Source organism: Nicotiana tomentosiformis, chromosome 12 (genome assembly GCF_000390325.3).
Source record: "Nicotiana tomentosiformis chromosome 12, ASM39032v3, whole genome shotgun sequence".
NCBI lineage: Eukaryota > Viridiplantae > Streptophyta > Magnoliopsida > Solanales > Solanaceae > Nicotiana > Nicotiana tomentosiformis.
The window spans coordinates 108,790,645-108,934,823 of record NC_090823.1 but is presented as its reverse complement, the minus strand read 5'-3'; the positions used below and the strand labels follow the sequence as shown (position 1 = coordinate 108,934,823).

General features: G+C 38.8%; 1 pseudogene; it reads left to right on the top strand.

Moving 5' to 3' along the window:
• Nucleotides 1–37,331: 37,331 nt before the first annotated feature.
• LOC104090708 (TMV resistance protein N-like) lies at nucleotides 37,332–113,936 on the top strand (annotated as a pseudogene).
• Nucleotides 113,937–144,179: the final 30,243 nt, after the last annotated feature.

The following is a 144,179-nucleotide window of genomic DNA, read 5'->3' as shown; positions in this document are numbered from 1 at the left end:
ACGTCCTCATGGGTTTGCGATGAGCGAAGTACATGGCCCAACTTTTGTCCACTTAACCCTACGCGAACGCGACCTTGTCTCTGCGTTCGCGAAGCAACACCTCACTTCACTACACGTTCGCATGCCCCTGTCCGCGAACGCGAAGAACAATTCTATCCTCTCGCCCAGTAAGCTTACGTGATCGTGTCCTCAAATTCGCGAATGCGAAGAACAACTTTGTTTGGCTTCTCAGATTTCCTTGCGCGATCGTGAGACTTCCCTCGCGAAAGCGATGAAGAAAAAGTCTGCAGTAAAACACCAGAAAATCTGCTATATTCCTTAAGTCCAAAATGGCTTGTTGAGCATATGAAACACACCCGAGGCCCTCGGGACCTCAACCAAACATACCAACCAGTCCTAAATCACCATACGAACTTAGTCAAACCCTCAAATCACATCTAACAACGCTAAAAATCACGAATCACCCTCCAATTCAAACTTAATAAACTTGAAACTTCAATTTTCCACAACCGATGCCGAAACCCTATCAAACCATGTCCGATGGAACCCAAAATTTTCACACAAGTCATATTCAATATTATGGACCTACTCCAACTTCTAAAATCGGAATTCGACCCTGATATTAAAATTTCCACTACCGGTCTAGAACTCCAAAAATTCGACTTTCGCCAGTTCAAGCCTAAATAAGCTACGAACCTCCAAAACACAATTTGGACATGCCCCTAAGTCCAAAATCACCTAACTGAGATAACGGAACCGACATAACTCTATTCTGGAGTCGTCTTCTCATAGTTCCGACTACGGTCAAGATCCTAAGACTTAAAATTCTGTTTTAAGGACTAAGTGTCCCAAAATACTCTAAAATCCAAAACGAAACCTCCCGGCAAGTCACAATAGCAGAAATAGATATGGGAGAAACAGTAAATAGGGGATCAGGACTATTACTCTCAAAACGACCGGTCGGGTCGTTACAAGAATAATGGTGGGAATTGATGGGACAAGGCCTTCAGACACTCCTATTAATGAATTTCCACTGATTTTCTAACTGATTTGGGGGGTTTTAAAGTGAAGGAAGAAGGTGTTTATGGTCTAAGGTGCGGGTGGCCGCCGAAGAAGAAGAGATAGAATTTTTTTCCTAGAACTTTTGATAAAATATTTAGAAAACGATTAGGACCCACAAAGTATATGTCACGACCTTAAATTTCCTCTGTAGGATGTCATGATGGATTCTAGTCTCTAAGACTAGGTAAGCCTATCAATGCACAATAAAAATAGAAATCTGAAACTTTACATAGTTACAACTCCCAAAAACCTGGTAGAAATAAGTCACAAACTTCTAAGAATTTTATCCTCAATGTTTCTATATATCAAGGTCTAAAGAAAAATAAGGAAGAAACATAATAATGATAGAAGGGGACTCCGAAGTCTGCGGACGCTGGCAGATATAGCTCGAAGTCTCCGTGCACAAGTAACTCACTGAAGACGGGGCTGGTAAAGAGTACCTGGATCTACACAAAAAGATGTGTAGAAGTATAGTATGAGTACACCACAGCGGTACCCAGTAAGTGCCAAGGCTAACCTCGGTACAGTAGTGACGAGGTCAGGTCAGGCCCTACTGAAAAATAATAATTTCATGGAAAAATGTTTAACAATATAATATAATAAAATGACAATAAAAATGAATCAAGTAGCATGTCACCATTTAATTACACAAAATAATGACAAATAATATCTCGTGGAATCAAAACAGAATTCCTTTCAACTTTATGAAAATCACAACAAATAATCAAAGGCAACTATGGCCATAAATCAATATCAACAAGGGAACTCACAAGGTACCGCCTCGTAGTCCTAAATTATAAAAACATTCACAATATCTCATTTTCTTATCTCACCGCGGGAGCCTTCACAATTTATTTTAAAGAAAACATTTTTTTCCGAAATAGCATCCCGCTTTTTAGCCATCCTTATCACACCGCATGACTTCTAGTAGTTTCCCCTACTAGCCACATTTATCAAGCCACCATTATCTCACCGCATGCGTTTCAATACCCAAACCTTATACCACCGCATGCGTATCCATATCACAATATATCACAATCTGCACCTCAAGTGCTCAAATAATTTAACTTGCCAAAATAATTCAACAATAATATTTTTTCACAATAAAAAGCTCACGGCTCATGCCAAAATAAATTATCAATAATATTTTTCCACAATAAAGATCTCATGGCTCCATCACAATGAGTACAAAAATCTTACGGAAATATTCAGGAATAAATAATTCAGGAAAATAATATTTCAAACTCTTTAATACGTTGCTTCAATATCAAATTTAAAAATGTCTGTAACGACCAGACATGTCGTTTTGAGAAACTGCACTTCGCTCGGAATTTTGAGAGCTCGAGCATCTATTCATGATGTGTAATGACTTGCGTAAATCATCGGTGTTAGTTTTCAAGTTATCCGGAATCGATTTGGAAGGATGAACTTCAAGATTCAAGCTATAAGTTGAAAGAATTGACTGAGGTGGATTTTTGGGTAAACGATCTCGGAATTGGAATTTGAAGGTTCCAGCAGGTTCGTATGATAATATTGGACTTGGGCGTATGTTCGGATTGGGTTTTGGATAACCCGAGAGCATTTTGAAACCTATTGTGGAAGTTAGCATTTTGGAAGAAATTCATCATGTTTGGCGTGAAGTGCACTTCAATGTTATCGATGTCTGTTTGGGATTCTGAGTCTGAGAATAGCTCCGTATAGTGATTTTGGTATTGGAAGCGCATCCAAAAATGGATTTGGAGGTCCGTAGGTCATTTTGGAGTCGTTTGGCAAAAGCTAGAAATTTTAAGGTTTTTGAGAAGTTTGACCGGAAATGGACTTTTTGATATCAGGGTCGGAATCGGATTTTGGAAGTTGGAGCAGGCCCGTAATGTCAAATTGATTTGTGTACAAAATTTGGCATCATTCGGAGTTGATTTGATATGGTTCGGACGCTCGGTTGCGATTCTACAAGTTCTTGAAGTTTAGTTGATCCTCATGCGTTTTGGCATCTGATTCATTGTTTTAGAAGTTATTTTGATGATTTGAGCATGCGAGCAAGTTCGTGTTGTATTTCTAGACCTGGGTGCATGATTGGTTTGGAGCCCCGAGGGCTCGGGTGAGTTTCGGATTAGTTTCAGATTGATTCTTCATAAATTTTGATTGCTGGTACTGGTATCATCGCATTTGCGATGTATTGGTCGCAAATGCGACAGATGCAATTGTGAAGTAGCCATCGCATTTGCGAAGTCTGGGTTGCTGGGGAGAGTTCGCATTTGCGAAGAACTCTGCCGCATTTGCGAAATTTCTGCCTTCGCATTTGCGAAGTATAGGGTCGCAATTGCGACCTAAGCAGGAGGCCCTCCAGTTCACATTTGCAATATATTGTTCGCATTTGCGAGGGTCGCATTTGCGAACCCCCTGTCGCAAATGCGACATCTGCAACCTGTTAAGTGCTGAGAATTCCGAGACTTAGCTTCATTTGGGTATATTTTGAACCCTAGGTCCGAGAAGAGGCGATTCTGTGAAGGGATTTTCATACCAAATCATTGGGTAAGTACCTTTAATCATTTCCCAACTACATTTCATGATTATATATATGATTTAACATCAAATTCATGAGAATCTTAAGGTAAATTTAGGGAAATTGGTAAAATCTTTCAAAAAATGCAAAATGATGATTTGAAGGACGAATTGGTATCGGAACTTGATAATTTTAGTATGGTTGAATTTGTACCGGAATGAGTGTTTGGGTTTTGAAAATTTTATCGGGTTCCGAGGTGCGAGCTCGGGGAGTTGACTTTTATTGACTTTTTAGAATTAAAATAAAAATCACACCTTTATTAATTGAAGTTGTTTTCCCTTGCATTGTGTGATGTGTTTAAGTTGTCTTTGACTAGATTGAGCCGAGCGGAGGTGAATTGGTAAAGGAAAAGCTAAATTGAGTATTGAATTAGCCGAATTGAGGTAAGTGTTTTGCCTAAGTTTGTTGAGGGAACTTTTCCTCCTATTTGTCATTGTTTGCCACATGCGGGGGTGATACATATATGAGGTGACGAGCGTATATGTATGTGCCAGGGTTAATCATGCTCGGGGGGTGGACTATGTTACATTTATCATTGTAGAATTTCATGATCTCCTGCTTCATGCCTTACTTAACTCTTAGAAACTAAGAACATAATATTAAATGATAGCAATCAAGACTTAGCTTATTATAATTTGATCAAATTTGATGGAAATTATGACAATATATTGGTGTGTTTAATTCGGTCATCAATATGAATAATCATTAATATATTGCTACGGCCGATATTCTTGAGATACTAGATTCTATACTTGTTGGAATACTTGAATAAAAAGGTTCCTGTGGGTTTATTGAACTATTGTTGGCTTGGAAAGTTGTGATTGGGATTCATTTGAAATATTCATTTAAACACTCCCCTTGACGTTATTTATGCTTCCTGCCTTGTTTGTCATTGATATACATATGCTTGGTAAGGAAGAGTGTAAAGCACGAAGGGTGATGCCGTGCCCTTGTTTATGCATTATCATGTGAGGGAGAGTGTAAAGCACGAAGGGTGATGCCGTGCGATATTATTGAGAGTAAAAGCACGAAGAGTGATGCCGTGCCATATTATTGAGAGTAAAAGCACGAAGGGTGATGCCGTGCCATATCATTGTGAGTAAAAGCACGAAGGGTGATGTCGTGTCATTGTATTGATATTATTATGCTTTCATGTTATGGTGAGTTCATGGCACGAAGGGTGTTTCCGTGCAAGTGAGGACGAGAGACATGCATTATGTTATGATATCTCTTTCTTGCAGATATTTTTATGTGTTTACCTGGAGTTGTTGTTATCATCTTCATGGGTAAGCGCTTGGCAGAGTCTTCGGGGTGTTCCATGATCGGCATTGTATGAGTTTTGAAGTATTCAGCTAAATAGTCATGCAAAATCGGGGCATGCTGTAAAGATATGGTACTTTGGATTACTGATGAGGTGATCTATGGCTTCGAACTAAGTGGTGGAGTCTGCTAATGGAGATCAGATTGTAGGATCATGGGCCGTATCAATTTCCAGACCGAGAGATTTCTTGGTTATTTTCTTGAATATGCATATGCTGGTGAAGCACGGGTTGCTCGACACGTATTAGCAGTGTATTTAAGATCAAAGTAAGATGAGTGTTCATCGAGAAGTTTCTAGCGAGTTCCAGGTTTTATGTAGCCTTTAAGGACTTTTAAATTTGTCTACGGGCAGCCTTGAAATCGGTAACGAATGGTAATCGGATCTGCAATATTTCCTTGTCAAGAAAGGTCTGCATATCAATGTTGGAGTTATGCAAGAAATGGCTTCGGGTTCCCAGGAAGTTCCCTCAAGGCGGTCATATCGGATTGAGCTACTTTCGGGTTGGCAGCCTGCGTGACCCGGTTGAGTTAGAGGTGATTGGTTTTGATTACTCGATTATGTGATACTGAGTTCCGAAGAATTTATCATGGTTATGACCACGGCCGGGGTTGGTGTTTACCACAGGTGTAGAAACTATATTGTGCATGGTGGTATTTTCCTCGATTGAGTTAGATAAAAGATTCTCGGTTGATGAGGTGTTCAGTTTGCTTATGGTTCAAAGTTGACTATAAGATTTTCGTAGCGTTGCGAGTTAGTATGTTAGAGGCGATGCGCCGTGTGGGGTTGAAAAGTTGCACGTACAAGGTTGTAGATAGTTTCGGAGGGGAGTATATGAGTTCTTGATGACACGGACGATTTCGGGTGTTTAAGGATTTGCTGGCACCATTTGTTTCCACTGGGGGAGAGTTCTCCTATTGGCAGGTACGATGTGTTTTGACTTATGGGTGTTTTTCTGTGAGATGATGGAGCATGAGTCACGTATCAGCCATTTGAGTAGCAGTGTTATGATTGGGTATGAAGATTCTGGTATTCGTGAGGCTCAGAGACTGAGTGTTCTTGTCGGCAGACTATTCCTTCATTGTGAGTTGTGAAGAAATGTAGAGGATTGGATAATTGATGGTAGGTGTTATGGAAAGGTTACTATAGACTTTTGGAAGGTTTATTACATATTGGGGATGATCGGAAATTGGTTTGGGGTTGCTTTTGAGCCTAATGAGAATGTGTATTCTGTATCGGATCGGATTTGTTTGTTCTTGCACAGTTGTTACCACATGTATATCATCGGGCGAAATGGATGTTATTCGCGCCTTGGTTTATGTTATAAGTTTCTCCCTTATATTGTGACGGGTTGTAAGGGTTACATGATTCTTCACATGCATATTGTGGTACACTTTAGGCCTCATGGCACTATGGGCGAGGTGGCCTTCATGACGTTGATTTGCTTATTGCACCATAGTTGTGCTTGTCCTTCTCAATATTGTTTGTTCCTAATAATTTTCCCACAGTTATATTTTCGTGCACTCTGTTGTGCTTGATGTTGACACACATGAGATCAGTGAGCCCGAGTATTATGGCTCGATGGGTACCCTATGTAGATTGGTATGATGGGATTGGGTTGCACGCCGCAACGGTACAGTGATGAAATGTGACTCCGTATTCATATTTCGTGTATTTTGCTTTCACCCAGTTGAAAATAGTTCATAGTAAAATGCTAAAATTTCCCTGCCTGCTTAACTTGCTTAGTAGTCTTCTTATTTAGTTTTCTTACTGTTATCTGTCATGTCTGAATTATTACTTGCTAGTGTACGGAACCGAGTTGTGTGGGGCTCCATATGATTATTGTTGATACTTGTCGGTGTGGCTGTTCGTATTGGCTGAGATGAGGTTTCTAGACCTGAGATTTGTGCTATTGTATTGGGATAAGGAAGGTTTGGAAGAATAACACTATATTTTGTTGAGGATGTGGACAATGGCCTGGTCGGGCGAGTGAATTTCTTAGCTTATTGATCAGATGAGTGGTTAAGAGGTTATGCGTGTTTCTTTCATCATCTGTAGGGTATGAAGGTTTTGAACGAGGTTCTAATCGATAGGAGGTTTCTACAGGCACCAGATTTGTTTTAGGCAGTAATGGTGGTCAGCAGTCCCTACTGTGAGTGTCAAAGTGATGGGGTATATCATGTGATTACATCTTGGTTCATGGTTATGGCCTAATACAACTTGTTCAGGCTTATGTTGTGTATAGATGTGAGATTTGGGGCTTATAATGAATTCGGGGTGTTAGAGATTTGGGTTAAAAGGGTTAAGGACCAAGGTTGAAGTAAGGATCTCTAGTTAGGTTGTGTTGGCAGGTTTCTATGGGGCAAGGTGATGCAGGATCACCCCGGGTTTATGCATAGTAAGTTATACCGTGATTCGATGGTTTAGAATGACTCCTGGCACGTTCGAGGACGAACATGTGTTTAAGTGGTGGAGGATGTAACGACCTGACATGTCATTTTGAGAAACTGCACTTCGCTCAGAGTTTTGAGAGCTCGAGCATCTCCGCATGATGTGTTATGACTTGCGTAAATCGTCGGTGTTGGTTTTCAAGTTATCCGGAATCGATTTGGAAGGATGAACTTCAAGATTCAAGCTCTAAGTTGGAAGAATTGACTAAGGCAAATTTTTGGGTAAACGATCTCGGAATCGGGATTTGATGGTTCCAGCAGGTTTGTATGATAATATCGGACTTGGGCGTATGTTCGGATTGGGTTTTGGATAACCCAGGAGCATTTTGGCACCTTTTGTGGAAGTTAGCATTTTGGAAGAAATTCATCATGTTTGGGCTGAAGTGCACTTCAATGTTATCGATGTCTTTTTGGGATTCCGAGTCTGAGAATAGTTCCGTATAGTGATTTTTGTATTGGAAGCGTGTTCAAAAATGGATTTGGAGGTCTGTAGGTCATTTTGGAGTCGTTTGGCAAAAGTTAGAAATTTAAGGTTTTTGAGAAGTTTGACCGGAAGTGGACTTTTTGATATCGGGGTCGGAATCCGATTTCGGAAGTTGGATCATGCCCGTAATGTCAAATGTGATTTTTGTGCAAACTTTGGCGTCATTCGGAGTTGATTTGATATGGTTCGGACGCTCGGTTGCGATTCTAGAAGTTCTTGAAGTTTAGTTGATCCTCATACGTTTTGGCGTCTGATTCGTTGTTTTAGAAGTTATTTTGATGATTTGAGCGCGCGAGCAAGTTCGTGTTGTGTTTCTAGACCTGGGTGCATGATTGGTTTGGAGCCTCGAGGGCTCGAGTGAGTTTCGGATTGATTCTTCATAAATTTTGACTGCTGGTACTGGTATCATCGCATTTGCGATGTATTGGTCGCAAATGCGACAGACGCAATTGCGAAGCAGCCATCGCATTTGCGAAGTCTGGGTTGCTGGGGAGAGTTCGCATTTGCGAAGAACTCTGCCGCATTTGCGAAATTTTTGCCTTCGCATTTGCGAAGTATAGGGTCGCAATTGCGACCTAAGCAGGAGGCCCTCCAGTTCGCATTTGCAATATATTGTTCGCATTTGCGAGGGTCGCATTTGCGAACCCCCTGTCGCAAATGCGACATCTGCAACCTGTTAAGTGCTGAGAATTCTGAGACTTAGCTTCATTTGGGTATATTTTGAACCCTAGGTCCGAGAAGAGGCGATTCTGTGAAGGGATTTTCATACCAAATCATTGGGTAAGTACCTTTAATCATTTCCCAACTACATTTCATGATTATATATATGATTTAACATCAAATTCATGAGAATCTTAAGGAAAATTTTGGGAAAATTGTAAAATCTTTCAAAAAATGCAAAATGATGATATGAAGGACGAATTGGTTACGAGGTGCGGGCTCGGGGAGTTGACTTTTATTGACTTTTTAGAATTGGAATAAAAATCACACCTTTATTAATTGAAGTTGTTTTCCCTTGCATTGTGTGATGTGTTTAAGTCGTCTTTGACTAGATTGAGCCGAGCGGAGGTGAATTGGTAAAGGAAAAGCTAAATTGAGTATTGAATTAGCCGAATTGAGGTAAGTGTTTTGCCTAAGTTTGTTGAGGGAACTTTTCCTCCTATTTGTCATTGTTTGCCACATGCGGGGGTGATACATATATGAGATGACGAGCGTATATGTATGTGCCAGGGTTAATCATGCTCGGGGGGTGGACTATGTTACATTTATCGTTGTAGAATTTCGTGATCTCCTGCTTCATGCCTTACTTAACTCTTAGAAACTAAGAACATAATATTAAATGATAGCAATCAAGACTTATCTTATTATAATTTGATCAAATTTGATGGAAATTCTGAGAATACATTGGTGTGTTTAATTCGGTCATCAATATGCATAATCATTAATATATTGCTATGGCCGATATTCTTGAGATACTAGATTCTATACTTGTGTTGTAGATCATTTGTGAAATTAGTTGGAATACTTGAATAAAAAGGTTCCTGTGGGTTTATTGAACTATTGTTGGCTTGGAAAGTTGTGATTGGGATTCATTTGAAATATTAGTTTAAACACTCCCCTTGACGTTATTTATGCTTCCTGCCTTGTTTGTCATTGATATACATATGATTGGTAAGGAAGAGTGTAAAGCACAAAGGGTGATGTCGTGCCCTTGTTCATGCATTATCATGTGAGGGAGAGTGTAAAGCACGAAGGGTGTTGCCATGCTATATTATTGAGAGTAAAAGCACGATGGGTGATGCCGTGCCATATTATTGAGAATAAAAGCACGAAGGGTGATGCCGTTCCATATTATTGAGAGTAAAAGCACGAAGGGTGATGCCGTGCCATATCATTGTGAGTAAAAGCACGAAGGGTGATGTCATGCCATTGTATTGATATTATTATGCTTTCATGTTATGTTGAGTTCATGGCACGAAGGGTGTTTCCGTGCAAGTGAGGATGAGAGAATTGCATTATGTTGTGATATCTCTTTCTTGCAGATATTTTTATGTCTTTACCTGGAGTTGTTGTTATCGTGTTCATGGTTCTTATGTGATATGTTGTTACTGTTCTGTCTTATCCTCTATCACCTTTGTTGTCATGTTACCATGCCTTTTATTTACTTAAACTTGCCAATATCATGCTTACTTCCTGCTGTTATGATTGCATCCATGTCATCTGTTTTGTTGTACATAAGTTTAGGTCATCTTCCATACGAGTCGTTCGTGTCCCTACTTGCTTATTTATTAAGATCATGTGTTCGCTTCCTTATTTTCCATATCTATTTTCATGCCTTCACCTTGCTAGTTAGTCGAAGTTTGGGAATGGTTGTGAACTGTTTAGAAATGTAGTAGCTAAAATTATTTATCATTTACTCAATTAGTTTTTTCTTTATTATTTCATCGAATAAGTTTTTTATTTTCAAAAATTCCAAAATGGGTAATTAAGCTAAGTATGCATTGTTGGATTGCCTGACAGCGGTGTCCGGCGCCATCACGACCTTAAAGGATTTTGGGTCGTGATAACATGGTATCAGAGCACTAGGTTCACTTAGGTCTTACGAGTCATGATCAAGTCTAGTAGAGTCTTGTGGATCGGTACGGAGACGTATGTACTTATCTTCGAGAGGCTACATGGCTGTTAGGAGCACTTCCCTTCTTGATTCCTCATCGTGCGATTTAATTTCTTTGAGGCTTATGCCTTTGTTTCTTTCCTATTCAATCTTGTGCGACGTGGAACGCTTGTTATAGATCGAGAATTGAGGAATTGTAATGATGCTACAGATGTGGTGCAGGATGTTTCTCCCTGCGTAATTTATTGGGCTATTGTCGTTGCCTTGCAGAACGATGTTCTATCATTTCAGCTCAGTAGCTATATTTCGGATGGTTTTGAGGCTATGCACATGTTGCTACGATGTTCATGAGTTATTATCTCGCGGAATTGATGTAATGGCGGGGTGCTCATTTATGTGCCGACACAGTGAACGACTTGAAAGAAGGTTATTCTCAGTACATGATGTAGAGGTTCGACATTTAATTCCAGCAAAGGAAAGGTAATCGTACTATGAATGTTCAGGTATGGGGTTGATGGAGTAATGGGGCTTGATATTTTCGAGCGTGGTAGATTTTTCAATTGTGATGTAGTGTCATTGCCTTGTTAAATACGTTAAGGTTCACCGGTGTTATGGTTTTGTTTAACTCGCCTTCATAGAGGGGTATTAGGAATTGGTATCGAGGAAGAAGTTGTCAGAAATCGTGGTGTGCAGTGGTTCAAGATTGAATCAGTGTTCCTAGTGTTGATGGATCGAGCAGGATGATCCTCGGAATGGTTTAAAGCTGGTAACGACCTATTGGTTCAAGTGCTACAGAGACGGATTTTTAGTTAAGGCAACAACTGGGCAGCGAAGGATAAGGAAGGACATGTGAAAGGTGTCTTGTGGTGCTTAGGTTCCGAGAAGGCCAAGTGTAAGAAAACAAAAGTTGAGTAGTTGCTTAAAGGAGATGGTTTACCAAAGTGGGAGAGTGGCAAGGTAGCATATGAGTTACGTGGTAGGATAACTACACGGCTTGAGGAAAGTTTGAAGTAATTTGGGATTTAGGATGGACAGTGACTAGGTCTACAGACTTAAGTTGTAATATTAGCTGCTATATTGAGGAAGATTGGATACAACAGGAGGGAGTTGCTTGATATGAAGAAGGATACAACATGACTTTGGATTGGAATGTATTGTCGCACCTTTAGTTGACGTCCATGAGGAGTGAACGTACTGGTGCAACTGGTGAATGAGCTCGAACTCAGGATGATCTACTGATTTCATAGTAATTGCACCCAGTGCAGCTGCGTTGGAATATGTCGACATGTAATTTCCACATGTGGGTTATCTCCTGTGAGCAGGTTAGCGGTCGTGTAGGGTTGATGAAGCTTCTGTGAAGAATTCTACTCGCTACTCGGTAAGAGATTTATTATGTAAATGTGGCTAGTGGTCCGGAGTGTTTATTAAAGGTTAATAGAAGGATTTTGAGAAATTGGCAAGTTGCGTGTGGAGGATCATGTCAATGATGAAGAAAGAATCTTGGTGAATTATAGAGTTATGTAATTGTAGCTTCAAGCTAAGTGGGAGAGCCCCACCATCTACAATTGGATTGCATGGTTATCTATTTGTGAGGTTCCTGGTTATCGGTGTATTGGTGGGTCATTGCAACTAAGGAAATAAAACATCAGTGGTAATTTGAGCAAAGGATTTGGGAAATGTGTGCCATATTTGGCCTTATCGATTCATATTCAGGTTTTTTGGAAGATTCAGAGTTTATGCTTCGTGTAGATGTAATGCACAGGAAAAATGAGACAGTCGGGTGTTTCCTTGAGAAAGTGTCCATGTGCTAGCAGGGCCTTGGAGTTGATCATGTTTGGGAACAAGTCAGAGAAAGTGACTCTCAATAACGGTCTTAGAGGGTTCAAAAATTTAAAGTACGGTGCCTATGGATCTCGAGTCTGTAGTATGATTGAGCGTCGAGCTTTTGTAGCAGATTTTGAAAAGGGTTTGGGGTGTTCTATGTTATCTTCGGTCTGCGGTGTAGCATTGGAAGAAAAGGAAGTGAATAACTTCGGATTCATAAAAGAAGTATGAGAATGGGTGTACCCGTTGAAGATGTAAAAGTGCGCACAAGGAGGAGTATGAGATGATTCGTGGGTTTTGAAACATCGTGGTCTCGTGAAATAAGGTCACTCGGGATGAGTGCAGATTTGAGTTCATGATGTAATGAATGGAGCTATTATTATTTCTAAGGCAAGTGAAGAATAAATTAAGAAAAGACTGGTCGGCTAACAATGATTGAATTGGCATGATGGTGGCAATGATCAGTTCATTCAGCGTATTGAGTTATGCATGTGATTTGTGGCGGTACGTGCGAGGCTTGACGACCGCCGTAATTGATTTTATTTGGAGGAATTAAAGTATTATGGCATGTTATGTGTAAAGGGATCCCAGAAGAGTTATGGTGGTTTAGACCTCTACTTGAGGTCGGTATTTTCTGCGGATAAGGGAATTCAGTCACGTGTTGCAATGGTTCTTTTGAAATGAGTTAAGTAGAAGGTTTCTACATGATGAAGTGTTTACCCTATTAGTGGTTTGGGAGTTACGATGTGATTCTTGTACTCATGCGCATTTGCGTGATTAAGTGCATTAAGTAGCATGTAATTCGAAAGTTGAGGATTCAAGATTTTGGTTCGGTGTTGACATAGATGTCATGAGCTCGAATGAGCAGGAAAAGGATTTAGATGTTTAAAGTAAGATGGTATTGTTTTCGACATCACCTAAGGTCGATGTCAGGTGTAAGAGACCTTGTGTATTGATTTGTAGATTCTTGATATGCTTTACAGTATTAGTGTAACTGGTAGCATGGATGTGCAGACTTGTTACCTAGTGCAGAAGGTCATGGGAGCGTGTCTCACGGAAAGATTGTGTAAGGATGGCATGTAGTCCCTTGATTGAGTGAAGATTGAAACCAAGTATGGAGATTTTGGTAATATCACTAATTTGAGAACTTATGTTTGGAGGGCGCTCGTTTCATTGGTTGTGGGCTGTGGAAGTTTGTTCCGATTATGATGGTTGTTCTTGTGTGTTATGGGAAACATAGATGGATCCTTGAAAAGTTATTAGCCTAGTATGTTGCGATCAAAATCAGCTTGAGGTATGTGGATAGATTTGAATATGAATATGGGCTCTATATTAGGCCGGATGTGTTCATTTCAGCATAAGCGCTCCCTATGTAGGAGTATTCGGACGTTGGATGTCGTTTCATCCCCAGTTATTTCATGTAATATTATATTGTGCCGTGGGAGTTGCGAAACCGCTTGATAAATTTCTTTTGTGTTGAGGTTCTGTGTAGCGATGGTGCTATGTGAGCCGAATGGCTCTCGAGATTCAGATCATATATCGCACCTTAGTCATGCTTGAATTTTGTAGCGTATGGCGCTGTCGGTCCTTCCAGGGATGGTATTATGCACTTAGCGTGCTTGTATCTGATATTCGGATATTTTGTAGTAATGAGCATTCTAGCTCGGTAAGTATTTCCTTATAGATTCTTTTTGTGCGAATCGGGTGGCACGCCACCACGGGTATGTTGTTTGGATCGGGTTGCACGCCGTAACAGTGTGATGTTGAGTACAATTCCCTATATTCGATTTTGTGTGTTTTGTGTCCCATTTTTTGAGGAAGGTTCTTGACACCTTTTCAGTTGTCTAATTAGTCACATGGATTGAATAATCCTTTCCAGAGTTCATTTTCCTTATGTATCGCAATCAAGTCCGTAGCTTATTAGCTCATTGTGGCATCATATGAGGCTTTTTGATCGTGTCTGAGGTGGCTTATTGCCTGAGCATCTTATACTGGATAAGACGGGATTATTTGGATCCGGGATTAGTGTGATCGGATTATATGAAGAATAATAAAGAGACCATTATTTGGTTCATAATGAGGAAATGGTTCTTGTCAGAAGGAGAAACTCAATAAGTTGTTGACTCGGCATTTGGTTATGAATTTCTACACATTTCTTCCATTGTGGAAGCATTTCAAGAGTTTGAACAGGACTTATACGTATCATGAGTTGTGTTGGGAACATCAAATTCGTGGAATCTCGACTATTGTTATCGGGGTTGTTATTATGGGCATGCGAATGGTATGGTCCATGGTCTAAATTCAACTAAGGTATGCAATCCTATATTGGTGCACCGTGTAGTGATTAATACAGTGTTCGTAGGTTGGAAACAGGCATGGTGGAGAATTGTGGATTTTAAAATTGGGCTCTAAGACTTAATTGCCTAAATAAAGGGGAGAATCGTCAAATTGGCTCGAGCTAATGTGTTCAATTGGGTGTGGTAGCACGGGTAGGTGCTCGAAGTGTTAAACAGTGATTTTGGACAACTCCGGAACAGTCCTTAGCACGTTCGAGGACGAACGTATATTTAAGTGGGAGAGAATGTAACGACCCAACCAGTCGTTTCGACTTTTAGAATCTCGTTCCCTAAAATAAAACTCCCCGAATGTGCTTTTATTTACTTATGACTTGCGGGGATGGTTGGTTCGAGATTTGGAAGTGTTTGGGTTGAAACCGGAATACTTGGTTCCTTAAGTTAGCTTTAAAAGGGCCAAGTTTGACTTCGGTCAACATTTTGAGAAAACTACCCCGGAATCGGGATTTGACAGTTCCAATAGGTTCGTATGATAATTTTGGATTTGGGCGTATATTCGGATCGGGTTTTGGATAATCTGGAAGCATTTTGGCGCTTAATAGTAAAAAACATCAACTATTTGAAGGTTTTAAGTTCTTTAAATTTGGTTTGGAGTAGGTTTTTGAGTAATTGAAGTCCGTTTGGAATTTTGAGTTTGGAAATAATTCCGTATTGTGATTTAAGAGTTGCACGCAAATATTTGCGTCATTCCGAGTAGTTTAAGTAAGTTTCGGCGCGTTGGAAGTAAATTGAAGAACTTGAAGGTCTTAAGTTTGAATCAATTTGGTTTGGGGCATCATTTTTAGATTTGATATTGTTTTACGCGTTCCGAGAGTTCGAGCGAGCCCGTTTTATGATTTCAAACTCGGACTAGGTTGGAAATTTAGAGCCAAGTTGGAGCTCCCCAGTTCTGTCAGAATCACAGGAGCGGAAAAAGTACCGCACCTGCAAAGGCGCAGGTGCGAAGAAGAGGAGCGCAGGTGCGACGTGAAAGTCGCAGATGCGAGCCGCTGACCGCAGAAGCGGGCTAGTCTGGCTAAGGGAAAAACCGCATCTGTGACGCTTTTTCCGCAGATGCGGCTAGCTAGCCGCAGATGCGAAATAGCTGCTTGGTAGAATGTGTTAAAAACGGGGCTCAGTCATTTTGACCCCATTTCCTTCCAATCTTGGACGATTTTGGAGCTCTTTGAGAGGAGATTTCAACTATCAATTTGGAGGTAAGTTAATTCTACACCCCTTGAGTTAAATACATATATTATGGGTAAATTATAACTAGTAAATCATAGAAATTAAGGGTTTAGGTGAAAAACCTAGATTTTTATAAAAAATGAGATTTTAACCACGAAAATGGTTATGGAATTGGATAGAAGTTATATATTTGAGTTCTTGAGATTATGGGTAACGTTTTCATCCAAAAGTTTTCGGAATCCGGGCACGTGGGCCCGGGATAAATTTTAAGAATTTTACCATTTTTGATAGGGTAATTTATTTAATAGATGAATTTTGAATTATTGAGCACATATTAATTATTTGTATAATATTTGGATAGTTTCGGATTTTTCGGCGTCGAATCAAGAATTTTACGCGATGCGGTAATCGAAAAGTAGACTTTGAGATAAGGTAAGTCTCTTGTCTAATCTTGTGAGGGAAAAATTACCCCATGGGGATTAAATTGAATAATTGTTGCTAATTGCGGGGCTACGTACGCACGAGGTGACGAGAGTCCATGCGTAGCTACTATTAATGCTAAAGTCCGGGTAGTTTAGGACTCAAAATATGAATTACTTGTGTAAATTGTATTCTTTGTTTAATTAATATTATTTGGTATATATATATATATATATATATATATATATATATATATATATATATATATATATTATGAATTGTTAGATAAATATATTAAAGGATAGAAATCTCATATGCTTGATTGTCTTTTTAAATTAACTAATTGCTAAGAGAAATTATTCATCCTCCCGAAATTATCTTACAATAAATACTCTTATTCCGGAGGTACATAAGAAAATGTCCTCCTTTCTTGTGGAGCGGGCCGAACGCCTCAGCATGATAGATGCATCTATGGATCGTGTCGCACGTCCCTCGGCGGTGTACACGAAACTCTGGATCGGGCCGTACGACCTCGGCAGAAATCGTGCTTAATAATAATAATAATTACACGATACTTGGACAGTTTATTGCAGCTTGTACAACTATTTGATAAATTGAAATTTTTATTGAAATTGAAGGATTTAATTAATAGATTGAAAATTGTTGCATTTGAAGGAATTTAATTGATAAATTGGAAACTATTGGAAATTGAAAGAATTAATCATCTCTGCTTGTTAAGGAAATTATGGTTATTCCTGTGAATGAGGCTAATTGATAAATTAAAAATTTATTGGAATTGAAGGAATTTAATTACTTCTACTGGTTCAACAAAATTATTGTTAACTCTGTGAATTACGTTGATATAAATATTTTCAATTTTCATGATTATTTAATATTATTGACCCATAGTGAGTGTCAAAGTCGGCCATCTCGTCTCTACCACTTTGAGATTAGGCCTGATACTTACTGGGTATAAGTTATTTTTTGGTACTCATGCTGTACTTGCTGCATATTTTATTGTGCAGGTACGCATATGTCTAGCGACCTTGTGGACGCAGAGGTGTGGTTATTAATTGTGGGGACATAGGTGAGATGCATTCTTTATTACGATCTGCAGCCAACAGAGTCTCCTTCAGAGTTATTATATTTTCCTATTTAATTTGTATTCTGGACAGATGTTAGATTATATTTTTAATTCCCTAGTAAATGCTCATGCACTTGTAACACCGAGTTTTGGGAATGGTTGTGAACTGTTTAGAAATGTAGTTGCTAAAATTATTTATCATTTACTCTATGAGTTTTATCTTTATTATTTCGTCGAAGAAGTTTTTGATTTTTAAAAATACTAAAATGGGTAATTAAGCTAAGTATGTATTGTTGGCTTGCCTGACAGCGGTGTCCGACGCCATCACGACCTTAAAGAATTTTGGATCGTGACAGTAGTCTAGCATAGAATTATGACAAGTGGCAGCATAGGAGAAAGACATATAGTAATTTTAGGACTCAATAAGTTAAGTTAGTCAATTATTAGTTAATTAATTAATTAAAATTTGAATTCAAAATCTGTTGAAATGTTACAAAAAGTTCAACCAATCAAGTCAAGAAAATAAAAAGTAAAGTCCTTCTAAAAGATTGTTAAACTATTACGCTAAGATGCCACCAATATTCTGTCACGACCCGAAATTCCCAACTTCAAGATTGTGATGGCGCCTAACATTTCACTTGCTAGGCAAGCCAACGTTAAAATAATCATAACTATTTTTAAGCAAATTTAATTAAATAGAAGTCAATTACTGAAATAAAGTGCGGAAGGCCATAAATACTGAATTATCAAAATACATCCCCGAATCTGGTGTCACAAGTGCACGAGCAACTAGAATAATACAAATAAAGGTCTGAATAAAATTCAAGTTGTTTGAATGATAATACACAGTTGAGATAAGATAGAAGGGGTCTTCAGAACTACGAACGTTGTGCAGTTATACCTCAAGTCTCCTCTGAGTAGCTGAATCCGAGCACGTCTATGGTACACTACTGGGACCAATTCCAAAATCGGCATAAGAAGTGAAGAGTGTAGTATGATTACAACCGACCTCATGTACTCCGTTAGTGTCGAGCCTAACCTCGACGTAGTAGTGACGAGGCTATGAGGGGACACGTACGTAAATAACCTATACAAGTATATACAAATACGAAACAACAACAAAACAATAAATAACACTTTATAAATTTGGGAGGGAACATGCCAAGGGGGTTGATATAATAATTTCAGCAGGAGAATTATCACTCAGCAGCCAAATAATTCCTCAACAATAAAATGAGCAATTGATGATATGAAAGTGGCACAGCACCACCCTTCGTGCTTTTACTCACATTTGGCACGGCATCACCCTTCGTGCTTTTACACTCTCTGAAAATGACACGGCATCACCCTTCATGCTTTTACACTCTTCCTTACCATGACAATGATATTATAAATAATAAAAATGGCATGGCATCACCCTTCGTGCTTTTACACCCTTCCTTACCATGAATAGATGTGGGAGAAGCAGTAAATAGGGGATAGGGCTATTACTCTCAAAATGACCGGTCGGGTCGTTACATCCTCCCCCTCTTAAAACAATCGTTCATCCTCGAATGAGTATAGAGACATACCTGAAGTGGTGAAAAGATGAGGATAACGCCTGCGCATATCCTGCTCGGCCTCCCAAGTCGCCTCCTCGACCGGTTGTCCCCTCCACTGAACCTTCACGGAAGCAATGTTCTTTGATCTTAGCTTTCTTACCTACCTTTCTAAAATAGCTACTGGCTCCTCAACATAAGATAGATCCTTGTCCAAACTGAGCTGAAATCCAACACATGAGCCGGATCGCTGTGATACTTCCAGAGCATAGAAACATGAAATACTGGGTTGACTCCTGCTAGGCTGGGAGGTAAGGCAAGCTCGTAAGCAACCTCCCCAACACTCCTCAACACTTTAAAGGGACCAATAAACCTTGGGCTCCGCTTGCCCCTCTTTCCGAACCTCATAACGCCCTTCATAGGTGAAACCCGGAGCAAGACCCGCTCTCCAACCATGAATGCAACATCGCAAACCTTACAATCTGCATAACTCTTCTGTCTGGATTGGGCTGTGCGAAGTCTATCCTGAATCACCTTAGCCTTCTCAAAGGCATCCTGAACCAAGTCTGTACCCAATAATCTGACCTCGTCCGGCTCGAACCAACCCACTGGGGACCGACACCGCCTACAATATAGAGCCTCATATGGTGCCATCTGAATGCTGGACTGATAGTTGTTGTTGTAAGCAAACTCCACAAGTGGAAAAACTAGTCCCAAGCACCCCCAAAATCTATCACACAAGCGCGGAGCATATCTTCCAATATCTGAATAATGCACTCGGACTGTCCATCCATCTGAGGGTGAAATGTTGTGCTTAGCTCCACTCTAGTACCCAACTCTTGTTGTATGGTTCTCCAGAATCGTGATGTAAACTGCGTACCCCGGTCAGAGATAATAGATACAGGTACGCCATGAAGCCTGACGATCTCACGGATGTAGATTCGGAAGAATAGGTAGTCATCACAGGAATGAAATGAGCCAACTTGGTCAGCCTATCCACAATCACCCAAACTGCATCAAACCTTCGCTGAGTTCGTGGGAGTCCAACAACGAAATCCATAGTGATCCATTCCTATTTCCATTCCGGAATCTCCACTATGTCCTTTTTCATCCGGCCACATACTCTACTATGTCCTTTTTCATCCTCTTCCACCAGTAATATTGTTTCAAGTCCTAATACATCTTTGCGGCACCCGGATGAATAGAGTACCGCGAACTGTGAGCCTCTTGGAGAATCAACTCACGTAAACCATCTACATTGGGCACACATAGCCTGACCTGCATCCTCAATGCACCATCATCTCCAATAGTGACCTCTTTAGCATCACCGTGATGAACTGTGTCCTTAAGGACAAGCAAGTGGGGGTCATCATACTGACGCTCCCTGATACGATCATAAAGAGAAGACCAAGAGACCACACAAGCCAACACTCAACTTGGGTAAAAAATATCCAATCTCACCAACTGGCAGACTAGGTCCTGAACATCCAATGCTAAGGGTCTCTCTGCTGCTGGAAGATATGCTAAACTCCCCAAACTCTCTACCCAGCGACTCAAAGCATCGGCCACCACATTGGCCTTCCCAAGATGTTATAAAATAGTGATATCATAATCCTTAAGCAGATCAACCACTTCCATTGACACAAATTAAGATCATTTTGCTTGAACAAATGCTGCAAACTCCGATGATTAGTGTAAATCTAACAAGGAACTCTGTACAAATAGTGCCTCCAAATCTTCAAGGAATGAACAATAGCTCCTAACTCAAGGTCATGGACAGGATAGTTCTTTTCATGCACCTTCAGCTGTCTGGATGCGTAGGCAATCACCGTACCGTCCTGCATCAACACCGCGCCGAGACCAATCCTCGACGCATCATAATACACAGTATAAGACCTAGAACCTGTAGGCAATACCAATACTGGAGCTGTAGTCAAAGCTGTCTTGAGCTTCTGAAAGCTCTCCTCACATTCCTTTGTCCACCTGAACGGAGCACCCTTCTGGGTCAATTTTGTCATAGGTTCTGCAATAGATGAGAAACCCTCTACAAATCAATGGTAATACCCCGCCAAACCAAGAAAAATTCGGATCTCTATAGCTGAGGACGGTCTGGGCCAATGCTGCTCTGCTTTAATCTTCTTCGGATCCACCTGGATCCCATCACTCAATACTATATGACCCAAGAATGACACTGAGTCTAGCCAAAACTCACACTTTGAAAATTTTGCATATAATTTCTTTTCTCTCAAAGTCTGGAGCACAGTCCTTAGGTACTGCTCATGATCTTCCCGAGCTTGGGAGTACACCGGAATGTCGTCAATGAACACGATGACGAAGGAGTCAATATAGGGCCAGAACATATTGTGCATCAAGTGTATAAATGATGTTGGGGCATTGGTCAGCCCAAAAGACATAACAAGAAACTCATAGTGACCATACCGAGTCCTAAAAGCAGTCTTCGGGATATCTGGCACCCGAATCTTCAACTGATAATAACCTGAACGCAAGTCAAGATTGGAAAATACTCTAGCACCCTAAAACTGATCAAATAGGTCATCAATACGAGGCAAAGGATACTGGTTCTTCACTGTGACTTTGTTCAACTGGCGGTAATCAATACACATCCGCATAGAACCATCCTTCTTCTTCACAAATAAGACAGGAGCACCCCAAGGTGACACACTGGTCCGAATGAAGCCTTTATCAAGCAACTCCTGTAACTTATCCTTCAACTCCTTCAATGCAGGAGGAGCCATACGATATGGAGGAATAGAGATAGGCTGAGTGCCCAGCAACAAATCAATGCCAAAATCAATATCTCTGTCGGGCGGCATGCCCGGAAGATCTCACATAAGCTAGATACGCGTCACACCCCTTCTCAACCATTCGTTGAGCTTTAAGAAATGAAATAACTCTACAGGGAGTATACTCTAAGGTACCTCTACATTCTAATCGTGGTAAACCTGGCATAGCCAGCGTCACGGTCTTAGCATGACAATCAAGAATAGCATAATGGGGCGACAACCAGTCCATGCCCAAAATAATATCAAAGTCCACCATGCTGAGCTAGTCTCAAAATCACTAGGAGCAATCAAATACGACCAATAAACGTGGTCCATAACAAGAGAATCTCCGACAGGAGTAGACACAAAAACAAGGGAACTCAAAGAATCCCAAGATACGCCCAAATATAGGGAAAAATAAGTGGACACATAAGAATATGTAGAGCCTGGGTCAAATAATACTGACGCATCTCTATGACAGACCGGGACAATACCTGTAATGATAAAATCAGAAGCGATTGCCTCTGTACGAGCAGGAAGGGAATAATATCTGGCATGGCCTCCCCCTTTATGGCGACCTCTACCTCCCCGACCTCCACCTCGAGCTGACTGAGCATGTGGGTTGGTAGCTGGTGCCGTAAGCATAGCCTGAGGACCTAGTGGAGCACGCTGTGGCTGAGAAGTCTGTGGAAGTGCACCCTTCCTAAACCTGGGGCAATCCCTCACCATATGGCAAGTGTCACCATACTCAAAATAAGCTCAGGGAGGGTGTGGTTGTTGTGGCTGGCTCGGGCAAGATCTGTTGGACTGGCCGCTAGGAAAACCCCTTGCAGGATGCGCACTAGATAATGGCGGTGCATAATAAGGCTCCTGGGGCCTAGAAGGAGCTGGAACACCGCTGGCGGCTGGAAGAGCTGAATGAACGGGGCGACTCACATAACCCCTACCATGGCGAGCTGCTGGGGCACGGACACCAAAATAAGAACCAGTCTCTCGAGACCTCTTGGCCTCCCTCTCCTCTCTATCCCGGGAAAGCATGCCCTCCAATCTCCTGGATACTCACAACCTGCTGATAAGAAATATCCATCTCCAACTCCCTAGCGATACTAATCTGGATGTTGGGATGGAGTCCTTCAATAAACCGTCAAACCCTCTCTCTAACTGTGGAAACCAAGGCCGGTGCATATCGGGCTAAATCACTTAAGCGAATTGCATACTCTGACACATTCATAGATCCTTGGCGCAACTACTCAAACTTCGCGCGCCGTGAGTCCTTGAGGCTCTGAGGGACATACTCTCTCAAAAACATGTCCGAGAATAGAGTTCATGTAAGTGAAGCTGCCTCAGCCGGACAACTCAACTCATAAGCACGCCACCACTAATAGGCTGCTCCTCTAATCTGGAATATAGTAAAAGAAACCCCACTCGTCTACGCTACGCCCATAGTACAGAGAATACGATAACACTCCTCCAGAAAACCCTGAGCATCATTTGTAGCCAATCTGATGAAGGTAGGTGGGTGGTACGTCTTGTACCTCTCCAGTCTGAGCCGCTCCACCTCATAAGTGGTTGTCCTAGTCTCTTGATGAACCAGAGCTACCGACGACATAGGAATGAACTCTGGGGCCTAATCAACCTGGACCATCTGCTCAGGAGTGCGAGCTGCGGGAGTCTGTACCGCTCCCCTGGCCTGAGATTTGGCAGGATCCATTGGAATCAATCCAGCCTGAGCTAAAGTGCTGAACATGCTCAAAAATTTGGCTAGAGTCTCCTGGAGGGCTGCTGCAACAATAGGAATCTTTGGTGCCTGCCCTCCAGCTGAAACTGTTTGGCACTCCTCTGTAGCAGCTCGTGCGGGTGCTCTAGCTGCACCACGTGGACGTCCTCGACCTCTACCCCGGCCCTGGCCTCTCGCGGCTCTAGCAGGGGGCTCGGGTGTCTGTTCATCAGATCCGCCGGTACGAGTCCTCACCATCTTTGAGAGAATAGAATACACAAGTTTAGAATTTTTGAAGTCAATAATTTTTCGCATGACAAGGAATCAAAGTAGTGAAATTTTCTTAAGAGTTCTATAACCTCCCGAAGATAAGTACAGACATCTCCGAACTGATCCGCTAGACTCTAATAAATCATTTTCTGACTCACGACATCTATGAACCTAGAGCTCTAATACCAACTTGTCACGACCCTATTTCCCCTCCGTATGACGTAGTGATGGCACCTAGATATCGTCTAGAATTTATAGAAAATAACAGCTTAGTACACAGAGATAACAACAGGGGATCTCCCGAGATACCATCTCGTAGTCCCAAACATAAATGTGTAGAACAGGCGGATCTCCTGGAATACCGTTTTGTAGTCCCAAAATAAATATGTAGTACATGGGGATCTCCCGGAATACTATTCTGTAGTTCCAAAGTAAATATGCAGTACATGGGGATCTCCCGGAATACCGTTCCGTAGTCCCAAAGTAAATATGCAGTACAGGGGGACAGGGGGATCTCCCGTAATACCGTTCTATAGTCCCAAAGTAAATATACAGCTCAACCAACGGAAATAATAGTTACAGCAAGAAAAACCCACAATTGAGACTAAGTTCAAGTCAAGGAAAAGAAACAGGAATTTCACTAAACATGCTGCACAGAGTTCAGATAGGTAGTTAAGACACGTAGGCATGCTATTCTAAACTAAAGAGGATAGTTACATATGCTATTGTATTTCAAATAAGGAGAAAATAGGTTATTACTTAGTGAAAACGGAGTTTTATAACAAATAGTCTGTGTACGTACTCGTCACCTCATGTACACGGCGCTCACATATCAAAACAGTACCAAATCCTAACGAGAATTTCCCCCACGCAAGGTTAGGCAAGCCACTTACCTCGAACCAAGCTCAATCAATCGGTCACAATGCCCTTTCCACGAATATTCGACTTAGAATGGACCAAACCTAGCCAAAAATAATTACATAGCATAAATACAACTATAATAGACTAGTCTAATTAATGAAATCAAGATTTTAATAAACAATTCCGAAATCCGTCCTAAAAGGTCGACCCGGGCCCACGTCTCGGAATCGGGTAAAAGTCACAAAATATAAACACCCATTCACTCACGAGTCTAACCATATAAAAATTACTCAAATCCGACCACAAATCCCCTTTCAAAACTCGAAATCTTTGTTGAAGAAGTTTTTCCAAATATTTCCCAATTTTAACCCCAAATTCCGAAATTAAATAATGAAATCAACCATAGATTAGTGGGATATAACCATAAAGGAGTTAAGAATCGTTATCTAATCGATATCTCTGAAAATCCTTCAAAATCTCGTCCAAAATTCGAGCTCCCAACTCAAGTTTTTGATAAAATGGCAAAAACCCCATTTTTTGGAAACTTTAATACTGCCCAATGATTCCTTAATCGCGATCGCGGAAATAGCCTCGCGATAGCGAAGAACAACTTTGCTGCCCCAGAAATTAACTCTGCGCGATCGTGTAAAACACCATGCGAACACGATGCTCTGGCTCCCATACTCTCGCGATTGCGAACGTCCTCACGCGTTCGTGATGAGCAAAGCGCGTGGCCCAGCTTTGGTCCACTTAACCCTACGCGAACGCGACCTTGTCTCTGCGTTCACGAAGCACCACCTCACTGCAAGAAAAAAAATATTAACGTCGTGCTAAAAGATGTTTAAATTGATACGTTGAGATTCCACCAATATTCTTTGGGCTATCTAAGTTTGGATTGATTTAAATTATTTATAGTGGTAGAAATATTATTTTTTTTATAGTGAAATAATTTTGAGTGATAAAATAAAGTATTAAAATTATTTAAATTTAAGAAGTACAAAAAATTTATTTATATTATATAAAAAGAATGGTGATACGCAAGGACATAATTATAAAATTAATGAACAATCGTATGATAAAGTACTTAAAATACAAACACAAAACAATATAAAACAAGAAAAAGTATAGAAATAAAACATTATAATGTATATATATATGTGTGTGTAAAATTTAAATTCATACGTAGATAATTTTAAATCTATATATCTATCTTTTATATATTATTAAAATGAAGAAAGTCTTGGCTAAGATTATGATAAGTAGCAGCGTAGAAGAAAGACATGTAGTAGTCTAGCATAGAATTATGACAAGTGGCAGCATAGGAGAAAGACATAGTAATTTTAGGGATGAATTAGTTAAGTTAGTCAATAATTAGTTAATTAACTAATTAAAATTTGAATTCAAAATCTGTTGAAAAGTTACAAAAAGTTCAAGCAATCAAGTCAAGAAAATAAAAAGTAAAGTCCTAAAAGGTTGTTAAACTATTACACTGAGATGCCACCAATATTCTGTCACGACCCAAAATTGTCACATTCAGGATCATGATGGCGCCTAACATTTCACTTGTTAGGCAAGCTAACGTTAAAATAATTTTAACTATTTTAAAGCAAATTTAATTAAATAGAAGTCAATTACTGAAATAAAGTGCGGAAGGCCATAAATACCGAATTATCAAACTACATCTCCGAATCTGGTGTCACGAGTGCACGAGCTACTAGAATAATACAAATAAAGGTCTAAATAAAATTCAAGTTGTTTGAAAGATAATACACAACTGAGATAAGATAGAAAGGGACTTCAGAACTGCGAACGTTGTGCAGTTATACCTCAAGTCTCCTCTGAGTAGCCGAATCCGAGCACGTCTATGGTACGCTACTGGGACCAACTCCAAAATCTGCACAAGAAGCACAGAGTATAGTATGAGTATAATCGACTCCATGTACTCCGTAAGTGTCGAGCCTAACTTGACGAAGTAGTGACGAGTTTATGACAGGACATGTACGTAAACAACATGTACAAGTATATACAAATATGAAGTAACAATAAAATAATAAATAACACTTTATAAATTTGGGAGGGAACATGCGAAGGGGTTGATATAATAATTTCAGCAAGAGAATTATCACTTAGCAGCAAAATAATTCCTCAACAATAAAATGAGCAATTGATGATATGCAAATGGCACGGCATCACCCTTTGTGCTTTTACTCTCTTTTATTACGACATCACCCTTCGTGCTTTTACACTCTCTAAAAATGACACGGCATCACACTTCGTGATTTTACACTTACAAATGGCACGGCAACACCCTTCGTGCTTTTACACTCTTCCTTACCATGACAATGATATTATAAATAATAAAAATGGCACGGCATTACCCTTCGTGCTTTTACACTCTTCCTTACCATGAAAATAATAATATAAATTTTGAAGAGTATTTAAATGCGGGGATACGCACTTATCAATCAATTCAATACCATAATACCGACTTCACCTTCCAAAATATTCAACAATAATTAAATGAATAACAATTTCATGAATAATGATCAAATAATCAATAATAAACTTAAGCAGGAATATCTTAATTAAATAGGCAATTATGCACAATAAACAAATTTTACTTGCATGCTTTGACTCAACCACAACTCATAAGCACTCGTCACCTCACATATACGTTGTACCCACACATTAAATCACGTAGAAAATAGACAAATAAGTCATACTCCCTCAAGTCAAGGTTAACCACGACACTTACTTCGCTTTGCAACCAAATTCAAGAATTCAATAAACCTTTTCCTCGCAAATTCATGTCCGAAATCAGCAAATCTAGTCATAAACAATTCAATATACTAAATATAAATCGTAAGAATTAATTCCATATGAATTTGCTAATTTTCCGGATTAAAATCTGAAATTCATGTAAAAAATCAACAGTGGGGCCCACGTCTCGAATCTTAAAAAAAAACTTACAAAATCCGAATACTCGTTCCGAGACGAGTCCAACAATACAAAAAGTACCAAATTCCGTTGTCAAATGTACCTTCAAATCTTAATTGTTTTTTATTTTTGTAAAGTTTTACAAAAATTTCAATTTCTTGCATCTAAATCCGAAATAAGTGATGAATATAGACATGGATTTATGAAATATAATCACTTTTGGTTATAGAACACTTATACAATTCAAAATCATGAAAACCCCCTTTGGAATCGCCAAAATCCAAGACTTAAAATGTCTAAAAATGAGAAAAATATCGGACTCTTCGATTTATACACTGCCCTGGCATTTTCGCACATGCGGTGCCTGGGCTCGCACCTGCGCATTTCTCGAAAGAAGCGGAGCTTGGCATGGCTGTCCAATGTCACAGAAGCGACTAGAATTCGGCAGGAGCGACCACGCACCTACGCACAAAATGTCACAGGTGCGACACACCAGAACCAGCACTGGGCAGCAGGTTCCAATTGCTCGGTAGCTCATCCGAAACTCATCCGAGCCACTCGGGACCTCGTCCGAATATTCCAACAAGTCCAGATATATAATACAGACTTACTCGGGGTTTCAATTCACCTCAAACAATATCAAAATTATAATTCACACCTCGATTTGAACTTTTTATTTTTCAAACTTTTCACTTTGCAAAACTCGTGCCAAAACATATTAAATGAATCCAGAATGACTTTAAAACTTAGCAAAAAGTCATAAATGAAATAACGAACCTATGAAAATTTTTTAGAACTCAAATCCAACCCCGATATCAATAAACGTCAATTTGTGGTCAAACTTTAAAATCTCTAAGCCTTTAGGCTTCTAGTTTCCGTTAAATTGCCATAACTTGAGCTAGGGACCTCCAAATTAAATTTCTGGCATACGCCCAAGTCCCAAATCACGATACAGACCTACTGAAACTGTCAAAATACTGATCTGGGTTCGTTTGCTCAAAATGTTGACCAAAGTCAACTTAATTGAGTTTTAAGACTCTATTTCACATTTTAATCCATTTTTCACATAAAAACTTTCTGAAAAATTATACGGACTGCGCACGCAAGTCAAGGAATGATAAATAGTATTTTTTGAGGTCATAGAATGCCTAATTAATTATTAAATTTAAAGATGACCTTTTGGGTCATCAGATTCCCCACCTCTAAAACAAACATTAGTTCTCAAACGAAATTAGAAAAGTACCTGAGCTGGTGAAAAGATGTGGATATTTACTCCGCATGTCCGACTCAGACTCCCAGGTAGATGCTTCTACCGGCTGACCTCTCCATTTTACTCGAACTGAAGGATAACTCTTAGACCTCAATTGTCGGACCTGCAGGGCTAGAATAGCTACCGGCTCCTCTTCATAAGTCAAATCTTTGTCCAATTGGACTAAGCCAAAATCTAACACACGGGACGGATCACCATGATATTTTCGGAGCATAGACACATGGAACACCGGATGAACTGCTGATAAACTAGGTGGTAGTGCAAGCCTGTAGGCTACTTCACCCACCCTTTCAAGAATTTCAAAGGGTCTAATATACCTAGGGCTCAACTTGCCCTTCTTTCCGAACCTTATTAAACCTTTCATAGGTGAAACCCGGAGAAATATTCTTTCTCCATCCATGAATGCAATATCACGAACCTTACGGTCGGCATAACTCTATTGCCTAGATTGAGCTATGTGAAGTCGATCCTGAATAACTTTGACTTTGTCCAAGGCATCCTGTACCAAATCAGTACCCAACATCCGAGCCTCTCTCGGTTCAAACTAGCCAACTGGCGAACGACATCGCCTTCCGTATAATGCCTCATATGGAGCCATCTGAATGCTCGTCTTGTAGCTATTATTATAAGTAAACTCTGCAAGTGGCAAGAACTGATCCCATGAACCTCCAAAGTCTATAACATAAGCGCGAAGCATATCTTCCAATATCTGAATAGTGCGCTCTGACTACCCGTCTGTCTGTGGATGAAATGATATGCTTAACTCAACCCGCGTGCCTAACTCACGTTGTACAACCCTCCAAAAATGTGAAGTGAACTTCGTACCTCGATCAGAAATGATAGACACGGGCACACCGTTAAGGCGGACAATCTCACGAATGTAAATTTTAGCTAACCGCTCTGAAGAATAGGTAACTGCCATTGGAATGAAATGTGATGACTTGGACTGGAATTTTCTTTGAGTCCGTGGAAAACCAACAACAAAATCCATAGTGATACGCTCCCACTTCTACTCAGGAATTTCTAACTTCTGAAGCAAACCACCAGGTCTTTGATGCTCATATTTAACTTGCTGACAATTCAGACATCGAGCTACAAATGCAACTATATCCTTCTTCATTATCCTCCGCCAATAAATGTTTCCTCAAATCTTGATACATTTTGGCGGCACCTGGATGAATAGAATACCTGGAACTGTGGGCCTCTTCCAGAATTAATTCACGAAGCCCATCCACATTAGGCACTCAAATACGACCCTGCATTCGCAAAACTCCATCTTCCCCCACAGCAACCTGTTTGGCATCACCGTGCCGCACTATGTCCTTAAGGACAAGTAAATGAGGATCATCATACTGCCGCTCTCTGATGCGCTCATATAAAGAAGACCGAGCGACTGTGCAAGCTAGAACCCAACTAGGTTTCGAAACATCTAACCTCGCGAACTGATTAGCCAAAGTCTGAACATCTGCAGCTAACGGTCTCTCACCAACCGGAATATACGCAAGACTGCCCATACTCACAGCCTTTCTACTCAAAGCATCAGCCACCACATTGGCCTTTCCGGGGTGATACAAAATAGTGATATCATAATCTTTCAACAACTCCAACCATCTTCTCTGCCTCAAATTGAGATCTTTTTGCCTGAATAGATAATGCAGGCTACGATGATCAGTAAATACCTTACACGAGACACTGTAAAGGTAATGTCTCCAAATCTTCAAAGCGTGGACAATGGCTGCCAATTCTAAGTCATGAACAGGATAATTCTTCTCATGAAATTTCAACTGCCGCGACGCATATGCAATCACCCTGCCAACTTGCATCAATATTGCACCAAGCCCAATGCGAGATGCATCACAATACACCGTATAAGATCCTGAACCTGTGGGTAATACCAACATTGGCGCCATAGACAAAGCAGTCTTGAGCTTCTGAAAGCTCAACTGAATGGGACACCTTTCTGGTTCAGTCTGGTCAATGGGCTTGCTATAGATGAAAAGCCCTCCACGATCCGACGATAATAACCTGCCAAACCCAGGAAACTCTGGATCTCTGTAATTGAAGTAGGTCTAGGCCAATTCTGAGCAGCCTCAATCTTCTTAGGATCCACTTTTATGCCTTCTGCCGATATAATATGCCCCAAAAAGGCAACTGAGTCTAACCAAAATTCACATTTTAAAAATTTGGCATATAACTGATTATTCTTCAAAGTCTGAAGCACACTCCGAAGATGTTGCTCATGCTCTTCTCGACTGCTGGAGTAAATCAAGATATCATCAATGAATATAATCACAAAAGAATCCTAATAGGGTTTGAACACCCGATTCATCAAATCCATAAATGTTGCTGGGGCATTTGTCAACCCAAATGACATCACTAGGAATTCGTAATGCCCATACCAAGTCCGAAAAGTTGTCTTAGGGACATCAGATGCCCAAATATTCAATTGATGATTTCCAGACCTCAAGTCGATCTTTGAAAACACTTTGACACCCCGAAGCCGATCGAATAAGTCATCAATTCTTGGTAGTGGATACTTGTTCTTTATAGTAGCCTTATTCAACTGCCGATAATCTATACACATTCACATTGAACCATCTTTCTTCTTTACAAATAGTACTGGTGCACCCCAGGGCGAGACACTGGGTCTAATGAATCTCTGATCAAGCAAGTCTTGTAACTGCTCCTTCAATTCTTTCAACTCTGGCAGGGCCATACGGTATGGTGGGATAGAAATGGGTTGAGTGCCCAGAGCTAAATCAATACAGAAGTTAATATCTCTGTCGGGTGGCATTCCAGGCAAATCAACAGGAAATACTTCTGGAAATTCACGAACAACTGGTACTGAGTCCATAGAAGGAACATCCGCACTGGGATCGCGAATATAAGCCAAATAGGCTAGACACCCTTTCTCGACCATACGCTGAGCCTTCATATAAGAAATAACCATGCTGGTAGGATGACCAAGAGTTCCTTTCCACTCTAATCAAGGTAACCCTGGCATGTCTAGGATCACCATCTTGGAATGATAATCCAATGTAGCATGATAAGTTGACAGCCAATCCATTCCCAGGATGACATCAAAATATACTATATCAAGAAGTAGAAGATCCACACTAGTCTTAAGACTCCCAATAATAACCACACACGAATGATAGACATGATCTACCATGATAGAATCTCCCACCAGAGTGGACACATACACATGAGCACTCAGAGAATAACGAGGAATCACCAGATATGAAGCAAAATAAGAGGACACATAGGAATAAGTAGATCCTGGATCAAATAGAACCGAAGCATCTCTATGGCAAACTGGAACAATACCTGTAATATCGACATCGGATGATTCAGCCTCAGGCCTAGCTAGAAAAGCATAAAATTGGGGCTGGGCCCCACCACTCTAAACTGCGTCCCTAGGACGGCCTCTAACTGGCTGGCCTACACCTCTAACGGCCTAACCTCCACCTCTAATGGTCTGACCTCTACCTCTAAATGCCTGAACCCTACCTCTAGATGCCTGACCCCTACCTCTAGCTGGCTGAGCAAGAGGTGAAGCAACCGGTACTGGAACCATAACACGAGAACCCTGTTGCTGCATGCTGCCCGGGGACCTGGGGCAGAATCTAAAAATGTTCCTCAGATCACCACAAGTATAATAGGACCTCGGCTATTGTGACTGCTGACCCTGAAATTGTCCCTGTCGACCTGAGTAACCACCCTGAAAACTCTGGATCGGGGGTGCACTGATAGGAGCTTGTGGTGCACTGTAGGATGCATGGAGTGCTGAATGAAATGTCCTGGGAGGATGGCCCCTACTAAAATTACCCCTGCCTCCAGACAAGGCAACACTGAACCCACCAAACTTACTAGGCCTTTTATCAGACCCCTGCCCTATTTCCTGTGCAAGAACCATCTCAATTCTCCTAGCAATATTAGCAGCCGCCTGAAAAGAAATCTCACTTCCGGTCTCTTTGGCCATCTGAAGCCTGATAGGGTGAGTAAGTCCCTACATGAACCTCCTCACTCTCTCCCCCTCAGTAGGAAGTAAAAGGATAGCATGATGGGCTAGATCCACAAATTGGGTCTCGTACTGAGTAACAGTCATATTGCCCTACTGGAGACGCTCAAACTGTCTGCGAAAATCCTCTCTCAATGTGATAGGGAGAAACTTCTCTAGAAATAGCCGTGAGAACTGCTCCCAAGTCAGTGTAGGTGACCCAGTTGGTCTGGTCAACGTAAAATCTCTCCACCACCTCTTAGCGGAACCCGTCATCTGGAATACCGCAGTACCTCATCGTAGCGGTCAAGATAATCTTGTGGGTCCTCAGAAGGTGTACCACTGAAGTTAACTGGAAAGAGCTTAGTAAGCATATCCAGTCTCAATAAGGCCTCAGAAGATATGGCGGGCCTATCACCAGCCTGTGCCGTAACAACTAGATGAATTACCAAAATTGGTGGGGCTGCTGGAGCCTGATACTGTGGAGCCATCTACTCTGGAGCGGGGGTAGTGGGAGTCTGTGCTCCTCCCCCAACCTGTGAGATGGCTGGTGCCACTGAAAATGTACCATTCTGGGCCACGCCCTCCATAAGACTAACCAAACGGACTAGAGCGTCCTGAAGCACTGGAGTAGCTATAAATCCTTCCGGGACCTGAACTGGTCCAATCGGTACAGTCTGAATGGGAACCTCCTCCTGAAGATCCACCTGAGGTTCTACAACAGGTACTGCTGCTCGAGCTCTAGACTGAGCTCTACCTCTGCCTCTACCTCAGTCTCTACCACGACCTCGGCCTCGACCTCTACCCTTGGTCATAGTTGCCACTGAGGGCTCTCGTTCCTGTCCATCGGTTGATGTATTACGTGTTCTCACCATCTGCGAGAGAATATTAATAGAATGGTTCAATCATCAATAATAGAATAAAATTGCATGATAGAATAAGAAAGAAGGGATATTGTTCCTAAACTTCATAGCCTTTGAGAGATAACTACAAACGTATCCGTACCGATCCTTCAGACTCTACTAAGCTTGCTCGTGACTCGTGAGACCTATGTAACCTAGTGCTATTATACCAACTGTCACGACCTGAAATTCCCACCTTCAGGATCGTGATGGCGCCTAACATTTCACTTGCTAGGCAAGCCAACATTAAAATAATCTTAACTATTTTAAGTAAATTTAATTAAATAGAAGTCAATTACTGAAATAAAGTGTAAAAGGCCATAAATACCGAATTATCAAAATACATCCCCAAATCTGGTGTCACAAGTGCACGAGCTACTAGAATAATACAAATAAAGGTCTAAAAAAAATACAAGTTGTTTCAAAGATAATACACAGCTGAGATAAGATAGAAGGGGACTTCGGAACTGCGAACATTGTGCAGTTATACCTCAAGTTTCCTCTGAGTAGCTGAATCCAAGCACGTCTATGGTACGCTACTGGGACCAACTCCAAAATCTGCATAAGAAGCGCAGAGTGTAGTATGAGTACAACCGATCCCATGTACTTTGTAAGTGTCGAGCCTAACCTCGACGAAGTAGTGATGAGACTATGACTGGAGAAGTACATAAACAACCTATACAAGTATATATAAATACAAAGCAACAATCAAACAATAAATAACATTTTATAAATTTGGGAGGGAACATGCGAAGGGGGTTGATATAATAATGTCAGCAGGAGAATTATCACTTAGCAGTTGTAATGACCCAACCGGTTATTTTGACTTTTAGAACCTCGTTCCCCAAAATAAAACTCTCCGTATGTAATTTTATAAATTTATGACTTACGGGGATGGTTGGTTCGGGATTTGGAAGTGTTCGGGTTGAAATCGGAACACTTGGTTCCTTAAGTTGGCCTTAAAATGCTAAGTTTGACTCCGGTCAATATTTTGAGGAAATGGCCCCAGAATAGGATTTTGATGGTTCCAACATCTCCGTATGGTGATTTTGGACTTAGGAGTGTGTTCGGAATTGTATTTGGAAATCCGTATTTAAATTAGGCTTGAAATGGCTAAAATAGGAATATAAGTTTGAAAGTTTGACCGGGAAGTTGACTTTTTGATACCGGAGTCAGAACCCAGTTCCAAAAGTTTTAATAGCTCTGTTATATCATTTATGGCTTGTGTGCAAAATTTGAGGTCAATCGGATTTTATTTGATAGGTTCCGGCGTCGTTTGTAGAAATTGAAAGTTTCAACGTTTATTAGTCTTGAATCTATGTGTGATTCGTGTTTTTAATGTTGTTGATATGTTAGGACTTGTTGGTATATTTGGTTTAGGTCCCGAAAGGCTCGGATGAGTTTCGGTTGCTTAACGGATCATTTTTGGACTTGGCTTTATAGCTGAATTTCTGCAGGTTCTGGTTTCCTTCCACTCGATCGCGTGAGAAGGTATGCGATCGCGTAGGGTTAATTGGGGCAGCTGAAATTTTGTGCTATCCGATCGCGTGGACGAGTCCGCGATCTTGTAGGTTTGGCAAGTTGTGCTATGCGAACACGTGGCTAAGACCGCGTTCGCGAAGAGGAAACGCGACAGAAGCTGGGCCACACGCTTAATACATCGCGATCGCGTGAGAAGGCGCGCGATCGCGTAGGCTTGCGGAGACTGTGCTTCGTGATCGCGTGGGATTTTCCGCGATCCCGTAGGGTTATTTTCTGGGCAGTAAAAATTTGTGCTACGCGATCGCGTGAGGAAGTTCGCGATCGTTTAGAAGAAATCACTGTGCAGAGAGTTTAAGTTCTTAAAATGGGACGATTTTTAATGATTTGGAGCTCGGATTTACACGATTTTTGGGAGATTTTCAGAGAAAACAACGGGGTAAGTGTTCTTAACTCAATATTGGTTAAATTACCCGAATCTATCACTGTTTTTATCATTTAATTGGTGAATTAAATTGAAACAATTTGTAAACCCTCTTGGATAAATTTGAGGATTTGAGGGCCGAATTATTTTTGGAATTTAGTAATTTTGGTGTGGGTAGACTCGTGGTTGAGTGGGCGTTCATATTTCGTAACATTCGCTGGATTCTGAGACGTGGGCTATTTTTGAGTTAATTTCGGATTTTTATTGAAAAATGTAGTATTTTCGTATGGAATTGATTCCTATAATTTTTAGTGATTGTATCGAATTATTTTGGCTAGATTCGAGCCAGACAAAGTTGAATAATCATGGAAAAGGCCTACTATTGGATTAAATCGGAGCAAGTTGAGGTAAATCTCTTGTCTAATCTTGTGAGAGGAAAATTACCTCATCGGTGATTAAATTTATAATTGTTGCTAATTGTGGGGGCTACATACGCACGAGGTGACGAGAGTCCGTGCGTAGCTACTATGTATGCTAAAAGTCCGGGTAGTTTAGGACTCAAATCATGAATTACTTGTGTAAATCGTATTCTTTGTTTAATTAAAATTATTTGATATATATATTGTGAATTGTTAGGGAAACAAGTATTAAAAGATTAAAATCTCATATGCTTAACTTTCTGTTTATATTATTTAATTGTTAAAATAAATTGTTCATCCTCTCGAATTGATCTTATAATAAATATACTCTCCTTTCGGAGGTACATAAGAAAATGTCCTCCTTTCTTGTGGAGCGGGACGAATGCCTCGGCATGATAGATGCATCTATGGATCGCTCCGCACTTCCCTCGGCAGTGTACACGACACTCTGAAATGGGCCGTACGACCTCGGCAGAAATCGTGCCTAATAATGATAATAATTACACGATACCTTGGTATTTTAATTGCAGCTTGGGGATTTAATTAATAGATTGGAAATTGTTGCATTTGAAGGATTTTATTATTTTTGCTAATTGAATAAAATTATTGTTAACTCTATGAATCATGCTGATTTAAATAATTTTAATTTATTCTATTTATTATTGTTGACCCTTAGTGAGTGTCAAAGCCGGTCATCTCGTCTCCACCACTTCGAGATTAGGCTTGATACTTACTGGTTACACGTTATTTACGTACTTATGCTACACTTGTTTCACTTCTTGTGCAGGATCTGAGACAGGCACTAGTGGAGGATGTATCATCGCACATCCACGTTATCTAGAGGCATAGTGGTGAGTTGCCTTTCTGAGCCGTTCTGCAGCTACTCATGCATCTTTTGGTATTTGCATTCTATCTAATTTATTTCAGATAGTATTTGGAGTTTTGTATAATTTACTAGATTCTCATACACTTGTGACACCAGGTCTTGGCACACACACTTGTATAATTTGGATTTGTATTAATTCATGAATTTTAATTAATCGGTATCTTTTCTATTTTCTTTAATATTGCTAGAAAAATAATAAAATTACTTAGAAATTTATTCTGAAAATAATTGATATATGTTTAAGTTATTAGTTGGCTTGCCTAGCTGTAGTGTTGGGCGCCATCATGACCTATAGGTGAAATTGGATCGTGACAACATGGTATCAGATCACTAGGTTCACGTAGGTCTCACATGTTATGAGCATGCCTAATAGAGTCTTGCGGATTGGTACGGAGACATATGTACTTATCTTCGAGAGGCTATAGGGTGTTAGGAAACTACCCTTTTTCATATTCCATCGTGCAATTGATGTAGTACTAAACGTCCTTCTCTTATTCTCTCACAGATGGTGAGAATGCACTCTAATGAGGTTCCAGACCAGGGAAGAGCTACTCCCCCAGTTGCTAGAGGCCGAGGCAGATGCCGAAGGAGGGATCCATTCCGTGGTAAAGGGAGAGGACGTCCTAGGACTATTCCAGTTATGCCACCAGTGGGTCTAACAGAGAATCCCATTGTTGAGGAACAGGGTGAGGTGTGTGTGACAGAGCCAGCTCCGGTGGATATCACATCTGCACCGGGATTCCAGGATGTCATGGGTCGTATGTTGCGGTTCATGGACACTATGACTCAAACCGGTTTATTTCCGGTACACCCATCCACATCTCAGGCGGGCGGGGGAGCACAGACCCCTACCACACAGCCTCATGGATAGGCAGCTGTTGCATATCAGACTCGGGGTGCCCTACCTGTGGGTGGAGCCTACCGAGTGGCAACAACTACACCTAAGCCCAGGCCAGCTTCAGCCGTTGATCCGCATAAACTATTGGACATATGGACTAGACTACATCCTCCTGTCTTTGGGGGTGAGCGACATGAGGATCCCCAGGACTTTATTGATCGGTGTAGGGATAGACTGTACAACATGAGGATATTGGAGTCTCATGGAGTTGACTTTGCTACTTTTCAGCTAGAGGGCAGGGCCACATGTGGAAGTCTTATGTTCTTGGCAGACCAGCAGATTCTCCTCCCATGACTTGGGACAGGTTAACCCATATTTTCCTAGACAGGAATATTCCACCCTCTCAGAGGGAAGAGCTGAGGTTTCAGTTTGAGCAGCTCCAGTAGGGTCATATGTTAGTGACCAATTATGAGGCGAGGTTTTCTGAGTTATCTCACCATGCACTTATGATACTCCCTACTGAGGCGGAGAGAGTGCGGAGGTTTGTTGCGGGTTTACATACTGGCATTCAGGCCACTATGGCCCGAGAGGTGAGATGGGTACTTATTTTGAGCTAGTCGTGGAGATAGCCCGGAGGATTGAGGGTGTACGTCAGCGGAGCCAAAAGCAGGTTACGAGAGATAAGCAATTTAGGTATTATGGAGAGTTCAGAGGTGCTCCATCTGGGGGCAGAGGTTAGTTCGTGAGAGGGCAGTCCAGCAGGCCCCCATATCCAGCACCACCGCCTCCTCGGGGTGCTCCAGTGTGACCTTATTTCATCGCTATACCAGAGAGTACTAGTCGCCCACCAGCTATTCACAGTTCTTCCAGTGGGTATTCAGGTCACCAGGGCCAGATTCTTAGTCAGCAGGCCATTGTACCTAAGAGTTTTTACGAGTGTGGGGATCCCAGTCACATACGGAGATTTTGCCTCAGGCTGCGGGGTAGACCATTGCAGCAAGGTTAGCATCCTATGATTACCGCACCAGTTGCTCCACTAGTATTCCGACCACCAAGAGGTGGAGGAAGGGTGGGAAGGGGTCGTCCTAGAAGTGGAGGTCAACCAGGCGGAGGCCAGCCAGTTAGCGCTCCAGCTCGATTCTATGCTTTTCCGACCAGACCAGATGCAGATGCCTCAGATGCTATGATTATAGGTATTATTTCTGTTTGTGGCAAAGATGCCTCCATATTATTTGATCCAGGATCTACGTATTCATATGTGTCATCTCCATTTGCTCATTTCTTGGGTGTCTCTCGTGAGTCCTTGAGTACTTCTGTTTAAGTGTCCACTCCTGTGGGCGATTCTATTATTGTGAATCAGATCTACCGGTCCTGTATTATTACATTATGTGATTATGAAACTAGAACATATCTTCTACTGCTTGAGATGACCGACTTTGAAATTATTCTGGGCATGGACTAGTTATCTCCATATCATGATATTCTAGATTGTCATGCCAAGACTGTTACCTTGGCTATTCCAGCATAGCCTAGGCTGGAGTGGAAGGGTTCGTCTGCTTGTTCATTTAATCGAGTTATCTCTTTTATGAAGGCTCAAGACATGGTTGAGAAGGGTTGTTTAGCTTATCTAGCCCACGTTCGAGATACTGATTCAGTGCCTGTAGTTTGGGAGTTCTCCGATGTATTTCCTTCAGATCTTCCAGGTATGCCACCTGATCGTGATATTGATTTTTGTATTGACTTGGCTCTAGATACCCAGCCTATATCTATCCCACCGTATCGCATGGCTCTGAAAGAATTGAAAGAACAACTTGAGGGTTACTAGCCAAAGGGTTCGTCATACCGAGTGTATCGCCGTGGGGTGCACCAGTATTATTTGTCAAGAAGAAGGATGGAATAATGCGAATGTGTATTGATTATCACCAATTAAACAAAGTCACTATTAAGAACAAGTACCCATTTTCGCGCATTGATGATCTATTTGACCAGTTGCAAGGTACTAGGGTGTTCTCTAAGATCGACTTGAGGTCGGGATACCATCAGTTGAAGATTCAGGATTCGGATATTCCGAAGACTGCTTTCTGGACTAGATATGGTCATTATGAGTTTTTGGTAATGTCTTTCGATTTAACTAATGCCCCGGCAACATTTATGGATTTGATGAACAGGGTATTCAGGCCATATATTGATTCGTTTGTCATTATTTTCATTGATGGCATTTTGATTTACACGAGCATCATATGAGAGTGGTGCTTCAGACATTGCGGGAACAAAAGCTATATGCTAAGTTCTCCAAATGTGAGTTCTGGCTAGAGTCTGTAGCATTTTTGGGTCATCTTGTATCAGGCGAAGGTATTAAGGTTGATCCCAAAAAGATTGAGGCAGTTCAGAATTGGCATCGTCCCACTTCGGCTTCTGAGATCAGGAGTTTTTTGGGTTTAGCAGGTTATTATCGTCGCTTCGTGAAAGGTTTTTCATCTATTGCAGCACCTTTGACCAAATTACCCCAGAAGGGTGCTCCATTCCGATGGTCCGATAATTGTGAGGTGAGCTTTCAGAAGCTCAAGACAACATTGACTACAGCACCAGTGTTAGTGTTGCCTTCCTGTTCGGGGATGTATACAATGTATTGTGACGCTTCACGCATTGGCTTGGGTTGTGTATTGATGCAGGAAGGGCGAGATATTACATATGCTTCACGTCAGCTAAAGCCCCATGAGAAGAATTATCCGGTACATAATTTAGAGTTGGGTGTGATTGTTCACGCTCTTAAGATTTGGAGGAATTATCTTTATGGTGTCTTGTGAAGTTTACACTGATCATCGTAGTTTGCAGCATTTGTTCAAGCAGAGGGATCTAAATTTGAGACAGCGCAGATGGCTTGATTTACTAAAAGATTATGATATTACTATCATGTATCATCCTGGCAAAGAAAATGTGGTTGCAGACGCCTTGAGTAGAAAGGCGGAGAGTATGGGTAGTTTAGCTTTCATTTCAGCAGAGGAGAGACCATTAGCTTTGGATATTCAGTCCTTGGCTAACAGACTCGTGAGGCTGGATATTTCAGAGCCTAACCGAGTTCTTGCATGTGTTGTAGTCCAGTCTTCACTATTTGAGCAGATTAAGGATCGTCAGTATGATGATCCACACTTAATGGTTCTTCGAGAAACGGTACTATGGGGTGGTTCCAAGGAAGTTACTATTGGCGCGGGTGGTGTTCTACGACTCCAGAATCGTCTATGTGTAACCTAATGTGAATGAACTGGGGGAAAAGATCCTAGAGGAGGCACACAGTTTTCGATATTCTATTCATTCAAGTGCTACGAAGATGTATCGTGACATGAGGCAGCATTATTGGTGGCGATAAATGAAAAAGGACATAGTTGAGTATGCAGCTAGGTGTCTAAATTGCCAGCAAGTTAAGTATGAGCACCAGAGGCCAAGTGGCCTACTTCATCAGATGACTATACCGGAGTGGAAATGGGAACGCATTACTATGGACTTTGTAGTTGGGTTGCCGCATACCTTGCAGAAGTTTGATGCAGTTTGGATCATTGTGGATAGATTGACCAAGTCGGCACACTTCATTCTAGTTGTGACTACGTATACTTCAGAGAGGTTGGCCCAGATTTATATTCAGGAGATAGTTCGGTTGCACGGTGTGCCAATTTCTATCATATTAGATAGAGGCCCTCAATTTACTTTACATTTCTGGAGAGCAGTACAAAGTTAATTGAGGACCCGGATAAAGCTCAGCACAGCCTTTCATCCACAGACCGACGGGCAGTCAGAACGGACAGTTTAGATTTTGGAGGATATGCTCAGGGCATGTGTGATTGACTTTGGAGGTTAGTGGGATCATTTCTTGCCTTTGGCCAAGTTTGCTTATAACAACAGTTACCAATCCAGCATCGAGATGGCTCCATTTGAGGCTTTATATGGTCAGCGATGTCGTTCGCCCATCGGGTTGTTTGAGCCCGGTGAGGCTAAATTATATGGTACTGATTTGGTGATAGATACCTTGGAAAAGGTAAAGTTGATTCAGGAGCGACTTCGTATAGCACAGTCCAGACAGAAGAGTTATGCAGATTAGAAAGCGCGTGATTTTTCATTTATGGTGGGTGAAAAGGTTCTCTTGAAGGTTTCGCCGATGAAGGGAATCATGAGATTCGGGAAGAACGGCAAGTTGAGCCCAAGGTTTATAGGCCCATTTGAGGTGTTGAAACGATATGGGGAGATTTCTTATGATCTTGCATTGCCTCCCAGTCTATCGGGAGTTCATCCGGTTTTCCATGTATCTATGCTCCAGAAGTATCACGGCGATCCGTCTCATGTGTTAGACTTCAGTTCAGTTCAGTTTGACAAGGATCTATCTTGTGTTGAGGAACCAGTGGCTATTTTGGACAGACAGGTCAAAGAACATTGCTTCCATAAAGGTTCACTGGAGGGGTCATCCGGTCGAGGAGGCGACTTGGGAGGCCGAGCATGAGATGCGCAATTGTTATCCTCATCTTTTCACCACTCCAGGTATAATTCTAAACCCGTTCGAGGACGAACGTTTGTTTAAGAGGTGGAGAATGTAATTACCCAACTGGTCATTTTGACTTTTAGAACCCCGTTCCCCTAAATAAAACTCCATGTATGTGCTTTTATAAATTTATGACTTGCGGGGATGGTTGGTTCAGGATTTGGAAGTGTTCGGGTTGAAAACGGAACACTTGGTTCCTTAAGTTGGCCTTAAAATGTTAAGTTTGACTTCGGTCAACATTTTGAGAAAACGACCCCGGAATAGAATTTTGATGATTCCAACAGCTGCGTATGGTGATATTGGATTTAGGAGCGTGTTCTGAATTTTATTTGGAAGTCCGTAGTTAAATTAGGTTTGAAATGGCTAAAATTGGAATTTAAGTTGGAAGTTTGACCGGGGAGTTGACTTTTTGATACCGGAGTCAGAATCCAATTCCTAAAATTTTCATAGCTCAATTATGTCATTTATGACTTGCGTAAAATTTTGAGGTCAATCGGACTTGATTTAATAGATTCCGACGTCGTTTGTAGAAATTGAAAGTTTCAAAATTCATTAGGCTTGAATCTATGTGTGATTCATGTTTTTAGTGTTGTTGGATGTGATTTGAGGACTCGACTAAGTCCATATGATATGTTAGGACTTGTTGGTATATTTGGTTGAGGTCTTGAGGGGCTCGGGGTGAGCTTTGGATGCTTAACGGATCATTTTTGGACTTGGCTTCATAGCTAAAGTTATGGTTTCTGCAGGTTCAGGTTTCCTTCTACGCGATCGCATGAGAAGGTATGCGATCGCATAGGGTTAATTGGGACAGCTGAAATTTTGTGCTATGCGATCGCGTGGGCGAGTCCGTGATTGAGTAGGTTTGGCAAGCTGTGCTATGCGAACGCGTGGCTAAGACCGCGTTCGCGAAGAGGAAACGAGGCAGAAGCTGGGCAACGTGCTTAATGCTTCGCGATAGCGTGAGAAGCTCGAGATCATGTAGGCTTGCGGAGTCTGTGCTTCGCGATCACGTGGGATTTTCCGCGATCGCGTAGGGCTATTTTCTGGGCAGTAAATATTTGTGCTACGTGATCACGTGAGGAAGTTCGCGATCGCGTAGAAGAAATCACTGGGCAGAGAGTTTAAGTTTTGAAAATGGGACCCATTTTCCATTTTTAACGATTTGGAGCTCAGATTTAGACGAATTTTGGGAGATATTCAGAGAAAATAACGGGGTAAGTGTTCTTAACTCAATATTGGTTAAATTACCCGAATCCATAACTGTTTTTATCATTTAATTGGTGAATTAAGTTGGAAAAGTTTGAAAACCCTATTGGATAAATTTGAGGATTTGAGGGACGAATTTATATCAGAATTTAGTAATTTTGGTATGGGTAGACTCGTGGTTGAGTGTGCGTTCATAATTCGTAACTTTCATCAGATTTCGAGACGTGGGCTATTTTTGAGTTAATTTTGGATTTTTATTAAAAAATATAGTATTTTATTATGGAATTGATTCCTATAATTTTTAGTGATTGTATCAAATTATATTGGCTAGATTCGAGCCAGACAGAGTTGGATAATCGTGGAAAGGGCCTACTATTGGATTAAATCGGAGCAAGTTGAGGTAAGACTCTTATCTAATCTTGTGAGGGGGAAATTACCTCATAGGTGATTTAATTTATAATTGTTGCTAATTGCGGTAGCTACGTACGCACAAGGTGACGAGAGTCCGTGCGTATCTACTATTTATGCTAAAAGTCCTGGTAGTTTAGGACTCAAATCCTGAATTACTTGTGTAAATCGTATTCTTTATTTAATTAAAATTATTTGACATATATATATTGTGAATTGTTAGGGAAAACAATATTTAAATATAAAAATCTCATATGCTTAATTTTCTGTTTAAATTAATTAATTGTTAAAAGAAATTGATCATCCTCATGAATTGATCTTATAATACATATACTCTCCTTCAGGAGGTACATAATAAAATGTTCTCCTTTCTTGTGGAGCGGGCCAAACACCTCGGCAGGATATATGCATCTATGGATCGCGCTGCACTTCCCTCGGCAGTGTACACGACACTCTGAAATGGGTCGTACGACCTCGGCAGAAATCGTGCCTAATAATGATAATAATTACACGATACCTTGCTATTTTAATTGCAGCTTGGGGATTTAATTAACAGATCGGAAATTATTACATTTGAAGGATTTTTATTATTTTTGCTAATAGAATAAAATTATTGTTAACTCTGTGAATCATGTTGATTTAAATAATTCTAATTTATTCTATTTATTATTGTTGACCCTTAGTAAGTGTCAAAGTCGGCCATCTCATTTCTATCACTTCGAGATTAGGCTTGATACTTACTGGGTACACATTGTTTACGTACTCATACTACACTTGCTGCACTCTTTGTGTAGGATCTGAGACAAGCACTAGTGGAGGATCTATCATCGCACATCAACGTTGTCCAGAGGCGTAGTGGTGAGCTGCCTTTCTGAGCCGTTCTGCAGCTACCCGTGCCTCTTCTTGTATTTTCATTCTGCCTAATTTATTTCAGACAGTATTTGGAGTTTTGTATAATTTACAAGATGCTCATACACTTGTGACACCAGGTCTTGGCACACACGCTGGTAGAATTTGGATTTGTATTATTTCTTTAATTTAAATTAATCGGTATCTTTTCTATTTTCTTTAATATTGCTAGAAAAATAATAAAATTAGTTAAAAAATTATTTTGAAAATAATTGATATATGTTTAAGTTATTAGTTGGCTTGCCTAGCTGTAGTGTTAGGCGCCATCATGGCCTATAGGTGAAATTGGGTCGTGACAGCTTTCACGACCCAATTTCACCTAAAGGTCGTGATGGCGCCCAACATTATATCTAGGCAAGCCAACTAGTAAATTTAACATATATTGACAAAATTTTTAAATCCAAGAAAAATAATAAGATATCAAATTATACCAATATGTGTGTCAAGACCTGATGTCACAAGTGTATGAGCATCTAGTAGATTATACAAAACTCTAAAATACTGTCTGAATAAAAATAGACAGAATGAAAAATACAAGGAAAGTCGCTGGTAGCTGTAGAACGGGTCAGAAAGGCAACTCACCACTATGCCTCCAGATAACGAGGATGTGCGATGATAGGTCCTCCACAAGTACCTGTCTCAGATCCTGCAAAAAAAGTGTAGTATGTGTACGTAAACAACGTGTACCCAGTAAGTATCAAGCCTAATCTCAAAATGATAGAAACGAGATAGTCGACTTTGACACTCACTAAGGGTCCAAAATAATAAATATAATGAAATAGAATTTATTTAATTCAGCATGTCTCAGAGAATTAACAATAATTTTCCTAAATCAACAGAAATAATTAAATTCTTCCAAATGCAACAAATTTTCAATGTATTAATTAAATTCCTCCAAGTCCAATAATTTTCAATTTATCAATTAGCTTCACAAGTTGTAACAAACTATCAAAGTATCGTGTATTTATTATTATTATTATTAAGCAGGATTTCTGTCGAGGACGTACGACCCGATCTAGAATGTCGTGTACACTGCCGAGGGACTTGCGGCATGATCCATAGATGCATCTATCTTGCCGAGGCGTTCGGCCCGATCCACAAGAAAAGGAAGACATTTTCTTATGTACCTCCAGAATGAGAGTATATATTGCAAGATTTATTCGAGAGGATAAACAATTTATTTCAACAATTAATTAATTTAAAAACAAATTTAAGCATATGAAAATTTCATCTTTTACTACCTTTCATAATAATTCACAATGTATACATCAAATAATTTAATTAATAAAGAATACAATTTACACAAGTAATTCATGCTTTGAGTCCTAAACTACCCGGACTTTAACATTAATAGTAGCTACGCACGGACTCTCATCACCTCGTGCATACGTAGCCCCCGCAATTAGCAACAATAAATTAATTTAATCCCTATGGGTAATTACCCCCTCACAAGATTAGACAAGAGACTTATCTTGTTTCAAAGTCCAATTTCCGATTACTGCATCGTGTAAAATTCTCGATTTGATGCCGAAAAATCCGAAACTATCCAAATATTATACAAAATAATTAATATATGCTCAATAATTCGAAATTCATCTATTAACTAAATTATCCTATCCAAAATGGTAAAATTCCTAAAATTCACCCCGGGCCCACATGCCCGGATTCTAGAAATTTTCTGATGGAAACGTTACCCATAATCTCAAGAACTCAAATATATAATTTCTATCCAATTCCATAACCATTTTCGTGGTTAAAATCTCATTTTTATAAAAATCTAGGGTTTTCACCTAAACCCTTGATTTCTAAGATTTACTAGTTATAAACTACCAATAATCTATGTATTTAACTCAGAGAGTGTAGAATTAACTTATCTCCAAGTTGTTAGTTGAAAACTCCTCACAAAGAGCTCTGAAATTGCGCAAACATGGAGAAAAAATGAACAAAAATGGACTGAGCTTCGTCCATTTTAAGGTTATGCCCAGGCAGATTTTCCGCACCTGCGGAAGGTATTCGCACTTGCGGAAAAGCCGTGCAGGTGCGAGATTTTTCCTCTTGGACTGGCTCCGCACGTGCGGACGAGCTGCTCACTTCTGCGCAAGCGCAGTTGCGCCCATTCCTTCGCAAATGCGCATTCCTCTGCTTCTGCGCACAGGGCCTTCGCACCTGCACGTTCGCAGGTGCGCCAAATGCTTCGCATCAGCGATAGCTGGGCAGGCTCCTCTCGTTTGCACCTGCGAGCTAACACCTGCGGCTGTCCAAGCACAGGTGCAATTATGACAGTTGCTGGGAGCTTCAGTCCTTGCTCAATTTCCCAAAATTGGTCCGAGCCTCGTCCAGTTAACACTCGGGGGCCCGCCCGAACATACCAACAGATTTAAAATCATAAAACGGACTCGCTCGAACTCTCGGAACGCGTAAAACAACATCAAATCTATGAATCATACCCTAAACCAAATTGATTCAAACTTAAGAATTTCAAGTTGTTCAATTTACTTCTAATGCGCCGAAATATACTTAAACTACTCAGAATGACACGAAATTTTACGTGCAAGTCTTAAATCACTATACGGAACTATTCCCAAACTCAGAATTCCAAACGGACTTCAATTACTCAAAACCCTACTCCAAACCAAATTTAAATAATTTTAAACCTTCAAATAGTTGATTTTTACTATTAAGCGTCAAAACTCTCCCGGGTTATCCAAGACCTGATTCGGACATACGCCAAAGTCCAAAATCATCATATGAACCTATTGGAACCGTCAAATCCCGATTCCGGGGTCCTTTTCTCAAAATGTTGACCGAAGTCAAACTTGGCCATTTAAAGCCAATTTAAGGAACCAAGTGTTCCCGATTTCAACCCAAACACTTCCAAATCCCGAACCAACCATCCCCACGAGTCATAAATTAATAAAAGCATGTTCGAGGAGTTTTATTTTAGGGAACGGGTTTCTAAAAGTTAAAATGACAGGCTGGGTAATTACATTCTCCACCTCTTAAACAAACGTTCGTCCTCGAACGAGTTTAGAATAATACTTGGAGTGCTAAATAAGTGTGGATATTTACTCCGCATGTCCTCCTCGGCCTCCCAAGTCGTTTCCTCGACTGGTTGGCCCCTCCACTGAACCTTTACTGCATAAATCCTCTTGGACCTCAACTGGCGAACCTGTTTATCAACAATGGCAAACGGCTCTTATTCATAACCCAAACTCTTATCTAGCTGATTTGTGCTGAAGTCCAACACATGTGACAGGTCAGCATGATACTTCCGGAGCATAGATACATGGAAAACCAGATGAACTCCCGATAGACTGGGAGGCAATGCAAGTTCATAAGCAACCTCCCCAGCTCGTCTCAACACCTCAAATGGGCCTATAAACCTTAGGCTCAACTTGCCTTTCTTCCCGAATCTCATAATTCCCTTCATCGGCGAAACCTTCAAGAGAACTTTTTCACCTACCATAAATGATAAATCACGCGCTTTCTGATTCGCGTAACTCTTCTGTCTGGACTGTGCTGTATGAAGTAGCTCCTGAATCAACTTTACCTTTTCCAAGGCATCCTTCACCAAATCAGTACTTTATAACTTTGCCTCACCGGGCTCAAACCATCCGATAGGCGAACGGCATCGACGACCATATAAAGTCTCAAATGGAGCCATCTCGATGCTGGATTGGTAACTGTTATTATAAGCAAACTCGGTCAAAGGCAGGAAACGATCCCACTGACCTCCAAAGTCAATCACACATTCCATAAGCATATCCTCCAAAATCTGAACTGTCCGCTCTGACTGCCCGTCGGTCTGTGGATGAAAGGTTGTGCTGAGCTCTACACGGGTCTCTAATTCACTCTGTACTGCTCTAGAAATGTGAAGTAAACTGAGGGCCTCTATCTGATATGATAGAAATTGGCACACCGTGCAACCGAACTATCTCCTGAATATATATATCTGGGCCAACCTCTCTGACGTATACGTAGTCACAACAGGAATAAAATGTGCCGACTTGGTCAATCTGTCAACAATCACCCAAACTGCATCAAACTTCCTCCAGGTCCGCGGTAACCCTACTACAAAGTCCATAGTAATTCGTTCCCATTTCCACTCTGGTATAGTCATCTGCTGAAGTAGGCCACCTGGCCTCTGGTGCTCATATTTAACTTGCTGGCAATTTAGACACCTACATACTCAACTATGTCCTTTTTCATTCGTCGCCACCAATAATGCTGCCTCAAGTCACAATACATCTTCGTAGCACCTGGATGAACAGAATACCAAGAACGGTGTGCCTCCTCTAGGATCTTTTTCCTCATTTCATCCATATTAGGAACACACAGACGATCCTGTAGTCGCAAAACACCATCCACACCAATAGTAACTTCCTTGGCACCACCTCGTAGTACCGTTTCTCGAAGAACCATTAAGTGTGGATCATCATACTGGAGAGCCTTGATATGCTCAAATAGTGAAGACTGAGCTACGACACATGCAAGAACTCGGCTGGGCTCTAAAATATCCAGCCGCACAAGTCTGTTGGCCAAGGACTGGATATCCAAAGTTAATGGCCTCTCTTCTACTGAAATGAAAGCCAAACTACCTATACTCTCCCCTTTTTACTCAAGGCATCTGCAACCACATTTGCTTTACCTGGATGATATAGGATAGTAATATCATAATCTTTGAGTAATTCCAGCCATCTGCGCTGCCTCAAATTTAGGTCCCTCTGCTTGAACAAATGCTACAAACTGCGATGATCAGTATAAACTTCACAGGATACCCCATAAAGATAATGCCTCCAAATCTTAATAGCGTGAATTCTTCTCGTGGGGCTACAAACTGCGATGATCAGTATAAATCATGTACTGGATAATTTTTCTCGTGGGGCTTCAGCTGACGTGAAGCATATGCAATAACTCGCCTTTCCTGCATTAATACACAACCCAAACCAACACGTGAAGCGTCACAATACACTGTATACATCCCCGAACCGGAAGGCAACACTAACACTAGTGCTGTAGTCAATGCTGTCTTAAGCTTCTGAAAGCTCACCTCACAATCATCGTACCATCAGAACGGAGCACCACCCTTCTGGGTTAACTTGGTCAAAGGCGATGCAATAGATGAAAAACCTTCCACGAATCGACGATAATAACCTGCTAAACCCAGAAAACTGTTGATCTCAATCGCCGAAGTGAGAAGATGCCAATTCTGAACTGCCTCAATCTTTTTGGGATCAACCTTAATACCCTCACCCAATACAATATGCCCCAAAAATGCTACAGACTCTAGCCAGAACTCACATTTGGAGAACTTAGCATATAGCTTTTGTTCCCGCAGTGTCTGAAGCACTACTCTCATATGCTGCTCGTGCTCCTCCTTACTGTGAGAGTAGATCAAAATGTCATCAATGAAGACAATGGCAAATGAATCAATATATGGCCTAAATCCCCTATTCATCAAATCGATAAACGATGTCGGGGCATTAGTTAAATCGAAAGACATTACCAGAAACTCATAATGACCATATCTAGTATGGAAAGCAATTTTTCGGAACATCCGAATCTCGAATCTTCAACCGATGATACCCCGACCTCAAGTCGATCTTAGAGAATACCCTAGCACCCTGCAACTGGTCAAATAGGTTATCAATACGCCGCAATGAGTATTTGTTCTTAATAGTAACTTTGTTCAATTGGCGATAATCAATACACATTCGCATTGTTCCATCCTTCTTCTTCACAAATAATGCCGGTGCACCCCAAGGCGATACACTCGGTCTGACGAACCCTTTCGCTAGTAACTCTTCAAGTTGTTCTTTCAATTCTTTCGGAGCCATGCGATACGGTGGAATAGATATAGGCTGAGTATCTGGAGCCAAGTCAATACAGAAATCAATATCACAATCAAGTGGCATACCTGGAAGATCTGAAGGAAATACATCGGAGAACTCCCGAACTACACGAACTGAATCAATAGCCAGAGTCTCTGCAGTGGTATCCCGAACATAAGCTAGATAAGCTAAACAACCCTTCTCAACCATGTGTTGAGCCTTTATAAAAGAAATAACCCGATTAAATGAACTAACCGACGAACCCTTCCACTCTAGCCTAAGCAAAGATGGAATAACCAAGGTATCAGTTTTGGCATGACAATCTAGAATAGCATGATATGGAGATAACCAATCCATACCCAGAATAATTTCAAAATCGGTCATCTCGAGCAATAAGAGATTTGCTCTAGTTTCATAACCACATAATGTAATAATACAAGACCGATAGATCCGGTTCACAATAACAGAATCTCCTACAGGAGTGGACACATAAACAGAAGTACTCAAGGACTCACGAGAAACACCCAGGAATGGAGCAAATAGAGATGACACATATGAATACGTGGATCCTGGATCAAATAATACTGAGGCATCCTTGCCGCAAACAGAAATAATACCTGTAATCACAGCATCTGAGGCCTCTACATCTGGTCTAGCCGGAAAAGCATATAACTGAGCTGGAGCGCTAATTGGCTGGCCTCTGCCTGGCTAACCTCCACCTCTAGGATGGCCCCTACCCACTTGTCCTCCACTTTTTGGTGGTCGGACTACTAGTGGAGCAACTGGTCCAGTAAGCATAGGCTGCTGACCCTGTTGTACTGGTCTACCCCGAAGCCTGGGGCAAAATCTCTGCATGTGACTGGGATCCCCGCACCCGTAACAACTCTTCGGTGCGATAGGTTGCTGACTAAGAGTCTGGCCCTAGGGACCTGAATACCCATTGGAAGAACCCTGAATAGCTGGTCGGCGGTAAGAACTCTCTGGTATAGCACTGAGATAAGGTCACACTGGAGCACCTCGAGGAGGTAATGGTGCTGGATATGGGACCTGCTGGACTGCCCCCCCATGAACTGACCTCTGCCCCCAGACGGAGCACCTATGAACTCTCCAAAGTACCTGAACTGCTTATCTCTCATAATCTGCTCTCGGCTCCGCTGACGCACACCCTCAATCCTCCAGGATATCTACACAACTAGCTCATAAGAAGTACCCATCTTAACCTCTCGAGCCATAGTGGCCTGAATGCCACTATGTAAACCATCTACAAACCTCCGCACTCTCTCCGCCTCAGTAGGGAGTATCATAAGTGCATGGCGATATAATTCAGAGAACCTCGCCTCATAATCGGTCACTGACATCTGACCCTATCGGTCACTGACATCTGACCCTGCTGGAGCTGCTCAAACTGAAACAGTAACTCTTCCCTCTGAGAGGGTGGAATATACCTGTCCAGGAAGATACGGGTGAACCTGTCCCAAGTCATGGGAGGAGAATCTGCTGGTCTGCCAAGAACATAAGACTGGCACCATCTACGGGCCTTGCCCTCTAGCTGAAAAGTAGCGAAGTCAACCCCATGAGATTCAAATATCCTCATTTTGTGCAGTCTGTCCCTACAACGATCAATGAAGTCCTGTGGGTCCTCATGTCTCTTACCCCCAAAGACAGGAGGATGTAGTCTAGTCCATCGGTCCAATAGTTTCTGTGGGTCAACGGTTGCAGCTGGCCTGGGCTCAGGTGTAGCTGTTGCCACTGGTTGGGCTCCACCCACGGGTAGTGCACACTGGGTCTGATATACAGCAGCTGCCTGTCCATGAGCCTGTGCAGTAGGGGTCTGTGCTCCCCCGCCCTCCTGGGATGTGGCTGGGTCTGCCGGAAATAAACTGGCCTGAGTCATATTGTCCATGAACCGCAGCATACGTCCCATGACATCCTGAAATCCTGGTGCAGATGTGAAATCCACCGGAGCTGGCTCTGCCACAGTCACCTCACCCTGTTCCTAAATAATGGGATTCTCTGCTGGACCCACTGGCGGCATAACTGGAACAGTCCTGGGACGTCCTCACCCTTCCTCGGCCTCTAGCAACTGGGGAAGTAGCTCTTCCCTAGTCTGGAACCTCATTCGAGTGCGTTCTCACCATTTGTGAGAGAATAAGAGAAGGATATTTAGTACTACATTAATTGCACGGTGGAATATGAAGAAAGGTAGTTTCCTAATACCCTATAGCCTCTCGAAGATAAGTATAGACGTCTCCGTACCGATCCGCAAGACTCTATTAGGCCTGCTCATCACTTGTGAGACCTACGTGAACCTAGTGCTCTGATACCATGTTGTCACGACCCAATTTCACCTAAAGGTTGTGATGGCGCCCAACTCTACAACTAGGCAAGCCAACTAGTAAATTTATCATATATTGACTAAACTTTTAAATCCAAGAAAAATAATAAGACATCAAATTCTACAAATGTGTGTGCCAAGACCTGGTGTCACAAGTGTATGAGCATCTAGTAGATTATACAAAACTCCAAAATATTGTCTGAATGAAAATAGACAAAATGCAAAATACATGGAGAGTCACTGGTAGCTACAGAACGAGTCAGAAAGGTAGCTCACCACTATGCCTCCGGATAACAAGGATGTGCGATGATAGGTCCTCCACAAGTACCTATCTCAGTTCCTGCACAAAGAGTGCAGCAACTGTAGTATGCATACGTAAACAACGTGTTCCTAGTAAGTATCAAGCCTAATCTCAAAGTGGTAGAGACGAGATATTCGACTTTGACACTTACTAAGGGTCCAAAATAATAAATATGATGAAATAGAATTTATTTAATTCAGCATGTCTCACAGAATTAACAATAATATTCCTAAATCAGCAGAAATAATTAAATTCTTCCAAATGCAACTAATTTTCAATGTATTAATTAAATTCCTTCAAATCCAATAATTTGCAATTTATCAATTAGCTTCACAAGTTGTAACAAACTATCAAAGTATCGTGTATTTATTATTATTATTATTATTAAGCACGATTACCACTGAGGACGTACAGCCTGATCCAGAGTATCGTGTACACTGCCGAGGGACGTGCGGCACGATGCATAGATGCATCTATCCTGCTGAGGCGTTCGACCCGATCCACAAGAAAAGGAGAATATTTTCTTATGTACCTCCGAAATGAGAGTATTTATTGCAAGATTTATTCGAGAGGATAAACAATTTATTTCAATAATTAATTAATTTAAACAAAAATTTAAGCATATGAAAATTTCATCTTTTACTACCTTTCATAACAATTCACAATGTATACATCAAATAATTTAATTAATAAAGAATATAATTTACACAAGTAATTCATGATTTGATTCCTAAACTACCCGGACTTTAGCATTAATAGTTGCTACGCACGGACTATCATCAACTTGTGCGTACGTAGCCCACACAATTAGTAATAATTAATTAATTTAATCCATATGGGTAATTTTTCCCTCACAAAATTAGACAAGAGACTTACCTTGTCTCAAAGTCCACTTTCCGATTACTGCATCGCGTATAATTCTCGATTCGACACCGAAAAATATGAAACTATCCAAATATTATACAAAATAATTAATATATGCTCAATAATTCGAAATTCATCTATTAACTAAATTATCCTATCCAATATGGTAAAATTTTTAAAATTCACCCAGTGCCCACGTGCCCGGATTCCGGATATTTTCGGATGGAAACATTACCCATAATCTCAAGAACTCAAATATATAATTTCTATCCAGTTCCATAACCATTTTCGTGGTTAAAATCTCATTTTTTTAAAAATCTAGGTTTTTCACCTAAACCCTTGATTTCTAAGATTTACTAGTTATAATTCACCCATAATCTATGTATTTAACTCAAAGAGTGTAGAATTAACTTATCTCCAAGTTGTTAGTTGAAAACTCCTCACAAAGAGCTCTAAAATCGCGCAAACATGGAGGAAAAATGAACAAAAATGGACAGAGCTTCGTCCATTTTAAGTTTCTGCCCAAGCAGATTTTTCGCACCTGGGGAAGGTATTCGCACCTGCGGAAAAGCCTTGCAGGTGCGAGATTTTTCCTCTTGGACGAGCTGCTCGCTTCTGCGCAAGCGCAGGTGCGCCCATTCCTTCGCACCTGCACATTCCTCCGCTTCTGCGCACAGGCCCTTCGCACTTGCACATTCGCAGGTACGCCAACTGCTTCGCATCTGTGATAGCTTGGCAGGCTCCTCTCATTCGCAACTGCGATTGGTGGCTCGCACCTGCGGCTGTCCAAGCGTAGGTGCGATTACGACAGTAGCTGAGAGCTTCAGTCCTTGCTCAATTTCCCAAAATTGGTCTGAGCCTCGTCCGGTTAACACTCGGGACCCCCGGGGCCCCGTCCGAACATACCAACAGGTTTAAAATCATAAAACGGACTCGCTCAAACTCTTGGAACGCGTAAAACAACGTCAAATCTAAGAATCATACCGTAAACCAAATTGATTCAAACTTAAGAATTTCAAGTTGTTCAATTTACTTCCAATACGCCGAAATATACTTAAACTACTCGGAATGACACGAAATTTTGCGTGCAAGTCTTAAATCACTATACATAACTAATCCGAAACTAGGATCTCCAAACGGACTTCAATTACTCAAAAACCTACTCCAAACCAAATTTAAAGAATTTTAAACCTTCAAATAGTTGATTTTTATTATTAAGCGTCAAAATGCTCCCGGGTTATCCAAGACCCGATTCGGACAAACGCCCAAGTCTAAAATCATCATACGAACCTATTGGAACCGTCAAATCCCGATTCCGGGGTCATTTTCTCAAAATATTGACCGAAGTCAAACTTGGCCATTTAAAGCCAACTTAAGGAACCAAGTGTTCCGATTTCAATCCAAACACTTCCAAATGCCGAACCACCCATCCCCGCGAGTCATAAATTAATAAAAGCAGGTTCGGGGAGTTTTATTTTAGAGAACGAGTTTTTAAGAGTTAAAATGACCGGTTGGGTCATTACAACAACAGCCAAATAATTCCTCAACAATAAAATGAGCAATTGATGATATGAAAATGGCACTGCACCATCCTTCGTGCTTTTACTCTCATTTGGCACGGAATCACCCTTCGTGCTTTTACCCTCTCTGAAAATGACACGGCATCACCCTTCGTGCTTTTACACTCATAAATGGCACGACTACACCCTTCGTGCTTTTACACTCTTCCTTACCATGACAATGATATTATAAATAATAAAAATGGCATGGCATCACCCTTCGAGATTTTACACTCTTTCTTACCATGAAAATAAGAATATAAATTTGGAAGTGTATTTAAATGCATGGATATGCATTTATCAATCAATTCAATACCATAATACCGACTTCACCTTCCAAAATATTCAACAATAATTAAATGGATAACAATTTCACGAATAATGATCAAATAATCAATAATAAACTTAACCAGGAATATCTTAAATAATAGGCAATTATGCACAATAAACAAATTTCACCCGCATGCTTTGACTCAATCACAACGCATAAGCACTCGTCACCTCACATATACGTTGTACCCGCACATTAAATCACGTAGCAAATAGACAAATAAGTCCTACTCCCTCAAGTCAAGGTTAACCACGACACTTACCTCGCTTTGCAACCAAATTCAAGAATCCAATAAACCTTTTCCTCTCGAATTTGTGTCCGAAATCCTCAAATCTAGTCATCAACAATTCAATATACTCAATACAAATCGTAGGAATTAATTCCATATGAATTTGCTAATTTTTCGGATTAAAATCCGAAATTCATCTCAAAAATCAACAGTGAGGCCCACGTCTCGAATCTCAGAAAAACTTACGAAATCCGAACACCCGTTTCGAGACGCGTCCAACCATATAAAAATTACCAAATTCCGATGTGAAATGCACCTTCAAATCTTAATTGTTTTCGTTTTTGGAAAGTTTTACAAAAATTCCAATTTATTGCATCTACATCTAAAATAAGTGATGAATTTAGACATGGATTTATAAAATATAATCACTTTTGGTTATAGAACACTTACACAATTCAAAATCGTGAAAAACCCCTTTGGAATCGCCAAAATCCGAGACTTAAAATGTCTATAAATGAGAAAACCCTCGGACTTTTTGATTTATACACTGCCCAGGCATTTTCGCACCGGCGTATTTCTCCGCAGAAGCGAAGCTCGGCAGGGCTGTCCAATGTCGTAGAAGCGACTGGAGTTCCGCAGAAGCGACCACGCACCTGCGCATAATTTGGGCCCCGTCTTTTGGGAGCTGTTAGCCATTGTAATTTGTACCTATAGTTGAAAAGGTAAGCGACACACCTGAACCAGCACTGGGCAGCAGGTTCCAATTGCTCAGTGGCTCGTCCGAAACTCATCCGAGCCACTCGGGACCTCGTCCAAATATTTAAACAAGTCCAGAAACATAACACGGACTTATTCGGGGTTTCAATTCACCTCAAACAACATCAAGATTACAATTCACACCTCGATTCGAACTTCTGATTTTTCAAACTTTTCACTTTGGAAAACTCGTGCCAAAACACATTAAACGAATCCAGAATGACTTCAAATTTGGCAACAAGTTATAAATGATATAACGGACCTATGAAATTTTTCAGAACTCAAATCCGACCCTGATATCAATAAAAGTCAATTTGTTGTCAAACTTTGAAATTTTTAAGCCTTTAGGCTTCTAGTTTCCGTTAACTTTTTCCATACGCCCAAGTCCCAAATCACGATACGGACCTACCGGAACTGTCAAAACACTGATCCAGGTTAGTTTGCTCAAAACGTTGACCAAAGTCAACTTAATTGAGTTTTAAGTCTCTATTTCACATTTTAATCCATTTTTCACATAAAAACTTTTCGAAAAATTATACAGACTGCGCACGCAAGTCGAGGAATGATAAATAGTGCTTTTCGAGGTCATAAAATATCGAATTAATTATTAAATTTAAAGATGACATTTTGGGTCATCACATATTCTTAAGTCTATCTCAAGTTTGGATTGAATTAAATTATTTATAGCGGTTTTAATAATATTTATCTTATAAATTAAATAATGAAACAATTTGGAGAAATAAAATAAGATTATAAAATTATTTAAATTTAAGAAACACAAAATATTTATTTTTATTATATTAAAAGAGGAGTGATAGGCAAGGACATAAGTAGAAAACTAATAAAAAATCGTATGATAAAGTACTTAAAAATGCAAACACAAAAAAAATGGAACAAGAAAAGGTATACAAATAAAAATATATAGTGTAGAAATATGAGATAAGGAATATTTAAATATGACATGAGAAAGTCTTCAGATTATGATTCAGAAAAATATACTCTACGGATAAAGTCATTTAACTGAAATCTTGATAGATATTGAATAAAAACAAATATAATTTAAATTCATATGAAGATAACATTAATAATTAAAACTAAAATTCAATATATCATATGAAAATAAAATATATGTAGTTCAAAACCATTATTTGAATTATAGGTAAAACACTAAATAAAAAAAAGTAAGTAAAATTAGTATAATAAACAAATGCATACAAGAGGATGGTACGAATTATCCAAGGATATTTATGATTTTGATTAATTTGTAAAATATAGTAAGTAATAATTAAATAATGCTAAAAGTTACGGTTAACAAATTTGTCACGACCCAAAATCGTTTAAGATCGTGATGGCGCCGGACACCGCTGTCAGGCAAGCCAATAATACATACTTAGCGTAATTACCCATTTTAGTATTTTTGAAAATCAAAAACTTCTTAGATGAAATAATAAAGATAAAACTCATAGAGTAAATGATAAATAATTTTAGCAACTACATTTCAAAACAGTTCACAACTATTCCCAAAACTCAGTGTCACGAGTGCATGAGCATTTACTAAGGAATTAAAAATATAATCCAACATCTGTCCAGAATATAAATTAGACAGGAAAATATAATAACTCTGAAGAAGACTCTGTTGGCTGCGGATCGTAATACAGAATGCAGCTCACCTATGTCCCCACAATTAATAATCACACCTCCGCATCCACAAGGCCGCTAGACATATGTGTACCTGCACAATAAAATGCCCGTGGTATCAGGCCTAATCTCAAAGTGGTAGAGACGAGATAGCCAACTTTGACACTCACTATGGGTCAATAATTTTAAATAATCATGAAAATAAAAAATATTTATATCAACGTGATTCACAGAGTTAACAATAATTTTGTTGAACCAGTAGAAGTAATTAAATTCCTTCAATTCCAATAAATTTTTAATTTATCATTTAGCCTCATTCACAGGAATAACCATAATTTCCTTAATAAACAGAGATAATTAATTCTTTCAATTTCCAATAGTTTTCAATTTATCAATTAAATTTCTTCAAATACACCAATTTTCAATTTATTAATTAAATCCTTCAATTTCAATAAAAATTCCAATTTATCAAATAGCTTTACAAGCTGCAATAAACTGTCCAAGTATTGTGTAATTATTATTATTATTAAGCACGATTTCTGCCGAGGTCGTACGGCCCGATCCAGAGTTTCGTGTACACTGCCGAGGGACGTGCGACACGATCCATAGATGCATCTATCATGCCGAGGCGTTCGGCCCGCTCCACAAGAAAGGAGGACATTTTCTTATGTACCTCCGGAATAAGAGTATTTATTGTAAGATAAATTCAGGAGGATGAACAATTTCTCTTAGCAATTAGTTAATTTAAAAATAAAATCATATGAGATTTTCATCCTTTTAATATATTTATCTAACAATTCACTATATATATATATATATATATATATATATATATATATATATATATATATATATATATATATATATCAAATAATATTAATTAAATAAAGAATACAATTTACACAAGTAATTCATGCTTTGAGTCCTAAACTACCCGGACTTTAGCATTAATAGTAGCTAGGCACGGGCTCTCGTCACCTCGTGCGTACGTAGACCCCGCAATTAGTAACAATTATTCAATTTAATCCCTATGGGGTAATTTTCCCCTCACAAGATTAGACAAGAGAGTTACATTGTCTCAAAGTCCACTTTTCGGTTACCGCGACGCATAAAATTCTCGATTCGACGCCGAAAAATCCGAAACTATCCAAATATTATACAAAATAATTAATATATGCTCAATAATTCGAAATTCATCTATTAAATAAATTACCCTATCCAAAATGGTAAAATCCCTAAAATTCATCTCGGGCCCACGTGCCCGGATTCCGAAAATATTTGGATGAAAACGTTACCCATAATCTCAAGAACTCAAATATATAACTTCTATCCAATTCCATAACCATTTTCGTGGTTAAAATCTCATTGTTTATAAAAAAATCTAGGTTTTTCACCTAAACCTTTGATTTCTATGATTTACTAGTTATAATATACTCATAATCTATGTATTTAACTCAAGGGGTGTAGAATTAACTTACCTCCAAATTGCTAGTTGAAATCTTCTCTCAAAGAGCTCCAAAATCGTCCAAGATTGGAAGGAAATGGGGTTAAAATGACTGAGCCCCATTTTTAACACATTCTGCCAAGTAGCTATTTCGCATCTGCGGCTCCGCATCTGCGGAAAAAGCATCGCAGATGCGGTTTTTCCCTTAGCTAGACTAGCCCGCTTCTGCGGTCAGCGGATCGCATCTGTGTGTCCGCTTCTGCGACTTCCACGTCGCATCTACGCCATTATCGCACTTGCGCTCCTCTTCTTCGCACTTGCGCCTTCGCAGGTGCGGTCCTTTTTCCGCTCCTACGATTCTGACAGAACTGGGGAGCTTCAACTTGGCTCTAAATTTCCAACCTAATCCGAGCCTCGTCCGAATAACGCTCGGGGCCCCCGGGGGCCTGCCCGAACATACCAACAAGTTTGAAATCATAAAACGGACTCGCTCGAACTCTCGAAATGTGTAAAACAACATCAAATCTAAAAATAATACCCCAAACCAAATTGATTCAAACTTAAGTACTTCAAGTTCTTTAATTTACTTCCAACGTGCCGAAACATACTTAAACTACTCAGAATGACACAAAATTTTGCGTGCAAGTCTTAAATCACAATACGGAACTATTCCCAAACTCGAAATTCCAAACGGACTTCAATTACTCAAAAACCTACTCCAAACCAAATTTAAAGAACTTAAAACCTTCAAGTAGTTGCTTTTGTTTTACTATTAAGCGCTAAAACGCTCCTGGGTTATCCAAAACCCTATTCGAACATACGCCCAAGTCCAAAATCATCATACAAACCTATTGGAATCGTCAAATCCCGATTCCGGGGTCGTTTTCTCAAAATGTTGACCGAAGTCAAACTTGGCCCTTTTAAAGCCAACTTAAGGAACCGAGTGTTCCAATTTCAAACCAAACACTTCCAAATCTCGAACCAACCATCCCCGCAAGTCATAAATAAATAAAAGCACATTCGGGGAGTTTTATTTTAGGGAACGAGGTTCTAAAAGTCGAAACGACCGGTTGGGTCGTTACAAAATTTAGGCAATGATCTAAGGTGATATATATGTTTGTTTTTCATAAGTATTAACTATTATAACCTGTTGAGGTGCCAAATATGCTAGCATTCTCTTATGTAAGCTTTACAGTATCATTTTACAACAAGTTGAATCTTGAAATGGTTCAATAGACATGTATTGTCACAACCCAATTTCAAATAGGTCGTGACGGCGCGTAACACCGCCGCTAGGCAAGCCAACTGTGAACTGGTCACGTGATTTTCTCTTTTTAACAAATTCTTTTTCAATTAATTAAACTTTCCTTAATTTAAAAAAAAGAATTTGAGAAATGGCCGAGCTAAAATAAATAACACAGAAGCAACTATATGCAATCATAATCATAGAATAAAATCAAAAACGCAAGTCTACTAGTGTGTGTGCCAAGACCTGGTGCCACAAGTGTATGAAAATCTAGTAGAATATACAAAAGAATACTAGTCTATTGTCCAGAGTGAAATAGACAGAAAAATCAATCAAAAGAAAGACTCTGGCTGCTACAGAACTGGCTCAGAAGGCAGCTCACCGTGAAGCCTCAAAGTGGTAATCAAGTGCGCGCGCCGGACTGATATCCAGATGCATCTGCCTCAGATCCTGCATATTTAAGTGCAGAAGTTTAGCGTGAGTACATAAATAACATGTACCCAGTAAGTTTAACCTCGCTGTAATGAAGAGGGGTCGACTTTGACCCTTTCTATGGGCTAACAATAATATGTCAAAATTTTAATTAAGCATGAATTACAAGAAGAATATTGAAAACCCAATAACAAGAAATAGTGAATAATCCTTTCACCAATATTAAGTCCCAAATTTATTTTTCCATCATTTAACAATTTGTATCTCAAGCCAAAGAAGCAATATCAATTATAAATGGTTCCAAAGATTTATTATGCGCAAATTATGTCGAGGTCGTACGGCCTGATCCAACATAATATTTAAACTGTGCACTGTCGAGGGTCGAATGACACGAACCATAGATGCATCTATCTGCTACCGAGGCGTTCGGCCCGCTCCACAAATAGAAAATATTTTAAGGGAAACACAAATTCTCAATAACAGTCAAGTGTTCCATTCACAACTTCAAGTAAGTGAAATCTAATTCTTTTATGAGGTTTCAAAAGACTTAACCAATTAAGTTAACAAGTAGGGTACACACATTGTAAATATAGCATGATATGGGTCCTAGACTACCCGGACAATAGCAGAATTAGTAGCTACGTACGGACTCTCGTCACCTCGTGCGTACGTAGCCCCCACAAATAGAAGCACATTTTAATTCAATTCACCTATGGGGTTAATTCCCTCTTACAAGGTTAGAAAAGAGACTTACCTTGTCTCAAGTCTACTTCCGATCCAAGATTTGTGCTCAAGCCCTCAATTTGGTTCCAAACTGACTCGAAACTAGTCAAATGTTATATAAAATAGTCAATATAGGCTCAAAACGTCGTATTCTAAGTATTAAGGCGATTACCCAATCCCAATTAAAGAATTTCTAAAATTCAACCCCAGGCCCACGTGCCCGGATTCCAGAAATGTTCGAAGAAAAGTTTTACCCATAACCTCATGAACTCAATTATATGATTTTCACTCAATCCATAACCAATTTTGTAGTAAAATCCTATTTTATCCAAAACCTAGGTTTTTTTTCATCTAAACCCTTGATTCATCAATTTTTACATGTTAATCCACCCATAACCTATGTATTGAACTCATGTTGTGTAGAAATTACTTACCTCAAAGTGCTAGGTGAAAAATCCCTTCCAAGAGCTCCAAAAATCGCCCAAGAGATGAAAGGAAATGAGCTAAATGGCCTAAGTCCTGCATTTAATAGAGTTATGCCCAGGTCTCAAATATCGCATTTGCGACACCTGGTTCGCAAATGCGAAGGTTGCAAATGCGACAAATCCATCGCAAATGCGAACCTGGGATTCTACTGCCAAGGTCGCAAATGCGACCAAGGAGTCGCAAAAACGGACACGGTTGAGATCGCAAATGCGACAAAAGTGTCGCAAATGCGAACACTGCCCAGGTCAGGCTTCATCGCAATTGCGAAGCCTTCCTCGCAAATGCAAGGTTCGCAAATGCGAGGTTCGCAAATGTGAACAAATTCTCGCATTTGCGAGGCCTGCAATAGATGCCAAGAAACACCAGAAAAACTGAAGTTTTTCTCATTCTCCCGAACGTACGAAACTCACCCGAGCCCTCGAGACTCCACACCAAACACCCACACAAGTCTAACAACATCATACAAACTCGATCGAGCGATAGAAATACTAAAATAACATCAAAAACCACGAATCGGATGCTAAAACGCATGGATTAACTCATGAACTCAAAACTTCTAAAAATACTTCCGCGCGTTTGATTCCTATCAAATCAACTCAAAATGACGCCACATTTTTCGTGCAAGTCTTAAATGACATTACGGAACTACTCCATCTTCTGGAAACGGAATTCGAACCCGATATTAAAAGTCCACCCTCGGTCAAACTTTCCAAAAACTTCAAATTTCTATTTTTCGCCAAATGACCTCGAAACAACCTACGGACCTCCAAATCAACTTTTGGACGCGCCCCTAAGTCCAGAATCATCATTCGGAGCTATTCCCAAGCTCGGAATCCCAAATGGACCATCCATAATGTAAAGATCCACTTCAACCCAAACTTATGAAATTCACCCAAAAAGTCAACTTTCAATATTAGACGCTGAAACGCTCCCGGGTCATCTAAAATCCGACCCGAGCATACGCACAAGTTCGAAATCATCATACGAATCTATTGGAACCGTCAAATACCGATTCCGAAGTCGTTTGCTCAAAACGTTGACCGAAGTCAAACTTAGCCTTTTAAGGCCAACTTAACGATCCAAGTTTTTTGATCTCGATCCGAACCCCTTCCAAATCCTGAACTAACCACCCCCTTAAGTCATAAAGCAGTAAAAGCACGTACGGAAAGTCTTATTTAGGGGAACGAGGTTCTAGAAAGTAAAATGATCGGTCGGGTGGTTATATGTATATTCATGATTACATACTAATCGTGCATCGTGCGGGTACGTATACTATTAATTAAAAAAAGGGAAAAAATACTTGAAAAAATATGATAGGTGCAAAACTACAATGCCTTGGAGAAAATTGGAATTGGTCACAAAAAGTGGTATTTATACCACTTCAAATAAAATAGAACCCCACAAAGTTTAAACAGACAAGTACAAGGGAAAATTATGAATTATCTCTTATTTAATTAAAGTTTAAATATACTATTAAGTTATCACGACCCAAAATCCCACCACAAGCGTCGTAATGGCACTTAGTCTCTAATACTAAGTAAGCCGATTTTAATTACAATTCAAGTCATTTTTAAAAAAAAATTAGAAACTAACAGCGGAAATAATTTCAAATATAACAACCTCCCAAGACTGGTACTACTGAGTCATGAACTCTAACTGAATACATGAAATGATTTCAAGGATCGAATACTCAATACTGTTTGAATAATAAATAACAGTATAATAAAATGGAAAGATTCCAAGGAACTGCGACGACCAAACAGCTCTACCTTGAATCCTTGTGATCCCACTCTAACTCTGTCCGAGTCTGATATCTCCAATACCTGGCTCTGCACAAAAATGTGCAAAAGTGTAGTATAAGTACACCACGGTCGGTATCCAGTAAGTATCAAGACTAACCTCAGTGGAGTAGAGACGAGGTACAGTCAAGACACTCACTAGTCTAATAACATGTGCAATATAATATACAAAATAATAGAAACAAATAACAATAAGGGCAACATAAAATAACCATTGATATGCACAGCAACATAACAAAACACCATTAATATCGCTCAACAAATAATAAATACAAGTACACCCAATTAAATCAAATTCTTCAAATAAATGTCTTTCACATATAATTCTTCCAAATAACTCTCTTTCAAATATAATTTTCTCAAATAATTATCTTTCAAATATAATTCTTTCAATAAATCTCTTCAAATATAATTTTCTCAAATAAATATCTTTCAAATACAACTCTTTCATATAATACTTTCTAAATAAAAATCCTTCCAAATAAATATTTTGAATGTAATTCTTCAAAATTAAAAAGTCACCATGTGACACCTCATTTCATAATCCTAAAAATACGGGTCTTAGCCCATTTTTCATATCTCCACGGCACTTCGTGCCCATAATTAAATCATCATATTTTTCCGGCACCTCATGACCTCATTTCATATCACAATTGCATGGACAATTCACGTGCCAAGTATCATTATCATCTAATCACAGCACCTCGTGCCCTCATTTCATACCATAACTGCACGGACAATTCACGTGCCAATATCCTCATTATTTACTCACGGCACCTCGTGCCCACATTTTATTTTATAATCCGCCTGGAAATAGCCATAGGCTCCCGATTTCAACATAAATCAGATTGTTATCAATTTACCAACAAGAAGACAAATTGCACAAGGTATAAAAATAAACACAAGAAAATCACATGAAAATCCTCAACACCACATCATCACATATCGTCCCTGAAAATATCCACCATTATCTCTCCTATAGTCACCCTTATCACTTCTATAATAATCTCCATTATCTCTCTGCCCTGACAATATCAATAGCCACCCTTATCGCTCATATTGCCACCTTTATCCCTCCTATAGCCACCCTTATCGCTCCGCCCAGACAATATTCCAACAAATACAACAACAGTGAAATGCCACCCTTATACCCACATAATATCAACGGTGAAATGCCACCCTTATATTCTCAAAATAATAACTCACACAACACAACAATTTATACGGAAAATTATCACGGCAACATAACAAAATCAATTCATATCACAATTTGCCCAATGGCCACAAACAATCCCAAAGATACAACCAAATTAATTAATTTCACAACAAATAGCCCAAGGCTCTACACAATGTATATAAAACCTCACAAACAATCAACAGAGATAGAAAATAATCAGCATGGGGCAATACCTTCATTCAATCCATCATAACTTTCTGTACAAATATCCAAATGATGTATGGTTTAACATTCTGGAAACTAGAATCAAAGAGCTACAACTTTTATGTTTTGATAATTCCCAAATTCCTTATAGATTTCATGATATAAGCTTCCAAAGTCGGCTCTATGATTGTACCAGTTGCTGTCCAAAACCAGCTTCTACAGCAGAAAACTTCCAGCAGCTCCTTTTGTCCGAAATCTATTCCGTTAACCTTCCAAAATCTACCTGAGGCCCTCGGGACCTTAACCAAATATACCAATATGTCCCAAAATACAATACGAACTTAGTTGAGGCTTCAAACTATGCCAAATAACGCCGAAATTACGAATCGCGCATCGAATCGAATTATGAGTTTTAAAATCTTCCAACTTCTATATTTTGCACCGAAACGTATCAAATCAATTTCGATTGACCTCAAATTTTGCACACAAGTCATAAATGATATAACATATCTATAAAAATTTTCAGAAATGGATTCCGACTCCGATATCAAAAAGTCAACTCCCCGGTCAAACTTCCCAAAAATTCAACTTTTGCCATTTCAAGCAAAATTTCACTACGGACTTCCAAATTTTTTTCCGTACACGCTCCTAAATCCAAAATCACCATACGGAGCTATTGGAATTATAAAAACTCTATTTTGGGGTCATTTACACATAATTCATTATCCGGTCAATTATTTCAACTTAAGCTTCCAAAACAAGAATTGTTCTTTCAATTAAATCCCGAATCATCCGAACACCAAACTTAACCACCCTCACAAGTCATAATACACATTTCAAAGCTACTCGAGACTTTAAGCCACCGAACGGAACATAAATTCTTAAAACGACAAGTCGGGTCGTTACATTCTCCCCCTCTTAAAACATACATTCATCCTTGAACATGCCAAGAATTATTTTGAGGACATTAAATTTCTGATTGTATTATTACACTCATACTCGCGGTTGATTCTACGTCACCACAATTTAGTATGGGTCCGACAACACCATCTTAGTTGAGATTATTTCTTTTATCCTCATTTATAAACTTTAAAGCCAACTTCTTACACTCCAATTAATTTCAAAAGGCCTTATTATCACATCAACGCACGGTATTAGTTTCAACAAGCTATAGCAACTCGTGCCTACGCACACATCAACGTATGCCCATAACCACATCTCTGGTCATAATAGTTGTTTATAATTAATTCCAGCATCCTCAATTAATCTCATATTAACTAAAATCTCATTACAAATTTTCGCAACACTGACAGCAACATGCGAGGCATGAAGACCTCATAATTATTTATCTGAATCAACGAGTAGCATTTAACACCACCTGGGCACTCACCTTATAGGCTAAAATGCAATGTTTACAGCACGAATATGGATAAATATGCACAGAAACATATAAAAGAATTATCAAATAAGCCTAACAGGCATGAATCCCCATTAATACTATAGTTCAAATTTAATTTCTAAAAGGGAGAATTTAAACTCATAAATTTTTCACCACAAGTACCTCGTCCTTATATAACTTCCATCGTGGCTTGTAGCCCAGTTTAAATATTTCACATCATATAAAAATGCGAGGATCTCGTCCTCAACTCCAAATCACAAGTATTTTGTACATTGTGTCAACTGAAATTTTCAATTTCCTTTCTTTCTTCTTTTCAATAAACGTCGTAAACAATTTTCTCAACACATACTGAACCCCTCATTCCAATAGAGTATAAAATTCATAAGATTGAAATCAATTATTCTGAAATCACATCAAAACCTACTGTAATGAGTAATAAAAATCACTTTTGGACTTATAGCCCTCAATGGTGTACAAAAATAAAAATGATAGACACAGGCTAACATCATCAAATCTCCCAACAGGGATAAACATATAAGTGGGTCACAAAGTTACGAAGCTCGCCCATAAGCGGAGCATAATAGGAGGACTCGCCTAAATATTCAGAATCGAATCCAATTAAGGAAAAATATTCTTTTATAACAGATCAGGATCATACCTGTAACGACACCATCTGGTGTAGTGACTTCAGCCACACCATAGCAAATATATCAATGGGCTGGGCCTCCCCCTCTAGGGCGCCCTTTACCCGCCTGTCCTCCACCTCTAACAGGTTGTGCACGTGGAATATTAACTGGAATAAAGCTTGTAGCTTGAGTGCTCTGATGAAATCCACCCCTCTCAAGCTTGGGACAATTTCTCTTGATGTGTCTAGTATCACCACACTCATAACAACCCCTCTGCGGATTCGGCTGCTCACACTGAGTTTGTGCCGGATAACTGGAATACCTATTATAGGAACCCCATGTCGGTGGTGCATTAAAAGAACTTACTGGAACACCCCGAGTATTCTGAAATTGTTTCCATGACCCCGTTGATACTGAAATGTAGAATTATTAAGGACGCGGGAATACCGCAAGTCCCAGCATCATCTCATACAAATCTCAGCTCTTAATCATATACAAGTTTCGGAGAACCTTTCAATACCACATAAATACATCTCAAGCCAAAACTCATATTACACATGACCCCGTAATCTGATCGTTGATAGTGGACTCTCTTCACTTAGCGCGAAGCCATAGGACACAGTCCGATGATCCATAATACTACCGTCACCACTCGTATGACACCAGTCATAAGACACCTCAAGTCATTTATTTGGCGCATATCATCCTCGTGACAGTTAAACTAGCTTCCTCCAGTGCCTTGATTGCTAGTATGTACCCTTCACTTAAATAGAAATCTCATACGAACCACATAGTCTTTAATACCACCAACTATCTTCAGATCTACATCCACCTCGTGACCCTACCATGATTGTGACAATCAGACAGCTAATTAAACCTTCTTAAGATCGTACTTATCAATCAGATGTCAGAACCTTCTGCACCCCCACGTGCACAATTGAATGATCTCTCAATACTTCTGCATCCTCGATCTAGACGACACGTGGTAACAATGGTTGAGCAATATTGGCTCCTTTATAACCCCTTTGTAGTATCACGAACCATTGACGCATAGTTGATACCGAGTGCTCAATTTCATGCACGAGTGGATGCAAAAGAACATAAGATATATGCTTCAAGCTGAATACATACCGCACGATAAGGAATGAAAGAAGGGAAAAACAAAATTCTTACTAGCTCTGTAGCCTCTCGAAGATAAGTACAAACGTCTTCATACCAATCCGCAAGACTCTACTAAACTCGTTCGTGACTCGTAGAACCTAGAGCTCTGATACCAATTTGTCACGACCCAAAATCCCACCACAGGCGTCGTGATGGCACTAAGTCTCTAAGACTAAGAAAGCCGATTTTAATTACAATTCAAGTCATTTTTAAAAAAAAATAGAAACTAACAGCGGAAATAATTTCAAATATAACAACCTCCCAAGACTGGTACTACTGAGTCATGAACTCTAACTGAATACATGAAATGATCTCAAGGATCGAATACTCAATACTGTTTGAATAATAAATAACAGTACAATAAAATGGAAAGATTCCAAGGAACTGCGATGACCAAACAGCTCTACCTTGAATCCTTGCGATCCCACTCTAACTCTGTCCGAGTCTGATATCTCCAATACCTGGCTCTGCACAAAAATGTGCAAAAGTGTAGTATGAGTACACCACGGTCGGTACCCAGTAAGTATCAAGACTAACCTCAGTGGAGTAGAGACGAGGTACAGTCAAGACACTCACTACTCTAATAACATGTGCAATATAATATACAAAATAATAGAAACAAATAACAATAAGGGCAACATAAAACAACCATTGATATGCACAGCAACACAAAAAAACACCATTAATATTGCTCAATAAATAATAAATACAAGTACACTCAATTAAATCAAATTCTTCAAATAAATGTCTTTCGCATATGATTCTTCCAAATAACTCTCTTTCAAATATAATTTTATCAAATAATTATCTTTCAAATATAATTCTTTCAATAAATCTCTTCAAATATAATTTCCTCAAATAAATATCTTTCAAATATAACTCTTTCATATAATACTTTCTAAATAAAAATCCTTCCAAATAAATATTTTGAATGTAATTCTTCAAAATTAAAAAGTCACCATGTGACACTTCATTTCATAATCATAAAAATATGGGTCTCAGCCTATTTTTCATATCTCCACGGCACTTCGTGCCCATAATTAAATCATCATATTTTTCCGGCACCTCATGACCTCATTTCATATCACAATTGCATGGACAATTCACGTGCCAAGTATCATTATCATTTAATCACAGCACCTCGTGCCCTCATTTCATACCATAACTGCACGGACAATTCACGTGCCAATATCCTCATTATTTACTCACGGCACCTCGTGCCCACATTTCATTTTATAATCTGCCTGGCAATAGCCATAGGCTCCCGATTTCAACATAAATCAGATTGTTATCAATTTACCAACAAGAAGACAAATTGCACAAGGTATAAAAATAAACACAAGAAAATCACATGAAAATCATCAACACCACATCATAACATATCGTCCCTGACAATAGCCACCATTATCTCTCCTATAGTCAGCCTTTTCACTCCTATAATAGCCTTCGTTATCCCTCTGCCCTGACAATATCAATAGCCACACTTATCGCTCATATTGCCACCTTTATCCCTCCTATAGCCACCCTTATCGCTCCGCCCAGACAATATTCTAACAAACACAATAACAGTGAAATGCCACCCTTATACCCACATAATATCAACGGTGAAATGCCACCCTTATATCCTCAAAATAATATCCCACACAACACAATAATTTATACAGAAAATTATCACGGCAACATAACAAAATCAATTCATATCACAATTTGCCCAATGGCCACAAACAATCCCAAAGATACAACCAAATCAATTAATTTCACAACAAATAGCCCAAGGCTCCACACAATGTATATAAAACCTCACAAACAATCAACAGAGATAGAAAATAATCAGCATGGGGAAACACCTTCATTAGTCCAAATTTAGATAACTATATTAACACTTATTTTTAAACTTGCTTAATTAAATATTTGCATAGGGAAAATTCATAATGAAATTAAATTCCCAGAAATATCAAACCAGCAATACTCACGAAATTACATACATTTTCAAGTAACAATCACATCAAATTGTCATATAAAAACAAATTCAACAACAAGGATTTAGGCATGGCAATTAGATGATTTAATAAATGCCAACAATTATCCAATTTACTACACAATAATGCCTAAGACTTTAATCCAATAAAATTTGCACATATAAGCCCGAGTACGTACTCGTCACCTCGCGTACATGGCTTTTCACATTTCACAAATGGCACATAAGACTCGATGCCTAAGGGGTAATTCCCCCACTCAAGGTTAAGCAAGACACTTACTGTTACGACCCGAAATTTTCCACCGACGGGATCGTGATGGCGCCTAACATTTCACTTGCCAGGCAAGCCAACGTTAGAGAATCATTAAACCATTTTCTTATTTCGATTCAGTAAATATCAATAATTAACTCAAATGAAATACAATAAGTGCGGAATATCATAAAACAATATTAATTACTACCACCCGAATTTGGAGTCACAATTCACGAACAATCTAGAATTTACTACAAGTAATAGTCTGAAAGAAATACAACTGTCTGAATGAAAGAAGATAGTAGGACATAAAAGATAGACGGGGACTTCAAGGTCTGTGAACGTCGACAGATCTACCTTGAGTCTCCGGACAGCGGACCAATAGCAAATCTCGATCAACCTGAGCCGGTATCAAAATCTGCATAGAAAGTGCAGAGTGCAGCATCAGTACAACCGACCCCATGTACTGGTAACTGTCGAGCCTAACCTCGACGAAGTAGTGACGAGGCTAAGGCAAGGCACCTACAATCAACCTGTACAATTTAATAGTGTATACGCAAATAACAAGAATGAAGAACTAAATAGGAAATGTCAGGAGGAGAGACATACTGAAAGGAATACAAGATAAAGAACTACAACAGAATGATCACCGGAGCAGTCAATATACCATGAATCAACAAGAATAGTGAATATAGTAAAAAAAAAATGCACGGCATCACCCTTCGTGCTTTTACTCTCAATCTCACCATAAAATTAATATAAATGGCACGGCATCACTCTTCGTGCTTTTACTCTCATATCATAGCACGGCATCACCCATCGTGCATTAACACTCACAATATGGCACGGCATCACCCTTCGTGCATTAACACTCACAATATGGCACGGCATCACCCTTCATGCATTAATACCCACAATATGGCACGGCATCACCCTTCGTGCATTAATACTCACAATATGGCACGGCATCACCCTTCGTTCATTAACACTCTCGCTTACCATAATGCAATGCATAAATAACAACAGGGAGAGAGAATAACAAGTACAAACCTTACTTCAACATTTGATTCCATAATATCAATCTCGACTTAGAAATAAAAACTCAATTATCACCAGAAAATTTCCGTAAACATGATAAGAACTATAATTTGAACAACACTAGTATAACACGTAGCAATTTGGCATAAGAATGAGACAATATAAGAAAAACAGGGAAAACATGGAAAAACAGGTAAATTTGGCGGCGCATAAGTACTCGTCACCTCACATATATGCCACTCACATGAATTTCACTTAACAAATAATCTAAGGTTCCTAATTCCCTCAAGTCAGGGTTAGACACAACACTTACCTCGCTCTGAAGGCCACTTAATTCTCAATCACAGCTTTTTCTTTGGAATTCACCTCTAAACCACTCGTATCTATTCAAAAATGACTCAATAATATCAAATATTGCTAAAGGAATCAATTATATTGCATAAATTAAATTTCTCAATTTTTCCTCTAAAAAGTCAAAAAATCCGCTTGGTCAAAACCCGAGGTTCGAACCAAAATCATTTTACCCATTCACCCCCGAGCCCGAATATGTAATTAGTTTTGGAATCCGACCTCAAATTGAGGTCTAAATTCCCGAAATCCCTATTTTCTACCCTAACCCCTAATTCTACCATGAAAACTCTAGATTTTAGATTGAAAATTCAAGAAATGTAATGGGTAATTGAAAGAAAATGGTTTATAATCACTTACCAACAATTTGGGGAACGAATGACTCTTGAAGAATCGCCTCTCACCGTTTGGGTTTTGAGAAAAATGAGTTTTTTGGCTAAAATCCCGTTTTTGGGTTCTGTTAAGTGCTGGGCAACAGTGTTCATCGCGTTCGCGAGAGCACTGCCGCGTTCGTGAAGTGTATGGGCTGCCAAGCCTTCGCGTTCGTGAGGTAGTTCTCTCATTCGCGTAGGCTACCCTTCCTTGGCCTTCGCGTTCGCGAGACATTTCCCGTGTTCGCGATGAAGAAAAGATTGACTCCTCCTCCCTAGTGCCTAACACTACGCGTTCGCGATGGACTTGTCGCGTTCGCGAAGGGTAACGCCCCCATCGCTTCGCGTTCGCGACCAAGCCTTCGCATTCGCGAAGAAGAAATCCTCAGCTTCCAAGTTTACCCTTCGCGTTCGTGAGGGGACCTTCGCGAATGCGAAGAAGGATATGCCAAATACCAGAATCTGCAGAAAACTAGATTTTCCAAAGTCCAAAACATCCCGTGGCCTATCCGAAACTCACCCAAGCCCTCGGGGCTCCAAACCAAACATGCACACAAGTCCAGAAACATCATACGGACTTGCTCGCGTGATCAAATCGCCAAAATAACACCTAGAACTCTAAATTTAGCACCAATTCAAATGAAATTCTCAAGAACACTTTAAAACTTCTAACTTCTCAACTGGACGTCCGAATCAAGTCAAATCAACTCCATTTCTCACCAAATTCCACAAACATGTCTTAAATATCATAATGAACCTGTACCGGGCTCCGGAACCAAAATATGGACCCGATACTAACAATGCCAAATATCAATCAATTCTTAAAAACAAATAATTTTCAAACTTTTAATTTTTATCAAAAATTCATAACTCAAGCTAGGGACCTCCAAATTCAACTCCGGGCATACACCCAGGTCCCATAATTCGACACAGACTTACCGAGACCATCAAAGCACGGATCCGGGCCCGTTTACCAAACATATTGACCGAAGTCAACTAAAATCAACTTTTAAGGCAAAAATTTTTATTTTCATTAGTTTTCAACATAAAAACTTTCCGGAAACCTACCCAGACTGCGCACGTAAATCGAGGAGGGTAAAAATGAGATTTTTAAGGCTTAAGAGTGCAAATTCGAGTTCTAAAACATAAGATGACCTTTTGGATCATCACATTCTCCACCTCTAAAACAACTGTTCGTCCTCGAACGGACATAGAAAAGTACCTGGGGTGGCAAAAAGGTGGGGATATCTACTCCGCATATCGGACTCGGACTCCCAAGTAGCTGCCTCAATAGAATGACCTCTCCATTGCAATCAAACTGAAGGGTACTCTTTGATCTCAACTAGCGAACTTGTCGGGCTAGAATTGCCACCGGCTCCTTCTCGTAAGTCAAATCCTTGTCCAACTGGACAGAGCTAAAATCTAACATGTGGGACGGGTCACCATGATATTTTCAGAGCATAGACACATGGAATACCGGATGAACTAAGGATAACCTCGGAGGCAACGCAAGTCTATAATTTACCTCCCCCACTCTCTCGAGGATCTCAAAAGGCCCGATATACCTAGGGCTCAACTTGCCCTTCTTCCCAAATCTCATAACACCCTTCATGGGCGATACCCGAAGCAATATTCTTTCTCCAACCATGAATGCAATATCACGAACTTTATGGTCAGCATAACTCCTTTGCCTAGACTGAACTGTATGAAGTCGATCCTGTATAATCTTGACCTTGTCCAAGGCCTCCTGAACCAAATATGTACCCAATAACCGAGCCTCCCCCGAGTCAAACCATCCAACTGGCGACCTACACCGTCTACCATATAAAGCCTCATAGGGAGCCATCTGAATGCTTGACTGGTAGCTGTTATTGTAGGCAAACTTCGCTAACGGAAAAAACTGATCCCAAGAACCTCCAAAGTCAATAACACAGGCACAGAGCATATCCTCCAAGATCTAAATAGTACGCTCGGACTGCCCGTCCGTCTGAGGATGAAATGATGTGTTCAACTCAACCCGCGTACCCAACTCATGCTGAACTGCCCTCCAAAAGTGCGAAGTAAACTGCGTACCTCGATTAGAAATGATAGACACGGGCACACCGTGAAGACGGACGATCTCACAAATATAAATCTCGGCCAACCGCTCCGAGGAATAGGTAACTACCACAGGAATGAAATGCGCTGACTTAGTCAGCCTGTCCACAATGACCCAAACTGTATCGAACTTCCTCTGAGTTTGTGGGAGTTCAATAACAAAGTCCATAGTGATACGCTCCCACATCCACTCAGGAATATCTAACCTCTGAAGTAAACCACCAGGTCTCTAATGCTCACACTTTACCTGCTGGCAATTTAGGCACCGAGCTACATATACAACTATGTCCTTCATCATTCGCCTCCACCAATAATGCTGCCTTAAGTCCTGATACATCTTGGCGGCGCCCGGATAAATAGAATACCGGGAACTGTGGGACTCCTCAAGGATCAACTCACGAAGTCCATCCACATTAGGCACACAAATACGACCCTACATCCTCAAAACTCCGTCATCTCCAACAGTAACCTGTTTGGCACCACCATGTCGCACTATGTCTCTAAGGACAAGTAAATGAGGATCATCATCCTGCCGATCTCTGATGTGCTCAAATAAATAAGACCGAGCAATTGTACAAGCTAGAACACGGTTGGGTTCAGAAACATCTAACCTCACGAACTGGTTGGCCAAAGCCTGAACATCCATTGCAAGCGGTCTCTCACCAACTGGAATATATGCAAGGCTACCCATACTGACTAACTTTCTACTCAAAGCATCGGCCACCACATTGGCCTTCCCGGGATGATACAATATGGTGATATCATAGTCTTTCAATAGTTCCAGCCACCTCGTCTGCCTCAAATTGAGTTCCTTCTGCTTGAACAAATACTGCAAGCACTGATGATTAATGAATACCTCACATGGCACGCCGTAAAGATAGTGCCTCCAAATCTTCAGCGCATGAACAATGGCTGCCAGCTCTAGATCATGAACATGGTAATTTTTCTCATGAACCTTCACCTGCCGTGAAGCATATGCAATAACCTTGCAACCCTGCATCAATACCGCACCCAGACCAATACCGATGACGTGGTCAAAGCAGTCTTGAGCTTCGGAAAGCTTGCTTCACACTCATCTGACCACCTGAACGGGGCACCCTTCTAGGTCAATCTGGTCAAGTGGGCTGCTATGGATGAAAAACCCTCCATAAATCTACGGTAATAGCCCGCCAAACCCAGGAAACTACGGATTTTTGTAGCTGATGTGGGTTTAGGCCAATTCTGGACTGCCTCAATCTTCTTAGGATCCACCTGAATACCCTCTGCCGATATAACGTGACCCAAGAAAGCAACTGAACTCAACCAAAACTCGCATTTTGAGAACTTAGCATATAACCGATTGTCTTTCAGAGTCTGAAGAACGATCCGAAGATGCTGCTCATGCTCCTCTCGACTGTGGGAGTAGATCAAGATATCATCAATAAACACAACCACAAAGTAATCCAAATAGGGTTTGAACACCCGGTTCATCAAATCCATGAATGTTGCTGGGGCATTTGTCAGCCCAAATGACATCACTAGAAACTCATAATGCCCATACCGAGTCCGAAAAGCTGTCTTAGGAACATCGGATGCCCTAATCCTCAACTAATGGTAGCCAGATCTCAAATCAATCTTTGAAAATACCTTGGCACCCTGAAGCTGATCAAATAAATCATCAATGCTCGGTAATGGATATTTATTCTTGATGGTGACTTTGTTCAACTGCCAATAATTTATACACATCCTCATTGATCCATCTTTCTTCTTCACAAACAACACAGGTGCCCCCCAAGGTGAGACACTAGGTCAAATGAAGCCCTTATCAAGCAAATCTTGCAACTGTTCCTTCAATTCTTTCAACTCTGGCGGGGCCATGCGATATGGCGAAATGGAAATAGGCTGAGTGCCCAGAGCCAAATCAATGCAAAAATCAATATCCCTGTCGGGTGGCATCCCCGGAAGGTCTACAGGAAACACCTCTGGAAACTCACAAACAACCGACACAGAATCTATGGAAGGAACCTCCGCACTAGAATCACGGATATAAGCCAAATAAGCTAGACACCCCCTTCTTGACCATATGCCGAGCCTTCACATAAGAGACAATCCTGCTGGCAGAATGGCCAAGATTTCCTCTCCACTCTAATCGAGGTAACCCCTGCAAGGCTAAGGTCATTGTCTTGGCGTGACAATCTAATATAGCATGATAAGGTGACAGCCAATCCATACCCAGTATGACATCAAAATCAACCATGTCGAGAAGTAGAAGATCTACACGAGTCTCAAGACTCCCAATGGTGACCACAAACGAATGATAAACATGATCTACAACAATAGCATCTCCCACTGGTGTGGACACATACACAGGAGCACTCAAAGAATCACAGGGCATAACCAAATAGGAAGCAAAATAGGATAACACATAGGAGTAAGTAGATCCCGAATCAAATAGAACTGAAGCATCTCTACTACAAACTGAAATAGTACCTGTGATAACAGCGTCAGATGACTCAGTCTCAGGCTTGGATGGGAAAGCATAACCCCGGGGCTGGGCCCTACCACCCTAAACTACGTCCCTAGGACGACCTCTAGCTGGCTGGTCTCCACCTCTAACGGCCTGACCTCCACCTCTAACAGTCTGGCCTCTTCCTCTAGCTGCCTGACCCCTGCCTCTAGCTGGCTGAGCAGGTGGTGCAGCAACTAGTGTCGGAACCATGGCACGAGAACTCTGATGTTGTGAGCTACCCGTTGCCCAAGGGAAAAATCAGGCAATGTGCCTCGGATCACCACAAATATAACATAACCTCGGCTGCTGTGACTGCTAAGCCTGAAACTGACCATGTCGACCTGAATAACCACCCTGATAAATTTGAAGTGGAGGTGCACTAATAGGAGATGGTGGTGCACCATAGGCTAGCTGGTCGAAATAATGCATCTGAGGGCCACGACCACCTGAGGCACCGTGGGATGCCTGGAGCGCTGAATGAAATGGTCTGGGAGGATGGCCTCTACCAGAAGAACTCCTGCCTCTAGATGAGGCACCGTGGGATGTCTGGAGCGCTGAATGAAATGGTCTGGGAGGATGGCCTCTACCAGAAGTACTCCTGCCTCTAGATGAGGCACCGTTGAACTCACCGGAATGACGAGGCCTCTTATCAGACCCCTGACCTCCCTGAGTAAGAACCATCTCGACTCGTCTGGCGACATTAGCAGCCGCCTGAAAAGAAATCTCACTCCCAGTCTCCATAGCCATCTATAATCTGATAGGCTAAGCAAGTCCATCAATAAACCTCATCACCATCTCTCTCTCTCTCTCTCTCTCTCTCTCTCTCTCTCTCTCTCTCTCTCTCTCTCTCTCTCTCTCTCTCTCGGTGGGAAGCAGAAGAATGGCATGACGGGCCAAATCCAAAAAACGGGTCTCATACTGAGTAATAGTCATACTGCCCTACTGGAGACGCTCAAACTGATGGCGACGCTCCTCTCTCAATGTGATAGGAAGAAACTTCTCTATGAAGAACTGAGAGAACTGGTCCCAAGTAAGAGCAGGCGACCCAGCTGGTCTGGTCAACAAGTAATCTCTCCACCATTTCTTAGCGGAACCAGTCATCTGAAATGCAGCAAAATCGACCCCATTGGTCTCTACTATACCCATGTTCCGTAGAACCTCGTGACAGTTGTCAAGATACTCCTGGGGGTCCTCTGAAGGAGCACCACTGAAGTGAACAGGAAAGAGCTTGGTAATCCTGTCCAATCTCCATAAAGCCTCAGAAGACATAGCTAGCCCATCTCCAACCTGCGCCGCAATAACCGGCTGAACTAATCCGATTGGCTGAGCTGCTGGAGCCTAATACTGGGGAGCTATCTGCGCCGGAGCGGGAGTGGTAGGAGTCTGGCTCCTCCTCCAGCCTGAGAGACTACTGGTGCCATGGGAAATGCACTAGTCTGGTCCACACTCTCCATAAGACCCACCAAACGGACTAAAGCGTCCTGAAGTACTGGGGTAGCAATAAACCCCTCCGAAACCTGAGCTGGTCCGGCAGGAACAGTCTGGGCTGGAACCTCCTCCTCAAGCTCTATCTGAGGCTCCACTACTGGGGCTGCTGCTCGGGCCCTAGGCTGAGCCTTGCCCCTGCCCCGGCCTCTGGCAATTCCTCGGCCTCAGCCTCGGCCTCGACCTCTGCCCCACGAAGGAGCTGTCACTGGAGGCTCTAGCTACTACTCAACTGAGGAAGTGGTACGTGTTCTCGCCATCTGCGAGAGAATAAAAGTAGAAGAGTTCAATCAGTATTGAGAAAGCAAAATCGCACGACAGAGAAGAAAAGAAGTGAAACTCGTTCCTAAACTTCATAGCCTCTGGAAGATAAGCACAGACGTCTCTGTATCGATTCTCTAGACTCTACTAAGCTTTCTCGTGAATTATGAGACCTAGGAAACCTAGTGCACCGATACCAATTGTCACGACCCAAAATTTCCCACCGACGGGATCGTGATGGCGCCTAACATTTCACTTGCCAGGCAAGCCAACGTTAGAGAATCATTAAACCATTTTCTTATTTCGATTCAGTAAATATCAATAATTAACTCAAATGAAATATAATAAGTGTGGAATATCATAAAACAGTATTAATTACTACCACCGGGATCTGGAGTCACAATTAACGAACATTCTAGAATTTACTACAAGTAATAGTCTGAAAGAAATACAACTGTCTGAATGAAAGAAGACAGTAGGACATAAAAGATAGACAGGGACTTCAAGGTCTGTGAACGCAGACAGATCTACCTTGAGTTTCCAGACAACGGACCAATAGCAAATCTCGATCAACCTGAACCGGTATCAAAATCTGCACAGAAAGTGCAGAGTGCAGCATTAGTACAACCGACCCCATGTACTGGTAAGTGTCGAGCCTAACCTCGACGAAGTAGTGAAGAGGCTAAGGCAAGGCACCTACAATCAACTTGTACAATTTAAAAGTGTAAACGCAAATAACAGGAATGAAGAACTAAACAGGAAATGTCGGGAGGAGACACATACTGAGTGGAATACAACATAAAGAATAGCAACAGAATGATCACCGGAGCAGTCAATATACCATTAATCAACAGGAATAGTGAATATAGTAAAGAAAAATGCACGGCATCACCCTTCGTGATTTTACTCTCAATCTCACCATAAAATTAATATAAATGGCACGGCATCACTCTTCGTGCTTTTACTCCCATATCATGGCACGGCATCACCCTTCGTGCATTAACACTCACAATATGGCACAAAATCACCCTTCGTGCATTAACACTCACAATATGGCACGACATCACCCTTCGTGAATTAATACTCACAATATGGCATGGCATCATCCTTCGTGCATTAATACTCACAATATGGTACGGCATCACCCTTCGTGCATTAACACTCTCCCTTACCATAATGCAATGCATAAATAATAACAGGGAGATAGAATAACAAGTACAAACCTTACTTCAACATTTGATTCCATAATATCAATCTCGACTTGGAAATAAAAACTCAATTATCACCAGAAAATTTCCGTAAACATGATAAGAACGATAATTTGAACAACACTAGTATAACACGTAGCAATTTGGTATAAGAATGAGACAATATAAGAAAAACAGGGAAAACATGGAAAAACAGGTAAATTTGGTGGCGCATAAGTACTCGTCACCTCACATATATGCCGCTCACATGAATTTCACTTAACAAATAATCTAAGGTTCCTAATTCTCTCAAGTCAGGGTTAGACACAACACTTACCTCGCTCCGAAGGCCACTTAATTCTCAATCACAGCTTTTCCTTTGGAATTCACCTCCAAACTACTCGTATGTATTCAAAAATGACTCAATAATATCAAATATTCCTAAAGGAATCAATTATATTGCATAAATTAAATTTTCCAAGTTTTCCTCCAAAAAGTCGAAAAATCGACCCCGGGTCCGCTTGGTCAAAACCCGAGGTTCGAACCAAAATCTTTATACCCATTCACCCCCGAGCCCGAATATGTAATTAGTTTTGGAATCCGATCTCAAATTGAGGTCTAAATCCCTAAATTCCCAAAATCCCTATTTTCTACCCTAACCCCTAATTCTACCATGAAAACTCTAGATTTTAGGTTTACAATTCAAGAAATATAATGGGTAATTGAAAGAAAATGGTTTAGAATCACTTACCAACAATTTGGGAAAGGAATGACTCTTGAAGAATCACCTCTCACCGTTTGGTGTTTTATAGAAAAATGAGTTTTTTGGCTAAAATCCCGTTTTTGGGTTGTGTTAAGTGTTGGGCGACAGTGTTCATCGCGATCGCGAGAGCACTGTCGCATTCGCGAGAGCACTATCGCGTTCGCGAAGTGTATGGGCTGCCAAGCCTTCGCATTAACGAGACAGTGCTTGCATTCACGTAGGCTACCCTTCACTGGCCTTCACATTCGCGAGACATTGCTCGCGTTCACGATGAAGAAAAGGTTGACTCCCCCTCCCCAATGCCTAACACTACGCGTTCGCGATGGGCTTGTCGTGTTTGCGAAGGGTAACGCCCCTATCGCTTCGCATTCGCGACCAAGCCTTCGCGTTCGCGAAGAAGAAATCCTCAGATGCCTAGTTTACCCTTGGCATTCGCGAGAGGACTTTTGTGAACGCGAAGAAGGATATGCCAGACACCAGAATCTGCAGAAAACCAGATTTACCAAAGTCAAAAACATCCCGTGGCCTATCCAATACTCACCCGAGCCCTCGGGGCTCCAAACCAAACATGCACACAAGTCCAAAAACATCATACGGACTTTCTCGTACGATCAAATCGCCAAAATAACACCTAGAACTCTAAATTTAGCACTGATTCAAATGAAATTCTCAAGAACACTTTAAAACTTCTAACTTCTCAACTGGACGTCCGAATCACGTCAAATCAACTCCATTTCTCACCAAATTCCACAGACATGTCTTAAATATCATAATGAACCTGTACCGGGCTCCGGAACCAAAATACGGACCCGATACTAACAATGCCAAATATCAATCAATTCTTAAAAGCAAATAATTTCCAAACTTTTAATTTTTATCAAAAATTCATATCTCAAGCTAGGGACCTCCAAATTCGATTCCGGGAATACGCCCAGGTCCCAACATTCGATACAGACTTACCGGGACTGTCAAAGCACGGATCCGGGCCCGTTTACCAAAAATATTAACCGAAGTCAACTAAAATCAACTTTTAAGGCAAAAATTCTTATTTTCATTAGTTTTCAACATAAAAGCTTTCCGAAAACCAGCCCGGATTGCGCACACAAATTGAGGAGGGTAAAAATGAGATTTTTAAGGCTTAAGAGCGCAGATTCGAGTTCTAAAACATAAGATGACCTTTTGGGTCATCACACTTACATTTTTGAAGTTATGACGATATTCCAAAATTGCCTTCTTGATTGAATTGACCTCCGGACCGCTCGAATCTAGTCATAATTATTCGATAGAGTCAACAAAAATTATAGAATCAATTCCATAAGAAAATACTATATTTTTCAATAAAAATTCAAAATTAACTCAAAAATTTGTCTGTGGGGCCCACGTCTCAGAATCCGGCAAAAGTTATGAAATTCGATAACTCATTCAATTACGAGTCCACCCATATCAATTTTATCAAATTCCGATAACAACTCGACCTCCAAATCTTAAATTTTCGTTTTTGGAAGATTTTGCAAAAATCTTGATTTTTCTTCCATAAATTCATGGATTCATGATGTAAATGATTATGGAATCATGAAATAAAATCAATATAGGATAAGGAACACTTACCCCAATTTTTTCCCATGAAAATCGCCCAAAAATCGCCCAAGAACCATGCTCAAAAAATCCAAAACGAAATGAAGGAAATGACCATCCATCACTAAAAAATCCAAAACGAAAAATCCATGTTTCTGCCCATCCGTCACTAAAAGTCTATTTTCCGTCACTAAACGTTCACACCAGAATTTACTTGCACCGGACTTCATTCAATCGATCATAACTTTATGTACAAATGTCTAAATGATGAATGGTTTAATTTTCTGTAAATGAGAATCAAAGGACTATAACTTTCATGTTTTGATAATCTTCTGATTTCTTATGAATTGCGAGATATAAGTTTCCAAAGTCGGCTCCATGCATCAGAAATTTCTGGCAAAACTGCCCTACCAGTCTTTATTCAATCCATCATGACTTTCTGTACAAATGTCCAAATGATGAATGGTTTAATATTATAGAAACTAGAATCAAAGGGCTACAACTTTCATGTTTTGATAATTTCCAGAATCCTTATATATTTCCAGATATAAGCTTCCAAAATCGGCTCTGTGATTGTACCAGTTGCTGTCCAAAACCAGCTTCTGCAGCAGAAAAATTCCAGCAGCTCCTTTTGTCCGAAATCCATTCCGTTAACCATCCGAAATCTACCCGAGGCCCTCGGGACCTTAACCAAATATACCAACATGTCGCAAAATACAATACGAACTTAGTTGAGGCTTCAAACCATGCCAAATAACGCCGAAATTACGAATCGCGCATCGAATCGAATTATGAGTTTTCAAATTTTTCAACTTCTATATTTTGCACCGAAATATATCAAATCAATTCTGATTGACCTCAAATTTTGCACACAAGTAATAAATGATATAACATATCTATAAAAATTTTCAGAACTGGATTCCGACTCCGATATCAAAAAGTCAACTCCCCGGTCAAACTTTCCAAAAATTCAACTTTCGCCATCTCAAGTAAAATTTCACTACGGACTTCCAAAAAAAATTACGGACATGCTCCTACGTCCAAAATTACCATACGGAGCTATTAAAATCATAAAATCTCCATTTCGGGGTCGTTTACATATAATTTACCGTCCGATCAATTATTTCAACTTGAGCTTCCAAAATAAGAATTGTTCTTTCAATTAAATCATGAATCATCTGAAAACCAAACTTGACCACCCTCGCAATTCATAATACACATTTCAAAGCTGCTCGAGACTTTAAGCCACCGAACGGAACGTAAATTCTTAAAACGACAAATCGGGTCGTTACACAAGTGATAGTGCAAGGACACTAAAAATGTTATTTCCCAAATTATGAATTGACTTGACTCATAATATGAGCATTAGGAATTGTGAATTTAGCCTAAAGGTCTGTTTGGAAAGCCACCAGATAATTGGAATTGGTGTAATTACTAGGGTTGTAATTACACATTCTAATAATTATACAATATGGTAATAACGGTGACCTATTTGTTTGTCATAATATAATTACATTGTAATTACAAGTGCACTACTTGGTTGCACAAGTATAATTACACAATTATATTAAATATTAAATATAAAGTTAATTATTAAAACTTAAAAGTTAAGATTTAATAAATATATGCCTTTATAAATGATATAAATTTGGCATTTAAGATACATATTGTTTATTGAAAATATATTAAATACTTATCATATATTTGTAAGTAATATTATAAAAATAATTGACATGTATTTTTCAAATTAATAATTCTTTAATTTAATTAATTATAAAAACTGAAAGTAAATATTCTATAAGAACATCATGAATTGCATGCTTGATAAAAAAATTAATATTGAAAAATATAATGCCATAACATTACTCAAATATTTCACGAAAAAATAATCTATTAATTCTAACTGAAAATTGAAAACATGAAAACTGAATTAATAAGTCAATACTTATAACGACCCGACTTGTCGTTTTAAGAATTAACGCCATGTTCAATGACTTAAGGTCTTGAGAAGCTTCGTATTATATGTATTGACTTACGTGTGCTGTTGAATTTAGTTACCGGATGATTCGGGGTGATTTGGGACACTTGGTCCCTAAAACGGAAGCTTAAGTCTTAGGATTTTGACCATAGTCGGAAATATGTGAAGACGACTCCGGAATGGAGTTCCGTCGGTTCCGTTAGCTCCGTTGGGTGATTTTGGACTTAGGAGTGTGTCCAGAAAATTATTTGGAGATCTGTAGTGGAATTAAGCTTGAAATGGCGCAAGTCGAATTTTTGAAAAGTTTGACCGGGGGGTTGACTTTTTGATATTAGGGTCGGAATCCAATTCTGGAAATTTGAATAGCTTCGTTATGTCAATTATGACTTGTGTGCAAAATTTAAAGCCATTCCGAATTGATTTGATATGTTTTGGCACAAGATATAGAATTTGAAAGTTCAAAGTTCATAGGTATTGATTTGACGTGTGATTCGTCATTTTGATGTTATTCGGTGTGATTTGAGGCCTCGAGCAGGTTCGTGTTATGTTATGGGACTGGATGGTGTGATTGGACGGGGTCCCGAGGGGCTCGGGTGAGTTTCGGGGTGGTTTCGGACCATTTCTAGGCCATTTATAGCTGCTGGTTTTTGGCTACAGCAGTGTGCTACGCGATCGCGTGGAATTGGCCGCAATCGCGAAGCACAAAATGGGGGGAAATGGCCAGTGAATCGCGATTGCGGAAGGCCTTTCGCGATCGCGTAGAGGAAATTTTCGGTTGCACTTACCCGACTTTGGAAGCTTATATCTCGCAATCTATAAGGAATTTGGAGATGATCCATAATCAAAAGTTGTAGCTCTTTGTGTCTAAATTTCATAAAGGTAAACCGTTTGTCATTTGGAGTTTTGTTCAAAAAGTTATGGTAGATATACTACAGGCTGTCCGCGAAGAGTTTGGAAATCTCTGTTGCATAGGGCTGACTTTGGAAGCTTATATCTCGAAATATATAAGGAATTGGGAGATAAGCAACAAATGAAAGTTATAGTCCTTGGAATCTAGTTTTTATAAAGTTAAATCATTCATCATTTGGAGTTTTGTACAAAAAGGTATAACCATTATACTAGAGGTTGTCCGGAAGAGTTGGGGAGTTTGTTCTTCGCAATCGCGATTGGTTTTTCGCAATCGCAAAGAGCAATTTTGGGGCTGAAAAATTTTGTGCTTCACGATCGCGAAGAGTACATACCTCGGCAGTAGCTATATTTCGAGATTTCAGCCATTTTTAACATATTTTGGAGCTATGAAGCTCGAATTGAAGCGATTTTTGAAGTGATTTTCATCATATTGATTGGGGTAAGTGTTCTATATCCTAATGTGATTATACTTCATGATTATATGGTTATATTCATCATTTATTTCGGATTTAAATGGAAGAAATCAAGATATTTGCAAAATCTTCCAAAAACGAAAATTTAAGATTTGGAGGTCGAGTTGTTATCGGAATTTGATAAAATTGGTATGGTTGAACTCGTATCAGAATAGGTGTTCGAATTTCATGAAAATTATGTCAGGTTCCGAGGGGCAGGTCCCGCGTTGACTTTTTAGAATAAATTTTTAAGTCGACGTATTATTATCCGAAATTGTTTCCGATGAATTTTAATGGAGTTATACAATTAATTTGGATAGATTTGGGAAGAGGTCAATTCAAGAAAGGATGCGATTTTGGAATATCGGCATAACTTCAAAAAAGGTAAGTATCTTGGTTAACTTCGAGTGGGGGAATTACCCCTTAGGCACCGAGTCTTATGTGTCATTTGTAAAATATGAAAAACCGAGTACGTGAGGTGACAAGTACGTACTCGGGCTTATATTTGCAAATTTTCTTGGTTTAAAGTTTTAGGCATTCTTATGTATTAAATTAGATAATTGTTGGCATTAGTAAATCCTTGAATTATCACGCCTCGTTCCTTGTTTGTCAAATTTGTATTTTATATAATAAATTTAGTGTTATTGTCACTTAGATTTTACGTGAATTTCGTGTGTTTATTGATTTGATATTTTCTTGGAATTAAATCCATGATGGAACCCTTATCTGCAAATATTTATTAATTAGTTTAAATTGAGGAGTTAATATAATTATCAAGAATTTGGATTAATGAAGGCATTGCCCTATACTGAGTATTTTTCACCTCTGTTGATTGTTTTGAGGTATATTATACGTTGTGTGGAGCCTTGGGCTATTTGTTGACAAATTTATTGATTCTGCTACATATTTGGAATTTGGTTGCGGTCAGTGGAAATTGCGATATGAATTGCTGTATTGTGTTGTGGTTTAAACACTCTCCTTGATGTTATTTATGCTTCCTACCTTGCTTGTTAATGATATACATGTGCTTGGTAAGGAAGAGTGTAAAGCACGAAGGGTGATGTCGTGCCATTTGAGAGTGTAAAGCACGAAGGGTGATGCCGTGCCATTTGAGAGTGTAAAGCACGAAGGGTGATGTCGTGCCATTGAGAGTGTAAAGCATGAAGGGTGATGCCGTGCCATTGAGAGTGTAAAGCACTAAGGGTGATGCCATGCTATTTCATTTATATTATCGGGTGAGGATGAGAGTAAAAGTACGAAGGGGTGATGCCGTGCAATTATTTTTATGTTATCATATATTCATGGCACGAAGGGTGTTTCTGTGCAGGCGAGGACGAGAGACATACATTATATTGTGATATCGTTTTGCTGTGTATACATTCATGCATTTATCTTGAGATGTTATTGTGCACCTATGTTTTTTATGTGACTTGTAGTCGTTGTTGCTTCATGTGTGCCTCCGTTTTATTTCTTTTATTGTTATTGGTATTTCTCCCACCTAGTTGGTACTATTATATGTATGCACAATGAGGAAGATATAAATGCACGAAGGGTATTGCCGTGCCAATTGATTTGAATCAAATATATATATATATATATTGGGTGAGAATGAGCTAAGTGCACGAAGGTATTATCGTGCCATTTGATGTGATATGTTGAATGTATTTCTCACACCAGGAAAGTTAAATGAGGCGTCACATGGTGACTTTTATTCGAAAGAATTATAATAGAAATATATTTATTTGAAAGAATTATATTATAAAGATATTTACTTGAGAGAAGTATATTTGAAATATATTTATTCGAAAGAATTATATTAGAAAGATATTTATTTGAAATAATTATATTATAAATATATTTACTTGAAATAAGTATATTTGAAAGATATTTACTTGAAAGAATTACGTTCGAAATATATTTACTTGAAAGAATTATATTCGAAAGATATTTACTTGAAAGAATTATATTCAGAAATATATTTAATGAAAAGGATTATATTCCAGAGATTTTTATTGAATAACTTAGATAAAAGATGTATATTCTGAAAGACCTGATTAATTGGTTGTACCTGTGTTTATTACTCATTTGAGCAATATTTATGGTGTTCCTGTTACCTTGCTGTTTAAATCACTAGTTGATTGATATTGCTATTACTGCTATTTGTTTTCTATTATTTTTGCATCCTATATTGCACAGGTTATTAGACTAGTGAGTGTCTTGACTGTACCTCGTCTCTACTCCATTGAGGTTAGTCTTGATACTTACTAGGTACCTATCGTGGTGTACTCATACTACACTTCTGCATATTTTTGTGTAGAACCAGGTATTGGAGATATCGGACTTGAGCAGAGTTAAAGCGGGATCGAAAAGATTCAAGGTAGAGCTGCTTGGTCGTCGCAGTCCCTTGGAGTCTTTTCATTTCATTTTACTGTTAATTTTTAATCAAACAGTATTGTATATTCGGTCCTCGTGATCATCCATGTATTCAGTTAGAGTTCGTGACTCAGTACTACCAGTCTTGGGAGGTTGTATATTCATATTTATTCCGCTGTTAGTTTTGGTTACTTATTTAATTCAAAAAAAATGGCTTTAAAATGTGATAGAAATCGGCTTACCTAGTCTTAGAGACTAGGTGCCATCACGACGCATGTGGTGGGATTTTGGGTCGTGACAATACAACTAAAGCAAATAAATAAAATCAAAATGTAACTTAAATTCAAAATCCAAAAATAATAATAATAACATAATACTCTTATGTAAAATTACAACAAAATGACAAAATGCTATGACAATTTTTTAACTCTGAAAACAAACGTCTACTTTCTCTCTCTAGCTCCCATGCCCTTAGTGCACGTTAGTTAAACGTACGCCCACCGTGGTTATGTCTAGGGGAAGAGGTCGAGCTCGTGGACGACCTAGTTTTCAACCTTTATCTACCATAGGTAAAGCAGCTGAAGCTCACATGCAACCGGATAAACCAAAGTTGACACAACCGGCGACTACTCCTATTTCATTGATTGAGTCAAATCGGAAGAAGAAACAAGTGAAATAGTATGCATGTCACGACCCAAAATCCACGTGACCGGCACCCGGCACACTACCCGACCCGAGTGAACCAAACCATGTGATGCACCCAAATCATATGCATGAAAACCAATTTAACTGTGGAAGCTCCTTGAAAATCATATACATTTTCAAGTTAAATGATAAAATATTTTCCAATTCAAAATCACACATGATGTCTTTCATGATAATAACAATGAGACTAAGTAAAATAAATATACTTTCATATATGTCGTGTACAACCCTGTTATTACAACCTTTCATAACTATCTATGGAGCCTCTATACCAAAGAATAGAACCAACGATTGGAGTAGTTCCAACAACATAAAATAAGGAAGAATATGATAGCTATCACGAAATAAAAGTGATTCTTCATAATACCTCGAAAAGAGAGTCATCTTGGCCTGACCACATGCCACGATTCATACATCATCCTAAAACATGTAAAGTAAGCAGGACCCTAGAGGCGGGCCCCTAAGGACTGAGTACACCACATCGGTACTCAATAAGTATCATAGACTCTCTCTAACTCAAGTTTTTGGGAAAAACTTTATAAAGACAATGCACCAATATTTGATATAAAACGATAAGAAATTCTATCAATTCATGAGCCTTTTTATTTTAAATAACAACCAAGTGAAATATAACCCACGATATAAACTTTTAAAACATTTACATCATCCAAGATTTGCTTTAAGTCATCGAAATCACTTTCGGCTCCTTAGGCCTAAACATAAGAAAATCATCCTTACCTTTCACTGGGAGTACTATACCATCACCGACACAAGAAGGTCGACTAGGTTATGTAGCTAGCGGCAAGTATCATATACCCTACTTACTCAGGTCGTCTCATTGTAGTGCTGTATGAATCGACTCAGCCATGCTAATAATAGTACAAAATTGTACTCTCTCGAGGGAGAGCACTCTGTCGTAGTCTATACCACAAAGTGGCCATCTACGCCTACACTGGCACGTGTAGTTTCATGACAACGAACACGATATATCCGAAGTCAATCTCGGTGAACACAAGTAACTCCCAAAACATTTGATACTTCAAAATAGATTCATAGCATAGTAGCCTCAAATTATCTATTTTTATCAAATCATAGCATTTTTAGAAAATCTAAATCCTTTGAACAAAATTTAAATAAATAACCTTTTACATGCTAAAGCCTTTACCAATTTAACATCAATCTTTAAAAGATACCACAAGTGCTATTTTGTTCGTCAATTTCCAAAAGAAATACTTTTCATGAAAAACGTATCTTTAGCACTCAAATATGTATACTCTTGTCAATACGTAAGTTTTGATAAAAACTTATAACATTTATCTTGAGTGTCACTTTTCCAACAAGATTTAAAAATAAAATTTTATAAAATGGCATGGCACTACATATGCAATATAATGTTCTAGTACATGGAGACATCCGTACTTGTTTGTCCCCACAAGCACGAAAGCACATTTGCAACTAACTTAAGTATTAACTCGAAACATGCTTTTAGAGAAAGTCCCTCAAGAAGAGTAAGTTTTAATCAACTTACCTAGCTTTCGCTTTATTAACATTCACAAGCTTTTAATCCTCCTCCATCATTCCAATGTTGATTAAAATTCTCAATATCACCAACAAGTCGATATCTACAATTAGATATCCTAATTACATCAAAATATGACCTAAGATATTGATCAACATCCATATATGACTCACAAGTTAGCTACAAGCCTCCAACAACTCAAATCGCTAAATAGTTTTACATGCTAGACCATTTAACTTCATTCTTATGTTTTAATACCCATTCGAAGTCATTAATGATACTACATCAATTGTCCATTGCCACCAAGTTACTATTCACCGTCTTCCATAATCAACACTTACAAAATATACAATTCGGGTGATTACTTAGTTGATCACTTCCATCTTTTGCTACACAAATAATTCCATAGGTTCATTGCATTGATAAATTTCATCGTCAAGATTACCATTCATCTTCTCTCTTATTTTCTCAAAAGTACTATTCATGCCATGAACTAGAGTTTTATAATCCAATCTTTCAACCATTAAAACTTGTAACAAATGCTTCAAATACTTATAACTACTCATATTAAATGAGTTTAAAGTATTGGAATTACTTCTAGTAGATCAATCTTAAAAAATCAACTTTGATGATTTTTGTGTTCTTGAAGATTTGATTAAGAAATCTAGTATTTGGATGTAAGAATGATGTTAGAACTCATGTATATTGAGTAATAATCAACCCAAATTATCATCAATAACTTACCTTGGTTTATTGGACTTGATTTGAGCTCAAAATAGCCCCTTCACCTCAAGAACCTTAATCCCCAAATACTCAAAATAATCTCCTCCCCTGACCTTGCATTTATAGGCCAAGATTTCTGGGTTACGGATGTGGCCCTGGATGCTTCGCATCCCCACTTCACTCCTCTTTGAAGCTCGGATGCGGACCTGGACGCTATGGCAGCACTTCACTGCCAGCCTCTCTTTTGAATGCGGCCTTCGCATCCGCGGATGTCACGGCCCAAAATCCCACCACAGGCGTCGTGATGGCACCTAGTCTTTAAGACTAGGTACGCCGATTTCAATTACATTTTTGAAGCCATTTTTTTTAAAATTAAATAGTAATCAAAACTAACAGCGGAACAAATATGAATATATATAACCTCCCAAGACTGGTAGTACTGAGTCATGAACTCTAACTGAATACGTGGGATGATCACGAGGATCGAATATACAATACTTTTTTATTAAAAATTAACAGTACAATGAAAGAAAAAGACTCTAAGGGACTGGGTCGACCAAGCAGCTCTACCTTGAATCCTTACGATCCCACTTTAACTCTGCTCAAGTCCGATATCTCCAATACCTGGCTTTGCACAAAAATGTGCAGAAGTGTAGTATGAGTACACCACGGTCGGTACCCAGTAAGAATCAAGACTAACCTCAGTGGAGTAGAGACGAGGTACAGTCAAGACACTCACTAGTCTAATAACCTGTGCAATATAATATATAAAATAATAGGAAACAAATAACAATAAGGGTAACATAAAACAACCAGTGATATGCACAACAGACTACAAGAACACCATTATTTCGCTCAACAATTAATAAATACAATTACACCCAATTAATTCATTTTTTTCAAATAAATATCTTTTACATATAATTCTTTCAAATAACTCTCTTTCAAATATAATTTCTTTAAATAAATATCTTTCAAATATACTTCCTTTAAATAAATCTCTCTCATATATAATTTTTTTAAGTAAATATCTTTCGAATGTAATCATTTCCAATAAATCGTTTTGAATAAAAATGCTTCCAAATAAATATTTTGAATATAATTATTTCAATTAAAAAGTCCCCATGTGACACTTCATTTCATAATCATTCAACCACGGGTCTCATCCCATTTTCATTTATTTTTTTTATAAACACCGGTCTCAGCCCTCTTTCATATTTTCACGGTACTTTGTGCCTATAGTTAAATCATCATACTTCCCCGGCACTTCGTGCTCTCATTTCATATCACAACTGCACGGACAATTCACGTGCCAATATCATCATTATTTACTTCCGGCACCTCGTACCCACATTTTCATATCATAATCAGTCTGGAAATGGCCACAGACCCCAATTTCAACATAAATCAGACTATAACCAATTTACCAACACCAAGACCAATGGCACAAGATATAAAAATAAACACAAGAAAAATTACAATATCACATAACAATCACCAACGCAACAACTCCACATCATCACATATCACCTTGACAATAGCCACCATTATCCCTCCTATAGCCACCCTTATCCCTCCGCCCTGACAATATCAATAGCCACCCTTATCGCTCCTATAGCCACTCTTATCTCTCCTATATCCACCATTATCACTCCTATAGCCACCCTTATCGCTCATATAGCCACCCTTATCACTCCGCCCAAATAATATCCCAACATACATAACAATTGTGAAATACCACCCTTATACCCATATAATATCAACAATGGAATGCCACCCTTATGTCCTCAAAATAACAACTCACACAACACAACAATTTACACAAAAAATTATCACGGCAACATAACAAAAATCAATTCACATTACAGTTTGCCCAATGGCCACAACAAATTCCAAGGATATAATACAATCAATTAATTTCATAACAAATAGCCCAAGGCTCCACACAATATATATAAAACCTCAAAAACAATCAACAGAGATAGAAAAATAGTCAACATAGGGCACACCTTCATTAATCCAAATTTAGATAATTATATTAACACCTCTTCTTAAACTCATTTAATTAATTATTTGCAGGAAAAAAAAAATCCATAATGAAATTAGATCCCACGAATATCAAACCATCAAACTCACAGAATTCACAAAAATATACATGTAACATGCACATCAAATCATCATATAAAAATAAATTCAATAAATGCGAATTGAAGCATGGCAAACAGATGACTAAATAAATCCCAACAATTATCCAATTTACTACACAATATGCTCAAGACTTTAACTCAATAAAATTTGCACATATAAGCCGAGTACGTACTCGTCACTTCGCGTACACGGCTTTTCACATTTTACAAATGGCACATAAGACTCGATGCCTAAGGGGTAATTCCCCCACTCGAGGTTAAGCAAGACACTTACCTTTTTGAAGTTATGCTGATATTCCAAAATAGTCGTCTTGCTTGAATAAATCCTTCGGATAGCTCAAATCTATTCAGATTAAATTCAATTCAGTAAATACTAATTATAGGAATAAATTCCATATGAAAATACTAATTTTCCAACAAAATCTAAAATTTAACTCAAATATCGACTGTGGGGCCCACGTATCGAAACCCGACAAAAGTTACAAAATCCGAAAGCCCCTTCAACCACGAGTCTAATTATACCAATTTTACCAAAATCCGACCTCAACTCGACCTCCAAATCTTCAAATCTTATTTTCAAATTCCTAGGTTCAAACCCCCGATTTACACCTCAAAAACATGTAATCTAGTCGGATTATTCGATGATAATTTAATATTATGGAGTAGAAATGATCACAAGGGACTTACCTCCAATTTTCCCGTGAAAACGTTGCTCAAACATTTCCCAACCCAAGCTTGAAATGCCCAAAAATGGCAAAAGCTCGGAACCCCTCTATTTTTTGTACTGCCCGGGGGTTTTCGCACCCGCGGTGATTTCTTCGCACCTGCGGCAAAACTCTCGCGCATGCGATGTCCATGCCTGTGGTGATTACTTCGCAACTGCGGTCTTCGCACCCGCGGCAAAACTCTCGCGCCTGCGATGTCCGCACACGCGGTGATATCTTCGCGCCTGCGGTCTTCGCACCCACGGCAAAAGTTTTCGCACCCACGGTGCCTTGCCAACCCATGTATTTCCGCTTCAGCGACTACTGCCTCGCATCCGCGAGCTCGCACCTGTGGCCCTTTTTTGCGCAGGTGCGATCATACCAGATGCCCAGTTGCTTCAGCTCCTCCTCCAAATCCAAATTCGATCCGTTAAGCATCCGAACTCACCCGAGGCCCCCCGAGACCCCAACCAAATATACCAACAAGTCCTAAAACATCATACGAACTTAGTAGAGCCTTTAAATCACATCAAACAATTCTAAAAACACGAATCATACCCCAATTCAAGCCTAATGAACTTTGAAACTTCTAATTTTTACAAACGACGCCGGAACCTACCAAATCAAGTCTGATTGACCTCAAATTGTGCACACAAGTCATAAATGACTTAATTGAGGTAATAAAATTTTCAGAATTGAATTTCGACCCCGATATCAAAAAGTCATCCCCCCGGTCAAACTTTTCGAAAATTCGACTTTCGCCATTTCAAGCTTAATTCCACTACGGACCTCCAAATAATTTTTCAGAAACGCTCCTAAGTCCAAAATCACCATACGGAGTTATTGACATCATCAAAATTCTATTCCGGAGTCGTTTACTCAAAAGTCAACTCTTCGGTCTACTCTTTCCATTTAAGCTTCTAAATAAGGATTGTTCTTTTAATGTAATGCGGAATCTTCAGTAAATCAAACTCGACCACACCCACTGGTCATAATACATATTGCGAAGCTGCTTGAGACCTTAAGTCACTGAACAGGGCGTAAATTCTTAAAACGACAAGTCGGGTCGTTACAGCGGACTCCTCCGCTAATATTTGGTAATTTGGTCATAACTTCTTGTAGGAATGTCCAAATAACAAACGGTTTGAAGCGTTAGAAACTAGACTCGAAAATCTTTCATTTTATAGGTTTTCCATCACATAACCATTTATATATGTGTGTATATATTCTTGTCCAAAGTTTGGTCTTGTGCGTACTCATTTAGAACTTTAGTCTATCATGTAATTTCCAACTTGACTTAGACTTAGGGCTCTTCTTAGACCCCACATCACTTATAATATGCCTTGTACACTTATTATCATATTCAATTACTATCCATCATATTAAGAGTCCTCGACTACACACAAAGTAATATAATTAGCGCACATCAACTTTCTTAATAGCGCTTAAGTATTTCAAAAAATTTCGGGGTGCTACAGTGCAACACACCGCAAAGAGACTGGACTTGAGCACTAGCCCATCTCTAAGAATGTGTACAGAGATTACACCATCGAAAGCAACAGATCATGCGAGTACAAGTAAGGACATCCCAAATCTGGAACCAACAATCAAGAACAAAGAGAAGCCAATTGCATGGACATCCCTCTTTGCAGGTAATCGTAGTTCAGAAAATGGTTTAAAATTAGATTACATCCCTCCTGCTATTGTTGAGGGGAAAGTTGTAGTTCAACTAGAAAAGGATGATGTTAATAAAGAAATTCAAAAATGGAAGAGTGCACTGATTGTGTATGTAATTGGAGAGACACTGGGGTATAAATATATGCATAGATTTGTGAAACAGAGTTGGAATCGAGTGGCTGAACTAGAGGTATTTTACTGTCACGGCCCCAAATTCCCTCTATAGGATGTCGTGATGGCACCTAGTCTCTAAGACTAGGTAAGCCTATCAATGCGGAATAACAATAGAAATCTGAAATAAATAAATTTGCAATTCACATAATTACAACTCCCAAAACCCGGTAGGAATAAGTCACAAGCTTCTAAGAATTTTCTTCTCAATGTCTCTATATATCAGAGTCTAAAGAAAATAAAGAAGCGACATAATAAGAATAGAAGGGGACTCTGAAGTCTACGGACGCTGGCAGATATACCTCGCAGTCTTCGTACATAGGTAGATCACTGATATCTGGGATGGTAGGAAGTACCTGGATCTGCACAAAAAGATGTGCAGAAGCATAGTATGAGTACAACACAATGGTACCCAGTAAGTGCCAAGCCTAACATCGGTAGAGTAGTGACGAGGTCAAGTCAGGCCCTACTAGAATAATAAAAGACAGGGTAAAAGTTTAACAATATAATAATAAAAATGACAATGAGAATAAATCAAGTAAGTAGTATGTCACAATTTAACTACACAGTATAAGGGCAAACAATACCTCGCGGAAGGAAAAACAGAAATTTACAACTTTAAGGAAATCACCAAGATAACCAAAGGCAAATGCAGCCATAAAGAAATATCAACAAAGGTACTCCCGAGGTACCGCCTCGTAGTCCCAAATCATAAATAAATTCACAATATCTCATTTCCTTATATCACCGCGGGAGCCTTCACATTTAATTTTAAAGAAAATATTTTTCCTAAAATAGCATCCCGCGTTTTAGCCACCCTTATCACACCGCATGACTTCTAGCAGCTCCCTTACTAGCCACGTGTATTAAGTCACCCTTATCTCACCGCATGTGTTTCAACACCCAGACCTTATACCACCGCATGCGTATCAATATCACAATATATCATAATTTGTACCTCAAGTGCCCAAATATTTCGACTTGCCAAAATAAATCAACAACAACAATAGTTTTCACAATAAGGAGCTCATGGCTCAATCACAATGAGTATAAAAATCCCATAAAATATTCGGGAATGAATAACTCATCAAAAATATTATTTCATAATTTGTAGCACGTTGCCTCAATACCAAATTTAAAAGTGTCAAATACTTCATATTAATAATAATTAAATTAAGAAATTCAACTTTCAAATATTGAGCACAGAATAAAAGAAACAGAGTTTCAATTAAATAGGTAAAGCAATTAGCAGAAAAAATGTCAGGAAAATTTAAAATATAAAAATAGATGAATGACGATGAATATAACCAAATAAAATAATTTAATTAATATGCAACAATGCTCTATACAATTTAAAGACATAATCTTCCCTATTTAGCCCGTGTACACACTCGTCACCTCGTGTACACGACTTTCAACACATCAACATTTTCATATCAATACCAATCCTAAGGAAAATTTCCCCCATACAAAGTTAGACAAGTCACTTACCTCAAACCACGCTCAATCAGTCAAGTAGTATGCATTTTCCTCGATTTTTCGACTCCGATCGGATCGAATCTAATCATAATTAATTAAATTCAATCAATACAAATTATAGGAATGAATTCCATATGAAAATACAAATTTTCTAACAAAATTCAAAATTTAACCCAAAAATCGCCTGTAGGACCCACATCTTGGAACCCGACAAAATTTTCAAAGTACGAACGCCCATTCAACCACGAGTCTAACCATATAAATTTTACTAAAATCCGACATCAACTCGACCCTCAAATATTCAAATTAAACCAAGAGGATTTTCTAAATCTTCCAACTTAATTCACCAATTAAATGTTAAAACAACCATAGATTCGGGTAATCTGATCAATATTGAGTTAAGAACACTTACCCCAACATTTTCCTTGAAAATATCCCGAAAATCGCCTCTTTCCGAGCTCCAATTTGGTAAAATGGAAAATCAGAACTTAAACATTCTCCCCAGTGATTTCTTCTATGCGATCGTAGACAAGGTCCCGCGATCGCGAAGTGAAATTGCAACCTGCCCAGAAAAGACCCTACGCGCTTGACGTGATCGCGGACATTCTCATGCGATCGCGTAGAAGGAAATCAATGAAAGAAAACCAGCATTCTTCAACTGGAATGCAAATTCCAAAATTGATCTGTTAACCATCCGAAACTCACCTGAGGCCCTCGGGACCTCAACCAAATACACCAACAAGTGCTAAAACATCATACGAACTTAGTTGAAACCTCAAATCATATAAAACAATGCTAAAACCACGAATCATACCCAATTCAAGATTAAGGAACATAAGAATTTCTAATTTTTACATTCGATGCCAAAACCTATCAAATCAAGTCTGATTGACCTCAAATTTTGCACACAAGTCATAAATGACATAACGGAGCTATGAAAATTTTCAGAATTGGATTTCGACCTCGATATCAAAAAGTCAACTCCCGGGTCAAACTTCCCAAAAATTTAATTTTCACCATTTCAAGCCTAATTCCACTACGGACTTCCAAATAATATTTCGGACATACTCCTAAGTCCAGAATCACCATACGGAGCTATTGGAATCATCAAAATTCTATTCCGGGGTCGTTTTCACATAAGTCAACATTCGGTCAACCTTTTCAACTTAAGCTTTCAACCTTGAGACTAAGTGTCTCAATTCATTCTGAAATATCTTCGGACCCGAACCAACTACTCCGGCAAGTCACATAACAGTTATAAAGTACAAAAGGAGCTGTAAATGGGGAAACGGGGCTATAACTTTTAAAACGACTGGCCAGGTCGTTACATCCTCCCCCTCTTAAACAAACGTTAGTCCTCGAACGGGTTTAGAATTATACCTGGAGTGGTGAAAATATGAGGATAACAGATGCACATTTCATGCTCGGTCTCCCAAGTCGCCTCCTCGACCAGATGACCCTTCCACTGTACTTTTACTGAGGCGATGGTCTTCGATCTCAACTTTCTAACTTGTCTGTCCAAAATGGCCACTGGTTCCTCGACATAATATAGATCCTTGTCCAACTGGACTGAGCTGAAGTGTAACACATAAGAAGGATCGTCGTGATACTTCCAGAGCATGGAAACATGGAACACTGGATGAACTGTAGTGAGATTAGGTGATAGTGCGAGTCTATAAGCCACCTCTCCAATTCTTTCAAGAATCTCAAAATGCCTAATATACCTCGGGTTCAACTTGCCCTTCCTCCCGAACCTCATAACACCCTTCATGGGTGAAACCCGGAGCAAGACCCGCTTACCAACCATGAATGAAACATCACAAACCTTCTGATCCCGCATAACTCTTTTGTCTAGATTGGGCTGTACTAAGCCGATCCTGAATCAATTTAACCTTTTCCAAAGAATCTTGAACCAAGTTCGTACCCAATAGTCTAGCTTCGCCCAGCTCAAACCAACCCACTGGAGACCGGCTTCGCCTACCATATAAGGCCTCATACGGCACCATCTGAATGCTCGACTGACAACTGTTTTTGTAAGCAAACTCCGCAAGTGGCAAGAACTGATCCCAAGCACCCCCAAAATCTATTACACATGCACAAAGTATGTCCTCCAGTATTTAAATAGTGCGTTCGGATTGCCCGCCCGTTTGAGGGTGAAATGTTGTACTCAACTCTATCCGAGTATCCAACTCACGTTGTACGGCCCTCCAAAACCGTGATGTAAACTACGTACCCCGGTCAGAGATGATAGATACTGGTACGCCATGAAGCCTGATGATCTCGCGAATATAAACTTGGGCCAGCTGCTCCGAAGAGTAAATAGTAACTACTAGAATAAAATGAGTTGACTTGGTCAATCTATCCACAATCACCCAAACTACATCGAACTTCTTCTAAGTCTGTGGGAGCCCAACAACGAAATCCATAGTGATCCGCTCCTATTTCCATTCTGGAATCTCCAACTTTTGAAGCAATCCACCCGGTCGTTGATGCTCATATTTCATCTGTTGACAATTTAGGCACCGAGAGACATACTCCACTATGTTTATCTCCATCCACCTCCAAAAAAAGTGTTGTCTCAAGTCCTGATACATCTTCGCGGCACCTGGATGAATGGAGTACCACAAACTGTGAGCCTCCTGGAGAATCAGCTCGCGCAAACCATCTACATTAGGCACACATAGCCTGCCCTGCATCTGTAATACACCGTCATCTCCCATAGGTGCAGCAATAGAAGAGAAACAATCTACAATTCCTCGATCCACCTGAACGGAGCACCCTTCTGGGTCAATTTGGTCATAGGTGCAGCAATAGAAGAGAAACTATCTACAAATCAGCGATAATACCCTACCAAACCAAGGAAACTCCGGATCTCGGTAGCTGTGGACGGTCTGGGCCAACTCTGCACTACTTTAATTTTCTTCGGATCTACCTGGATCCCCTTGTTCATTACCACATGACCCAAAAATCCTACTAAATCAAGCCAAAATTCACACTTTGAAAATTTTGCATACAACTTCTTTTCTCTCAAAGTCTGAAGCACAGTACTCAGGTGCTACTTATGATCTTCCCGACTCCGGGAGTACACCAGAATGTCGTCAATAAACACAATGATGAAAGAATCAAGATAGGGCTAAAATACAATATTCATTAAGTGCATAAATATTGCTGGGGAATTGGTCAACCCAAATGACATTACAAGGAACTCATAATGACCATACCGAGTCCTGAAGGCAGTCTTCGGGATATCTAGCTCCCGAATCTTCAACTGATGATAGCCCAAACGTAAGTCAATCTTAGAGAACACTCTGGCACCCTGAAGCTGATCAAATAGGTCATCAATACGTGGCAATGGATACATGTTCTTCACTGTAACCTTGTTCATCTGGCGGCAATCAGTACACATTCGCATAGAACCATCCTTCTTCTTCACAAATAAGACAGGAGCACCTTAAGGCGATACACTAGGCCGAATAAAACCCTTATCAAGCAGCTCATATAACTGCTCATTTTATTCCTTCAATTTTGCTGGGGCCATACGATATGGTGGAATAAAATTGAGTTGAGTGCCCGGTAACAAATCAATGTCAAATTCAATATCCATGTCGGGTGGCATACCCGGAAGATCCGTTGGAAATACATCAAGAAAATCCCTTACAATAGGAGTTGAGCCTGAGTTGCTCCCTCTCTGAAACTGCTGCTCTAGCCTCGGTCCGAACTGGGATAACTGGTTGTACTGGTATAACCTCTGGGCATGGTCAACTTAGGATGGTGGCTTTGGGGTACGGGCGGCGGGACTCTGTGCTCCTCCCCCAGCCTGATATATGGCAGGAGCAAGTGGAATCAACCCTGCCTAAGCTAGAATGCCAAACATGCTCAGAAACAGGGCAAGAGTCTCCTGAAGTGCAGGGGTAGTAACAGGCATCTCAGGTTCCTGCTATCCAACTGGAGCTACTGGTGGCTCTGTTGCAGCTGCTCGTGCAGGTGCTCTGGATGCACCATGTGGTCTTCCTCGGCCTCTGGCATGACCTTTGTCCCGACTCCGGCCTCTTGCGGCTCCAACAGGGGGCGCGAGTGTTTGATAATCGGATCTAGTTGTGCATGTCCTCACCATCTGTGAGAGAATAGAAAGACAATGGTTTAGAACTTCGAAGTCAACAAATGAGCACGATAAGGAATCAAAGAAGTGAACATTTCCTAATAGGTCCTTAGCCTCCCGAAGATAATTACAGACGTCTCTGTACGATCCGCGAGACTCTACTAAACATGTTTGTGACTCATAACACCTATAAACCTAGAGCTCTGATACCAACTTGTCACAACCCCAAATTCCCTCTGTAGGATGTCGTGATGGCACCTAGTCTCTAAGACTAGGTAAGCCTATCAATGCGGAATAACAATAAAAATCTGAAATAAATAAATCTGCAATTCACATAATTACAACTCCCAAAACCCGGTAGGAATAAGTCACAAGATTCTAAGAATTTTTTCTCAATGTCTCTATATATCAGAGTCTAAATAAAATAAAGAAGCAACATAATAAGGACAGAAGGGGACTCCGGAGTCTGCGGACGCTGGCAGATATACCTCGAAGTCTCCGTACACAGGTAGCTCACTGATATCTGGGCTGGTAGGAAGTACCTGGATCTGCACAAAAAGATGTGCATAAGCGTAGTATGAGTACACCACAGCGGTACCAAGTAAGTGCCAAGCCTAACCCCGGTAGAGTAGTGACGAGGTCAGGTCAGGACCTACTAGAATAATAAAAGACAGGGTGAAAAGTTTAACAATATAATAATAAAAATTACAATGAGAATAAATCAAGTAAGTAGTATGTCACAATTTTACTACACAGAATAAGGGCAAACAATACCTCGCGGAAGGAAAAACAGAAATTTACAACTTTAAGAAAATCACCAAAATAACCAAAGGCAAATGCAGCCATAAAGAAATATCAACAAGGGCACTCCCGAGGTACCGCCTCGTAGTCCCAAATCATAAATAAATTCACAATATCTCATTTCCTTATATCACCGTGGGAGCCTTCACATTTAATTTTAAAGAAAACATTTTTTTTTCTGAAATAGCATCCTGTATTTTAGCCACCCTTATCACACCACATGACTTCTAGTAGTTCCCCTACTAGCCACGCGTATCAATCCACCCTTATCTCACCGCATGTGTTTCAACACCCAGACCTTAGACCACTGCATGCGTATCAATATCACAATATATTATAATTTGTACCTCAAGTGCCCAAATATTTCGACTTGCCAAAATAAATCAACAACAATAATATTTTCCACAATAAGGAGCTCATCGCTCAATCACAATGAGTATGAAAATCACACAAATTATTCGGGAATGAATAACTCAACAAAAATATTATTTTACAATTTTTAGCACGTTGCCTCAATACCAAATTTAAAAGTGTCAAATGCTTCATATTAATAATAATTAAATTAAGAAATTCAACTTTCAAATATTGAGCACAGAATAAAAGAAACACAGTTTTAATTAAACAGGTAAAGCAATTAGAAGAAAATCAGAAAGATCAGGAAGATTATAATCTGATCCTTTTTTATAAATTATCTCAAACTTGAATGGAGCCAATAATGCTTTCCATCTTGCAAATATTTGTTTTGACACATCATGTTTAAAATCTTTATTAAAGATAAACTTTGCCGCTTGGCAATCAGTTTTTATTAAAAACTTCTTATTATATAAATCAGTTTGGAATTTCATGACACACTTTTGTCACAATCCAAAATCGACCGTCGTGATGGTGCCTATCGTGGAACTAGGCAAGCCAACTACTCAACCAGTTCAACCAAATAAAAGCTTTGAAAATTAAGCGGAAGCAGTTAATATTTAAGAAAACCCTTTGAAAACCGAAATAAAACCACAACGCAATACAAATCTCTCCCAAAACCGGGGTGTCACCGAGTACATGAGCATCTATACCAGGATACAACCTACTACAATGTCTTTGGAATAAGAACTGAAATACAAATAAAGATAATGAAGGAGAGTCGAGGCCTGTGAACGCCATGCAGCTACCTCGATAGTCTCCGAGATCTCGACTCCTCACTCAGCAGCCACCATTACCGGAAGTACTTGGATCTGCACACGAGGTGCAGGGTGTAGCGTGAGTATAACCAACTCAATAAGTAACAAAACCAAACTTTGGACTGAAAGTAGTGACGAACTCAACCAGCAAAGTTCAATATAGAAAATGAGAGTGTAGAAACGTAGACATACTTTCAAGTTCGATAGATATCTCAAAACAATAAAATGAATCGAATCTAAATGATATGAAGAATATAACTCCTCTACTTCTACATACCAATGCACATGTTGTATAATCAACCGCGCTCACTAGGGGTGTGTGCAGACTCCGGAGGGGCTCCTTCAGCCCAAGCGCTATCATAAATCAGTATAACCGCTGCAGTATGCAGCTCGATCCCATAAATGTCACTCATAATCAGGCCCTCGACCTCACTTGGTCATCAATCTCTCCAGTCTCTCTCTCACGGGCTCACAGTGTCATGATACTAGCCGAAAAAAATGATATGATATATCGATAATAACAACAGAGACTGAGATATGATATGAAATGAATGAATATGACTGAGTACGAAATATCAATAAAATCAGTAAGACAACAGCAGAAATGACCACTATGGGTTCCAACAGTACCGACATAAAGCCTAAACATGATATCTAGCATGAGTAACAGCTCAATTACTTTATCACATGATGAAAACACGGATATCAACAAGCTAGAACTACTAGACAGTGCCATGGAATCGATCAGGTCACAATTCTCATGGTGCATGCCCGTCACTTGGCATGTGCGTCACCTCAATACCAATCACATAACACATTAATTCGGGATTTCGAACCCTCAGAACCAAGTTTAGAAGTGTTACTTACCTCAATCCGAGCAAATCTCTACTCCAATACGCCTTTGCCTCACAAATCAGTCTCCAAATGACCCGAATCTAGCCACAAATAGTACAATACAATTAATACGAGCTAAAGGAATCAATTCTATAAGAAATTACTAAGTTATAACTCAAAATCCGAAATTGGTTCAAAATCGCCCGTTGGGACCACGTCTCGGAATCCAACTAAACTCACAAAATCCGAAAGCCCATCCAACCACGAGTCTAGTCGTACCAAATTCATCCAAATCTGATACCAATTGGTCATTTAAATCCCTAAAATCAACTCTCCAAATCCCTAGCCTCAAACCCCCAAATTAAACCTCAAAAACACACCAATTAGGTGGAAAATCATTGGGGAAACACAATTATTGAAGAAAGATGAACACAAGAAACTTACCTCAAGAATTCCCTTGAAATATCCTCTCACAAACCTCCATAATCCGAGCTCAAAACGTTAGAAAATGAAGAAAATCACGAGCCCTTATGTTTATATGTTTTGCCTAGTCAAACCGCACGTGCGGTCCCAAAATCCGCTTCTGCGGTCCCACTTTTACGGTGAAAACTCCGCACCTGCGAAAGTCACTTAACTCACCGGGGCTCGCACCTGCACTCCAGGTCTCGCACCTGCGGAGGCGCTTCTGCGGCCCATGATCCGCTTCTGCTGAAGCAGCCTACACCCTCAACTCCTTCACACTCCGCTTTTGCGCCCTTTTTGCCGCATCTGCGGCCTCGCAGGTGCGGAAAGGACCTCGCACCTGCTACCTCTGCCAATTCCTTCCTGGCCCGTTTCTGCGGCTCCCTTCCCGCTTCTGCGGGCTCTCGCACCTGTGGTTCCCAATCCGCAGGTGCGATTACACCATCAGTTGCAAATCTTCAGCAATTCTTCAACTTCAACCCTTGGTCCGATAACCACCCGAAATCAACCCGAGGCCCCCCGGACCTCAACCAAATATACCAACAAGTCTTAAAATATCATACGAACTTAGTCGAACCATCAAATCACCTCAAACAACATCAAAACACAAATCGCACATAGATTCAAGCCTAATGAACTTTGAAACTTCCAAACTCAACACCCGACGCCGAAACCTATCAAACTCATAAGTACGTTAGCAAGTGCTGAGAAGAGTCCGGGTTCACCGACAAGAAAAATTATTTGTGAAGAATTTAAAAAATCCAGATGGAAACTTTTTAAAAATTGGTTTGAAAAATTCCCCCTCTGAATTTCATAAAATTATTAATGATATTTTCATCCCTTATACGGACTTTATAATTGTATATATAGATGATATTTTAGTATTTTCAAAAAATATTGAAATACATTTTAAACATCTAGATTTGTTTAAAAAGATTATAATTCAGAATGCTCTAGTAATATCTTGGGTTATTGGCAAATTCAAATATCTGAAATTGATAAGTATAAAACTGATTTTAATGTCCCAATGGGACAATATGAGTAAAATGTTATGCCTTTTGATTTGAAAAATACCCCGTCTAAATTTCAGAAAATTATGAATGATATTTTTATCCCTTATACAGACTTTATAATTGTCTATATAAATGATATTTTGGTATTTTTAAAATATATTCAAATACATTTTAAAGATCTGGATTTGTTTAAAAAGATTATAATTCAAAATGGTCTAGTAATATCTAAACCCAAAATGTCTCTTTTCCAAATTAATATAAGATTTCTTGGGCATAATATTGAAAATGGTAGAATAATTTCCATTAATAGAAGTATTGAATTTGCTTCTAAGTTTTCTGATATAATTATTGATAAAACCCAGCTTCAAAGATTCTTAGGAAGTTTAAATTATATTTTTCCATTTATACAGGATATAGCCAAAGATATTGCTCTTCTTTATGATAGACTAAAGAAGAATCCTAAGACATAGACTGATAATCATACAGAATCAGTCAAAAGAATTAAACAGAAGGTTAATAATCTTCCCTGTTTAACTCTTTCTAACCCAAGTTGGGCAAAGATAGTTGAAACTGATGTGTGAGATATTAATTATGGAGAAATATTGAAACAGTGCTCCCCAATAGATAAACAAGAATATCTTGTCCAATTTTATTCGGAAAAATAGAATAGTTCCCAAAAGAATTATGCTACTGTAGCTAAGGAAATCCTTGCTATAGTAAAGTGTGTCATGAAATTCCAAACTGATTTATATAATCAGAAGTTTTTAATAAAAACTGATTGCCAAACGGCAAAGTTTATCTTTAATAAAGATTTTAAACATGATGTGTCAAAATAAATATTTGCAAGATGGCAAGCATTATTGGCTAAACCAAAAGGCATATCATTTCACTCATATTGTCCCATTGGGATATTAAAAGCAGTTTTATACTTACCAGTCAGATATCTGAATTTGCCAATAACCTGATTTTAAATCGAATTTTGAAAATATTATAGCATCATGTAATATGTCTAATAAGTCCTTTTTATTAGGAATAGGATATCTAATTCATTTTAAAACCTTATTAAGAGGTTTGTAATTAATAACCAATCTAGGAACTCCTCGTTCCTGTTCAGCATATTTATTAACATAAAAAGCAGCACAAGACCATTTGGACTTTGAGGGTCTTATTAAACCCTTTTCCTGTAAGGAATTAATTTCTTTTTTGCATAACTTTAGATATTCAGAATTCATCTGACAAGGTCTAGCCTTGGTAGGAATATTATCCTCTGAGAAGTCTTCTGACTTACAATATATTTCTTTCTATTCCAAAACTGGTTTGGATGATCTCCAAATATTTGTAAAGAAAACTATTTTTTCAATAAATCAATTTTATTAATTAGTTTAGGATTTTTTAAATCTTATTCAATAGTAAGAGAACAAATTTCATTTTTCAAAAAATCAATTTGCTTAAATTTTGCATAAATATTATTAAAAATTATTTCATTCAAAAAACTTTGAATTGGCTGAGTTATAAACTCAAAAGTAATTTTCTTATTATTAAAAGTTCCTGAAAAACTCTTAGTATCCCAATTAGTAAGAGGTATTATTTTTATGAAAGAAAGTAACCCCTAATATTACATCTTGCGATATATCTTTTACCAAAACAAAACTTTCAGGTATAGAAACATTGTTTTGGTAAATATATGCTCTAGGTAATTTATAAGAAATACCCATTTGACTCCCACTAGCATTTTTTAATCTATGAGTGGTCTTATAAAAATATCTTGAAGGTATTACTCCTTCTTTTATACAACTTAAGTCTGCATCGCTGTCAAATAAAACAGTAAATTCTCTTTTCAAATTGTAATCGATTAAAAGAGTGATTTTTATTTTTAAAAAAAGAAATTGGGTAGTAAAATACTGGAGTTTTTGCAAAAATTTATCTTCTGCAAAAATCAATAGCTCCTAAGAATTTACTCTTCTTAGCACCTGGTGACGTACTTATATCGTTTCCTTTTTCAGTAATATCAATAATGAATCCTTTCTCAGTGTCAGAATTTTCTAATATAAAAATTCTTTTGTCTAAGGCTACATTAGAAGTCTTTAACTCTGAAACTTCTTTTTTGAAATTATTAATCTCGATACCTAAATCTTGGACAGTAGTCAGCCTATCAGACTGTGATTTTTCTATAATCATTTTTTTGACATAATATAAGTTCTCTTTTGAGACGGAATATCTTCAATCTCTGTACCTATTTCTGTATTTGTAGGTATCTTATCTGGTATCTTATCTAAGATCTGGGATCTTAATTCAGGGTCCTTAATCACCCTTAACAGTTCTAGAATATTGTCATTGGTCAAGACATTGACATTCATGTCTTTAAACTGGGAATAAAGATTATAAATATCATCATCTGTATTACAACACTGTTTCGAGCACTGTCCCTCATCACAGGGTCTTTGCTCATCTTCAGAAGATAGAAATATAATTTTCTTCTTGAAGGACTCGTAAGTCTTCATCAGTTGATGATTCCTTATCACTGTTTTCAGGACTATTTTCATCACATATTGCTCATAACACTATCAAATACTTATAATACTTGACTGTCTTATGCGTTCTTATTTATGTAGGATTGAATCAGAGAATATTCAACAGATTGTTGGCCAAATTTCGCCCAAATTATGCAAGAGTAATTCTTATTTGCGAGATGTAATGGGAATAAATACTCATTTAGAAAAAGTAAAATCCCTATTAGACATAAAAATCAATGATGCTCGGATTGTGGGAATCTGGGGGCATGGGGGGAGTCGGTAAAACGACAATAGCAAGAGTCATTTTTGATACACTCTCATATCAATTTGAAGTTGTTCTTTTCCTTGCGGATGTCAAAGAGAACAAATGTGGAATGCACTCTTTGCAAAATATCCTTTTTTCTGAACTGTTAAGAGAAAACGCTAATTGCGTTAATAATAAGGAGGATGGAAAGCAGTTGATGGCTCGTAGACTTCGTTTTAAAAAGGTATTAATTGTGCTTGACGTCATAGATCACAAAGATCATTTGGATTACCTAGCTGGGGATCCTGGTTGGTTTGGCAATGGCAGTAGAATTATTGCAACAACTAGAGACAAACATGTGACAGGGAAGAATGATATAGTATATGAAGTGACTTCACTACTTGAACATGATGCTATTCAATTGTTCAATCAATATGCCTTCAAAGAAGAAGTTCCAGATGAGTGTTTTGAGAAGCTAACTTTGGAGGTAGTAAGTTATGCTAATGGTCTTCCTTTAGCCCTGAAAGTGTGGGGTTCTTTCTTATATAAGAGGGATATAATTGAGTGGAAAAGTGTTGTAAAGCAAATGAAAAATAACTGTAATTCAAAAATTATTGACAAGCTCAAAATTAGTTATGATGGTTGGAGCCCATACAACAAGAAATATTTCTAGATATAGCATGCTTCTTACGTGGGAAAAGAAAAGATTACATCATGCAAATACTTGAGAGCTGTGATTTTGGAGGTGATATCGACTTGGGTGTCCTAATTGACAAATCTCTTGTTTTCATCTCTGTATATTATAGGATTCAAATGCATGACTTAATACAAGATATGGGTAAATATATAGTAAACGTGCAAAAGGATCCGGAAGAACGTAGCAGACTATGTGGCTCGCCGAAGATTTCGAAGAAGTAATGATCAACAATACGGTAAGTAGGCCAAATAATGCAATAATATTCAATTCCTAATTTTCATATTCCAATCCATTTATTTGTTCCTCTTACTTCATATTCTCACATGCAAGTCATTTTAGTTGTTTACTTTAGTAGGAGAAGCAAAAGTAAAATTAGTTGCCTAACATTGCCTATTTCGTCAAGTATCCATTTTAATTAATGCTGCCTAAATCATTTTTCTTATGTTATTATGCCATGAATTAGCCTAGTAGCCACTTAATCTCTCTAGTCCAGTTTCTTGAAATTTGTATAACATTTTGTACATAATAACTCAATTAGGAATTTATTTACCACGGATTATATTTTATATTTAAGAAAATTACAATTTCTTGGTACCGTTTCAATCAAAAAGTCGTTCTATTACTACATGAAAAAACTTTAGACTTGACTTTAAGAACTTCTCAAAAAATAGATTATTAGAAAATATAATTATAGAATTAATTTTACAAAGTGTTTCTCTTAAGCAACATATTTCTTAAAAAAAGACCTAGGCTAATATTGAACCTTAATTAATTTTTTTTAGTGGTGCTAGCTCTTCAAGTGCAACAATAGATAGTACAAAATATGTCCGCAGTTTGGCGTTGCAAGGAGTGAGAAAGTAGTCACATTGACATGCAGATTTTATACAGACATTTGAAGTTATAGTTTGTAGACTAATGATCTTTCTACCGGGGGACCAATGCAATTGAAACAACGGAAACGGCCATCAATATCCATAACGTATTGAAAATTGCTCAAAAATGCTCTCGGTTAACCTTTGGGACCAGAAATAACCTCAACGTTTTTTTTGGGCTCAAATCTGCCCTGAGATTTAACAGACCAGTCATGGTCAAATTTACACTTAATTTTCACGTGGCACGTTATAAGTGTGCCACGTGTATTAAACAATAAACAAAACTAAAATCCTTCTTTAAAAAGATATCCGACCTGGCCCGTTAACCCATAATACATATAACTCATTTAACTAAAACCTAAAACAAGCGACTATTCTTCATCAAAACATTCCTCTCTTCTGAAGCTAATACTAGGCTTAAACAAAGGAAACCGCTGCAAAATCCTACTGGTACCAGGAAGATCAATTTCATGGGAGATGAAAATGGTGTATATTTACCTACTGATCAGCCATATTCCCCAAGAAAGATCACTTGGGAAGAAAAAGCAGCAATGACCTCAAACCAATTTATAGAAGAAAAGGAAAGAAGAATTACAAAACTGAAAGCTAAAAGGGCCATGCTTTAGGACAATTAGAAGTTAAATTATTTGTTACGATGATGTTGTTTAATATCAATAGACTTATAGACATGTAAACTGATTATCTTTTGTTGTTTTTGTGATGAATTAGTTACGCCAATGATTTTACTGATTCTAAACAAAAATATATTTGTGTCGAATCAGTTACGGCAATGACTTTGCTTTTGTGGTGAACTTGATGTTATGGCGATGACGCTTTTATGGTGATTTTCAGCAGTTTAGTATTTTTCAATTTTATTATATATATTTCAGCAGTTTGGTAGTAAGCATTTTAGTATTATTCAGTTGTTTCTTTGTATTTCAACAGTTTGCTTCGGGTAATGGCACTAACTAAGCTTCAGGCTATGACAATAGCAGATAAGTTCTTAATCAATAGCAGATAATTGCTTTCTCGGCAAAAATATTACTTACTCCATAAATTAATAGGAGTATTGGCCGTAAAATGACTCATAACTTGTCCGCAATTACATCTACTCAATTGGTTGAGCTTTGAGAGGAAACAAAAAATTTGGACATTCTATCACAAAAGAACAAATTTTTATACAAAGATAACGGGAGATTATGATAAAGTAAATTGGAAGAAAGAAGAGGAAGAAGACAATTTACCTAAATGAGGAAGAAGGAATGGGGGTGTGTGTTTAACCTGACTTACCGCTCGTTTTTAGGTTTTAGTTAAATGGGCTATATGTATTATGGGTCAGCAGGTCGGGTCGGGTATCTTTTTAAAGAAGAATTTTAATTTTGTTTATTGTTTAATACACGTGGCACACTTATAATGTGCCACGTGAAAATTTAAAGTGTAAATTTGACCATGACTGGCTGTTAAATCTCATGGGCAGATTTGAGCCCAAAAAAAAACGTTGAGGGTATTTCTCGTCCCAAATGTTAACTGAGGACATTTTTGAGCCATTTTCAATACGTTAGGGGCATTGATGACCCTTTTCTGTTGAAACAATCTGGGTTTATTATTGTCCAAAACTATGCTTTAACAAAAGGTCCATGGAAAATATGAAACGGCTGAGGATATTAAACATCGAGATATCGTGCGCCCATGATGGCTCCATTGACTACCTGCCCAACAACTTGCGTTGGTTTCTCTGGAATTACTATCCTTGAGAGTCATTGCCAGAAAATTTTGAACCCAAAAGGCTTGTTCATCTTGAAATCTCATATAGTTCACTGCGTCATTTATGGACGGGAACAAAGGTACATTAGCTTAATTCTATTTTATTTTTATTTTTCTCTATAATTATCGTTGTCCTTTAATATAGTGATATTAAGCAAATATTATTGCGTTCACCCTGTTTAATTTGAGATACTTTCTATTTTGGCTTGTCCTAGAATTATGATGCATGTCCTTAAATGAATTTTTTGAAATTAATTCCAAGAGCTCAAATTAATGTATTTTATATTATTTTGGGCTGTTCTAGATTGTTACTATAAGACCTTTATGTCTTTCTTTCCCAAATCTTCCCAATCATCGTTTTAACTGATGAGAAGCTCATTTAAAAAATTCATTCAAGCATTTTCCTAGTAAGATATGAATCTCATCCTAGGTTGTATTTAGCGTGGGACGGAAGAAATACTTATTAAAACAACGGAAAAGGGTCAAATATATTCCTCTAATGTCGAAAATTGTTTAAACTTACCCTCCGTCTCACTATTGGGTCATTTGGGATCCTACCGTTATACTATGGGTTAGATTTGCCCCTATTTTTTTTTTGGAGTGCCACGTGGCATCTCCTTATTAAAAGACCTACCCCAATTTAATCTACCCAACTTGTATCTCAGAGGAAATAATTTTGAGCATTTGCCTCGAAGCATAGCCCAACTTGGTGCTCTTCGATCCTTGGACTTAACAGAGTGCAATTGTCTTACGCTGCTCCCAGAATTAGATGCATTGCATGCAGATTGTCATATGGCTCTGAAAAGTATTCATAATTTAGTAAGAAAGAAGAAGAAATTACAGCAGTTGATATTCACACCACTGTATGATCAGGATGATGCTTACAATGATTCGATCTATAATTTGTTTGCACATACCCTATTTCAGAATATCGCTTCCTTGCAGCATGACGTCTCTGCTTCAGATTCCTTGTCCAAAAGAGTTTTTACCATTGTGCATCCTCGGAAAAAGATCCCAAGTTGGTTCCACTATCAAGGAATGGATAGAAGTGTATCAGTCAATTTGCCTGAAAATTGGTATGTACGTGATAACTTCTTGGGATTTGCTGTATGTTACTCTGGCACCTTGATTGAAACCACAGCTCAATTGTTTCCCGTATGTGATGATGGAGTGTCGTGGATATCTCAGAAACTTGCCTTATGCAACCGTCCACAATTTGATAAAGAATCTACTATTCATTTTTCCTTGGTACCTCTTGCTAACTTATGGGATACATCTAAGGCAAATGGAAAAACACCAAATGACTTTCGGCTTATTAGGTTATCTTTTTCTGGACAAATGAAGGAGTTTGGATTTCGTTTGTTGTATAAAGATGAACATTGCATTGGGATAAGGAGGAGTAGATATGACAATGGTGAACACCATGACTCTAGGACCAATGAAGCCAGTTCCTCCTCTTGTAAGAAACAAAGGTCACATTCTAATATTCAGGGGAGCAGATATACCTCATGACTTGTGTTCTTTTTTCTAGTTGGTAGTGAAATTGTGATCTCTTTTTATGTCATTATCTCCTTCTATTAGCTTTTTTCTTCTCATACTTTTTGTTTTGTCGATTAATTCTCCATATTGTCTCTGCTTGTGCTGGGCCATGTGTCAACAAGTTTAAATTCTAGAATACTCAAGTCAGATCTTGACCTTCCACATGCTTTTCCTATCAAAGTGAATGACAATAACAACATATATAGATTTGATGCCCTGAAAAGTAATGTATATCGATGCTCAAAGTTTCCTATGGTCAGTTAGACAGAACTGCTTTACCTGCACGAGCATCTGCTATCTTAACAGTTTTCTAAAGGCAAAATACCTCGGGACCTCCCTAAACTTGACACGTTTTATTTGCTTTCAAGGTGATAATGCTTGATTGAGAAATCGGATTACAGGTAAGAACTTTCAGATATCCATTTCCAGACCCTTGTGCCTGAACCATTAAGGGCGAAGCACTAGTTTGGTGTATTTTCTCCTTTTTTTTTGGTATACTGCTTGTATACGGGGTTCTCTCCTTATTTTTATAAAATCGTTTTCATTTTAGCAATACACTCAGGGCCATTTTCATATATGTACCAAGTTAAATGTGGAGGTTCAATAGTACAGAGGGAGTAAAATAACATATTATAAAATAAACAGTAGGAAAGAAAAACAATTAATATGTGTTTTTTTGTTCATAAATAATTCCTGCTTAGGGAATTTTCTGCTTCATCAACAGCCCTTGCATTATAGACAATTTTCTTTTGTCACAAGACTGAGTAGTTCTCAAGCATGTACTATTACTTTATACTAATTGTGGTAAGAGTTAAAGGCTCATGATATTTCAAATTTCTTGAAAACTATTGAGTCCTAGATTATTATACCAAATGTTACTTAGATGCGATGTGATTGTTTCAAATTAGAAACTGGAGCCGTCCAATAAAGCAGATAAAACAACTGCTTTAGGCCCTACATTTATGGAGGACCCATTTTGTTTTACACCTAATAGGCTATATATAAATTTTTTTTAAAAAGTTATGTGAAGTAAAAAAGTTTGATTTCTTTATTTAATAAATAAAGATATGAAGGATTTGCAACTGCTTTGATTTTTGCCAAAAAAATTACATTTAAAATTAATATCGAACCCGAATTTCATAAGAAACATGTAATATATAGGAAGAAACAATTTGAGGAGAATGTTAATAGTGAAATCTCAAAATCTATCGAAGAGTCCTTTAGAGTTGATTACTTTTTATACATACTCCCTCTGGTCTATAATAAATGACTTTTTAACCTTTGTTGTGCCCCTTAAGAAAATACTGACTCCTAGAACAAAAATGTATTTTGGCTGAATTATCCTTAATTAAAATTTATATGTTATTAACTTGATACATTGAGATATGTAAATAAAGGCAAATTTTGGAAAAATAAAGTTAATTCCTTCTCGATTATATAAAAGGATATTTATTTTGGACCAAAATAAAAGCAAAAAAAATCACTTATTATGGACCGGAGAGAGTAGTAGACAAGGTTATTTTTTTACTTTAAAATAGATTTGAACAATTAAAGGCATATGAAATATTTTTGGTTTTCTATTTAGCGGTAAAAACTGAGATCACTGGTTGATGGAAATTTGAAAAAATATTGCCTTCATATTGAAAGTTCCTTAAATCATAATAATCAACCTGATATTGATAGTTTAGATTTATTTTCTGAATCAAAAATATTAAGAAAAATAGTACAATTAGAAGATAACAATTTAATTGATATACTCAATCAAATAAAACATTTAATTATTTTCCAAATGCCTATATTACTTATAGAATAATGTTAATAACTCTTATTACCGTTGTTTCGGCAAAAAAAAGTGTTTCAAAATTAAAATTAATAAAATCTTACCTAAGATCAACAATGTCTCAAAGATATTAAATGAATTAGCTATATTGTCAATTGAGAAAGACTTATTAGAAAAAATTAGTTATAAAAAATTAATAATAACTTTGCATCTAAAAAAGTTAGAAAAATAGATTTCAAATAAAAATAAAAATAAAATTATAAATAAAAAAGTTAAGCCCCTCGTAAAATATGGTTTTAGGCCAAGAAATTGGTTGCGATCTTTTATATCTTACCCTCTGCTGTTTCTTGTTGAAATTGATCTTGATAAAGTAATAACAGTTATATATCTCGATTACTTATAAGTGGTTTTAACAAGTTTCACTCGTTTGGTTTTGGATTATTCAAATGGGAACAATATGGTATTTGAACAAAATCAATGACACTGCATATGACGGGAACATATTTCCTCTATTTGTAACAGAACAACTACATTCTTGCCGAAGAACTTTGGTATGCAATAAGCAATTCTTCTTAAATCTCTATTTTAAGAATTGACCCTGTTCACTTTAATTCATGAATTTATGGAAAGAAAAGTGTTTTAATGAAGTTTTTAGCTGTTTATCACTTTTTTTCAAGAAACCAGAGACTCATGAGGATGACAAAAGATCAAATGTTTATTCGTTAAGAATTGACTCAGTTCACTTTTTTTCATGAAAAAGAAAAGCATTTAAATGAAGCTTTTTGCTGTTTTACTCACATTTTGTACAATGATGAGCTGTATGCAGAAAGGAAAAAGATTGTTCCTAGAAGTTTGATGAAAGCTGTGGTGAGGCCCGGTGGTGATGAATCAAGACCTGCTGAGGCTGATCAGATAGTACTTTTGTATTTTATTTTCTCAATTACTACCTTCATTCCGGTTTATGTGAACCTATTCCCTTTTTGGTCCGTTCCAAAAAGAATGACCCATTTCTAAATTTGGAAATAATTTTGCTTAAACTTACAATTCTACCCTTAATGAGAAGCTTTTATAACCACACAAATACTCTGGGACGCTATTTGAATTGTTTAGGACCACAAATTCCAAAAGTTTTATTTTTTTTTAAACTTCGTGCCCAATCAAACAGGTTCACATAAATTGGAACAGATGGAGTATGTGCTTCTGAAAAACATATGCAAGTTTAAGTAGGACAGAGGTCATTTTGCCTAAAAAGTCTAATATGTCCTACGAGACAACATTCGGGAGAAGTACAGCAATAGCACTTTTAAGTCCGCTATTTAAAATATATTCACAATTTACAATATATTTAAATATTAGCCAATGCATCCAAATTTCAGGACTAAGTATCCTGAATTTTTGAACTACTAATTTGAAATTCAGGACTAAGTGTCCTGGATTTCTGAACCACTAATTTAAAATTCAGGACATAATATTCGAATTTAAGGACACAATTTTCGAATTTTACGACACGATGTCCTACTAATTTAAAATTCAGAAAATAAGATTCGAACTTCAGGGCACAATTTTCGAACTTTAGAACACGATGTCCTGAAATTTGAATTATGAGGTTTAAACTCTAGGACGTCGTGTCCTAAAATTTGAGTGAAATTGGTTAATCTTTAAATACATCGTAAACTGTGAATATATTTTAAATAACATGCTTAAAAGTGGCTACCTGATGTCACATTCACCCTATTGTTATGGGCTTCCCCTACAACAAACTCAGTGGCTATCAAGAAAGGGAAAATTACATCTTACAATCACTCTAAAAAAATAATAGTTGTCAATATATATATTGTATATTTTTATATATTTGGCAAGCAAATGTAATTATTTTTGTCCAACGGCTAAATGTGTAACTTGCATATCAAGAAATATAGAAGTTCATCGTGGCTATCATGTCTATGGATAACTAATTTTTTATTAGATTTATAATTTTTATATATATACATAGAATAACATAGTAGATATCCCGTCGAGAAATTGACCACCTCATGTATGATGTGATTATCGCATATTAGCATCATTGTTATGAATTTCATAATTACTTAACAAAAAGAAAATAAAAACTACTTAACGAGTAAGCTTGGACTAAAAAGATGGGCTTAAGCACAATTCAATATGTTTCTGGCGTATGTTTTGACAACAGAAAATGAACAATTAGTAAATATAACTTGTCCATTTTCTAACATTTGAAAGCATTCATCAAATTTGATCTGGCCTAATGATCTTTATTGAACTAGCGGTAGTTGACAAATTAATATTTCTAATCCTTCATTAAAAATCGTTTTATCAATATAGAATTTAGAAAATTTGGACATCTAGGCTAACTTTGCAAACGTCTTGTCCCTCTTTTTAATTAACAGGTGATGAAAGGGAAAAAAAAGTTATATTCCCTTCATTTGAAAAGTAAGATTGATGTTATGGATGTTTCTAATAGAATACTTTCCTTTTAAAATACTTATTTTAATTTGATTTTTTTTTTCTTTCTTGAACCGGAGTAAAGAGTTAATACAAAAAAACAAATAGGAATCCATGCATATTTGGCTTTTCCCTATTACTACATCATTCCTATCAAGTTTTATCCTGAAAATATACTTTCTTTTTTAAACTTGAATATGAAGCCAACTTTTAGAATTTGTCCTTGCGACATGCATGTGGAATCAGTGCATTGGTCACTTCAGAATTTGGATTTTCACTTTTATCGCTTTGCATTATATATATTCTTTATTATGATTAGCCATATCAATTTAAATTTAGCTTCCTCTCGAAGATAATAAGGGAAATAATGATGTGCATCTTTTGACTTCTACGTGGTCCTAGTACTATTTAATATTATTGTACACTATGAATCAGTACTAGTTGATTAGTTGATATATTCCAAGCTGCCATATATTCTCATATGAAATTATAACAACTTTAGAGTCTCGTGGAATTGACAACACGAAAAGACTTTCTCTACACGTAGGAGTATAAGAAATAAGTAACGAAGTTCACGGTATATACTCATTAATATCTTATAAATATCGTCGCTAATTAGCAAATATTTATTGCTACTCCTATTTAGTAACAGATAAAAACAAATCCTAGGTATTTGGCGATGAATTAGCAAAAAACAAATCCATGCTAATAACTCTATTGTTGTAGTGTTATGACAAATTGAATATAAACTATATGAATCCAGGAATAAAATATAATGTGTTCAAGGTTGAATTAAATAAGGATTCAAAACGCAGTTATTTTACTACTTTAATTTTCAGAAATTCACACACACAATATATAAGTGTATATATATATATATATATATATATATATATATATATATATATACAAAAAGGTTCAATTGGGTCCACTTCTATCAATATAGGTCCGTCTCTTATTGAAGACCAATCAAACAATTACTGCAATATACAATACTTGTTAGTAGGGGTGTACAAATGAAACCGATAAACCGCACCAAATCGATAATCCGAGTCAAATCGAGAAAAAAAATACGACTAAGGTTTGGTTTAATTTAGTTTGGTATTGGGTAAAAAAAAACCCGACCATAATTGGTTTGGTTTGGTTTTAACTAAAAAAAGTCAAACTGAAATCAAACCAACCCGACATTACATGTATAGAAGTTTTAAATATATTCACTACATGAAAATATTTATTGCAGTGTAGTTTATAAATATTTCTTAAACTTTTTCATAATTCTATCTTTTAACGTATTATTTCAAGCTTGGACTTATAATTTTTGAATGCTCCAATATATTTTATAGTCCATAAATGTTAGTAACTCAAATAAATCCCAAACCAAAATCAAATCGATATTAATGCCAACAAAAGACATTTAATTCAATTGTACTCGGAATGACAATAGTATTGGATATCTATTTTTTTTAGTTTTTTCATGATTTAGATAAAATGCATAACTTATTTTATTTTTTTGTGTATTTTAGTCATATAAATAATAGTACTTATTAGTCGTACTTATTTTAGCAACTTAGTAATTTTAGATTATGTTTATTTTCATTATGGCTTATTAATAATATTTGTTATATGCGATTTTATTATTTTTATTGTTGAATATTTTAATATATACAAAGGCATGGCTCATCTCATATTTTATGTTATTTTCTTGAAAAACATCTTATATAGTTATCTCTTACCAGGATTAAAGAAATATTTGGAGCACAAATTCTTTGTTTTGTGCTATGAAGACTTTATGGTATAAAAAAAACCAAAAAAAATCGAAAATCCGAAAAAACCGAGATCAAAACCCGACTTGTATTGGTTTGGTTTGGTTTTTAAATTTAATAACCCGACACAATTGGTTTGGTTTGGTAATTGAAAAACCCGAACCAACCCGACCTATGTATACCTTGATAGTTCAATTGTACTGCTTTATGAAAAATTGACTCAGAATTTGGAGATAATTAGAGTCACAATCTTCACTTTAGACAGTGTCCCTCAAAATCTCATATTTTCCTTCCTAATTATATAAAAGATGTTGACTATAGCCCTAAGAATACCAGATATTTTACGTATAATAGTTACTTAAGTTTTGTACTAAAGTCTATGAAATAAATAAAACGTAAAGCATCTGACAATTCGGTTACCTCTTTCCTTATCCGAATATAAATCTTAAAAGAATCACTATAAGTTGATCGTAAATGCCCTATATTAGATTCTTACTACAACTTTTCAACAATACATTTCTTTCTAGTCCTTTTTAATGCCTATATAAAGGGCTTCTAATCAATTCTATCTACAACAGAAAGCAGCTAAGTTTATATATCTTCTTTATATACTATTCAGTCAAGTATTTCAAAGAATTAGTTAATACATGGCACCTCAAGTAGAATTTGTTAGGAGTCTAAGCAGAGATCTTGGACTTTCCTTTTTAGAAGGTAGAAAGCGAAGGCCTTCTTCTAGTCCGCAAAGGGTTGCTGCTGCAGATCAAGGACCAAAACAAGCTTGTGTTTATAGATATTATCAACATTCTGATGTTGTTCAGGTTAATCCAGTTTCTGCTACTGAGGAGAGAGTTTTCACCAGTAATTATGAAGTCACTCAAATGCACATTCCTGAGAGAAAACCAATTGCCTTGGCTTATTAATTAAGTTAATTAGGTTATTTGAGCTTGTTAGCTTTTAACTTATAATATGTACTATAGCTTATTATGTAATCTTAACTGAACTTTTTAGTCAGGTCAATTATGTAGTTTCTACGCTCCCTCTTTCTTTTTTTTTTCCCCCCTAGCATAGTTAACAAGGAGCAGAAAAGACTTTGAGTGACCACTTATCCGTTGGGCTATTCCCTTGAGGAACTATGTATTTTTCTAATTTCTGCCTTGCTACTTTGGTAAATCAGTCTCTGCTATAAGTTTGAACGTGAAAATTTGTCTCTAATATTTTACACAAGAAGGCCTCCTGGCCACTTGAACTTACAACCGCCTGTCATGCCGGTAAATAAATTTCCAAAATTCTCATATGAACACTTCAACTCGAGAATAAGTTAACTAATAAATACATCCGACAATAGAATTTTAGCGCGTGCATTACAATTTCACAAACGTGGCAATCTAGCCAACAAAACACCAATTAAAACCTGTCACGTGTAAGGCGCGAAAACACACTAAGCACCGACTATTTCCCATTCTTTTTTGACCTAAAGACCCTAAAACACTCAAAATTAATTTCATTTTCAGTCGTCTCTCTTTCTCATAGAACTCTACATTGTTAATCGTCTGCTCAAATAGAGTGAACGATTGTCATAGGATTTTCCGCCTAGTAGATCATCTGCACATTGTGTTTATGTTTCCTTCAAGATCGGTCCCAAAACAAGAATTTGTTGGGTTCGTGTACCGTCGATTTCTCCTTCACCAGAAACGTAGAAGTCATTCAAGGTCCGATTGTAAAGACGAAATTTCTGGTTGTTTTCTTGTATTTTTATGCGTTATTGATGATGTTTTATATGATAGATATGTTTTGTATGCATGCTATGGTTCTTTCGTTATTAGGGTTTAAAATTAGGGCTTTTTTGAATAACACACTAAATTCTTTTTTTTTTCTCTGAATTTATCGGTTCCATGGCTGATTTGGCATATAGGGTTAAAAAATTAGGGCTTTTTATCATATCGAAAAATTCTGTCTCTTAAAGTGATAAAGTTAGGATTCTTTTCCCGTATCTGATTGTTGTTTTTCAAAGACATGTTCAGACAATATTGTCTTTTTTTTTGAATATTTTACTGATTTGGACTTACCTTATCTTATTTTTATAGGCGTAGTGAGGCAAGATGGTTGTTCTTGTGAAATAACAATTTCACCATCAGGGACAACTGGTAGCTGGCCCATTAATGAGGTATAAAAATGGTACAACATGGCCTACTTTTGTAACTACTGACACTGGTGAACTGCATGTTATTCAATTCAACAAATAGGCAAATGATATGGGATACTTAGGTGTGGAGAAATTTGCATGTCAAGTCAATAAAAAGGAGCATTTCAATTTATTAAATATGATGTTGATGTGTTAGAATTCTGCAAAGACCTTCATGATGGAGATTTTATTGATGTTTATTTATGTCACACAGTTAATATACCATGTGTTGATATTGAATTGGATGAAATATTATGTAGTGGTGTAGACCCAGTGATATTATATATGACCAAACAAGTGGCTTTAGTGAAGTGCCACAAAGGAAAACAAGTAGAGTTAATGCTAGGGCAACAAACTCACCTACCAATGATATAAATACTGATTGTTTCACTGAGGGGAAGGGTAAAGGGAGGGCTACTGATATAGAAGCGTCTACTGAGGATGAGGGGGAGTTCTACAACTTTCATCTAGCCACATATTCAGATTGTGATGAATTTGAGAGTAATTCTGAGAGTAGGGATGTTGAATATGAGGGTGTTTCTGTTGATGAGGATACAAATGAGTCACTTTATGATGCTGATGAGGATGTTGTTGGAGAGACAAGTGATATAGTAGCTGACCTTGTTACTGCTAGACAGACCAAAGTAAATCAGAAGAACTGGAAATAGAGATCTAGTAATGTTAATGTAGATGAGCTACCTAGTGTCCTAGAAGACATTGACCCTGGATTTGAAGACATTTACAAGGACAAGACTGCTAAATATGCGCAAATTGGGAGGGAGGAGATGAGCAATACCTAGACAGTTCAAATCCAGGAAGTGAGGATACTTTTGATGATGATGTAGATGAAGATGATGAGGTGCAGAACCTTCCTCCAAGAAGATACAGTAGAAAGATCTACTTTGATCCTAACTGTAAGAAAATTATTTTTCAACTGGAATGTTCTTTGAAAATGTTAGATAATTTAAATCTGCTTTATAAGACTATGATGTACAGAAGAGAGTTTAGTTAAAGTTGAGGCCAAATGAGAGGAATAGGGTCAGGGCAACATGTTTGAACTATAGTAGATATAGATGGCATATTTTAGGCAGTTTACAGGGCCTTACACAGAACTTCATTGTTAACACATACTACTTTGTTCATTCATGCTTCCTAGTCACAAGGAACAAGCTTGCTAACATAGCTTGGATATTTAAATATTACAAAGATAAGATCATTAATCAGCCTGGCATAAAGCTTAATAAATTGCAAGAGTTGATAAGGATTAAGTATAGTGTGTATGTAGGAAAATAATATGTGCCATGTGCCAAGGCTAGACAGAGGGTAATGGGTAAGTATTTAGGTGATTACAAAATGGAGTTTGCTAGGATTTATGATTATGCTGACATGATAAGAACTACTAACCCTGGCAACACTGTTATGGTGAGGACTTCCAAAGAAATAGAACCTGGTAAAGAGGTCTTTGTGGGGATATACATTTGTTTACATGCTTTGAAAACAGGTTGGTTAGAAGGGTGTAGAAATATAATTGGCTTTGATGGTGCATTTCTGAAGGGAGTGTGTAAAGGTGAGTTATTGTCATGCATTGCTAATGATGGTAATAACCAGATATACCATGTTGCTTGGGCAGTGGTTGAGAAAGAGACCAAGAACAGTTGGTCATGATTTTTTAGGTGTCTAATGGAGGACTTGAAACTGATAGAATATAAAGGTGAAAGACTAACAATTATGTCTAATATGTAGAAGGTATGTGTATTATTTTAATCTCATTTTTTTACTTTAATACTTAAGCTTACATTATATGAAAACCAAATGTTGTATCTGAATTGATGCCAAATGCTGAGCATAGAATGTGTGCAAGGCACATATGGAGCAACTGGAAGAAAACCTGGAGTGGTGAGGAAAGAAGGAAGAAATTATGGGGTTGTGCAAGAGCTTCATTTGAAGCATTTCTAAAGATTAAACTAGATGAATTGGCAGAATTAGGTCACAATAAAATAATAGAAGACTTGCTTAGATATCCCAAACAGTCATGGTACAAGACCTTTTTTAAAGACTGTAGTAAGTGTGATATTGTGGAGAACAACATGTGTGAGACCTTCAATAGTTGGATACTTACTTCTAGGCACAAGTCAATCATAACCATGTTGGAAGAGATCAGAGTTAAGGTAATGGAGAGGATGACTAATATGAGAGAATTTTCTACAAAGTGAAATTCTGATATATCTCCTATGGCAGTGGGGTACATTGAAGAACAATCTATAAGAGCCACTAAGCATGAATATAAATAGAATTGCGACACTGGATTTGAGATCCAAGATGGAATTTACAAGCACATAGTTGATTTTGTAAAGAAAGAGTGTACTTGTAGAATGTGGCAGCTGAAAGGCATACCCTACTCCCATATATTTTGTACAATTTTTTTTAAAAGGTATGGCACTGCTGACTATGTTGAGCATTGGTATAAGAAGGAAACATACCTCAAGGCATTCAATTATTATATTCCGCCTATGACCAACATGGAGATGTGGCCTCCAACTCAAAACTCCAAAGTTGAGCCTCCTGTAATTACTAAGATGCCTGGTAGACCTAAGAAACATAGATAGAAGGCTCAAGATGAACCTACAAAGAAATTTGGTAAGAGATCAAGGAAGGAGACACCAATGATATGGTCTCATTGCAAGACAATAGGGCATAACAAAAAAGGTTGTGCAATCCTGGTAAGAAAAAAATACTCATTATGCTTTAAGTGTTTTTAGTCCATTCTTGAATTTTTTTATATTCTGGGTATTTTAGAAAGGGCAAAGTTCAACTGCTGGTGTTGGGAGAAGTACTGCAAATGCCCAGGCTACTACAGCTGCATCAGGAGGTCATTCAGGTATTCCTGATGTTGGTGGATCTTCAACACAACAATCTGGTACTACTGCAACAACTAGATCTGCAACACAAAGAAATTCCGAAACTACTACTGATGGTGGATCACGAACACAAGAATCTGGAACTACAGAAGAAAGATCAATGACTCCTCAAGAAATTCTTAGAACTTTAGATGTAATGCCTAATAAGTGGGGATTTTGACTACTTATTAACGAATTTTAACTTTTGTTTTAGTCTAAAAGCTTTAAATTATGCTCCCGGAACTAATAAAATTTTAAATAATTGCAGGAATGCTGGAAGCTGAGCTCCCGAGATGAAATCCGACTCAAAGAGGAGTAGTCCAAGCACAAGGTAATAAAGGGCACAGAGGCACACAATGTGCGGTCCGCATAAGAAATTCTGCGGCCACAGAACAATGTGAAGACCGCATAATTTTACCTGCAGTCGTAAACAAAGAGGGAAAACTCAGCAGACATTTATGAAAATTGCGGTCCGCACATGAATTGTGCGGTCGCAAAAGATAGGCTAAAGGTCAAGATCAGAGAGATTGCAAAAAAAAACCAAGTTCAGAGCTTCAGAGAATTGTTGACCACACAAGATTTGTGCGGCCATAGAAAATTATCTTGCGGTCGCAGTTCTAAATCTGCGGACCGCGAAAATGTTGCCTCGCGGTCGCAATTCAGAATTGTGCGGCCGCAGAATCCCAGCTCCTGCCAGATGAAGAAGTATACGGACCGCACATGGAATTGTACTGCCGCAGAACCTCCCGAGGGGCATTTTTGTCCGAGATTTTTAGACTTGTATAAATAGAAGAGTTTCACGAAATTAGGTCAAGTTTTAAACATTAGCAATTACTGTAGCCGTTTTTCTTTGCCTATTTTGGAAGTTTACTATATTTTGGTGTATTTTACAATATATTTTATTATCTTAAGCTTATATTATGAGTTTAATTAGTCTTTCTTCTTCTTTTTCTTCAAACCCAAGTATGAATAGCTAGATTTTTACTAAGGTTGTGACCCAACCCTAGTGTGTTAAGCTTATGGGTAATTAAATTAGTACTTGTTTATGATTGGGTGTTAATTATTTAGCCTAGTTCATGCTTTAATTTGAGGAATTAATGGTTGCAAATATTAGTTCATGCCTATTTGACTTAGTCTCTTCTTGAGAAAGAGAGACCTAATATAGGATAACTTGGCTAACAAGAAATTTGGGTTAATTGAGAGATTGATTCACCTAATTAAAGGGTTCAACTTAGAGATAGTAATAACCCGACTTGAGCTCTTATCAACTGTTTTGTGTGATACCCATTTGGTCTTAAGAAAGTCAAATTGGGCAAAACCACTCTCTCACGGGGAGGTATTGAGTGGGTAATTTAAAGTTGATAGCTATAATACACTAGTCAACAGAACAAGCATTAAAGTCTTTATCCCATTAGGCAAACACCTAGGCAATGGTCATAACCCTGGGCTTTTTATCAATTTGAAAAACCTCAAAAATAATTATCCTAGTATTCTTTCTTTATTCTGCAATCTTTAGTGTAAAATTAGAAATAGAAAACAAACTTTTTTGTGGAAGTGCAAATCAAGATAATTCAATCACGCGCATTAAAATATATACCCCTAACTCCCATCTTAGCTCCAGTGGCGAAAATAGAAATTTCTCCAAGGGTGTTCAAATTTAAAAAGAGTAAAAATAATTTACGATAAATGGTGTTCAGTATATGTTATATACCTCTAAAACGTAATATTTTACCTATGTACACGGTGTAATGTTTTGACGAAGGGTGGTTAGTTGACCACCCTTATAACCATGTGGCTTCGCCACTGCTTGGCTCCATGTGGATTCGACCCCGACTCTTAGTTGGGTTACTATTGTTGATACCCAATTTTGCCCTCATATTTTTATAAATATTCTATATACTTTTAAAATATCATTTCTGCATCATCATCAATTTACAAGAGTCATATAAGTACTTTATGTAATTTCTCATAATTTTTGAGGTTTTAAAATTGATTTTTCTTGCATTTAAATTACTCAAATTTTTATTAATTACTCCTTCAAATTATTTTGCGATGAATTAATCATACAAATTTATTATTTACACCTATATATGTGCCTTACAATATTTCACTTCATTTTATATAATTACATCTGCATTTTTCAACTACTTACGCAATTTTGCAATAATAGCCTATAGTCTATACATAACTACATTATTTGCACCAAAATAGTATTTTATATTTTTATAATGTTAAGCTATTATTTTTAATTATTTTACCACATAATTAGTATTTTTATTATTTATAAATTATTTTAAATATTTTTCGTGTATTTAATTGTATAGCCCAATATAGGGCTAATTTTGGACTAAAACCGGGCCCAAATCAGCTGGCAGATCTCCATTAAACCCCCCAGCAGCCCAAACCAAAAATCTCCTTCATTTAACCCGGTCATGATCTGTTTTAAACAACCCGCCCCACTCCTTCTTAGATCTCAGAGATCAACGGGCCATAGACCCCCTCTCCTCTTTAATTAACCAAACCCAAACCCTAAAGACCCATTCCCCATCTCTGCCGCCCTTAAATCCACTCTACTCTCGAATGTTCTCTCGTCTCTAAAAGAAACCTTAGCAGCCGCCTCTAATTCTCTCCGGTTCCAACCTAAACATGGAATCAGTCTATGATTTACTTGCCTATTTTGAGGTATTACGATGGTGTATACACGCTTGTGGCGTTACTTAGAGTTCTTACCTTATTTTTGGCAGGAACTATCTTCCGAGATTTGGTTTGGTCGACTCGAATGTTGTGGATATTTGGACGATGTCGCGTCTGTATACATCATACAAGGAAGGATCTTTGATTCTTGGTTCGACTCTCATACGCCTGGACCCAACTAGGGTTTGATAATCTCCTTCTCCTTTGTCGATTTCAATTGCATGCAAAATATTCTTTCCATCTTTGTGTTTGATTGATAATTTTTCATGTTTGTTTGCTTAATTTGAACACTATATAAACCCCTCCCCTAATTCCCTTTAGAGAGGACTTGGTCACTAAAATTTACCACTATTACTCTCTTATTCTCTCATTCTATATTGTTCTGGACTTTGGCTCTTGGCCGGCTGAAATCCAAGGCCATCGGAATTTGACTGGTTGATCCTTTCTTAATACGAGCACTGCCTAGGGTTTATCTGAAACCCTTTGGAACTCTGACGCACTAAGATTATTTTGGTCTGTTGCTTTCTATTGACGTTTGAAGTACCGATGAGACTGTTCTACCTGTTTATTTGTTTGCCAATTGATAGCTGGTAAGTTCTTTTACCTTAGTAGTTCATCTTTTTTCGTTTGTGTTCATATTCAGTGTATTTATGCTACTGAGACTTTTGTGAATCAGTATGTTCCTATGCCATCTATGTTTGCAACCTTATTGGCTCTAAAGCTGTTTTGTGATTCTGAACACTTTTCTCGCATTTGAACTTGCCTACAATTCACAGCTCTGACATCTGTCTATTACATGTGTTCAGTATGAATGATTCTTGACTCTCTTATGCATGTTTACCCTAATGTGTGTGTTTGAATGCTTATTACCTACTATTCTCCCTGAGATTATCCCCTACTTTGTTCTGCATCCTTATGATAGACCAACTTATGTGTTTTAATGTATTTGATACTCTATTGTGACCAATTCTTAACTGTGATGTCAGCCAATTGTGAGCTTTACTGTATGTTCCATGCTTAGTTCAATCATGTGTTGTTTAAATATACTTATAGTATATAAGGTGAAATGCAATATTCAGCCTTTATGTGACAATCTAGTTCTTAATGTGTCTTTGCCTATTGAGAATTTTGGCTCTACTAAACATGTTTAGCCTGTTATGTTATGCTGATGTTTGTTGTCAATCCTAGTTTGCTTTCCTACCCTGTCCTGGATTGTTATATCAACCAAACTCATGTTTAGGAAGTAATTTAGTCCATGTTTAACTTGTTACTCTTCAGGTCCTGCTGTCTATGAGGAAATGTTATTATGCATTTGTGATTCTATTGTGTGTTTGCTGACTTGCTTAATCCTGCATTCCTTAGTACCAGTCAAGACCTTAGGAATAAGTCTTACAACTGACCTTCTTTCACTACACATGGCCAAATAGTATTTAGAATTGATGCTTGTTTCTCCTACTGATGAAGTTTGATGTTGTCTCTTGTACTATGATTAAAGTTCAGCATGATAACTTTCTTTTGCTAAGTAATTGCTCGATCATGAACCTGTTCTGTTATGTTGTTTTCACTATACCTTCATGTTAAAACTTTCATGTGAATGCTATGCTATATTTCACTCTATTAGATTTTCATGTGTCTAAAGTCCTTTAGGCTAATTCTGAATCATTTTACTTTTGAAACTCTTTGAAATAGTGACCCTTTAGCTTTGTTTTTGAGAATACAAGCATGAACCTGCCTTGTAGACTTATCAGTATTTCATATGATGTTATCTATGTGCTTTGGCTAGAACTGTTGTTAGTTATAACTTTAGGAGTTAAGTGTGACAACTTGTTTAAATTAATCTTGCGAGTGGTATGTCATCTTCATGGTTAAGTTAGGCACTCATTTGGATAAATAAGTTATTCCTTGGGCCTAGTGTTGGGCCATATGTGTTGTTGGACCTGGGTACTTGATTCAAGAAGATTCTACTATCCTTATGAGCCTGAGATTTGGGTCTGTTGGTTGGTAAGGCTACTAAAGGCCCAGAAATTCGCTGGGTTATTTTATAGTGGGCCTGTACTGTTTGATGGAGGCCCGTACTTATTTCAGTCTGTATTTCTATCATATTTGGCTTGCATTATTCCATTTGGGTTGTAATAACTTGTAATAATGAATAATTGGGGATATAGTGAAATTGGGGAATGAATGTGCTTTGTTCTTGCATAAAGGATAGAAAACATACCTATAAGGTCTGTGTGTTATATTCGATATTTTATTTAACATGTCTTATTTGTTATTTCGTGCACTAATAGAAGTCATGTCTCTAGGAATTGCACACACCTCACCTAAAATACTTGCACACTATCTTAAACCTGCTACTAATCGCCATACTTATGTTTAGACAGCATGCCTATAGGATGTATATGCATTTTTTCTAGCTTGCATGCCTATAGGACTTCAGATGGTTAATCAAATTACTTTTATTTTTGGTGTACTGTCTATATAGATATCATGATTATAGGACATTAATCTCTTAATAAACTGCTCCCGTCATTTTATTACACTTCCACATAGATAGCATGCCTATAGGAATAAGTATGATAAAAGTGAACTCAAATGCCCTATTAGAAATCTCATCTACTGTTATCCGCCTGGAAGGCATACCCATAAAATCAAACGTTTGTAACTCCTAGTTTCTAATAGCCTTCACCGCCCATTGAGTAAACAACTTAGAAATCATGTCTATAGGTTTGTAATATTTGTAACCTGCAAGCTAGTTAACTTGGAACAGCGACACTTCCTGTGTGACACCTGAAGTCAGTCAACTAGAAATCCTGCCTATAGGAATTTTACATTGATTGCTGAGTTGTAATGACCCGATCAGTTGTTTTGAGCTCTAGCGCATCATTCGGCAGTTTGAGGCCATGAGCAGCTTCACTTCAAGTATTATTACTGGTACGCGTGGTCGGAATTGAAATTTCTGAAGTTCGGAGTTGATTTGAAAAGAAAGTTCTCATTTCAAAAGCTTTAAGTTGAAAGAATTGACTAAGGTTGGATTTTTGACTAAACGATCTCAGAATTGGGATTTGAAGGTTCCAACATATTTGTATGATGAATTCAGACTTGGTTATGTCCGGATCGGGTTCTGGATGACCCGAGAGCATTTCGGCGCCTATTGTGAAAGTTGGCATTTTAGAAGAATTTCATAAATTTGGGTTGAAGTACATTTCAATATTATCAATGTCCGTTTGGAATTCCAAGTCTGGAAATAGCTCCATATGGTGATTCTGGTATTGGGAGCGTGTCCGGAAGTGGATTCGTAGGTCCGTAGGTTATTTTGGAGTCATTTGATTAAAGCTAGAAATTTGAAGGTTTTGGAGAAGTTTGACCGGAAGTGGACCTTTTGATATCGGGGTCGGAATCCAATTCCGAATATTAGAGAAGGTCCGTAATGTCAAATGTGACTTGTGTGCAAAATTTGAGGTCAATCGGACGTGATTTGATAGGTTTCGGCATCGAATATAGAAGTTTGAAATTCTAAAGTTCATTAAGCTTGGAATGGGGTGCGATTCATGAATTCGACGTTACCTGATGTGATTTGAAGGCTCGACTAAGTTTGTAACGTATTTTGGGACGTGTTTGTATATTTGGTTGAGGTCCCGAGAGCCTCGGGTGGATTCCGGGTGGTTAACGGATCGAATTTGGAATTTGAAAAGAGGCAGCTGATATCTGGTGTACCCGCACCTGCGAGGATTTGACAGCAGGTGCGAAGGGCGCAAAAGCGACATTAGAGTCGCAGGTGTGGAGCAGGGTGGCCAGGTGAAGGACTGTAGGTGCGGAGCCTTTGGCCGCATATGCGCAAGCGCAGAAGTGGAAAGTGCCTCGCAGAAGCGGAAGGTTTCTCACACCTGCGAAGTCGCAGGTGCGGCTACTTGACCGCAGGTGCGAGGTGTTGGTTGGGCAGTGAGGACCGCAGGAGCGGAATTTGGACCGCACCTGCGGAACCACAGGAGCGGCTATTGGACCGCAGGTGCGAAGGTCAGGCTGGGCAGAATGCTTTTAAGCGGGGTTTTGGCCATTTTTCTCCCATTTTCATTTGGTTTAGGCGATTTTGAAGAGCTTCAAGGGGAGATATTCAGCAAGCAACTCAAGGTAAGTGATTCCCACTTATTATAAGTTAAATACATGCTTTGTATAAGGATTTAAGCATAGAAATTAGTATAAATTGTGGGGTTTTGGTAGAAGACCTAGAATTTGATATTTTTGGATTTTGACCACGAATTTGGACATGGAATTGGGAATAAATCATATATTTGAGTTTATAAGGTTATGGGTAATGATTATCTTTAAAAAAATTCGAGATCCAAGCACGTGGGCCCAAGGGTGATTTTTTCGACTTTTCGAACGGAGTTGGAAATGGTTGTAAAGTGAATTGTTATGTGCATTAAAGTATATTTTCATTGGTCTGTACATTGTTTGGCTAGTTTTGGAGCGTTGGGCATCGGTTTGAGTTTTTTGAAGGGCTCGGAAGCCGGTTATAGAACTTCAGAGCAAGGTAAGTCTTCTTTCTAACCTTATAAGAGGGAATTAACCCCATAGGTAAAATTAATTAATATATGCTTCTAATTATGGGGGATACGTACGCACGAGGTGATGAGAGTCTGTACGTAGCTACTAGTTATGCCTATGTCCGGGTAGTCTAGGTTTACATCATGCTTTGTTAACATTGATGTCGATTTATGTTATTGTTTGCCTTGAGAAGAAGCAAGATTGAGGTTGAGTAATAATTGTCTTGAAAGAATGGAAATTTGAAGAATTTAAAATTTAAAAGGTTTCATTTGAACTTCGTAATTTCGAAAAGAATTGAGGAATATTATAATAGCTTAAGGAATCTATGTGTAACCGCGTCGCATGTATGCTTCGCGAGCGAGGTAATTTCCTTAAAAAGCTTCAAGTTAAATTTCCCTTATTTTGAAAAGAATCAAGAAAGAAATATGATTTAAATGTTAAACATATATTTGGCCGCATCACAGGTATGATTCGCGAGCGGGGTATTTCCTTAAATTTATATTTGACCGCGTCGCATGTATGATTCGCTAGCGGGGACCGCGTCGTATGTATGATTCGCGAGTGGGGAAATTTATAGATGCATCTATGGTTCGCGTCGTTCGACCCTCGACAGTGAACAGTTTATTTTTATTATTGGATCGGGTCGTACGACCTCGGCATGACTTGTGCATGATTGTATTAATTGCTTCGGAAATTATAATAATTGATATTGCCTCATTGGCCTGAGATATAAACTATTAAAATGATGAAAATAAATTTGGAAAATTTCTTATTAACAAAAGAATTGTTTACTTATTTCATGATATTGGGCTTACAGTCGTTCGACGTGATCCATGCTTAATCATATCATTGGTATATTAATTATAGCCCATAGTAAGTGTCCGAGTCGACCCCTCGTCACTACTTTTTCGATGTTAGGCGAGATACTTACTGGGTACGCGTTGATTTACGTACTCATGCTATACTTGCTGCACATTTTTGTGCAGGTACACATATGTTTGGCGGCCTTGCGGGCGCAGAGGCGCGATTATGGCAGGGACTTAAGTGAGGTGCATTCTTTACGACGATTCGCAGCCAACGGAGTCTCCCTCAGAGTATCGTATTTTTCTTTTCCTGTCCAATTTGTATTACGGACAGCTGTTGTATTTTATTTTGCATTCCTAGTTAATACTCATGCACTTGTGACATTGGATTTTGGGAGGATTATGGGTTGTGCTGTATTGGAAATTTTAAAGATATTATTATTTATTTTTTGTAAACTTCATCTTTTACGATTTAAATTGAAGGAAAAACATGATTTCAAAAGTAACAAAAATGAGAATCTAATTAAGTATTTATTGTTGGCTTGCCTGACAGTGGTGTCCGGCGCCATCACGACCTTTATGAATTTTGGGTCGTGACATGAGTAGTTCAAATCACATGGAAACTATGCCTATAGGTCTGGAACAATTTAACATACCAAATCTGCTTATCTATAGTTGTCTGTTTAAATAATATGAACATCACTAGTGTAGCTATAATTGTATGCCTAATTGACGGCGTGCATCCGTGTCTATATGAGGAGGTGAATTTGAGCCTTTGGTGTTGATTACATGCAGTCCTACTTGTTTTGAATGCGCGATTAGTTTTATCATTTTGAGAAAACTAGGTAAAGTCTAGAATCATCCAAATAGAGGTCCAAAGCCTCTTGGACCACAGGTACGGGACGGGTAGTGCACGCATAGGTTACGGTTTAGAGTTGAATTAGAGCATCTATAGGTAACTACTTCAACATAGTAATTGAGTAGCAGGAGATGATAGTTTGTGCTCACTAAATAATATGAGTAACTCCTTACCTTACGGGAGTTGCAAAGTATTATTTATATTATACGGGGTGATCCTTTAGGCTAAAAACTTTTGGAACCCCCCCACCCCCCACCCCCTTTTATTTATCTACTTGTTATTCGCACTTATTCATCTAACATAGATTAATGTAGTTGTAACCTTATAATCATTTGTACCGACTCTCAGGTGTTATGATAAGACTCTTCAACTTCTACGTTTTCCTTTGTTTATTCTATCACCTAGCCTAATCATATAATCCACATAATTTAAAGTTCGGTCGTGACCCACAGTTGTGGACCTCGAAGAGTCCCTAACACCTTCTCTTTAAGGTAATTTGAGCCCTTACCCTATCTTTGGTGACACGGACTAGTCAAATAGAATTATCTGCAAATAGGTGCTCTAATACACCTTAAAAATCGTTAGGTGGCGACTCTTCTCTTTTAACACCTCCTTAAACCAGTTGTTACACATCGAAATCCGCTTTCGCGAGAAAACGGAGCGCGACAACTATAATTGCAAATGACTGTTTCATACCTTTTAAGAGGTGTGCATTTAGATGCGATCAATTTTTGGCATCGTTGCTTGGGAGTTAAAAACGGTGTTAGCTATATATTTTGGTGTGTTTTTGGAGTATTATTTTTTCCTTCCGTGTTACTAACTTGTTTGAGAAATCATAGGTAAAACCATGGCAAATAATGATCTCGGAAATATTGCTTTGGGGGATATGGACATTGAGGATGACCAAGTGAATGAGGTTCCTCTTGAACCTCAAGCCAATAGAAGAGGTCGAGTGCCTCATGAAAATATGTTCGTTCCACCCCCACGTCGACCACGAGCGGCTCCACAACGGGTGTTACCCAATAAAGGATATGCAAGTACAATAGTCCCTCCTTAGGGTGGGCAACTTTCAAATCACCAACGTGATGCTCACTTTGCTAGAGCAATGAGGTTTCTTTACCGGTGCTCCAAGTCAAAAGGCATACAAATATTTAAAGGGGTTGGTGGACACTTGTTGGGGGAGTAAGCAAACAAATGTCTCCGAGTATGCACTGAGGCCAAGGCTTTTTCCCTTCTTTCTACGGGGGAAAGCTTTAGATTGGTTGGAATGTTTGCCGAACCATTCCATTCACACTTAGGATGAGTTGGCAGAAAATTTTATTTCAAAGTACTTCTCTCCGGGGCACATGGCTACACTTCGGGATGAGATTTTGGCATTTAAGCAGAGCCCAATGGACCACTACACGATATATGGGAGCAGTATAGAACAATGGTCAAGGAATATCCCAACAACGATATGACGAAAAACATGATTTAACAAACCTTCTATCGCAGGATTAACACGACCAACCAATGTGTGGTGAATCAACTTGCTGGTGGAAATTTTATGGCTACGCCTTATGCAGAGGCGTGTGAGATTTTGGATGAAATGGCGGAAACATCATCGTCGTGAAAATCTTGGGCTAATGTTCCACAAGGTAATCCCAACGTGATCCACCTTCACTATGAGTTGCATGACCATGGGCAAGCCATCACTGAATTGACTACCACCATGAATCAACTAGCAAAGGCTCAACTTTAACAAGTGCAACATCTTGAGCAAGTCAATGTCATGGAGGGAGTGAACATGATGGTGAACAAAAGAAGGACCAAGGCTCCGCAAGTGCAACATCGAGTGGAGCATTATGTGCAGGAAGATAGTAGGTTTGATCAAAGATAATTATTACAATGAACAAGAGGAGGAGGTGCAATATGTGAACAACTTTCAAGGGCAACGAAACAATTTCCAAGGCCCAAATCAACAACAATGGCGACCTCAAAACAATCAAGGCAATTGGAATTCTAACAACCAAGGTAATTGGAGTAGTGGAAACAATCAAGGGAATTGGCATAACAACAATCAAGGAAATTGGGGGGGAAAGGGGCAATAATCAAGGCGGATGAAACAATAACCAAGGCAATCGGGGGTCGGGTTTTCAAAGGCCCCCGATGTATCAACAATCGAACAACTCACTTCATTATCCTTCCCATGGTCCTAGTTCTTCAACCAATGATATGGGACATATTGAGAACATGTTTAAGCAAACTATGGAAAAGAATGTCGATTAGGATTCTCAACTTGCCTCACACAACACATCGATCCGCAACTTAGAAGTTCAAATGGGGAAAATCTCTCAGCTCTCAATTTTCATACTAAGGGGGCACTACCAAGTGACACGGTGGTGAACCCAAAGGGTGGGAACAATACGGGGCATGTCATGGTCGTTATTACAAGAAGTGAAAGAGGTGGGAATGCACCCACCTCAAGTCAAAGGCAACTTGTGGATGATAAGCAAGTGGTACAAGAAGATTAGGTTCCGAACAATGTGGTGCAAGCAAATGATGAAGTTCAGATTGATATTTATGAGATGTGGAAGAGACTCAAGAGGATGTGAACCCGTCTAGGGATCACATTATTGACATACCGAAACCGGTAGTGTAAATGGCTAAGGCATCATTGTCTAAGCCTCTACCTCCATATACTTAAAGACTTGCCAAACAAAATGGTGAGAATCAATTCAAAATGTTCATTCAAATGATGAAAAATCTCTCAATCAATGTGCCATTAGTTGAAGTTTTGGAACAAATGCTCGGTTATGCAAAGTTTATGAAGGATCTTGTGACAAAGAGGCGGTCAATGAATTTTAAAACTATCAAGGTCACTCATCAAGTGAGTGCAATTGTGCACTCAATGGCCCCTAAAATGGAAGATCCCGGTGCTTTCACAATTCCTTGTACAATTGGAAGTGTCGAGTTTGCTAAAGCTCTTTGTGATATTGGAGAAAGTATCAATTTGATGCCATATTCGGTTTTCAAGACCTTGGGAATTGGTCAACCAAGACCCACCTCTATGAGATTGCAAATGGTTGATCCCAACCAAGACCTTTGGGAGTGATTGAAGATGTCTTGGTTCGTGTTGATAAATTCATTCTTCTGATAGATTTTGTCATTCTAGATTGTGAAGTTGATTATGTGGTGCCGATTATTCTTGGAAGACCTTTCCTTGCTACAGGGAAGGCTCTTTGTGATGTGGAAGCCGGAGAACTCACTTTCCGGGTGGGTGATGAAAAAGTGGTATTCCATGTGTGCAAGTCTATGCGGCAACCAAATAGCAACGAGGTGTGTTCTTTTGTGGACTTGGTGACCGATGTTATTATTGATGATACAAGTGCCACAATCAATGTTGGTGATATGTTGGAAGTCGTCTTGCTCAATTTTGATGATGACGAGATGGATGGCATCATAAAATATGTGAACTCTTTGCAAGGAATGGGGTCGTACAATTATGCACCCCGGAAACTATCCTTGGATCTTGAAAATAGGAAAACTCTGCCTACAAAGCCTTCAATTGAAGAGCCTTCTACCTTGGAGTTGAAGCCATCGCCTCCACATCTTCAGGATGAATTTCTTGGCCCTTGTTCTACTTTACCGGTTATTCTTTTCTCTTGTTTAACTAACGTGCATGTATATTCTACATTGGCGGTGCTACAAAAGAGTAAGAAGCTATTGGGTGGACATTTGGGGGATAAGCCCCGCCTTTTGCATGCATAAGATCAACTTGGAGGAAGGTGCCAAACTATCTATTGAATATCAAAGGAGACTAAATGAGGCTATGCAAGAAGTTGTCAAAAGGAGATTATCAAGTGGTTGGATGTCGAAGTTGTGTAGCCCATTTTCGATAGTTCATGGACTTCTTCGGTTCAATGTGTCCCAAAGAAGGGGGCATGACGGTGGTCACCAATGACAAGAATAAATTGATTCCTGCAAGAGCACTGACTGGTTGGAGAGTGTGTATGGACTATTGCAAGCTCAACAAAGTCACAAGGAAGGATCATTTTACACTTCTCTTCCTTGACCAAATGCTTGATAAGTTGGCCGACCGTGCTTTCTATTGCTTCCTTGACTAGTATTAGGGCTACAACAAAATACTTATTGCTCCGGAGGATCAAGAGAAAACAATCTTTACATGTCCCTATGGTATTTTCGCCTTCAAGCGGATGCCATTTGGTTTGTGTAATGCATCGGTGACTTTTCAAAGGTGTATGATGGCTATATTCACGGACATGGTGGAGGATTATCTTGAAGTTTTCATGGATGACTTCTCGGTGGTTGGGGATTCCTTTGATAATTGTCTTGCAAATTTAGATAAAGTATTGGCAAGATGTGAAGAAATGAATTTGGTGCTCAATTGGGAGAAGTGTCATTTCATGGTCGAGGAAGGCATTGTCCTCAGCCACAAGATCTCAAAGAATGGAACTGAAGTTGATAAGGCAAAGATTGATGTGATTTATAAACTTCCACCTCCAACTTCGGTAAAAGGTTTGCATAGTTTCTTAGGCCATGCGGGGTTTTACCAGCATTTCATCAAAGATTTCTCTAAGGTGGTAAACCCGTTATGCAAGCTTCTTGAGAAAGACGCTAAGTTTAACTTCAATAATGATTGCGTTAGAGCCTTTGAATTGTTAAAGTTCAAGTTGACAACCACTCCCATCAGCACCACTCCTAATTGGAGTGACCTTTTTTATCTCATATGTGATACTAGTGACGTAGTGGTTGGGGTTGTTTTGGGGCAGCGCATCAACACGATTTTTCATCCGGTCTACTATAATAGTAAGACCATAAATGATGCCCAAGTCAACTATACAGTTACGGAGATAGAGCTCCTTGCCATTGTGTTTGCAATTGAGAAGTTTCGCCAGTACTTGATGGGTGCAAGCGTTATTGTCCATACGAATCATGCGGCACTCTGTTATCTTATGAGCAAGAAAGATTCCAAAGCTCGGTTGATGATATGGGTGCTTTCGTTGCAAGAGTTTGATATTGATATCCAAGATAGAAAAAGTAAGTGAAAATCAAGTGGCAGATCACTTGTCTCATTTGGAGGAGGAGGGGAGGCAACATGATGGCCTTGAAATCAATGACTCCTTCCCCGATGAGCAACTTTTGGCCATTTCAATGAAGGATTGCCATGGTTCGCAGATCTAGTAAATTTCCTTGTGTGTGGAATCATCTCGGATGAGTCTCTTCAAACCAAAGGAAGAAGCTCAAACGGGATTATCAAGATTATTATTAGGATGAACCATACCTTTTTTGGATTTGCACAGATGGGTGATTAGAAGATGTGTACCGGAAGAAAAGCAAGGTGAAATTCTTGAGGCTTGTCATTCTCCGCCATATGGTGGTCACCATGGTGGATTAAGAATGATGGCCAAAGTGCTAAGTTGCGGTTTCTATTGTCCCACTCTTTACAAGGATGCAAGTGATGTAGTGAAAAGATGTGATGAATGTCAACGGGCTAGTGGAATCTCGAAGAAAACTGAAATGCCTCTCACTACCATTTTGGAGATTGACATCTTTGATGTGTGGGGTATTGACTTCATGGGTCCTTTTATGAGTTCTTGTGGAAACACCTATATCTTGGTTGCGGTAGATTATGTGTCTAAATGGGTTGAGGCAGTTGCTCTACCCAACAATGAGGTGAGAAGTGTGGTGGCGTTCTTGAAAAAGAATATTTTCACAAGGTTTGGTACTCCGCGGGTTATCATAAGTGATGAGGGGTCGCATTTTTGCAACAAGGCTTTCGACACCTTACTTAGTAAGTATGGTGTTACTCATAAAGTCACGACTCTTTATCATCCACATGATAGTGGTCAAGTGGAAGTCTCCAACCAAGAGATAAAGAGTATTTTGTCTAAAACGGTGAATGCTAATAGGACAGATTGGTCTAAGAAGCTTGATGATGCATTATAGGTCAATCGGACGGCTTACAAAACACCTATCGGAATGTCACCATACCGGTTAGTGTTCAGAAAAGCTTGTCATCTTTCGGTGGAACTTGAGTACAAAAAAATGTGGGCTCTAAAGAAGTTGAATCTTGATTGGGATGTAGTCGCTAACTTGAGGGTTGCACATTTGAATGAATTGGATGAGTTCTGGTATCATGCTTATGCAAGTTCATCCTTGTACAAAGAAAAGATGAAATATCTTCATGTCAAATACATTTGGAACAAAGAGTTCAAGGTGGGCGATCTCGTATTGTTGTTCAACTCGAGGTTGAGGATGTTTCCCTGAAAGCTAAAGTCTAAATGGAGTGGTCCTTTTGAAATTGTGGGTGTGACATCTTTTGGTGCATTGGACTTGAAGAATAAAAACAATGAGGTATTTCGAGTCAATGGTCACCGGGTGAAGCACTATTTGGGAAAAGTTGGAGATGGCCACGTCGTGGCGGTGATTCATTTCAATTGATGGTATTCTGCGTCGTGTCGCGACGTTAAATCAGGCACTTCTTAGGAGGCAACTCATGCTTCTTTTTCTTTTTCTTTTCTTTGTTTTTTTTTGTAGTTAGGTGTTATTGTTGTGCTAACATGATTTGAAGTGTGTTGCAGGGAAGAGTGTGCTTTACAGGAATTGTGGCCAGAAATATGGTTAAGTGTTGAAAGAATTGCGGACCGCAGTTGCATTGTGTGGACCGCACAATTATGATTGATGCAGCAAAAGGTGCTCTGCAGCCACACAATTAACTTGTTGAAAATAACCAATCCTGAATATGATGTTTTCCCTGTGCCTTATCAATAATTAATAAGGAAGACCGGGCTAAAGGTAACTACTTTTTGCCGCACAATTAGAAGGTGGAAATTAACAGCTCTCTAAAGTTGGCCTGTCAAAAAAATGGCCGATCTGTGGCCACAACTCAAAATCTGCGGTCCGCAACAAGGATCTGCGGTCGCACACAAAATTCTACGGACCGCAGATAGAACAAAGGTTTAATCTCACCAACTAACCGAGTGCAGTCCGCAACCGAATCTGCGGCCACACTCGCCCCTCTTCCCCTTCTAAACTTTGAGCATATAAATAGAGGGCTAGGGTCGTTGTTACCCTTTTCCCTCTCTTAGCAAAAAATCACATAATCTCTTAGAAGTTTCTTGCTGAGTCTACTTGTACATTCTTACAACACCTTTGATCAATCACTCATTACACTCACTCACTTGGTATGCTTCATAATCTTGTTAATTATTTTTTTTTAAAAGATTTTTAGTCAAAATTTTAGGCCATTCAGCTATACAGTCATGTGGGGGTAAATATGTAGTGGGTTATCTAGTACATGCTCTATGGGGAATGGGTCAATAGATTTTCATGCTTGTACACTGTTTCCATGTCAAAATTTATGCAAAAATTGCAAGCCCTAAATAAAACTACTGACCGTTCATAATTGTTTGAAATCTGCGGTAGCACAAGAAATTATGCGGTCCGCAGAAGTTGAGTCTAGGGTAACTCTAGGAATGAATGGGTCTGCGGCTGCAAGAAAAATTTTGCGGACCGCAGAATTTCCATTGCGGTCGCAAAACAACTACTTTACTGTCTTCAGAAAGGTGTAATATTTGTGATTCAATATGCGGCCGCAAGACAAAATGTGCTGTCCGCAGAAAACATATTGCGGCTGCACATCAGCCAATTCTCTGTCATCAGAGAGTTGGCATATTTGTGGTTTATGAGTTGCGGTCGCAATGAAAAATGTGCGAACCGCACTTCACATTCTGCGGCCGCAAGAGAAAATTGTGCGGTCCGCAAGGCCCATTCTGCGGCCGCAATGAAAAATATGCGGACCACAGATCCCTATCTTGCAAGCATGTTTCAACTGTGTTCCTCACAGTGTCTTCTGGTGTGTCCTTACATTCATTGTATGTTTGAACTTAAATTACAACTAACAATCGCCTTTACTTGGTACAAAAAATGGTTCGATCTAGAGGCAGAGGCTGCACTTCGAAAGGAAGGGGTGACCCTTATCGGGGATGAGGGAAGAGACCCATACCTAGTGCCCAGAAGCATGAAATTAGAAATAAAATAGCAGCCGGGAGAGGGAGAGGTGCAGACCTTTTTGAGACCAGTTCTTATGCCCCATCTAGGGACGTATCAGAGGGCAACTCAGCCTATGTTCAGGAATAACCAGTAGTATAGTCCAGGCCGTCAGAGAGGATTCAATTGAGGGACGAGCCGTCATCATCACACAGCACTTCCGAGGGTTCGGAAAGTGCTAGTCAGGATTCTGATCCTTCCACTACACCTGTCCCTGAGGCACCAGAGATATCAGTTCATGACATCCTCGATGATGGCAGAGGGAGAGATGCAACAGTCGCCGACCTTGAAATATCGAAGAAGAAAGAGGTATAGGAGGGCCGATTTGTCAGCTTGTCTGCCTTCTCTAGCTTCCGTGAATGGTGGCCATTGAGGTCGCTCACTCTTGAGTGACAGTTTCAGTTGAAAAATCTGGAGAGGTATAACCAAGCAGTATTGAGATAGTTTAAAGAACGCAAAGGGTGGATATGGTTTACCCAGAGCATGGTGGATGCTAAGGAGTGCCTTGTACAAGAATTCTATGCCAATATGGTGCATATCAAGAAAGGGACAAAGGTGACGAAAGTGAGAAACCTTAAAGTGCGATTTGATCGGCACACATTCAACACATACTTGGGATTTGATGATGTTGAGACCACATAGTACTTAGAGAAGTGTGCACTTGGGGATGTAGCTTGTCCTTGGCTAGCATAGATTCTAGAAGCTCCTGGGCCGCCACCACCATGGATCACAGCAGGGTTTCTATTCACAGGAACACTCTGAGCTTTGAGGCAAAAGGGTGGCAAACCTTTGTCTGCAGCAGACTAGACCCATGCAAGAATGAGACCTATCTTCCGATCCCTCAGGCAGTTCTAGTTGCTTCTATCATGGCCGATTACCCTATCAATGTGGGTGTCGTGATATCAGCCAACATCTCTATGATTGCTCGGCAAGCTGACACGTTTACCCGTATCCCAACACTATTACAGAGTATCTCACGGATGTGAGGGTAGAGCCAAGGGACTTTCATGCAAAGGTACAGTCAAAGAAGCCTTTCACATGGTACTCACTGATGGATGCACACAACCCTAAGAGAAAGGGTCAGTCGTCTACTACCACAAGCTAGTCTGATGATCCATAGGTAGTAGTTGCAGAGGCAGTTGATTTTCCATCCACTTCGGCTGAGCCTTCATCTAGTGCCACAACTATGCCTCCACCGCCATCTTCAGTTCCCACTACAGTTCCTTCTAAATGTTCCACCTTGGCTTTGAAGCCGGTGTTTATGCCTACTGCTCCACTTTCTGCGTTGCGAGTCTCCCAAACATTGGCGAGCCTCAACAACTAGATACAGATAGCCACTGCAAATCTGTCTGACTTATCCAGTATTGTTGTAGCACAGTCTTCTATTCATGCACCTCAGGTTCCCCGACTGTGGAAGAAAAATTGAAGATGCTCATGGAGAACTAGAACACCATCATGGCTACCTTGGTACAACATGGGTCAGTGATCGAAGAGCTGGAAAAGAAGTCAAAAAAATGAGAAAGTCTCAGGCCAGCAAGAAATCAGTGGGCAAGCTCTGAAGATAGGTTACAAATCTTGCTGCAGCCGGAAATATCCCCTTAGGCATGCTGATTGACCCACACCCTTCAGTCCTAGATCCTGCAGCACCATCAGCACCGGTAGCACCAGTTGGCCAGTCTGAGGAGCTAGACTCTGCTGTTGACACTGCCGAGGCAGTGCGTCAGATGTTTACCAACCCAGTCATTCCCAGAATTGAGGATGATAAGATCCAGTTGGAAGAGACTGGGGGCGGTGACATTGCTGGGGACACAGAGATGTCCAAGGAGTCATAGGGAGTCTTCTTCACCTTTTCCCTTCCTTTACTCTTATTTTGTTAAGCATTGGCGAAAATGCTTATTTTTATTCGGGAGGGGGGGTGGAGTTTATTTGATCTTATTTGATAATTATGAGATATTTGGCTTGTAATAACTTGATACTATTTTCTTCTTCTTCTCTCATTATGTATATATCTTCTTTCTCTCCCTCGTTATGTATATTCGTTATGCTTTCGATAGTTTTTGCTTTGTAGCTTCTTTATGTTTGTTTTCTTATTAGTTAGTGTTTAATTTAGTAGCTTTTGTTTGATTTCGTAGCTTCTTTTTATATTTTAATAGATAAGAAGCCTTTGGTTTTCTTAATGCCATGGTTCTTTCCAAAGGTA